This window comes from Pelodiscus sinensis, chromosome 22, assembly GCF_049634645.1.
Source record: "Pelodiscus sinensis isolate JC-2024 chromosome 22, ASM4963464v1, whole genome shotgun sequence".
Classification (NCBI taxonomy): domain Eukaryota; kingdom Metazoa; phylum Chordata; order Testudines; family Trionychidae; genus Pelodiscus; species Pelodiscus sinensis.
The window spans coordinates 20249888-20371844 of NC_134732.1; the positions used below are offsets into that span (position 1 = coordinate 20249888).

The window sequence follows — 121957 nt, forward strand, 5'->3', positions numbered from 1 at the left end:
TTCTTCCTGAGCTGTCAAGGCAAAATATATAGAGGAATGCTGGTCTCACTTAGGGTTTTTTCCAGTCCCTGGAGACATGAAAATAATTTGCAGATGTGCACCACCTGATTATATTTGTATGAAGTTTTGCTTTGTGAACATAATTTTCCTAACTTGAAACAAAACAAAACAAAACAAAAACCAACCCTCCAAAAATCCCAGGTTCTGACCCGTTTGACTTTAACTTACTAAAAATATCGTGTGGCTGGATTTTATTTAAACAACTCATCCTGTGGACACTTTACAATATTGCGATTAAAACCATTTTATGACTGTTATTTGGAAAACTACCTAAAATCCCATTAATGTAACTCAAAATAAACAGTTTGACAACTTATTTACTTGTAACTTCTTCAGTTTATTGCAAAACGGTTTATTTTTATAAGTTCCCTCTGCCAGGGAAATCCGCCTTTTGGTAAATTATTTTAATAGATTAAAACTAGGGGGATTGGTGCATTTGAGCAGCAAAAGGGACAGTCCATTATAGTCCTAACAATTCTGCGAAGACACTTGACCCCACTCCAGGTCCTACTGAAATTAATGAAAGCGCTCCTGTTGGCTTCAGCTGGATTAGGCCTGAACTACAGTCTGTTCAGTTCTATCCCCGGTGGAATCAGTGTCAAAACTCCCATTAGTTTCAACAGCCACAGGATCGGGCCCCTGGTTGTGTTGATGCAGCTGCACCTCATTTAGCTTTGGCCTGCCCTGAGCAGCAGATGATGAATGCTCTTAGCAGTGGCTGAGCCCCAGAGCAGAGGAAACCCCTTGTGCGTTTTATGCTCATTCCCGGCCCGTTCTTATACCTGACTGTCCCCAGCCCCATCCCTCTCCAACCACAGAGCCCAAATCCTGCAAGGTTAGCCACTGGGCCAGGGAACTTAGTGGCATCTTCCAGTTCTCGTGACTCTCCTGGGTTTCCATTCTCCTTGTCTATGGGGAAAACTTGGCCCGGTTTGCTGAAACCCTGATTCATTAGCCCATTGCCAAGGCTTGTGTCGACACTGGTGTGTTTCTCAAACACCCCCTCCTTTGCGCTATCAACGGTGTATCTACACCCCGGGGGGCCCGGGGGCGGAGCAGAAGAGCAGACTAGGTTGTCAGTGGCCATCAGGGTGGTGATCAGCATGGAAGGCAGCAGAGAGCACTGATTTAGAAAGACCTGAGCTCTGTTTCTAACTTGGCTGGTGACCATGGGCAAGTCTTTGCCCTGCTTTGTGCCTCAGTTTCCCCATCTTCAAAGCCGGGCTCCCCCATTTCCTTTGTAAAGTGCTTTGCGAGCTGTAAACGACAAGCATATCCTATAAGAGCCCGGTGCTCTCTTGTAAATGTGACCCTGTTAACGCCACAGGGAAGGCATCTGTTGATTTCAGAGGGGGCCACCTTTCACCCCAGCATGCGTCTTGACTTGCTCCGCCTGTTTGGTGCACAGTGTCCTGGCACAACCACTTGTGCCGCAGTGCGACGCACGGCCTAGAGGTGAGACGGGGGTTCATTCCCTAGCCCGCCACCCCCTTTAGGATTCCATTGAGACCACCCAAACCAAGCCACTTGTGATTTCTGTGCTAAGGTTTCCCACTAACAGTGCTGGGGAGGACAGCACCGAACAGCCATCTGATGGTAATAGCTTTCAGTCACTTCCAGCTGGATTGGAACCAACTCGCAACCTCAGCCTCAAATGGGCTTGAGTGTGGAGTTAGGCTGTGACGTAGTGGGGGTACCTGGCTGGTTTCTATGCTGCTGGCTCTGGGGTAACCCCCACTGGCTGCCATGGGTACCACGACCCAGCAAAACAGGATGAGTCACTATGCAAACCAGTATGGCCAGACACCCCCCATGGAGAGGAACAAAGGAAGGTGGATGCTGCCCTGGCTGGGGGGTAGGGCGGGAAGAGAGTTAGTTAGTGGCTGGCTGGAAGCATGGAGGAGAGCCTAGAGAAAGGGGCTGGAGTTTAGGGGCCCAGTCTCCCCCATCTCAAGGGGGCCTGAGGCATCCTAGCCCAGCTCTGTGACCAGATTACATCTGTGCTGTGCTGTATCCTGGAGAGGCAATAAACTTCCTCTATTCCACCAACTGGTGCAGTCTGTTTGTGCCATTTCAGGGTGCAGGAGACGGGGGACCCCCAACGCGCCGTCACATAGGTACAGGGCTGGATTAAGGCATGGGCTAGCCGGGCAGCTTCCCGGGGCACCAACCTCCCGGATTGTGGGGCGGGGGCCGTGTTAACCCTCGCAGTGCCGGCCAGCAGCACCCTTCCTCCCGCGGTCACAGGGCCCCAGGCGGCCCTGGGCTGCATGCCAGCGGCGGTAGCTGTGCTGGGCCGGGCCAGGCACATGCGTCCTGCCACCCCCAGCTCCGTGCACCCTCCCCCACGTGTTGGGCGGGGGCGGGGCCGCGCATGCGCCCTCCCCCATGCACTGGCGCGGAGGCGAGGCCGCCCATGCACCCTCCCCCAACCCTGGGTGCAAATAAACTGTCTGCCCTGGGCGCCGGAATGGCTCAGCCCGGCCCTGGTTAGGTATTACTCAGGGTGGCAGAACTTTATAAGGCACCTTTTCTCCGAGGACCTCAAGCCTTTCACACAGGTTTTGCTAGCTCTGTGTTGAAAGTGGAGTGCGGAAAGATGAAGGGACCAGCCCAGAAGGCTCGGGGGGAGGGGGAGAGGTGGAGGAGATCCCAAGAGTCCTGGTTCCTCAAGGCCTGCGCAGCTACCACTTGGTATCCACGTCCGCATCCGCAGAAACGATCCTCGGCTCTCCGCCCCCGCATCCCCGGAGGCAGATGCCTGCAGATATCAAGCAGCTAAAAAATCGTCGGGGTTCTAGCTACAAAATTTGGATCCGCAAAAAGTAGCTGCGGAGATCCGCATCCGCATCCACGGGGGGAGGATACCTGCCGATATAACGCGGGATTTGCAGGGCTCTTCTGATTCCCTCCCTGCCTCACTTCTCCAAGCCCCTGGGGTCTGGAAGCATTCCCTGGGGCCATATTCGGGGCTGGGGGGCTCCTCACGACAGGTTTCCTGAGGGAACAACCCGAGGAGACATACCGCTCTCCTTTCCAGGGAGTGTGTTCCCAGCACAGAGAACAAGCCCGGGCAAAGGCAACATTGGTATTTCCAAGCAAGTCGGGCAGAGAGGGCTCCGGCTAACTGCTCGTTGGGGGAAAATGGAGGGAAACTCAATACCTACATGTACTCCAGCTCCACTCTGCCAAGGAGAAACCACAGCCCCCTCCTTCACAAAGCCCGTGCTGCTCTGCTCCGTAAACCCACTGAAGCCCTGCCGTGCAGCCAGCGGGAGAGCAAATGGCCAATGTTTGGGAACCTCAACGAGAAGACGAGCAAGACGAGATGCCAGCAAAGGAGCTAAGTGTTCAGGAGGTGCAGGGATGACCTCTCCCCTGTGTCTTGGCAGCCTTTCTAACCCTGCTCCCATGATCTTCTTCAGGGCTGGCTTGAGGCCGATTCGACCGATTCCCCCGAATCGGGCCCCGCGCCTAAGAGGGCCCCACGCCGGCTGCTCCCCTCCCACAGCTCTGTGGCATCACAGCCGGTCCAAGATACGAGCCAAATGGGCTACCGCTGGGGGCACCTCATTGTAGGGGGCGCTGCGCGGGGCTACGGGGCCAGGCAGGGGCAGCACTGGGCATGCTCCGCACACCCAGGGTGGTGCTACACATGCGCCAGACGCCCGGGGGCGGGGCCATGCATGCGCTGGGCGCCCGGGGTCACTGCGCGCCCAGAGGCAGAGCCGCACATGTGTCACACTCCCAGGGGTGGCGCCGCGCTCCAGAGGCCTGGGGTGCACAAATGGCTCGGGCCAGCCCTGTGTGGAGTGCCGGGTGTCTGCGGGAGGGGGCTTTGGCCCCTGGCTGCCAGGGCCCCGTCGAACTATTCAAATTGGTTCCTGCACTTTCTAAAGTTGGCCCTGATCTTCTTCATTCTACGATGGCTGCTGTTGTGACCAGTTCACACTGGACAGTAGGAAATAGGGAGGAAAACACAGGAGCGGGGGAGCGGGTGCTTCTGACATTCCCTCTCCCTCCCCCTCGCCCAAGGCTACGTCTAGACCACAAGCCTCTTTCAAAAGAGAGCATCTAAACTGCAACTACTTCTTTCGAAAAAGCGAGGTGCTTTTTCAAAAGAGAGCACTCAGGCAGGCTGAATGCTCTCTTTCGAAAAAGCCCTGTTTGCAATCAAGAACGCTTTTTGAAAAAGCACTTTCGAAAAAAGGCGTTCTTCCTCGTAAAATGAGGTTTACCGTGGTCGAAAAAACCCGCCACGTTCTTTCGATTTAATTTGAAAAGAACACAGTGGTAGTCTAGATGCAGGGGAAGTTTTTTCGAAAAAAGTGGCCTTTTTTCGAAAAAAACCCTGTAGTCTAGACACACCCCACGTACGGAAAATAACAAACGTGAAAAAACTCAGAGGCGGAGCAGTGTCCATCTGTAACTCTTAAAAACAACATGTGGTCCTGTAGCACCGTAGAGATGAACAAAAAATATATCCAGTATCGTGAGCTTTCGTGGGCAAAACCCACTTCGTCAGATGAGCTGGAGTGGCTTGAGTGGATGCGGAAAGAGGCGCTAACGTGATCGGCTCAGGTAGAAATGTAAAAATGATGCCTGGCCTGCAGCCACTCCTAAGAGCTAGAGGCTGCTGGCTTATCAACCCCGGGGTGCGTACAAGACCATGAAATTGCAGAACATCACCGTGGCCTGCCTAGCATTTAAATCAAACACTGAATCCACCTAGACCTGACGGCAGCAAAGCATAAGAGGCGTTTAAGGAAACGCACACGTTTCCCCCTTGCTCCTTGTCTGCTCATAGCTTGCCTGATCCGAAGCCCAGTGAAATCAAGGGGAAGACCTCTTCTCGGGCTGGATCAGGGTTGACAAGAGCAGAACTTTTGAGCTCCGTCTCCACTGCAGGCGTTTTGTGCAAGAACAGTTGTTCTTGCGCAAAAACTTGCCGGGTGTCTACACTGCACGCGTGTTCTTGCGCAAGTAAAAAAACAGTTCTTGCGCAAGAAGCCTGCAGTGTAGACGTAGCCTTGGGGTATACATTGCTTTGAATCTCTATCCCGAGAGCTGGAGCCACTTGGAGAAGGGAGGATCATTACTTGACACGAGTCCCATTTTACGGGGTGGGGGTAGGCAGCACGCAGAGGCAAAGGCCGCCGGTTCCGAAGTTGGGTGCTTAAAGCGAGGTACCTAGGCTTGGATTTTCAGAGGTGACGCCATTCACAGTCACTCGGGAAGTCACAGCCCCAAAGCCACGCTCTCTGGAAGGACAGATGACACCCGGGAAAGGAAGAGAGCATACAAATACACTGTGGGGCTCTTCCCTTTGATCTCCCGGACAGACTGTCCTCTTAGGTGTTTAATTTCTTTCACACTCCCTCTGGAAGTAAGTTACAGCAGGAAATAGGGGGTAACAGCTCCGAGAAGGACAGGAGGGGCCTTTGGAGCTGGAGTGGACAAGGGAGGAGGAAGAGGTGTTACTTCTATTCATTAACCCATTCCGGAGTCAGTCTCTCTTTCCCCTTCCCTCCCCTTTAACCAAATGCAAACTAACTTGGGCAAGCATGTTCTCCAGCTCTGACGTTATTACCAAGTGGAGGTTCAACAGAACCATGTTTTGAGGAGGGAGAAAAAGGGTTCTCTTTGGCCTCTGAGGACAGGACAAGAAGCGATGGGCTTAAATTTCAGCAAGGGAGGTTTAGATTGGACATTAGGAAAAACTTCCCACCTGTCAGGCTGGTGAAGCACTGGAATAAATTGCCTCTGGAGGTTGTGGCATCTCCATCTGTGGTGATTTTTAAGAGCAGACAAACATCGGTCAGGGATGGTCTTGATTCTGAGTCCTGCCATGAGGGCAGGAGACTGCATTTGACCTCCCCAGGTTCCTTCCAGTTCTAGGACTCCATGATTTGGAGACAAAGGAGGGACAAAAGAGCTACAGCTGGCTCAGGACAATGCATCGGTCCTGTTTTCACTTGGACTCCCCTGAAATGATCGTCAGCCCATCGCATGGCGGAAATGCTTTGCTATCCGACCCTGCAGGCCCAACCCTGCCCCAGGATGCTTTCACAAGCTATCTTCATATATCATTGTTTGCGGTGGTGGATCTCATTGAAAGATTAGTGCCAGGTTGCAAACAGACAGAGCTGTACACTAGTGGGTTGAGCCCAGAGATGAGAGCCTATGCATCTTTCCTGACTTTGCCACTGACTTGCTGCATGACCTTGGGCGAATCCCTTGGGCCTTGCACACAGCGAGTTTTTCTTCCACATTTCCCACGGTTGCACTAGCCAGTGATGTGGGAGCAAAAGAGGAAGCACTAATGTAGACAAGGCACTGGTATTTTTGCCACCATCCAAGCAGGACTGAGCAACACAGTAGAAGGGGAGAGGGAACATGCGCATTCCCACCCTTGCCGGCACTGTTAGTACTACTTCACTGGTGGGCTGTGTCTACACTGGGCCACTTATTCCGGAAAATCAGCCGCTTTTCCAGAATAAGCTGCGAGCTCTCTACACTGGCCCTTGAATTTCCGGAAAAGCAACGACGCTCTACTGTACAAAATCAGCTGCTATTCCGGAAAAGCTACGCTGCTCCCGCTCGGGCATAAGTCCTTATTCCGGAACACTGTTCCGGAAAAGGGCCAGTGTAGACAGCCCAGTAGTCTTTTCCGGAAAAAAGCCCCGATCGCGAAAATGGCAATCGGGGCTCTTTTCCGGAAAAGCGCGTCTACATTGGCCACAGATGCTTTTCCGGAAAAAGGGCTTTTCTGGAAAAGCAGCCTGCCAATGTAGACGCTCTTTTTCCGGAAATACTTATAACGAAAACTATTCTGTTTTAAGCATTTCCGGAAATTCATGCCAGTGTAGACACAGCCATGGTGTAATAGTGGGACAGGTGAAGGGAAAAGTTCACTATAGAGACAGACTTTGGCCCACATTTTCAAACACAAGGGCCTCGAATTTAGGCACCTAGACAGATGGCTGGGACTGCATAATAATTGCTGAGAGGTGCTAAGGTGGGGCAGGACATGTGACTGAATTCAACTCTTAGTATCATCGTTAAATCCTACAGGTGATCACATTTAAGAACCCATCCTGCCCCAGACAGAAATCCTATTGACTCCAGAGACATCTCTCCCTTGGATGACCAGGGCCTGAGATGGGTTTGTTAGTGTAAGGGAGAGCTAGAGGAACAGGGTCCTCAGAATAAAATACAGAGGTAGCACTGGCACATGGCAGCAGCCAGAATTTAATGTTGCACTGGCTGAAAATTTACTCAACCTGGGTTTTTTTCCCCTCTGGCCTCTGGAGTTGGCTTCCAGGCCGTCTTTTATTTAATTAGCTGCTTTTTTATTTATTGTTGGCCAGAGTTTGGGTTGAAAGTTCAGAAGTTTACAGCACAAAGGAAATAAACAGGCAGGCCTCACTCGGTTTCTTCCCTCTGGTCCACGCATTCCCAATAGGCAGGCGCCTGGGGGTGAATACATCTTTGTTCGGATTGTTTTGGTCCTTCACTTCACTGTTTGTCACCTAGAGCATTCCAGGAGCAAAAGTCGACCACTCAGACAAGATCGGGGAGCCTCAAAGGTGGCTGAGATTGGGAGACTTAGAGGGGCAGTTTTTCCAAGGTTGACACAAAAGGTGGCTTCACAGATCTGTTTATTCACCTGTTGCATTTGCCAAACTTGGAGCTGCTCGCACTGCACCTGCAAAAATGCAGGTTGCATCCACGGAGCCTGTGAAAACGCAGCCCCTGGACAACTTAACAGACCTCTCCCCCCCCCCCCCCCCCCCCCCCCGACTGACTAGCCCAGTGTTTCTTAAACTTTTTGAGACCACGGAAAACCAAACAATAATACTTTTTATGCAGAACACCTATGAACACCAATTTGTTGTCAGACAAAAAAAGACAAAAACAAATAAGTAACAAAAACAAAGAAGAGTTGACGAGTTGTTCACGGACACCAGTGTTCCACGGAACATAGTTTAAGAAACACTGGACTAGCCCGTCAGCAAGGCAGGCAAACCTCCTGGCTCTCATAACAGCCCCCACCGAGTTACCTGCCCTGATAGGCAGCATGCACCAAGCAGGCTCTGGGAGGTGCAGGGGTTGAGTGCACATTTTTTGAGTGCATCCTTGTGCCTGTATTTGAATACTGTCCCAGATCCGTCACCCTGTCTGGCCCTCAGGGACTAGTCCCACAGACCTTGTGGGGGGCTCTACTTTCTTCCCACTCCAAGTAACTGATACACACACATACACAGACACACCCAGCCTCTAGCAGCACCCAGCTCCTGCCCCACACATACACAGACACACGTGCACACACACACACACACACACTCACTCAGACACACGCAGACATGCAGACTCACTCACAGACACACGTGTACACACGTGCGCACACACATGAACACTTAGACACATACACTCACACATTCTCACACACAGGCACATACACACGCGCTCTCACACAGACACATCATGCACAAACACTCACACACGCACAAACACACATACACACACAGATACACTCACTCTCACAGACACATCATGCACAAACACTCACACACACACACACACACTCACTCTCACAGACACGCATGTACACACACGTGCGCACACACTCTCACAGACACATACACACTCTCACACACGCAGACACACATTCACACAGACGCGTGTACACACATGTGCGCGCACACTCTCTCACACAAACACACGCAGACAGACACACACACACTCTCTCTCACACACCCAGACACACACACGCAGACAGACACACACACACACTCTCTCACACCCAGACTCACACACACACTCTCTCTCACACGCACACACACACACTCTCTCTCACACACCCAGACACACACACGCAGACAGACACACACACACACACACTCTCACACCCAGACTCACACACACACTCTCTCTCTCACACGCACACACACACACACACTCTCTCACACACCCAGACACACACACGCAGACAGACACACACACACACACACTCTCTCACACCCAGACTCACACACACACTCTCTCTCTCACACGCACACACACACTCTCTCACACACCCAGACACACACACACACTCTCTCTGTCACACGCAGACACACACACTCTCTCTCACACACACACACGCAGACACACACACTCTCTCTCTCTCACACCCAGACACGCACACACACTCTCTCTCACACACACACGCAGACAGACACACACTCTCTCTCACACCCAGACACACACACTCTCTCACACCCAGACACACACGCAGACAGACACACACACACACTCTCTCACACCCAGACTCACACACTCTCTCACACACCCAGACACACACACACACTCTCTCACACACACACGCAGACAGACACACACTCTCTCTCACACACACACACGCAGACAGACACACACTCTCTCTCACACACACACACGCAGACACACACACTCTCTCTCTCACACCCAAACACACACACACTCACACACACACACGCAGACAGACACACACTCTCTCTCTCACACGCAGACACACACACACACACTCTCTCTCACACCCAGACACACACCCAGACACACACACACACTCTCTCACACACACACGCAGACAGACACACACTCTCTCTCACACACACACACGCAGACAGACACACACTCTCTCTCACACACACACACGCAGACACACACACTCTCTCTCTCACACCCAAACACACACACACTCTCACACACACACACGCAGACAGACACACACTCTCTCTCTCACACGCAGACACACACACACACACTCTCTCTCACACCCAGACTCACACACACAAACACCCAACTTCCAGCAGCCTGGGAAAGGTCCCGACGCGGCGCAGCCCCCCCCGAGCGCAGGGGCTTGAGGACCAGCTGCCCAACCACTGTCCCGCCCCCTCGCAGCCCGGGGGCCGCTCCCCCCCCCCCGGCCGGGCGGCTGGCTGAGCTCGGGGCACCTGGGCGGAAGGACCAGGGGCGGGGGGCGGGGGGGGGGGGGAATGGGAGGAGAACGCGGCTCGGAGCCGCCGCCTCCTCCTCGCTCGGGGACTCGCAGCCCGAGCTCGCACGGCGCGCCGCGCTCTCCGCGTCTCTGCGCCCCGCGCCGTCCTCCCGCGGAGCGGATCTCGGGGGCCGCCTGAGCCTTTTGGGGGGGCGGGGCCCTGCACGCCCGCCGGCCGGCTGGGGGGGTCGATGCGGCTGTGAGAGGGGGGCCAGGAGCCGCGCCGCGAGAGCCGCCCGCGTGGAGCCCGGAGAGGAGGAATGCAGCTGCTTCTGGTGCAGAGCCTGCTGCTGTCCCTGCTGCCCGCGCTCAGCCGAGGTAGGGGCCGGCCGGGGGCCCGCGTGGGCTGGGGCAGAAGTGAGGGGCGCCCCTGGAGATGGAGCCGGGGAGTCCCTCGCTGGCGAAGGAGAAACTTTCCTCCCCCCTTTCTGTGTCCCGTCTTCCCCTGCCCGGCTCCGGTGCAGCCAGGCGCGGGGACAGGGGGCTTCCGAACCGGGCAGAGCTCCCTCCTGGCGGGGGCTTCCCTGAGAAGCCGGGGCTCAGCCTGAAGCGCAGGTGAACCCCTTTGCAAAGGGCTGCGGCTCGGCTCAGCTCAGGCTGACGGGGGGGGGGGGGAGTTGCCTTCTTATGTGGGGGGAGAGTTGCGTTCCGTGGGGCACTCGTTGTATGTGGTGCATTGCTCTCTGCCACCAGCTGCCCTCGGAGAGGGAATCCGTTTCCTCCCCGAGCCCTTGGATTTTAAAAGATCACAACCCACCTGAGAGGTGTGCGGCTGGCAGGGCGGGGAATCAAGTGTGTGTAACTCCCTCCGCTTAGAAACAATCCTGGGGAGCGGTGAAGTGTGTGTGTGAGAGAGAGAGAGAGAGAGAAAGTTCTCTTAAAACTTTATTCTCTAGAGATCTCCCGAGAGAAGCAAACCTTTAAAAGTTGCCACCACAGGGCTGGATAGCGTGACAGTTTTTGTGACACAAACTGTGTGTGTGTGTGTGTGTGTGTGTGTGTGACACAAACCGTGTGTGTGTGTGTGTGTGTGTGTGTGTGTGTGTGTGTGTGACACAAACCGTGTGTGTGTGTGTGTGTGTGTGTGTGTGTGTGTGTGTGACACAAACCGTGTGTGTGTGTGTGTGTGTGTGTGTGTGTGTGTGTGTGTGTGTGTGTGTGGAGGGGGTTACTTTGGAGAACTGATCTCAGGATACTGTGAATAGTGAAGGGGCTTTTTGGTATGAATTTCTTTTTCTGGGCAGTGGAATATTTCATGTTGCAAAGTTCAGAAAGTGACTCTTTTCCTTGTGTAAAAGTCTCCAAGGGGTGGCCGTGTTAGTCTGTAACTTTGAAAACAACTTTTAAAAAAGCAACAAGTAGCCCTGTGGCACCCTAGAGACTAGCAAACATGTATGTCTAGAGTCACTAGCCTTCGTGGGCAAAACCCACTTCTTCAGATAAGATGTGTTCTGTTAAAGGCTGGGGTATGTAATGAGCAAGCCGGAGATGGGCTGCTTTTTTTTTTATTTTTTGAGAGCCTTGTTAATTTTTTATTTCCTGTTTCTTGAATCTACGTCAGATTTCTTGTTCTCTCAGCCCTTCCTTGCAAGTTTGGGGGCGGATGTCAGAAGCCGTTTTGTTTCTTGTACACGGCAGTAACCTTTGGGGAAACAATCAAATGGAAACTTGTGTAGCAATTCTTCTTTTCGTCAAAAAGGCCCCAAAGTGAAAGATGCGCGAGTTTCACCTAGGTGAGAGGAAAGAGTAGGAAGATATTTTTTAAAAATAATCCCCTTAACATGGGGAGATAAGGTGATGATGAGTCTGCTTGAAAATGCACCACTTCCCTGCCTTAATCCTCACAGCACTGAAAAAATAAGCAACCAAAAACACTGCCTAAGAGTATAAATATGGGGGTAGCATTTAATCACGTGGGTAAAAAGTCTCAGCGCGGGGGAGCCATGTGAAGTCTGTAACTTTAGAAACAAGGACTAGGCCTGTGGCATTTTAGAGACCAACCAAAACAATGTGAGTCCTCTCACTAGCTTTGTAAGGCGGAAAAAGTGCAGCTCCTGTGTTTGGCTGCTAACTTGGATGAGTGGGTTGGCGTCTGCCACCCTGATTCCCACTGAAACCAGGGCCACTGATACAATCAAGGGAGGTTACTAGGGGAAAGCAGCCTGCGGGGAGGAAGCGGGGGGAGGTAAGAAATGAGTCCAGCCTGTATAGCCGTGTGCCATTCCTGCAGGCTGCTCTAGCATGTGCTTTAAAAAAAAAAAAAAGGGTGCCCGGTTGGATCTGTCCCCAATGATTTTTAAACAGAAGCGAGACAGAGGTTTTTATTCTGGAGCGTGCAGGCCAGGGAGTGCAGGACTAAGTATGGGGACCCCTATTGCTCTCTGCCTGGAGTTGCCTTCCGCTGTGTTCATCAGCGTTACACTATAAAGTCAAAAGGCTTAGTCATAGCAAGGGTGTCACCCAGCCTTCCTGGAAGAGCCCTGGGTAGGTACATTTGGGGCTGTCTGGTTTCACTTCACTTTGCATACGCGACCCAAAACTGGCTTCCTTCCCTCCTCCCCAAAGTAAAACAGGGCCGGGGGGCGGCTGGTTGACTCAATCAGATCTTTCAGGCAGCAGGTATTGAGTATCCAGGGCCGTACAGGATTGAGAGCTGCCCTACAGTAAATAATGCAACAAGCGTTTTACAATGGGTCGCTCTGATTTCCCCCTTTGTTAGCAGGCAAGGAAGGCTGTGCTCTGCAGCTGTCGCTTTTTCCCACGCGCAAGGAGGGGAGTGCGCGCCCATGGCTCTGTTCTCCCTCAGTAGGACAGTCTGTAGCCGCTTTTTGTCCTTTTTTTTCTTCCTTTTTTTTTTTTTTTTTTAAATCATGAATATCTGAACAGCCAGACAATTCAGCAGGAGTTTCAGGAGGGTTTTCTGTAGTCAGGACAGGAGCAGTATGTGGTGAGGGATGGGGGGGAGTGGGAAAGGATAGAAACTCTGCGAGCTGGCTGGGAACAAGGTTGGGAGCCGCCTCTGTAATCTGAACTTGTCTGCAGATAACTTGGCTGCTCCGGGGCTGCTTTGAAGAAAAGCAGGAGTGGGGAATCTTTTTTGGGCCGAGGGCGGCTGGCCCACAAAAAAAATCAGGGGCTGCACACCAAAGCCGTGGGGGGGCTGGGCTAGTAGATTTTGTGAGCCCCCCCCAGGCTCTAGGGTGGGGCCAGAAATGAGAGGTTCAGGGTGTGGGAAGTGGGCTACGGTGAGGGGTCTGAGCTAGATGGGGGTGTCTGGGCGGGAGGTCGGGTGCAGGAGCAAAGTGGAGATGGGGGTTTGGGCAGGAGGGGGGTGCAGGAGCAGACTGAGGGTGAGGGATTCTCTGGGAGGGTGCAGTAGCAGGCTAGGGTGCAGGGTCTGGGCGATGCTGGTGCGAAGTACCCAGTTCTGGGGGGCGGGGAGCCCCGAGCCTTGGGGGCTGGATCCAAGCAAGCTGGGGGTGGGGTCTGACTGCTGGGCCTTAGGTTCCTCTCCCCTGCTTTAAAACTCTGTGGCTTTACATGGCTCCCTGCGAGCTGCTCTACAGAATTGCTAGCACGGAGCCTTATGTTTGGTGGCATTCCATTGTACACCACTATTTACATATTGGAAACACCTTATGTCATGGTGTTTCATTCCACTAATGTTCCATTCCACGGTTATGCCCCCTTCCCCGCCCGCTCTGTTTTTTTATTGGTTGAGTCCTATCTGCAACAACTCTGAAGTTACTTTGGTTTTACTCTACTGTGAAAGTCAGTTGTGCCCAATGGTCTCTGCGTTGAAAAGTCGACAATCTACAGGCCCCAGTATCAGGGATACTTCCAGGGAAACTGCGAGCAGAATTTGGCTCCAAGGACCAGATCCTGAAATCCTGACTCCTAAAATGTTGAATGGATTGCTCCACTCCCATGAGTAATGGTTGGGGTTTTTTAGAATAGCCCATGTCACTCCACGCCTAAGTGCCTGACCAGCTCCGTACTCCAGCCGTGCTCTCAGAGTTTAGCCAAGTAAATCGTGCACGACTGAATCCAAACTCCATGAAGTTTGCAAAAATGATCATTTCAGGCCAGCTTTGTGCTGCATGAAAGACAAGAGGCTGGGCCAGCCCCCTTTGAAATCACGTGCAGCCTAGAAACTGGTCACAGCTCAGCCCAGTGCAATTAGCAGTGGCCCGCCCGGTATTTTTGAGTTTCGTCCTTTGACAACGTCTTCCGCTGAGAGCCCGTTGCCTCCAGAGGTTTCGCGGAGCAGGAGTCTCTGTGAGCCTGCACTTATAGATGAATGTGCAGACCATGGGCGGTGGGTGAAAGCCCTGCGGGGTGAGGCAGCCGAAGCCCCGCCCCTTCCACTCAAAGCCACACCTCTTTCCCTGAGACCACTCCCCTTCAACAACTCCTGCACCTCAGCCAAGCCCCGCCCAACCCCATCTGAGGGATGAAACCCCAAGCTTCCCCGGCCACCAGGATGCCACACAGCACGGCCCCAGGTCCAGGGCAGTTTTGGGAAGGCAATGCCTTCCCTTGCCTTTGTTATCCGCCGCCCACAGTGCACACTCTTCTTACATGGACCTGCTACTCCTCCCTCACTCACTGACATCAGTGAGAAAAGGCCTTTGCTCAGCTCCTCTGGGGCTTAGACATCAAGATGTTGAGGCCTGGTCTACACTACAGAGTTAGGTCCATGCAAGACAGTTTACCACACTATGGAAGTGTCTATGCTCAGATTTCACTCCTGCCAACTAGGGTGTGACTTACCGTTTCCATGTAATTGGTAGAGGCTGGAGCAGCTCCCCACCCTCCCTCGAACACTGGAGCAGACCCTGTCCATGGTCGGCCCGGCCCCCTCCCCTGCCGCAGGTCCTACGCTGGCTCCCCTGGACCAGGGAGTCGGCTGCAGAGCTTACAGCGAAGTCTCCCTGGGAACGGGGCTGGCAGCTCCTGGGAAGGTTGCTTTGCTGTAGCTGTGCAGTATAAAGTTTATGACTTTTAGCAGTTACACGGTTTTATTTTGCGTCCCTGCCACTGACAGAATTGCCCTGCGACACTGACTTACTAACCCCACTTCCCTGAGTGGCGCAGAGTCAAAGCTGACGTAGTGAAGCCGACACAGTTTCCGTTGGGATGCTGCGTTGCTAACGTCAACTGTTACTCGCCTTCAGAAGCTATCCCACAATGCCGCAGATGGCCAGTTCTTTCAATACAAGCGTTCCTACTAAGGATGCTGACACAGGGAGCAAAATGCCGACACACCCAGCGATGTAATTACTGCGGCGGCTGTCTGCCGAGATAAGTTAGATTAACATTACTTTGTCGTGTAGACAAGGCCTAACGCCTGCTTAATTCTCACCTTCTGTTTGCAGGTTACGACTGCCCACAGTCTGCCGAAGTCTGCTTGAATGGAGGAAAGTGTGAAGCTTACTCCAATGGGACTCTGGTCTGCCTGTAAGTATAAAAGAGAACTGAGCGGATGAGTGTCCTTTATCTAGACTCACAGGTTGCCATGAAGTTGACTTTGCTTTGGAGGCCCTTCATTCCAAAAGAGAAAATGGATTTTCTTTGCTTGAGGTGCAAGAATAATTTGCCGCCATAGTGGGACCCAATCGTACTTGCCCAGAAGTCTGTGCAAGTCCGGTCTTTGGCCTCGGGTGACGAGTGATGAATTGTGGTGTCCTGGTTGTGGGGAAAATTCAAGAAAGGGACCCAGTGTGAATCTCCCTATTGAAGAGAGTGGAACTGGATTTGTTGCCATTTGGACCAATAAGTAACTTCTCAAGGAGTCTCTTGATAATCTTATTTAGTTTTTTTTTATTATTTATTTACTCCAGGATTAGCTGCTGCTCTTGGTCCCAGAATCATGCAGTTCAGAGACCACTCTCTGGGCTGGTGAAAAGCACAAAAAAAAATACCAGCAAGCATTTTAAGAATACAGGAAGTCCCCGAGTTACGTACAAGATAGGGACTGTAGGTTTGTTCTTAAGTTGAATTTGTATGTAAGTCGGAACTGGTACATATTGTAGGGAAAACTCTAGCCAAACATTTCTCCAGAGCTCAGTTTTATTCTCCCACACCTCACTTCCCTCAGTCCTGCAGACCAGGGAGACGTGGAGCGGCTTTTCTCGCCGCGGAGGATGCGGGCGGCGGGACCGCAGCGCGTCTTGGCTGTCCGCTGGGGGGGGGCGCAGCTAGTGCGGGGTTGCCTCACCCCGTTTGTAAGTAGGGATCTGATGTAAGTCGGATCCATGTAACCCGGGGACTGCCTGTATATATCTTATCTAAGGCGAGAGATCACACTCAGTGACAGCCCAGTGTTAGATTCATAGATGCCTATGCCAGATGGCACCATTGTGATCACGTCCTGTATTGCAAACCCAGCGATCGTCTCAAAAATCATTCTTAGAGCTGATCTTTTAGGGGGAAAAAATCTAGTCTTAGTCTATGCATTGCCAGTAATGGAGACCCTTGGTCAATGGTTGCAGCAGTTGATTATCGTCCCGGATAACAATGTCCATTTTATTTCTAATCTGAGTGTGCCTAGCGCTGGTTTCCAGCCATTAGATCATGGTAGCCCTGTCTCAGCCCATGACTAAATATTTCCCCCCACCCCGGCCGGTTTTTACAGACTGATTCCTTCGCCTTCTCTTTGTTCCGATAAAGAGATTGAGGTCCTCGAGTTGGTCGCGATAAGGCAGGTTTGCCAACTCTTTAATCCAGGAGTGGGAGATAGTTTTGGGTCGGGGGCCACTGACCCACAGAAAAATCAGTCGGGGGCTGCACACAAGTGAGAAGCAAAAAACCAAAAGCTAAAACCTCACTGATGTGGTGCCTGATGGAGAAGGAGAAAGACACTCCCCCCATGCACCAGAGCCTAGTGGGACCAGGTGCATAGATTTGTGTGTGCTCCTGGGCTCCCCAATGCTGGGGGGCAAGCCCTGAGCCTCAAGGGCTGGCTTCAGGTAAGCTGGGGGCTGCATCCAGTCCCCTGGGCCTTACATTCCCCACCCCTGCTTTGATGTTTCTCCTGGGTCTTCTCTGAATGGCCTCCCATTTACCAACATGCTTCCTGGTTTGTGGACACAGTAATGTCATCATCTAGTCTTCCGGGCCCCCCCTTATCTTTCCTTTGTTCCAAGGGTGCCAGGTCTGTCCATCCATCACCAAGCTGGTGGTGGTGGTGGTGGCTGTTCCCAGGGAGCGGTGCTCAAGCCCTTGACCTATAGTTCTGGAGGCAGGTACCTTCTCCACTGCACCACTCAAGGAGTCCTCACCCCAAGCTGCCTACATTCTGGGCCCCCCTTATCCATCCTACATCCCACTGGTGCCACCTCCATCTCTGGGGAACATGGGTTGGCTGTCCCTGGGAGGTGGGGCGTGGGGCAGGGCTCAAGCCCTCGACCTTTGGCTCTGGAGGGAGGTACCTTAGCCACTGTGCAATCGGAGAGCCCAGCAACCACCAGTGTGATCTTCCTCAAGGGTGACTGGTTAGGAAGCATGTGGCGGGGATGGGGGGGGGGCGGACGACATCAGTCATGTGACTGCCCCCGCACACTCGACTCCTCCCCCCACCACCCGGTACAACCCTCCTCCACCTCAGGCCCTCTCTTCCGCTCTACCCTGCCTTTTCCCTGCTGCTTTCCCCGAGCTCCCTCCCCCACCGATGCTGCCCAGGGCACTAGTGGGGCTCTGGCACCCGCCACAAGGGTCCGGCCCTCCCTGCACTTGGAGGGGGGAGGGGGAAACGGAGGGGCGCAGCTCCCTTCCCGGCTGCTGGCCGCGTTGCTCCGCTTCCCACCAGTGAGCGTGGAGGCCACCCCTCCCCTGAGCTGAGCCGCGTTGCTCCGCCTCTCACCATGGCAGGCCGGACCCCTGTTGTGGGCACCAGACTCCCTTCTCCCTCCCACCCCCCGCTAACCCCCAGGCTGCCCAGAGGCTTTGAGCCCTTGCCTCTCCCACCTGCAGCGATTGGGGGGGGGGTCATGTGGCCCCTCAGCCCCTCCTCACGTGTCCCCAGCGATTTTCCTAACACCGTGACACTCATTCTGCCGCTGCCGAAATCAGTAGCGGATTCGGGATCCCGTTGACTTCAGTGGGTGTGACAAGGGGGTTGCCATCTCCCACTAGAGTCCGTGGGAGTTGAAGGCGACTGTGGCCAGATTTTCAGCGATGGCACCTCAGCATTGAAGTCAACGGCGCCGACGGTCACCCGCCACGCAGGTGGCCCCAGCTGCAAGGCAGGAAGAGGCTCCTAAGAGGCTCTTGGTTCACTCAGGGGGCCCACTAGTTCTCTGACCGGCCTCCCCCAATGCTGGATCCCACTGATGTGCAAAACGTTGGGATTCCCTGAAGGACTAACCGACCCACCACGGCCATGGCCGATTCACTCCAGCTTGGGATGTTAAATATCGATGAATGGAATAGTCGATGCACCTCATGAATTCTTATAGGTTACTCAACTGCTTTGTCGTCCCCAGGGCTGGGGTTGGCAGCCAGTGCAATCCGGCCCTGCTCCCAAGGAGCCCCCCCGGCTGCCTGTCTGGGGGGGCTGAGCTCCCGCACCTGGGGTGAGCTGGAACTGAGTCAGGCTTCCTGCCTGCCTGGCTCCTAATACATTTTAAATGCAGAGACACCACTGGGGTAGGTCCCGGACCCAGGGCGAGCCAGGACTGAGCCAGGCTGCTAAAAAATTTACTGGTGGGGGGTGGAGGGAGTGCCTGTCGTCTATATCAATAACCGATAACGTTTTGCTTATCAGTTTATCGGTTAATCAACTACACGATTACATCCCTAACTCCCACATCCCAAAGATCAGTAACCATGGAGAAATAAATAAGCTTTAAAACAAACCTATTCCATAAACGAAATCCAAACGAGTGTGTTTTCCAGCCAGCCTCCCCTATTCACCTGTTAAGCATGTACGAGGCTGGGGCCGGTCAAGACAACACTCTTGCGCATTCCAGACTTCCAATTCAGAGCCCCCCTCTGCAGAAGGACCTGAAGGCATTTCCATGCCAACTGTTGAATGGCAATCTTCCTCAACAACGTTCGGGGGCGGGAGGGGACTTGCTTTGCATGTCTGCTTCGGCTGGGTTATTCTGTCCAGTTTGGCATCTCCTGCCCCCCTCTCTTCCATCCAAATCGCCAGCCCCTTGGAAAAAAAAATCAGCAAATTAATCAGGCACATGAACAATTTAATGGACAAAGGTTGGGTCCCTTTGTGAGTTACTAATGAATGCACGCCACTTTTTTTTTTTTTTTTTTGGCTGAAGCCCTTACCAACGCTTGACGCTCTAAATCTTGTTTTCTTTCATTCAAAGAGCGACAGCTGGGATTCGGTCGAAATTCGGCAGCTATTGTTAAAGGAGGCAGATTAATGCTGTGTGACTAATCATGTATGGCTTCCCCGAATGCATAACTCTTTCCATCCCCCACCCCAACCCTACACCCCTCCTTTTCTTGGGGTCTTTCTTTCTTTCTTTCTTTCTTTCTTTCTTTCTTTCTTTCTTTCTTTCTTTCTTTCTTTCCTTCCCCAACTCCCGACTTACATTGCATGTGCAGATGGAAGTGGAATCTAATTAGATCTGATGTATGCAATCTCTATTAAAAGGAGGAATAGTGTCTGTCTTTTAGAAGAGAAAAAGAGAGAGTGTGGTATCTGTGAAGAACTTTGCTGGTAGTCATAAATAACTTACCTCCTTGACCACAAATACAGAGCCGGTTTGTAATTGGGTGAGCCGTTTTTGCTGAAAACACAGCTTTCGGTAGTTGTTAATATTGAATGCAGTCTGTGTAGGTTGAACTTTTAATGGGTGATGATTTGGGGAAGGCAGATTAGGTAGGGACCGAGACGGATGATTGTAACTTCCATAGGGGTTAGCAAACTCTTATTTTTCAGACTTCTCCAGGTATCTCTTTACTGGGAGTTTTGCTTGCAAGCCCCATAAACAAAACAAAGTGAAGAGCAGAGATAGCAGAAGTGGAAAAAGTCGGCGCCTCCCTTTGGAACGAAGCGCACCATTTTGGCTAGAGGCCACATCTCAGTTTGGGCCTGGCACTTCACCCAGTTTGGCCATAAAGCCCCATTGTGCTCCCCCCCACAAATCCAATTAGAAAGTGCAGTGAAATAAATCGTGTAGGAGGGAGAAGCTACTCCAGTGGAGAAGTATCTCTGCATTTGTTGTGGTTACTCATTACAGGAGTGAGAGAGCAGAGTTACTTGAAGGTAACTTGGATAACACTGAAACCAGTGTATCAGCCCGGTTCTGGAAAGCCAATCAGAAGGGTGAACAGAGGAGCTCTCACTTTTATTATGGCTGCGTTTGCTAAAACGCTGGATTCTTTAGCTTCTTGTCGTCTTGCTCGTCGCGTCCGTGGATGTAGAACTTTAATTGAATGGAAGGGACTTGGGTATTTGATCAGCTAGACATTCCAGAACAGAACTTGCCTAATTAAACTGCCTTTAGAGTGCCTATCTGCAGTGTGGTTGTAGCCCTGTGGGTCCCAAGACATTAGAGACACGGGGTAGGTGAGGAACTATCTTTTATTGGAGCAAGTGCCATTGGGGAGAGAGAGAAGCTTTTGAGTCTGCACACAGCTCTGCTTCAGGTGTTTGAATATGGTTCCTAGACCTGGAGGAAAGTTCAGTGAAAGTTTGAAAGCTTGTCCCTTTCACCAGCAGAAGCTGGTTCACTCACATGCAATACCTCACCCGCCTTGTCTCTTTAGAGTTCCTATCCAGGAATAACATCTAGCTAACAGCTAGAAGGATGATCATAATATGTACCTAATGGGAACTCAAGGTAAAAGCACCACAACACCAAACTCTTTAATGGGCTGCAAGTTTTAAACTAACAAAAGGAAGTATTTCTTCACGTAACACACAGTCAACCTGTGGAACTCCTTGCCAGAGGATGTTGTGAAGGCCAGGACTTGAACAGGGTTCAAAAAAGAGCTAGATAAATGCATGGAGGATGGATCCATCACTGGCTATTAGCCAGGATGGGCAGGGACAGTGTCCCTAGCTCCTTTTTGTCAGAATCTGGAAATGGGTGACAGGAGAGGGATCACTTGATGATTACCAGTTCTGTTCACTCCCTCTGGGGGGCACTTGGCATTGTCCACCGTTGGCAGATAGGACACTGGGCTAGATGGACCTTCGGTCTGACCCAGTCTGGCCGTTCTTGTTCTTGCCTAGGCTCTGTAACTTTAAAAAGCGTGGTTTGTGAGTAGCTTGTGCCAGCAGACAGTGACGCTAGCCACCGACTGCAACAGCACCGACAAGTGTGGTTTTGTGGTGTGTGTTAACTGTGGCTTTAAGGAATAGGCTCTCATTTGAGTCAGACATTTTCCCAGAGCAGATGAAAAGGTTGCTCTGAAGATCACTGTGACTTGCAGCGATAGGGCCTCATTCAGCATTGGTACGCTTACATTTCGGATTGGCACCACCGCAGATGAACAGGGCTGGTCTAAGATCGTTGTGACACATGGATTTTACTCCCAGCAAGCCCTCGTTCCGCTACGTAAAAGCAGATGGTATAGGCTGAATCGGGGCGGCTGGTATGCAAGGCGGGGGAAGGTATTGCTGTCCCAAACCACCAGCCTGGCCCTGCCCGCACTCCGCCCCCAGAAAGCCTGAAGACATTCTGGAGACGGCGTGTTGGTGCCCCCAGTGCTGGCTCTCCCCATGCTCCGAGGCTGGGGAGGCTCAGGACGTGCTACCTTCCTTCCCCGTGCTCTGGGGCTGGGGAGATTTGGGCTGAGTTCTCTTCCCCTTCCTGTGACATGGAGGGCCGGCGGTGCACATGGCGCACTGCCCACCTCCCCATGGTGGGGAGCAGGCCCTCAGCAGAATGGGCGGGGCAGAGGGTGTGGCTGGCGCTGGGGGCTTGCCTCCCCAAGCCGTACCTTCCCCGCCCGCCCGTGGCTGAATTACGAACCCGTTTCCATCAGTGGGTTGCGCCAGCATGCTGCGAATCCGGCCCTGTGCAGCAAAGTGGCCTATGAAGGTGTAGAAACAAGCGAAATCTAATCACTAGGTTTGCAGGGAGGAGAGGAAAACAACAATTGGTCTGGTAGCACTTTATAGTCTAACAAAACATGTAGATGGGATCACGAGCTTTCGTGGGCACAGCCCACTTCTTCAGATGACCGGAGTTTTGAGTTTAGGATGTGCAGACCCAAAATAAATAGGAGAGAAGGGGGAGGGAGAAGAAGGGGGGATGAAACAGGGAGCAGAGGGTATAGAAAATAGGGGGGTTAAGGGAATCGGTGAGTATCTGAAGACTGGGTAGTTACAATGAAGCAGATAAGAATCAAGGCTAGTTCACTAAAGTACTTCCTTTGTTTACGAATCTCTATGTCAAAAACTGCAGTGGCTAATGGATGTGACACACAGAAGTTGGGGAAATATTTATTGAAACCTGGGTTTTAAAAAGCAAGAAATGATTATTTTCTTCTTCTTCTTTGCCCTTAGCTCCTACGGGAGCATAGGCCATCAACAATTTCTTTCCAAGCCTCTCTATCTTGTGCCACCTTTTCTAATTCTCTCCAGCGTTTGCCAGTTTTCCTCACATTCACATCCAGGTCTCTTCTCCAACTATGATGATTATTTTAGGTCATAATAAATGTGTGGAGACAACCTGAAAGCTAGAGCAACAGTCTTAGTTCTGCAGTTCTTTGTGGCCTATGGGTTATTCAACTGCTCAGACGTTATCTCGTTTTAAAGAACGGATGTTTCCTTCTGGTTTGATTTTTTTTTTCTCATGTGCTTTAGCCCAGCGTTATTTCCATGAAATAATAACAAAGAAAAAATATTGCCTCTGTGCTGGACAGGAAGAGGGGTGGAGTGTGAAACAGTCAACCAGAGGAAGTTCTTAAAGGAACAGTCTAATGGTGATTCAGCCACTCTGAGACGCTGTGGTGGTCTTTTCAAGTCTGAGCTCATGTTTTCGGAAGGAACATGGTTGGAGTCTGGAGACTTGGTGAAAGTGGGTAGATTAAAAATACAAACAGCATCAGCATCCCCTCTTGCAGCTTCTGTCGGAAGAGAATCTCAGTTCTGATCAGCAACAGGCAACCTAGGCTAGTGAGAAGGTCTGCATGAGTGGTCTTCCTTTGCCACAAGATTGTCATAACCAAGATGGCCTCCTGGGATAGTAGGGTAGTTTTGCTAACTGTGCTTGAGTACCTAGTATTTGCAGGGGTGCCGACTGAACTGTAGCTGCGCTGTTTATTCTTCACGAGCCCTGGCTTTACTTGCGAGTCATGGTGGTAATACCAATAGGAAAAAACCTACGTGATGGAAAACAGTGGAATCTGGTAACCTGGCATATGGGCAACAGGAAACACCATGTCTGACAGGCCACACACAGAACCCCGATAGGCCACATGGCTTCTTCTTTCAAGCAGTTAGCAGAGGGAAGAGAATATTAATTTCCTGGCTGAAATTTGCAGATAGTTTTTGGTGCGTGTTCACTGCACGAAGCTGGTTGCAGGGCCCGGCCACCTGACTGCCGAACATCATTTAGAAAGTTTGTCAGAACTTCGTTCTCCATTCGTTCTCGCCTGCACTCTGTGTTTCTTCATTGAAATCAGCGGAGTTACACGGAGGAGCTGAGAATCTGGCCTCGATGAAATCCCGTCTGCCACACCTCCTTCGGCTGATTCAGAATCTACCGCCACAGAACACACGGAGTCACTCCAGGCTGTCTACCGGTGACCTCAGACCCGAAGGAGTATAATCGTTAACACGGCGAGGGCTGACGCCCTTTTCCTGAAATGCTGCCAGAAGCTCTGAGCAAGGCTCAAAGGAAGAAAGAGCCTTAGAATTTGTGTGATCCTGTTCATGGGACACCCTGCGCTCAAGATGATAGTTGTGCCCTTATGGGGTTTATTCTCTTCACCACTTAGTTCTGACAGGGCAGGTTCATCTGACAACCATGGGCCAGAGCCGTAGCTGGGGTGAATCGTCATAGCTGAGTCAGCAATAGGGGGGCTTTGCTGATTTCCAGTAGCTGAGGTTGTCATATGTTCTAGTTTACTGTGCATTGTATTAGATGGTGCCGGTTTTCTCCCCCACCTTCTTTGCCCTTCCATTTGTAAGTCATTAGAAACAAACAATTTGGGAGTTGAAGGGCTACATCCCCTGACGGTGGAGGTACGTGAGAGGAATGTGGAAATTAGGGGAGCATAAACTCATTTTACCAGCTAGTAGCCTCAGGGTGCAAAGACCATCGGCTGGTGTGTGTGTGGTCGTTCTGCTGAGGTTTCCATGGTTAAGTTATCCCCAGGATAAAGGGTTTCAGGGCCGTGAATCAGGTCTGTGAGTAGAGGGGCCTGCTTTTACTCACAGGACCCTACAGCAACGTCTATGTCTTCCTGAAGCAAAATAAACGTTTGATGTGAAGGATGGTTTGAGACGGGACACCAAAAAAGGGCTCTCAAAGAGAACATAACAACGGCCAGACTGGGTCAGACCAAAGGTCCATCTAGCCCAGTGTCCTGTCTGCCGACAGTGGTCCTTGACAGGTGCCCCAGAAGGAATTAACAGAACAGGGAATCATCCAGTGATTCATCCTCTGTCATCCATTCCCAGCCTCTGACCAACAGGCTTAGGGACACCACCCCTGCCCATCCTGGCTAAGTATTGATGGACCTAGCTGCTGTAAATTTATCTAGCTCCATTTAGAACCCCATTCAAGTCCTGGCCTTCACAATGTCCACTGGCAAGGAGTTCCACAGGTTGACTGTGTGCTGTGTGAAGAAATGCTTCCTTGTGTTTGTTTTAAACCTCTGCCTGTTCATTTGATTTGGTGACCCCTCGTTGTGTTATGGGAACCAGTCAATCACTTTTCCTTATTCACTGTCTCTGAGAAGGACGGATTTCTGTTTCCAAATGGTACCAAAGGGCCAGCCTGGCAAACAGGATCAGGATCGGGCAGTACCTCATCCCACCAAAGAAAGCTCCGCCCTAGCTTGGGATCAGGTTGGTAATGTTTGAACTGTGTCCATCGCCCATTGTGCCAGGCCCAGGCACTAAAAGGGTCTAAGCACATGAGTTCAGTGCAAATTCCAGACTAATGGTGCCTGCCTTTCAAATGGCACTTCTTGCTCGTGATCACATTGGGCACCATTAGGAGATGGATGTTCATCCCCCTGTGCTCGTAGGGGGTGTACTGACCTCTCTCCCCCCGTCCCCCATGGCAAACCTAGGGGTGAGACCTGCCCAGGTTTTAATGTTGCTCACGTTTTTTTCTGGCCTGTTGTGCAGTCACAACTTGACTTGTTTTCAGCACAGGAAGCATAATGCCGAGGCTTTTAGGGTTTGTTCATTTCTACTCCTGCACGCTGGAGCTAAACCAGAGGCTTTGTGGTTCCGCCACCTAATTCTGGGTGTGTTGCTGCATCTAAACATGGGGCAGTTTCGTTTCTCTGGAAGTGTGCATCCTGCAAGACCTTGACACAGGTGAGCGGCCGGGTGGTAAATGATTTACGGGGCCAGAGCTGAACGAACTTCGAATGGGATCCTAGAGCCCCAGAGCAGTGGTGCGGAGCTGCATGCAGGAAGTCAGTGGAATGGCATTCCTGGAGGGTAATGGGCTGTCCAACAGCAGGAAGCTTTCAGGGGCGCTGCTCAAAGGATGTGTGTTCTAAACGTTTGCTTCTTCAGGATAACTCGGGTGAAAAAGAGAAAGCCGATTCCCTTCATTGTAGGGCAGGGGTGTCAGATCCTGGCCACTAAAAGGCCAACAGACAGACTAGGGGTATGTCTACGCTACCACCCTAGTTCGAACTAGGAGGGTAATGTAGGCATATCGCACTTGCAAAAGAAGCCCGGGATTTGAATTTCCCGGGCTTCATTTGCATAAGCCGGCCGGCGCCATTTTTAAATGCCGGCTTGTTCGAACCTCGTGCCGCGCGGCTGCACGCGGCACGGGCTAGATAGTTCGAACTAGCAAGCCATTCCGCACTATCTGTACGCCTCGTTCCACGGGCTTCATTTGCAAGTGCGGTATGCCTACATTACCCCGCTAGTTTCAACTAGCGGGGTAGTGTAGACATACCCTAGGAATGTAATAATATAACCGTTTAAATAGTTAACGAAGACAATGGTATTTGGAGATCAGGAAATAGGAAGGAAGATCAGTGTCTGTGGGATCAAACTGGAGAACGTAGAGAAGCTCACGTATTTGGGGAGCAACATGATGTGTGATCTAGACTGTAAGAAGGAAATAGAGACTAGAATAGTGAAAGCAAGAGCGAGTTTGAAGGCGATGGATAAAATCTGGAAAAGTAAAGCGATTAGCTTAGGAACGCAGCTGAGCATCTTGAAGACGTGTGTATTTAGCAGCATGTTGTACGGATGTGAGACATGGGTGATAACAAAAGATTGGAAGAGAAGGATATTGGAAGAGAAGGATATTGGCATTCGAGAGGAGTTGTTATAGAAAGATCCTGAGACTAGGATGGATGCAGAAGGTCACCAACGAGGAATTTATATAGGCAGATACAGCCAAAAGAGAATCTACCGCGGACGGTTATACAATGGAAGTCACAGCTATTCGAGCAAAAAGTTAAGACGCTGGTATTTGGCATAATACATGGTCCAAATAGGAGAGGTAGACCCCACAGAGAAGGGGTAGATGATCCAGTAGATTGGTGCGGAGCTAGTCTACAGAAACTAAGCCGCTCCGCACTGGACAGGGAAAGATGGAAGGAAATAGTGAGGGAGTTTGAGCCTATGGTTGTTGATGATGACTGAAGATGATAAGAAGCCCGGGCTTATCGGTTACTGTTAACGGAACCAGGCTCCATGCAGGCTCCGGGCCCTGCTCCCGGGGAGCCGGCTTCTGCCTCGTGCTGCTGCCTCTGATACAGAGGCAGCAGTGCAGGGTTACAGCCGGCTCCCCAGAAGTGTGGCTGGCAGGTGGGAGCCAGTACACGCCGGGAGCCGGCTTAAAAGCTGACTTCTAGCGTGCACTGGCTCCTGCAGAGCTGTGGGCTTTGCAGTATAAAGCTTATACTGCTGAGGCTACAGCACAGCCAGCTCCCCGGGAATGGATAAATAAGCCTGCTTATTTACAGGCAAAGAGCTTTGTGGTCCATAAGGGAGAAGAAAGCGTGCGAGCTTGTGCAACAGACACACTCGGTGGGGTTACTAGGGAAGTGACAAGTTTCATCCTCTCAGGACAGCTTCACCTCCAGAGAGCCAGCCCCAGGGCTAAGTGCCCCTCCCTCCTCTTTGAAGGGGGTAAACAGGGCAGCTGTAACACCGTGTTCTGGCTGGCTGCATCTCATGGCAGCAGTGGCGCTGCGGTAGCCGAGGAGAATTTGCCCTTGGCGTTGAAAGTTCCACCATGCTCGTGCGGAGGGCCGTGTTCTGGTCCGTTGCACCAGTGTAAATCTGGAACCAGCTCCCTTTGCAAATCTGGAGTAATTCCATTGGCACTAGCGGAGTGCAGAATCAGTCCTTAAGAGCCAAATTCGCTCCTGATCCACAACCCGAAATGGGTTTCCCCTGGGATGAATGGCAGGCGGATTGGGTGTAGGTTGGCTTTTATTCTACATTAAAACCACTGAAGGCCTGGGGCAATTTGACAGATCTCAGGTGTCGGATTAACTTGGCTGCTTTGCTTGTCAGTGGTGCTTGCTGCTCCTATGTCATTCTGACAACTTTTGAAACACAGTCACTAAACATCCCCTTCACAGCCACATTCAGGGCACAGTTTTTGTCTGAGGCCCCATGATACTCGGGTGGTGCTGTTAGAAGGACGGAATTATTTCTCTTTATTATTTGTGGTGGTGTGTCTAGGAATCTGAGTAACAGAGCCGGACCCCATTGTGCTAGGCACTGTACACACTGAGCGTGAAGAGACCGTTCCCAACAGCCTCCAAAAACCCAAGCGACAGAAATGTAGCAATTCCAGTTTTATGTTCGTGTCTTAAGTTTTGCACGTATTGGACTAGTGTCGATTTTTTGCACGTGCAGAATAGACCGGTGATTCTCAAAGTATGGTTCATGGACCACTAGTGGTTGACGATCGTCTTGCAGGTGGGCCACAGGCTCGGGGGTCGCCTCCCTGCAGCAGGGAGCCTGCACTGGTGTTCCAGCCCCCCCACCCCTGCACGAGGTTGGAGTGCCAGCGCCGGCTTTCCGCTGTAGGATGGATGTAGTAACAGCAGTGCAGGATATCGCTCTCCTGTAGGCTTTCCCCACTGCTCCCATTGGCCAGAATCAGAGCCAATGGGAGCAGTGAAGGGTGGTGCCTGGGAGTGACAGGAGACACGGAGCCAGACCCTTCAGACTTAGACCATGCACCTTCATCTTCCTCATGCACCCTCTTGCGCTGAAACCCCACGGCTGCACCCTCCCCCCCACCCAGATTGTCCACTTCCATCCCACTCCTGCACCCTACCTCCTGGCCAGACCCCGCACCCTTACCCTCTCCTGCAGCCATTTTGTCATCCTGCATGGTTGGCTGGTGGTCCGCGGAAAGGGCTGCATTGAACGGGGTGGGCCACAGGCCCAAAAGTTTGAGAACCACTGGACTAGACCAATAAAAATGTGCATTTCCTGCTCTGCCGTTGCCCCAGCTGAGGGGTAATTCAGTAAGGAAGGCCCCCTGCGGTGAATAACGTAAAACATATCCCTTAGGAAGTTCAGTTTAATATCAGAGGCTTTGGGGGCAAGTCCAGGCGGCTAGTTTCCCATAGAGCCATCGCATTCCAAAGAGTTCTGCTCCTGTGTTATCACACACAGTGTTTGGGATTGTTTGATTTCCCTGGAACGATGCAGAATTCACGTGAGAGGCAACAGGCTAGCTGCTGCAGCCGCTGCACCAGTGACTTCCGTGAAACTAGTCCCGTTTACACCAGCTGGGGACTGGGGCCAGATAGGGAAGCGTGTTATTGTGGAGTTTATTTTCTCCATCTACGCCTCTCTGCCGTCTTACAGACATCGGAACTCAGAGCCCTTGGGGTCGGAACGTGAAATCAGGCTGTCTTATCCAAGGGCTAGATTCTCCTGTTGGCAAAACTGGTGTAACTCCAAAGAAGTCTGGAGTTCTGCCACATCCCCAGGGATGGGATTAAGATGAGACTCTGGCCTCTAGCCGGGAAGACAATGCACAAAATCAAGGCTTTCTCCAAAGTCAGTGGCTGTCTTTCCCGTTCATGGCTGAGTTGAGTCTGATCAGAGCGGGGTTTGCTCCTTGGTACTGAACAGTTTCACCTTGTAAATTGCCTAGGCAGGTTGTGGAATCTCCGTCCCTGGAGGTTTTAAAGAGCAGGTGAGACAGACATCTATCAGGGTGGTCTTAGATGGTGCCTGGTCCTGCCAGTGAGTGCAGGGGACTGGGCTAGAAGAGCTCTCAAGATCCCTTCCAGACCTATGAACCTACAAGCGTAAAAAACCACATGGTTCAAGCCCGACTCTTCTTGCTTTAGAGGCTTCCAGTTTTAAGCACAAGCGAAGGAAATCCGGTGTGGCCGTCCCTACCATCTTAGTCGAGATGCTGTGTGCCTGCAAGTTACTTGCCTCCCACCCCTCTCAACCAGGTGAAAAATGGGGGCTCGGGAGTTTTCATTCTTGGCTCCCACTGAAGTGAAGAGCAGAACTCCCGCTAGCCTCCTAAGACAGGCCGTACACTGGCCTTCCAGCCCTTGCCTACCTGCTCAGTATCCAAAGCTGGTTTACTTATAATTTGCTCTTTCAATTCCACCTCTTTGAAGTTTATAAGCTAAGTGCCGAGTGCTGTTTTTAGCTGATCCTGTGGATGAAGTATGTAAATGTCTCCTTTGCAACATGTGGCCCATGGGGCGCAGACAATGTCTAAGATTTCCAAAGGGGCTCGTGCCTCTATTTGAAAATGTGTAGGGGTCCACAAGGGAAAAAAGATTGAAACCCACTGCTCTAAGGTAGGGGTGTAAAATCCTGTGTAAGGGGAGGCCGCTTCAGCCTGGCTGGAGCAGCCCCTACCTGCAGGGTGCCAACGCCCACCACACCGGGGTGTTCTGGCCAGAGCAGGCTGGGGTTCCTCCAACATGGCCAGAGGAGCACCTGTCTGTGGAGGGGACATTCTTCCCCCCTTCATGTCTGTATGGTGTGGGCGGGGGGAGCGGGGGGATTTAAAGACCTCTTTTTTTTTTTTTTTGCTTAACCAATTTTCCCTCTGCTTTGTGAAAGTATATGGCAACCCTACATCTGCGGGGCTGAAGCAGCCCCCTGTCCAAGCCAGGCAGGAGCTGTTCCATCCCCTACCGGTTAACCAGTTAAATATTCACATCCCTACTCTAAGGAGAAATGGGGAGAGTCATTAGGAGAAATAACTTGGTTGGACCTTCCATATGGAAATCCCATTAAACAGAAGAGCTGTGGCAACGAACGGCAGTGCTGCAGAGCAGAGCCAGCTCACCGCCCTGAATTTACCTCAGCAGAGCCTACGCAGGGGTGGGGATAAGGATGTCAGTGCGCAGATGACCACACGATTAACCGATAAGCTGGGCTTATCAGTTAATTCTGTCGACTGCACACATCCTCCCCCCCCCCCATGCTGCCTCTGTATCAGAGGCAGCAAGTGGGGGGAGGCGGGAGCCAGTGCCTGCGGGGAGCACGCTTTATGCCGGCCCCCAACAAACACCGGGTCTGCCTTCCCCCCTTGAATGCCTCTGATGGAGAGGCTGCAGCACGGAGTGTGGGGCGCAGGCTGGAGCTGATATGCTAGGGGAGCTGGATTTCAAGTGCGTGCTGGCTCCATGGACTCACCTGCCCCCCTCCTTGCTGCCTCCTACAGCAAATTGGAGGGTGGGATCGATTCCATTTGCCCTCCACACACACACATATTACCTCTTTCTAGGGCTACTAAGGCACTGAAAAATTCTAGGGTTTTTGGCCGATAACTTAGCAGTTAGCTGACAGGAGCCCTGAATCTCTCAGGGTATGTCTGTACTTGCACCCTAGTTCGAACTAGGGCTGCAAATGTAGGCATTCGAAATTGTCAGTGAAGCGGGGATTTAAATATCCCGCGCTTCATTAGCATGATCTCGCCAGCGGGTTACTCCAATTAACAGCTGTTTCGAAAGTGAAAGTGCACGCCAGGACACGTTAGAGTAATGTTAATTCGAACCAAGGGGTTTGGTTCGAACCAACGCGTCCCAGAGACTGGATCAGACCAATGGTCCCTCTAGCCCAGTATCCTGTCTTGCAATACCAGCCAATGCCAGGTGTTGGCATCAACAGAACAGGGAATGTTCCATCCCCTGTTGCTCATTCCCGGCTTCTGGCAAACAGAAGCTAGGGACAGCATCCCTGCCCACTCTGGCTAGTAGACATTGATGGACCTAACTTCCTTGAACTTATTTTGCTCTTATTGGAACCCTGTTACAGTGTGGGCCTTTCCACCATGCCCTAGCAAGGAGTTCCACAGGTTGATTGTGAAGAAATAATTTGTTTTAAATCTGCTGTTTAAATACGTCATTAATTCTTGTGTTATCTTAGTGAAGGAGTTAATAACATTTCCTTCTTCTATTTTTCCACACTATTCATGATTTTCTCGATCTCTGCCATATCCCCCCCACCGTTTAGTCGTTTCTTTTCCAAGCTGAAAAGTCGCCGTCTTGTTAATATTGCCTCATATGGAAGCTGTTCCTTACCCCTAATCATTTCTGTTGCACTTTCTGTACCTTTTCCAAATCCAATATATTCTTTTCAGATGGGGCAACCAAATCTGCACGCCGTATTCAAGATGTGGGCACACCATGACTTTATATAGAGGCAATATGATATTTTCTGTCTTACTATCTATTCCTTTCCCAATGAATCCCAATATTGGGTTGGTTTTTTTTAATTTTTAGATTGCCACAATGATCAGATCTTTTCAGGGAACTGTCCACAAATTCCAAGATCTCTTTTTTGAGTGGAAACTGCTCATTTAGACCCCATCATTTTTGTGTGTATAGTTGAGATTATATCTTTTCCATGTGCATTACTTTCCATTTATCAACACAGAATTCCATCTGCCCGTGCGTTGCCCACTCGCCCCGTTTGTGGGTCCCTTTGTAACTCTTTGCAGTCAGCTTTGGACTGAACTATTTTGAGTAATTTTGGACGAGGGGCAAATGTTGCCACCCTTTTGTCAAGAACATTTAAAAGTTGAACAGTAACTGGTCCAAACAGTACTCCTCCCCGCCCCCACCCCTGTCTTTTAAGTATCTGGCAATATTTTCATGATGATCTAAGCATCCCTTAATTAGTTGAATGCCCAGTCTTTTGTTCTTCTTAATCACCTGCCTCCCTCCTTTTATAAGGGACTTCCAGCCCCAAAAGGCAAAGCTGCAAACAGCTCAAACAATTGCAGTTAAGATTTTGGAGCCAGAGCACGCAGCTTTACGCAGACCTCACGTATGAAAAGCCAAGGGCTCAAACTCAGGAGTAGCCCCCCAATCCTCGCATAAATAGTGCCCATGATCAGAGGCAGCGCGGCAGGCAGGATCCGGTCTGCACAGGGAGCTGGGTTTTAAACGCGAGGTGGCAGTGGGGCCAGGCGTGTGCTGGCTGCCAGTCCCGCCCCTGGGGACCATGGAATAGTCATGGAAGGGTTACATTTTGATGTGGTTACGACACTTCAATTACACGCTCTCCAACATTCCTGTTGAGAAACAGTGCGTTAGAAGGTAGGGCAGAAAGTCAGAGCCCCCATTGTATTAGGAAGTCCCTTAACCTCTGTGTCTGTTCCCCACCATGTGCCATTACCTGTGCATTGAAAACTCTGTTTACATGATGCATCGAGCTCTTTGAGACTCTTTGCGGGGCGCTTCTTGCCGCAGAAACGCCGTGCGGTGGAATCTGTTTAGACAGGTGGAATGGGAGAGAGGGCGCCCACTCTCTGTGAGTGATGGGAATGGAAGAAGGATCAGGGTGGTGGGTAAATAGTGTTTTGGGTAAGTGTGTAGTTCCAGTGTAACTGAGATAGACCCCTGGCGGCACAGCCTGGTTGTGAATAGCTTTCCCTCCTCGCCGCAGGTAATAGGAGTTCTGCTAGAATGTGGCTGATGGGTGTTGGATTATTTCCTGTCTAGCTCCGTCACTGTACTGGGGGGGGGGGGGGGGGGGGGGAGAAGGGTTGGTTTGTTGTTTTTCTTTAGACTCAAAAGTAACCAGAGTTGCTTTTAGCCCAGCAGTTTTCATTCTGCCCTTGATTCAGCAAGGTAAGTGAGCTCATGCGTAACTGATTAAATCGGGGAGGGGAAGGGGAAATTATTTGCATTCAGAGTTAGGTACAAGCCCATGCTAAAATGGTTGCTGGTGCCTTCGGAACAAGAACTGATTTTGAATATTTCACCTAACAAGAGCAGAATATTGTTTCTGACCATTATTCCCCCTACGAGAGTTAACAGCTTGTTCTAGCCTGTTCGGTCCCCAAGGCTGTCTGAAGTTAATACTGGGAAAGTCAGTTCATCTAATGTTTAGGTATTGGTTGAAAGCCCTCCTGAACCTCCAGCAAATGATGGGCAGAAGGTATGAGAGGAAAGGAGTTGAAATTTAATGGGAAACTTTCATGCTCAATCAAGTTGCAAAAAAGTGTATTTGCACCTCGGATAGTTTCTTTTTAATGAGATTTTAAACCTAATTCTCTTCCCCCAAACTCGGGGAGGTTTGACAGCATGTGGCTGTGAAATGGATTTGTAAGTCTGAATGATGCCATAATTGCTCCCCCCACCCCCGCTTTTAATAGATTGTGGCATGTTACAGTTAAAAAGCAATACAAGGCCAGCATGTATGGGAAGGCCAGAAGGTTAGTCTGATAAAGAGGAGCAGTTTGATGTATGATGCCATGTTGCTGCTCTGACTTGGCAGAAGAATTCAGGAAGAATTCAGTTTTACAGAGTTTAGCTATTGCGATGTCTCACCATCCTGTCACTTAGGGCCTGATCCACAGTGGGGTGGGGTGGAGATTTTGGTTGTCTTGATTTGGCTTTAGAGCAGGTCTTCACAGCTGTCCAAACTCAGGGAAGCCTAAAAGGTTGCAGAGATGTAGCTGAAGGCACAAAGGGACCCGCCAGATCAGGCCGTAGGTGAATATTTGGTTCTGCTGCTGGCCCAGGAGCTGGAGTTTTGAAGCCAGTGCCGAAGAGGAAAACATTTCATTCACAAGTGTCTTATTCTTTTGTGAATGGAGCCGGGGCAGGCGGGAAGCCGAAAGCTTTTTGACAGATGGGTGGCATGTAGGTCCCAGGGATGATCCTGCAAACCCGTGAGTGGTCTCATCGTTTGGGATTGCTGCCACAGAGCAGGGGGAATCGGGCATCATTTTGTACAGCACCTTTCACGGTACCTTCCCCCTCCCAACACTCTCCAAGACATTGGAGGGCTGATCTCTCTTGCCCAGATCTGCTGAGCTCTGACACCACCACCTGTGAGTTCTGAGCCCAATCACCAAACCTCCGTCCAATAGGATAGTATTCCAGGTGCCAGAATTAGTGGCATGATGCTTTGACGGTGACCCTGTGAATGGAAGGCCACTGACTAATCCGTCAAGGCCCTCTCAGGCTGCAACACGGCACCCCTGGGCTACGTCTAGACTGGCATGATTTTCCGCAAATGCTTTTAACGGAAAAGTTTTTCCGTTAAAAGCATTTGTGGAAAAGAGCGTCTAGATTGGCACGGACGCTTTTGCGCAAAAGCACTTTTTGCGGAAAAGCATCTGTGCCAATCTAGACGCGATTTTGTGCAAGAAAGCCCCAATCACCGTTTTCACCATCGGGGCTTTTTTTGCGCAAAACGGTCCTGAGCTGTCTACACTGGCCCTCTTGCGCAAATACATTTGCGCAAGAGGGCTTTTTCCCGAACGGGAGCAGCATAGTATTTGCTCAAGAACACTGACAATCTTCCATCAGATCGTCAGTGTTCTTGCACAAATTCAAGCGGCCAGTGTAGACAGCTGGCAAGTTTTTCCGCAAAAGCAGCTGCTTTTGCGGAAAAACTTGCCAATCTAGATGCAGCCCTGGTGTCCAGCGAAGATGGTCCCCAGGAGGGATAACAAAAGAAGACTTCAGCATTTGTGCTGTTCACACTGTCAGCCGCCCTACGAGTCCTGTGTCCTCCTGCCAGCGTGGTCATCGTTGAAGGGGTTGTGCTTGTGACATTAATGCCTTGTCAGGCAAACGACTTTAAGGTTTCTTTTAGTGTTTGCTGCATGGAGTGACTGACCTGTAGCTATGCACAGTTTTGTTTTAATTTGACTTGTTGAGACTTGGCAAGAGAGACGTGCGTGCGTGCGTGCGTGCGTGTGTGTGTGTGTGTGTGGATGTGGGGGAGTGTAGGGGTGTGTGTTTAGGCTTAAAATATCAATATTAGACACAAAAAGTAGATTTATGCAACTAGGCTAACTAGTGGGCAGGTGTTCGTTTTTTAAGAACTGGAGATAAGGCTCTTCCAGAGACATGCAGCCCTAATTAACCATTTCATTAGCGTCACTTGCGGCGTCTGGACGCATGTGGTTATGGCTAACCAACAGATCCAATGCGATACCCTTTTGTCCCGAGGATGATGCAGCTAAAGGCAGCAATTGCTCCATTCGGCACTTCTGCCGGCCTCCATCAGCCTCAAAGCACTGGCGTCCTCTCGCCGTCCGAACGCTCAGGCGAGAAAGCGGTTAGTCTGCTTGGCTAGAGAGGAAAAGAATAGTGACAGTTGCTGGATGGGGGAATGACTCCACAAAGGAATGACCCTGGAGGAAAGAGAAGAGGGGGGAAAGCAAATCCTGCCTCTCCCTGGCCCCCCGGCTGCTATTAAAACGTTAGACACAGGCCTCAAAGTCAAAAGGCAAGGCGACAGACGGTCCTTTCACGGTGCCTGCTGTTCCTTAGAAAAGGTGGGTTTCTAAGGAACACTGCAGAAGAATGTGGGATGGCAGGCTGGAGGGCAGAGGCTCCCCTATTGTCTGCTTTCAGTCAATAGGGCTTCATGTTGACACAGGGATTTTTGCAGGCAAAAGGTGTAGAAGGGACAGTCTTCTCCCCTCACTGGCTGTTTCCTTGGTTAAACCCAACCACCAAAACATCAGGCAGCTTCAAGGAAATATTTGTCGGTTCAAATGTATTTATTGAAACTCAGACTTTGTAAAGAGGAATTTTGTTGCCAAAAACTATTTTAAGGGGCTTTTTTTTATTACTTAAAATACACAACCCTCCTGTTGTTTAAGGGGAAGCACAAGTTAGATCCATCCCTATTCCTGTTTTTCTCTTTCATTCTTGCAGTCTGTTTGTGTCTCTTTTCTGTCTGGCTTGTACTGCAACCGCTGAAATACTTTAGGTTAGTAATTTCAAAACCCTCCAAGTGTCTGAAGGTCTGATATCCCACTAACTTAATGGGATTCGGCCTCTTACATCAATTATGAGCTTTTCAAAATCCCATGCTGTTTATAAATCAGGGTTGGATATAGGTTGTTTAACTCTTGTTGGCCTTCAGATTTTAATCTTGGGGTTTAATTCCAGGATTAATGATGTGGGATATAGGGATGGGATGTGATACTTATGAGACTTCTCCAGATATGGAGATAGGAGAGTTCAATAATTAGCCAAAACACAGATGAGGTGATTTGGGGGAAAGAAATTAAGTAAGTCTCTTATTCATCCTGAGTGACATGATGGTTCCACTGGCACGGAAGTTTATTTCAACATTTTGTGGGTTACGAAATGCAATTCTGCCCTAATACTAATAAGTATGTCATCCTCTAGGTAAGGCAGAGATACATTTACTCATATGATGCAGGGTGCTTTCCATAAGTCAATTAATTCTATAAAAGAGCTTTAACTTTGCTGCAAAAGTGATATTGAACAATGGCACCATATGCCATAAAAAGTCACACCCTACTTTTAGGAAAATGCAGGACAATGTAGCACTTTAAAGACTAACAAGATGGTTTATTAGATGATGAGCTTTCGTGGGCCAGACCCACTTCCTCAGATCAAAAGTGGGTCTGGCCCACGAAAGCTCATCATCTAATAAACCATCTTGTTAGTCTTTAAAGTGCTACATTGTCCTGCATTTTGCTTCAGCTACCCCAGACTAACACGGCTACATCTCTATCACTATCCTACTTTTAGGGTGTGTCTAAACTACACGGCTCCATTGATGGAGCCATGTAGATTAGGCTGATCGGAAAAGGGAAATGAAGGGAAATAAATAATCGCAGCTTCATTTAAATTTACATGGCTGCCGCGCTGAGCCGACAAACAGCTGATCAGATGTTTGTCGGCTCAGCGCGCTAGTCTGGACACTCCCGCGCCGACCTGAAAGCCCTTTATCGACCTCCCCGTTATGCCTCGTAGGATGAGGTTTACCGGGGCTGCCGACAAAGGGCTTTCATGTCGGCAGGGGAGCGTCCAGGCTAGCGCGCTGAGCCGACAAACAGCTGATCAGCTGTTTGTCGGCTCAGCGTGGCAGCCATGTAAATTTAAATGAAGCTGCGATTATTTAAATCGCGGCTTCATTTTCCTTTGCCGAACAAACAAATCTACATGGCTCCATTGATGGAGCCATGTAGTTTAGACGTACCCCTATACTCTCTAATAACACTAAAATGTCCAAAATTAATCCTTTTTGGTAATCATTTAAAGAAAAGTCAAAATGTCATATTTTCCTCCAAATTCTGGCAATAGGAAAGTGAAAATTCTCACACAAAATGTCCGGACAAATTTCTAATGAGACATTTCATTGCAAAATCAAAACTGGGAAAATTTCAAACCCATGTTGCAACTAATGTAGAAAGTACGGTGGAAAGCTACCAGGACATGTACTTCGTTGTTGTAGAAAGTTTGTGTGGGTCCGGTTCCCAAGAGGTATATCAAAAGTTAGACCACCTGCAATCAACTTGTGGGCTTGATTCTGGAAACTCTTTTCATGCTCGCTGTCCTGGCTCAAGAAAGTCCCATAGTGGGGACCACCTGTATGAGTGGAAGGCCTTAGAGCCTTATGAACTAATCCACAGAGCTCTCTGTACCCTTGCTCTTTCAACAGCCCTGTGGACATACAGCCAGTCCCCGAGTTGCAAACGGTCGACTTACAACCGTTCGCAGTTACGACCAAAACTGTCGTAAATGCTGGACCCCGAGTTACGAACGCGATCCGCGCTTACGAACAGCGTGATCGCGTGTAACTCTATGGGGTCCGACTTACAAACAAACCGAGTTACGACCAATTGCTTGGTCCGTGACCGATTCGTAAGTCAGAGAGAGGCTGTACTGGAATGGATGCATGACTTTGCAGTAGGCTTGGATTCTGTTTTTCAGGGATGAGACTGCTTTAGAAGTATTGTTTACACGTGTAGCGCCAGAAGTGTTTTGTTTCAGATAGTGTCTGGGAATAAAGGATCCCTGATGAAATTAATTTAACCCTCAATTAAACATGGCCAGGGAATTCTTCTAGCAGCAAGGGTAGCGTGCCACTGGATATGAGAGTACTTGATGGAAAGGCCACCGGGGTTTTATTTACCTGTGTGTCTGCGGGTACAGCCACTCGCCGCACCCTTTGGCCATGGATTGCTGTTCCCAGCCAATGGGAACTGCGGGAAATGGCTTACTGGTCCACGTTGCTTCCCACAGTTCCCATTGGCCAGGAAGGGTGATCTGCAACCAACTGGTGTTGTAAGCGGCCATACTTGGGGTACAAGTAAATAAAGTGCCAGCAGCCTGCCCGAGGCTAACCCTGGCAAACCGCCTCTGGCTTAGTGCCCACCCCATAATAGATCCATACTGGCCTACACCAGCGGAAGAGATTGCACTGAAAACGAATGCAAACATCAACAGAAAAGCTTAGCTGCGTGTATTCTGAGGGTGGGAATTAAATTCTTTTTGCTCTTCGCCACTTCGTTTGCCATCGTATATTTTTATTGTGAATGAATCTCCGGACTCTCCATTGAAAGGCCGTTACTTCCACATAGCCATTTGTCATGAATTGTCTGGGCTTTCCCACTTAGCGAGGGGGTCCTATTGTTTTTCATTACAATGGGGACTTTGATTCCAAAATTGTCCAGATATTTCTCCCGGTGCCTACAAAACAATACACGTTTTGCCCCTCCCTTCTAGAAAGAACAACAGCAGCCTGAGTTCCTACACTTCCCACAACCACCCTGCCTTCCCACACCAGCATTTCCAGCCTTGGGAATTCCTTTTGTTTGCTTTCAGATGAAAGACTCCTTAAAATCTTGAGGTGGTGGGAAGTAAAATACCATGGAATTGGCTAACAAGTTAAGCACAATGTTTAATCGGTTAACTGATTAAAGAGGGGGTGAGCGAGGTTGGAGCCCCATTCGCACCCACTGCAGGAAGGGGCTGTTCCAACCCACCTGTGGCCCCCCACCACAGACAAGGGTAGCCCCCTGTCTGTGGTGGGTAGGGAGCTGCTCCAGCCCTAACTGGTTCACCTTTCACGTCCCTAGTGTGGGCTAGGCAGAAAACCCATCAAAGACTTTGGATTGCAATTTGCTTTTTCTTTTCATTAAAAAAAGAGTGCGGCTGCCTGTTCTATTAACTGGATATCCTTCAGAATCACATGCTGGTTACCCAACCACTGTGCCTTTCTAGCCCGTGTCCTGGGGTGTTTAATAAACTCAGGCGTGGACAGGCGTGCCAAGCGAAATGGGCTGGTTTTAATTTAGCGTCGCTGCTTGGCCCAAGTGGTTCCCACATTGGGGGTGTGTCTAGACTACATGCCTCCGTTGACGGAGGCATGTAGATTAGCCAGATCGGCAGAGGGAAATGAAGCCGCGATTAAAATAACCGCGGCTTCATTTAAATTTAAATGGCTGCCCCGCTCTGCCAATCAGCTGTTTGTCGGCAGATCGGGGCAGTCTGGACGCGCCACGCCGACAAAGAAGCCTTTCTTGATCGGCACAGGTATGCCTCGTGAAACCAGGTTTACCTGTGCCGATCAAGAAAGGCTTCTTTGTCGGCGCGTCGCGTCCAGACTGCCTTGATCTGCCGACAAACAGCTGATCGGCAGAGCGGGGCAGCCATTTAAATTTAAATGAAGCCGCGGTTATTTTAATCGCGGCTTCATTTCCCTCTGCCGATCTGGCTAATCTACATGCCTCCGTCGACGGAGGCATGTAGTTTAGACGTACCCTGGTTGTTGAAACAGCGGCTGGGATCTGGGAGATCCCGCAGTTCTAGCGCTTTCCTGTCAGGAGCCGGGCGGGGGGAGCCACGGAAGGACAGACGCGCCGGCACAGTTCTCCGTGGGGCGAAGAGCAGGGCGGAGTCACTATCCTGGCGATGCTTTGACCAGCCTCGTTTTTATTGGCTCAGTGAATTTTTTAAGGGGCTGCCGTACCAGCCCTGGAAGGTCCTTGAGTGAGTTGCTGGCCCTTTGGGCTCCCCTCATATCATGTGCGGAAGCCTCCGGTTCCAGGCCTCTGCCCGTTGTGGGGGTTAGGAAGAAGGGGGTTTATTTGCTGGGTTTGGCGCTCCTTCCTCAGAAGCGGCTGGTTATGGCCATCGCCAGAGACAGGCTGCTGGGCGAGCTGGGCCGCTGGCCTGGTCTCGTGGTCGGTTCTCTTCCACTCAGCCTCGAGGAGCCGCCTCTAGCGAGGAGGGATGAATTCCTCTGCGGCTGTTTCCCTGGATGGCGTCTCCAAAGGCCGTTTTCACTCCACCTGGCGTGGTGACCTTTGGGAGGTTGACTCGCGGGGCTCTTTAGTCGCTGCTGGGGTGCCTCCTTGTGGCTCATCTGGGGACGAGCCCTCAGCCAGTCTGACGCCCCCTCCTTCGGCGGCTTGCCCTACGGTCTCTCTCTGACTGGACGCAGTGTGCTTCTTCATGACCCAGCCCTCTGGCCAGCTCACTAGACCAAGGGTGGGCAAGAATTTTTGCCCCGGGGCCACAAAAATGTTTGAAGTAGCCCTGGGCCACCTTGGAAGGGGCGGGGCCTAAATGGGAAGGGGCGGGGCTACCCACCCCCCCAGACCATGATTGGTCTGGGGGTGGGGGAGCCCCTTTGCTCCCCCTTCCCACTAGGCACCCATGCCCTGGAAGAAGCTTGGCATGCTCCCCCACTCCCAGGCAAATTAGGACCTGGGGGCAGGGGAGCGCGCGAAGCCTCCTCCACTCTCCCCGCTGCCCTGCAAGGAGCATGCGGCCCCTCAAAGCACCACATGCTCCTGGCAGGGCAGGAGGAGGCTTCGCGCGCTCCCCTGCCCCCGGGTCCTATTTGGGGTAGCAGGGCCTCCGCGGGCCGGATCCACCCGCTTGGCGGGCTGCATCCAGCCCGGGGAGGCCCTTTTGCCCACCCCTGCACTAGACAGTCCTCCCTCACTGGACCGGCTGTGTGGGCAACGTTCCCAGCAATCCTCCTGTTCTGGATTATTCCACCTCCCCCCGCCTGGCGGGTGGGGAAACCTGGGCCCTCCGCTACTCCTGGTTCTGGCTCAAGGATCTCCTAGCCATGGGCCGCATCACCTCAGATCTTGCTGCTGTTTTCCTGAGCCCTTTCCTACTCCACCCCCATCGGCTCCACCAGCCTTCTTCCCTCAGCGCCAGGACCCCAGGACTTCTACTCCCTCTCTGGGCCTCCTCCTTCCCCCCTCTAAGCCTGGAGAATGACTGCGGGTTTCCACCTTGCATCCCTCTTTCTGCGGCATACTTCCTGGCTTTCGACCCGTCCTGCCTGCTCCTGCCCAGCCGGGCACCAGCCCCCATCCGCACTTGCGTGCCAAGCCTCGCTCTTCCACTGCCTTATTCGGTTGCTTAACTCCCACTGAGTCCTTTCCAGGTTTGTGTGGTGTGAACACCCCATCACAGGTGGGAATCTCAGCCCCAGGCAAACCACTCCGCGGCTCACGGTTGTAAGCCAGGAGAAAGCACAAATTGTAGCTAGCTGGGTGGGATCTGAACCAGTGACCCAGGAGTGAAAGGCCCCGTATCCCATTACCCTCGGATCTCTTGTCCCCAGCTACCGTTCTTAAGGCGCTTTATTCTTTACGTAGTTGTTGAAAGTCTTCGATGCGTCTAACGGCCTCCAGGATCCAGGTGTGTGTTGGGAAGCCATGAATTGGCTTCTGACTCTTACTCCTTCTCTTGTGCCACCTTGCTGCCCCTCTCCGGCGCCCCACCCCTTACGACTTCTCTCTCGCTCTCCTGGGAACCCAGAGCGACTATTACGAAACATCCAATTTCTTAACGGATGCGTATGCCAGAAACCACAGTGAGAAACTGCAGGTGTAGTTTCAAAGTAACCTGATCCTAAACCCACCATGCCACCCTCATTATTAGGAAGGGCTTACGCTCTGCGGAGGAGAGATCGGCTCGAACAGACGTCTTGTGGGTTTCTTTTTTTAAGAGGCAGGTGTTTGGCGTAACTCGTGGTTTGAACACAGCAGTGGTGTTCTGGTAAGCCCCCCCCCCAAATCGGCCAACAATGATTTACTTTCAGCCCACCCTAGGGGGTTTAAAGTTACTCCTTTGTGCTTGGCCTTGGAAAAGCGCAAGTAACCGAAGGGCAGGAGAAATCTGAAAGAAAGCAAGGTGTAAAAACGAGGGCTTCCTCTCACCCGAATGCTCTCGCGTACGTGGCCTCCTGGAAGCATCAGGCAGTGGATAGAGCAGGTCGTGGTTAAGATTTTGATCATTCCGATGTTGAGAAAATGCCTACCTTTAAATAGTATCAGAGGGGTAGCCGTGTTAGACTTCAGCGGCGGATTTAGGGCAGGGCGAGCGGGGCGGCTGCCCCGGGCCCTGCGCTTCCCGAGGCCCCGCACATGCGCCATGTCAAAGGGGGGACCCCGTGAAATTTCACTGCCCAGGGCCCCGCGGCGCTGCCCTGGGTCCCGCAGCACTTTCATCCACCCCTGTTAGTCTGGATCTGCAAGTGACAAGGAGTCCTATAGCACCTGAGGGTATGTCTACACTCCCACCCTAGTTCGAACTAGGGTGGCTAATGTAGGCATTCGAACTTGCAAATGAAGCCTGGGATTTAAATATCCCGGGCTTCATTTGCATGTTCCCGGGCGCCGCCATTTTTAAATGCCCGTAGTTCGAACAACCTGCCCACGGCTACACTCAGCACGGACTAGGTAGTTCGAATTAAAGCTGCTAATTCGCACTACTGTTATTCCTCGTGCTAGGAATTCCAGTATTCTACTACATAAGAAGTAGCCCCTGCCTTGAAGATCTTCACATTTAAATAGACACGACAAAGGAAAGGAGTTCCTGATTTTTTCCCCACTGAGACAGAGGAGTTAAGGGACTCACTCCTGACTCAGTGACTTAACCACAAGACAACCCTTCCTCCCCTGGATTGTGCTGGCCTTGGATGACCTCTCTTTGGAAGAAAGGAAGGAATAACGTGGCCACGCAGCCTAAAACACTGCCGCGTCAGAGCTCTGTTGGGGGAGAAAGTTGCTGAAACCGTGAAACGGTCCCGTGGTAGCCCTGAAGAATCATGGCAGATGGCCAACAGGACAAAACAGTCTTTCTTTTCCACCTGTAGGCAATACCTGGACCCTCAGGGGACTTGCTACCATGGTCACCCGTGGAAGGTCGTCCAAGAACGGGTGTATCAGGCTTGAAGGAAAGAGAGAGACTGTCTGTCTCTGGCTAGTGACTCCTCCCACCATTTGCTTTCCCACAGGAACCTGTTCTCCATATTTGTTTGTCTTCTCCTCGTGGCAGGGAAAACGTAGCTTGCGTGGCCCTAGACCGAGAGATGCCGGCTGCCTGGCTGTCACCTCCACTTCCAGTAGATGGGACTCTTCTAAAGTCAACTAGCCTGACTTTCCCCCTCCACTCAAGACCCCGCCTCTTCTCTTTAGTCCCTCCCCTTACGGTAAGGCTCCTCGGTATAGCCCCGCAAGCACTGGTAGCCTGTAGTCTTGTTTCCGCCTCCTCCCCCCGGAGCACAGGCAGTCCACAGCCCCACCCCACCCCCACCAGCTATGGCCTTCCCTGGTCACTTGCCCCCTCCCTCCAGTACAGGGAGGGCAGGCAGCACAGGGGCCTGGCCCTCCTGGAGGGTGGCCAGACAGGCATCCCCCCCCCCCCCCCACCCGCAACCTCCCCTGCCCCGGAGCACAGGAAGGGCTGGGTCTGAAGCCCAGGCAGCCCCAGGAGCTTGGGGGAGCCGCGCTGAAAGGGGAGATCTTGGGGGCAGAGTGTAGGCGGGACCATCCAGGCATCCTGCCTCTTATGCCACCACCCATAGTGGTCACGTAGACAGTATAGACTGCACCTCTCTCAACCAGGACTCATGTCCAGCAACACCTGGGCTGGGGGGTAGGAGCCCTGAGGTCCAGCAGGGTAGCGGGTGCTGCCAACGGGGCTGGGAGCACAGCAGTAGGGCTGCCTGGAGGTCTCCTTCTGCCCGCCCCCACAGAGTGACCCACCCCCAGCCTGCCCCGCTTCCTGGGCTTCCAGCACGTCGCTCGGGCGTGGAGCAGGCTGGCTCTGGGGCACTCCACTTCCCATGGCTCCCCCTGCCGCTGGTGAGTGCAGGGGGGTGCTGACCCCTACTGCTCACATCAGGCTCCCGGTCATCCCCCAGGCTACTCCGGGCCCCATGGGGCCTGGGGAAACTGCCCCAAACCATCCTATGGATAGGATAGCTCTGGATGGGGTCTGGAGCTGCTGGCAGAGGTCAGGGTCCCATTGCACTAGCCATTCTCCAAACACTCCCCTGAAAAGCTGATCATTTAAATTAAACTGAGAAATACAAACCATGATTGTAGCCTCTACACCTCCAGCGAGAATTCAGCTAAAAAGAAACCAGGGCTATAACTGGGTAAAGAACTCCTTTGTGTAGGAGTGTGTTAGTAAAAACAGTCCTGACTGTTGTTTTTCAAGCCACCCCAGCATTATTAGACATGTACTTAGATTACATAAAGGGACTTTTTAAAGACTTGCCCAAGAGACAGACCGTTCTAGTTCCTGTTTATCTGCATGGAGTTGACAGTCACCCACTGTCAATGCTGCAAACTAATTGAATGACCCTGGTAGAACACCACTGCCCTCTCCTGCACAGGATAGAAATGTTTAACAGTGTCATAGCCGCTATAGTGCATCCAAATGAGGGAGAATCTCCTTTCCTTTAATTGTCACTGGCAAACGTTCCACTATTGGGCTATGCCGATGGCGTTCGGCCCGTCAGTGTTTTGCTGGAATTTGGGTCCAAATGACAGTGGAACACCCAGTCTTTTGACTTTGCTGGGGGTGGGGTGGGAAGGGGTCAGGTTATTGCATGGTTTGTGGATGATCTTTTGGGTCATTTGGCCACAATGGAATTGAAAGCCTGCCAGGAATATGATTTCTGAGCACGGTTCTGGAGAAGACCAAAATGGCTGCTCTCCTTGGAGAGCCATCAGACAGGAGAGATCAAAGCGGTGACAAGGCAGTCCAAATACTGGCTTGATGTTGTTTTAGCACACACACTGTATATATGTGTGTGTGTGTGTGTGTGTGTGTGTGTGTGTGTGTGTATATAGTCTTACCACAGAGATCGTGGTTTCGCTTTGAGATATTGCCCCAAATCAAGGGAGTTTGCCTTTAAGTCTCAATGAGGCCCATGCGCGAGCTGCTTGTGGCCTGGGACCGGTTTGGGTTTTAGCGTGGTGAAGAATGACGCAAAGTCCCCTGAGGGGATACCTCAGGGGGTTGATTTTTATCTCTTTTACTGTGCCAGATGCTCTTTAGATACCAGGTCAGATGGCTTATTTAGGATCAGGGATAAAAGGCTCCAGGAGCCACGGAACAACGGATTCCCTTCTTCCATGCTGCGGGCCTGTGTTCTACTTGCGTTTGTGTCGGACTTTTCTTCCTGACGCGCTTCAGAAACCTAACTCCTCCCTCCCGTGTCCTGTGCTTTGGCCACAAAAGCTTTCTTCCCCATCGAGGGACACTTTCTTTTTCTGATCTAGCACTGTGCAACCAGGCCACGGGATAAGGATTTTTTTTTTCTTTCAGAGCTGCTCTTTCCTTCTCAAGCCTCGTCGACATACGCTAGTGCTGTGCATGCTAACGAAAGAGGTGGCTTGGGGCCAGATATGAAAGGTGCCGACAGGGCCGGCCTGAGCGCACGGCGCATACACGGGCCCACCCATGGGGCAGGGGTCCGCACCCAGGGCGCACGGTGCATGCGCTGCCCAGCACGGCCCAGCCAGTGCTGCTGGCGTGCCCCTTACAGCCCCTTACACCGCGCGCCCCTTACAGCTGCCATCAGGCGCCCCCATCGGTTTGCGCCCTGGGCAGATGCCCGGCTCACCCATGCCTCCGTCCGGCACTGGGTGCCGAGCCGTGCATCTTCAGAGGGAAGCGCAGGTGTTAGCACACCATCGCCAGGCATTGAGGAAGGGAAGGAAATCCCTGTCCCAGTGAAATCACTGAAGGTGTCTGCTGAAAAGTTGACTGCGTGATTCACTCTAGGCTTTATTCCTTTATGCAGCAGCGAGGTTCCTCCTCTACGGCGATATAGGAATACACAGATCCCCTGCGGGACTTTACTAGGGAGCAATCTTGTACTGGTAGTGCCAACCAGGTGAGGGATGGGGAAGGGCCCCATGGCTAATCTCTGAAGTGGCGAGGTTAGCGCCTATCTCTCCGAGCACTGATATGTTCCTGGTACAGACGATAACAGTGCTGCTTTTATTGTCAGCTGGCGAAGTTACCCAAAGCTGTAAACTTTGAACCCAGGTGTTTGGTGCCAATAAATAAATGAGCCCTAGAGCAGTGGTTCCCAAACTGTTTGGCATCAAGCCTCCTTTTTAATTTTTGAGAAACCCTTATGCCCCCTTTCCCCCCAAAATAGCAGCAAAACTTGTTGAGCAAAAAAAAAAAAAAAGAAAAAAGAGCCCTTTTAAGAACACAGAAGGCATTGCCCTTTTTAGGTGGCCTTTTTGAAGTCTGCCCCAGCCAGCCCAAGCTGCACATGTTTCCGCGGACGGACGGTCCGGGCTTTCTTGTGGGGGGACTGATAGGGGAGACTGGATCGCCTTGCACCCCCTCTGGAATTTCTTCATGCCCCCCCCCTCCTGTTTGGAAACCCATGCCCTAGAGGGAGAGACCAGGGGCTGGTCCGTAAAAGCACACCTGGAACTCCGCAGGGTTTGAAATCTCGGTGGGTGACACCTGTAATCGCTTGGGGCGTGGGGGGTGCAGGAAGTGCAAGGAGAAGGCCTGGCCGGCTAGGGTTAGTGGCAGATGTCAGCTGTGGGGCTGGGAGCGGTCTCACCTGCAAGCACTCAGTCGGGAGTGTTTGCTGCTTTCCAGGAGACAGAGGGAAATGACAGGCCCCATTAATTAATTCACAGGCAGGGGGCCTAATGAAAGCCATGACCCTTCCTTCCTAGACTTTCCCACGGATGCTTTTACCTTAGGGAAAACCAACCCGGGCCGTGTATGTTTCCAGCGGAGGGTTAGAAGGAAATGATTTACTAGTGCCTGTAAGTTTTGTAGTGATGTCTGGAAGGTGGGAGGTGCCGGTTCCCAACTCCCCTCCCCTCCTTTTTTTAATGGTTCTTCCTCATGGACCCTAACCCTGCCAGAAAGCCAGTCTCAAGGGATCCTGTACAGTGGTGTACTAGGCACCAGTGTTTTCTTCCTGGGGCATGTAATTAACCTGGCTAGGCGGGATTACAAGCACCGCTGGCTGTTTCATAGATCAGCTGTCGTGGATCCCCTCTCTAGCAAGGCACTCAACTTCCTAAGTGCCGTGGCTATCTCCTGAGGGGAAATGGTCTTGTTTGCCTTTCTCCCTCCTCTCAGCCTCAGCTCGCACCTCGAACCTAGTGGCACCACATGCCAACCCACCTTGGTTCTCACTGGAAAGTTGTAAAGTTACGCCCCTGCTGGTTCTAATTTGTGGCTCCAAAGCTGGCCTGGAAAATATCCATCTCCTATGACAAGAGTTTTATTCCTGCCTCCCTGAAAATCTAAGTGAGGCATCTGAGGCTGGAAAGCTCATAGGGTAGTAATACGCCGCTCACTGGGAAATGCAGGCTGGCTGTGTTTCTGAGGGCCGATTCTGCTGCACACACCCGGTATCTTTTCAATAGCTTCCTCAGCAAGAAGCCCTTCAAATGCTGGTTGTTTCCTAGGAGAGGGTGTGACCGTGTCTGTCTTGAGGGCTTTGCGGCTCTCCAGCCTTCATCTGCTCCCCCCCCCCCCCCCCCCCCCCAGCATGTGCTGCACATCCCCTAGGTGCTTGGTCTTAGATTTTTCCTTTGGGGGTAGGGCGGGCGGTGGGTTTGTCATCTGTCCCTAGGGTGGCAGATGGAAGCTTAGCTCAGAAAGGAAAACAGCAACACTCTGAATTAGTCTTGGGTTAAAGGTCACAGAAACATCTGCCTTAGGATGCTTTCAGTGGCTGCATTTCTATAGTGGGGGATTGCATGAGGGACAGAACTTGTTGCTGGTGGGCTGACGGAAAATCCCCGCACGGGGGAAATGCTGAAACAAGCAAACAAAAGGGGAGGCGATATTTGAACAACAGACATGGGACAGCCTTTGGCATGTGTCGTCCCCGTCCTTGCATGCCATCAGTCCCAGAGTCTGCACTTAGCCATTCTGTGCTGCTATGTCACTAATCCAGTCTTCGGACGCCAGTTATACTGGTTTCTTGGCCATCAGCTCTGTGATCCTAAGGAGGCCAAACTAAGACTGGGCACAGGAAAGAAGCAATTCGGTGGCCTCAGTGAATGGCCTTAAATTGCAGCAAGGGAGGATTCAGTTGGACATTAGGAAACACTTCCTCCCTGTCCGGGTGGTTAAGCACTGGAATAAATTGCCTCGGGAGGTTGTGGAATCTCCGTCGTTGGATATATTCAAAAGCATCTATCAGGGATGATCTAGATTCGTGGTGTCCAACTAGTTCTGAACCAGCCACATTAAACCAGCCAAATAGCCACATTGTTCAAGCCAACTAACCACATTCAACCAGACAAATATTTCCATTTAGTGACTAGTGTGTTGGATACCACAGATCTAGATGGTGCTTGGTCCTGCTGTGGGGGCAGGGAACTGGACTTGATCTCTCGAGGTTCCTTCCAGTTCTAGGATTCTAGGTCCGCACTGGGCTCTGTGTGGTGTTTTATATCCACATTGTATTTTCCTCTTTTAAAGGCACATTTGAGTACACTGTGGCCTTAGACTCTTAGCACATAGGAAACAGAGTGAGAGAGAGAGAGAGAGAGAGAGAGAGATGGAAAAAAACCATTAGAACAGCAAATGTAGAGTGTGTGTGTGTGTGTGTGTGTATGATGTAAAAAACATTAGAACAGGTACCCAACACACACACACACACACACACAGCATCCTGTTCTAATATTTGTGTTGTAATCTGTTTAGACAGAGCTAGACACAGTGGATGAAAGTGAAACTATTACGTGCATTTCAAGGCAGCCGTGGTGCAGCAGCTACTACTCCCAGCTCTGCCATTGTGACTCACAGTGTGGTCTTAGGCAACTCACTTCATCTTCTGGTGCATCATCAACATAAGGGGATAGAACACAATGATCCCCACCTTAGCAGAGTGCCTTGAGGTCTGTGGATACAAAGTGCTACAGAAATGCTAAGTGTTATTAATTATAACCCCCCACCCACTTCTTGGATATCACATTACCTTTTATTACTGGAAAATTTGGCAGGAACATAACTAAAAAAAGCCAAACCTGTCCCATCATGCTATCCCAAGAATTGACCTATCAGCTTCCTTGTGTCATCTTTAAACTGTGAGGACGTTAGCACAAGAAATTCCCCTGGTGTAAATTGCTACAGATCCATTGGAATCAGCTGACGTACTGTGACTCTTCTGCAATATCTGTGCATCTGCATGTTTTGGAAAACGGTTGCTTTATCTGCATTCCGTTACATCTTATCCCCATTCTTCTCGAGGCCTCATGTGATGGTATCAGTCACATTTGAGCCAGATCATTTTGAAAATATTATCTTAGAAATGCGGGGCATTTTGGGGGTCAGGAGGCAACTTTGTCACTGGTTCAACCTCTTTCCACCCAGACGGCATCTTAGCGAGTTCAGTGCGGGTGCAGGGGAAAGTATTAAGCAGAAGCTGGTGAACTCAGGTGCCGTTTGCCTGTTGGATTCTTCCATCCCTCATTTCGTTTTGCACTTAAAATATTTAAAGCTTCGTTGCCAGGTTAACAAACAAATGGAAGCTTTTCCCAGCAGGGAGAACATGATATTTTTTAGCCATTCTTGTTTTCTTTGGGAACGGGCTGTCCACAGGTCTGGATTTCTGCTGTGTCTTTTGGGAACTGATTTCTGGCAAGAGTTATTGGTTGTTTCACAGGGAATCTGGGGTTTGGGAAAACGCAGATGAGCTCTGTGAGGAAAGGGATTATGCCCACGTTCTGTTTATCAGTGCATGAAAACGAATGCATATCTGTGACATCTCTGGTGCAAATTCTTATGTGACCTGCATTATAAAGGCTGCTTATTTAAAGGTGGGATTTGTTATATGGCGGCTTGGTGAAGCCCAGAGAGCTAGCTTCAACATGTATTTTGCCAGGAATCTACAGATCTATCTCTTATAAAGACATTGGCTTCAGCAGTTAGCGTGACTTGAGGCTTGTGAACTTTGGCACAGACCAGTGGCCTAATGGTCACCCCGGAGTTTTGGGGAACTAGGCAAAGAGGGCTTAAAGGGGAAGTTTGTCCATAATGACACCCTCCAACCACAGCCATGTGAGCTAACACCAGCGTCGGGATATTTCAGGATGGGAACGGCTGCAGATGTCTCACCACAAGAGTGCCATGGCAATGAATTGATGTGTACGATGATAAGTTGAGACATTAATATACTAACCTATAGGAGAAGCGCCCCCCCATTAGTAGGGTGAGGAAATACAAATAAGGAAGAGGGAAGAAACCCCTGCATTAGACAGAGTGGTGTCAGTGTAACATATTAAAGAGGTTGATATGTTTTAATCTCCCACATGAAGAGAGATTAAAAAGACTGGGACTTTTTAGTTTAGAAAAGAGGAGATTAAGGAGGGATAGGATAGAGGTCTATACAATCATGACTGGTGTGGAAAAAGTGAATAAGGAAAAATGATTTACTTGTTCCCATAATATAATAACTAGGGGTCAGCAAATGAAATGAATAGGTAGCAGGTTTAAAACAAACAAAAGGAAGTTTTTCTTCACGTATCACACGGTCAACCTGTGGAACTCCTTGCCAGAGGATGTTGTGAAGACTAGGATTTTAACAGGGTTCAAAAAAGAACTAGATAAATTCAGGGAGGTTAGGTCCATCAATGGCTATTAGCAGGGCTCACCGAACCGCGGCGAACCCCGCTCGCCAGCCACGCGAGTGTTTTGCAGAAAAACTTGCCAGTCTAGACACAGCCTTACACTTTAGGAACCCAGGTGGGTGTGTAAGTGTTGCAACTGTGCCTGGGGGGAGGGTGTTCCCAGCTGTATAGTAATTTTAATGATACTAGGCCTGATCTTGGGACAAGAACCTGGGAATTCTTAAGTAGTCAATTCATTTCATACACAGATTGGGCTACCTGGGTGAATGAGGCTAGGAGAACTAAGAGTCTGTCTCTAAAGACCCTGTTGAAATATTTTGGTCGTGGGACAGTCACGCTAACCTTGACCCAAACCCACCGAAGATCAGGGTGCGGTGGCAAGTCGCTTGTGTCTTGTTATCTTTCCCAAGCTGAGAAGGTCTGGGTCTGGTTAACCATTGGATATGGTGGGAGACAGCAAAGAAAAACCTTGGAAGACCACTCCCAACACTGTCTCCTTCAGTCTGTCCTGAGTTAAAACAATCAATGCTACCGCACAGTGCTAGAGGAGGCTGCGCTGTTCGAGGGGCCGTCTTTGGCATCCAGTGAAAACCCAGGTGAACTGGAGACCGGATCAGTCTGAAACGTCATAGATGATCATAATGGTCCCTTCTGACTCTGAGTCTATGAGTCTCCCCACTTCTGATCAGGAACTTTTCACAAGAGCCAGGGCTGGATTTTCAAAGGAATTTAGCCAGGGAACTGAGTGCTGGATTTGTAATGCTGTTTTGGCCCTTGGCGGGATTTTTGCAATAGTCTAGTTGCCTTGGCTAATTTCCGTTTTAGAGAGTGACATTTGGCTTGCAGAATTGCCAGCCCCAGGCCTCCAAATTGATGAGTTTGATTTAAAAATCACAATATTTAACATAAGGAGGAGTTTTGGATTCTTTTTTATTTTCCCTTGGTTTCTGAGCCTTTAGGTAACACAAGGGTCCCGTTTCCAAGCGTTTCTCTGCAACCGCATGGACTAGAAGCTTTTTTTTTTTTGGTACAGAAAGCTGAGCTTCTCAAGGGATCCCAGGATTCCCAGAGCTGGGGGCTTGAACGAAAACAGCAAATATTGTCAGACTTGCCATAACATTGCAAGAGCTGGCGACAATTCTTTGTCGTTTCAAGCAGGGAAGCCGACAGCCACGCCAAGGCCCTGGGCAAGGTGGGGAAGCAGGATGGCTCTGTGATCTTGGAGGGCAGAGCCGGATTAAGGCATGGGCTAGCCGGGCAGTTGCCCGGGGCACCAACCTATAGGGGGCACCTGATGGCAGCTGTAAGGGGAGCACAGTGCCCCTTATTGCTGCCATCAGGTGCCGCGCACCCGGCTCCCGGATCACGGGCTGCAGCAGCTCTCAGCAGCCACCCTGCAGCAGCCGCCTGGGGCGGGAGCCGCGTTAACCCCCGCAGCGCCAGCAAGCCAGCAGCACCCTTCCCCCTGAGGCCACAGGGCTCTGCACAGCCAGGCTCAGCCCTCCCCAGGCGGCCCTGGGCTGCGTGCCAGCGGCGGTGGCCAGGCCGGGCACGTGCATCCTGCCGCCACCAGCTCCGCGCACCCTCTTGCACGTGCCGTGCGGGGGCAGGGCCAGGCAGGCGCCCTCCCCCAACCTGGGGCGCAATTCAACTGTCTGCCCCGGGGCGCCGGAATGGCTCGGTCCGGCCCTGATAGAGGGGGTGGGGCTTTGGGCAGAAGGGGTGGGGCCAGGGCAGCCAGCTCTCAGTGCTGCCTGGAGTGCACCACACCAGGTCTCTCCCACCCACCCCCACCCCCACCGGTGCTCGGAGTGCACTGTGCCGCACTCTGGCAGTAATTTAAAGGGCCCGGGTCACCGGGCGCCGCCCCTGCCCTGGGCCCTTTACAATCACCAGTCCTGGGACAGTGGTCCCCCCCCCCCCACTCCGCCTTTGCATCTTCCCCATCAACAGGCCTGGTTTCTACTAACGACAGTACCACAGCGCCCTTCGCTCCGGTGCTAAGCGTCGATCCCGCAGCTACTTACACATATGACTAAAGCGACTCGCCTGTGTGTCGGCAGATATGGGCTCCCGACCTGCAGAGGTTAGTGGCTTTCAGAGGCCAAGTGATTCTTGTTTATAAAGAGTTGGCTGGAAGATCCTGCAGCGTGGGCAGCGCTAGAAATATATCAGAGAGGATTAGTTACCTTGTTTATGGCAATCTGACAGCACCTCCCCCCCGCCCCCAGCATGGAAAAAACAAGCATTGGTGCACAGTTGCTCGTGTCAGCGTTCAATATTCCTGATGAAACCGATAACCAGTCATTCTGCAAAGAGGCCGATATTCATTCCCGCCACTGTGGGAAAGAGGGAGCCCTCCCGGCATCATTTCGAAATGATAATCGGATTAATTCGAACATGCAAGGAGAGCGCCGCAGAGTGAGTTTTGATGGTAGCTACTGCCCAAGCGTTGGATTAGGGATAGGGTTTTCCCAGTGGCATGTGGGAATGGCATCCGTTTGCTCCCAGTGCTGAGTGCATAGCTGAGAGAGAGAGAGACTAGGACTTGTTCTGAGTCAACAATTGCAGGGAATTCGGGGCCATGATCCTGCCAGGGCTTAGTCGATGGAACAGAAACCTGCAGCATTGTGTTGAATACAACAGGAGTAAAGCTGGGTGGATTTGGTTTGGTTGCTTTTTACAAAAAACTTGGTTTAATAGTAAATTTTATCTGCAGGTCTCTACCCCTATTTAGCTCTTCCAGAGAGAAACCAAAAATGCTACTATTACCAAGTCCCTTCTGTCTTGCATCTTTTGCAAACATCAGTTCCTTTTTTTCCCAACATAGTTCTGCTATCTGCTGTCTTATGTCTTAGTTCTGTGACCGGAGTTTTATTTTCTAAGTGTCCCGAAGTTCCAGGTTTCACCACTTAGACCCTGATTCATCAGTTGAATGCGTCAGTTGAGTGCATACTCATATTCCAGTCAATTTTAAGCACGTGCTTAATATTAAGCATTATGCTTAAGTGCTCTGCTAAGTAAGGATGGAGTAAAACACATGCTTAAATCCTTGGTAGAATCGGGGCCCATCCTCTGTGTTGTCAACTAAATGTTGGTCCCGGCTGTTCAGAATTTCTACAAAACCCCCTTTTCCAAAACTAAGAGCAACTCAAATGTGTCTGTGAAACTGAAAACAAAAACAACCCCCACAAACAGCTGTTTTAAAAGAACTGCCCGCAGTGCTTGCAAGCTCTAGGTCAGTGTTTTTCAACCTTTTTTTTTATAAAGTACTCCTTTTTCAACAACAACAAAGATTATCAGTACCCCCCTTTTCAAAAAAAAAATTGTAAGTACCCCCAATACCTACAGTTTTCAGACACACCATTTTTTTTTTCTACCGTTGCAACACATTTGTTCAAACAACTTGATCGTAGCTGGGCGGGAGATGAAATTTTTGGGTGTCAAAAGTACAACAATAATAAAGCGCTGTAAATCTTAAAACAAAAATTCCGTTTTCTCCAAATCTCAGTTGTGGTGACGTACCTCCCAGACTTCTCTCGAGTACCCACTGGTTGAGAAACACTGCTCTAGGTTGCTGCACTAAGAAACTGAAAGGGAAACTCACTCTAAACAAACATAAAAGTGGCTTCCTTGTCCAAGGTGTGAGAAATGCACAAAGTAAACAAAGAGCAAGAAAACTGGCCATATCTTCACACTGCTTTTGCTGTGAATGTTCTGCGGTGTTAGCGATAACCTTGGTAAGGGCTTTGTTTAAAATGAGATTTGTAAATGTAAAGACCCTGGAGCACGGCCACATAACTCATAGACGTTTAGGACCTTTTTGATCAGCTAGTCTCAGCTGCTGCATAACCCAAGCCAGGAACTTTCAGCCTGAGCGTGATGCATCAGCCCCATAACTTCTGACCGAGCTCTTGGAAATACACCTGCTCTTGATTTAAACCAGGACAGTTGTTCCAATAGGGTATGTCTACACTACCCCGCTAGTTCGAACTAGCGGGGTAATGTATGCATACCGAACTTGCTAATGAAGCCCGGGATTTGAATTTCCTGGGCTTCATTAGCATAAAGCCGGCGCCGCCATTTTTAAAAGCCGGCTAGTGCGAACCCCGTGCCGCGCTAGATAGTTCGAACTACGTAGGAGTACAGATGGAACGAGGAGTACAGATAGTTCGGAATGGCTACGTAGTTCGAACTATCTAGCCCGTGCCGCGTGTAGCCGCGCGGCACGGGGTTCGCACTAGCCGGCTTTTAAAAATGGCGGCGCTGGCTTTATGCTAATGAAGCCCGGGAAATTCAAATCCCGGGCTTCATTAGCAAGTTCGGTATGCCTACATTACCCCGCTAGTTCGAACTAGCGGGGTAGTGTAGACATACCCAGAGTGAATTAACCTCACCAATTCGAAAGCACAACAGTCCAACACGTCTAGTCTGAATTTGTCTAGTGTCAACTCCCAGCTCCAGCTACTGCATTGTCAAACACTGCTAACGAGAGTCTCAGTTGGAAATAGTCCGAACACTAATTGGGGGGGGGAGGGCTTTACTCCCTAGCAGTTTCCATGTGAGCCTTATTTCAAATCCCAACAAAACCCCACCACACGTGAGTCTGAAGTCCAGTAATTAGTGAGTTCCCTGTTCCCCCCGCCTCCTGCCACATCCCAGTTCCCTTTGATTTGATTCCCAATAGGACCTGGTTGAAGGCCGGATGAATGGAGGCTGATACTAAAATGCGGGCGGTTTCCAAAAATTATGATGTGCCTGCAATTCAGTCCATCGTTGAGTACAGAGCCCTCTTCCCTGCCCCGGCTTTCCAGTTCGCCGCCCATCGAGCCTCTGCGGGTATCCCACACAAGAAGGCGCCTTTGAGCAAACTGGGGACGGTTTCACAGGCTCTTCCTCCCGGCAGAGCCCAGTTGGGTTTTGTTTTAATGCAGCACATTGGAGCTGGAGGGGGAGGGGGCTGTTTGTTTGTTTGTTTCTTTCGTTCTCTCTGCGATGGAGACGGGTGAGACTCTTGCGCCGTTCTCACCGCGAGCAACCGTGAACGTTCTGAGGCTTGCTTCAAAAAAAAAAAAAAAAAGTGGGGGGTGGGGGCGCTTTTAACAGATGACTGCACACTTTAGCAGGGTACAGCCGGCGTGCCTTCGCTGGCCCTCTGGGACGGAGAGGAGGGGTGCGCGGCACAATGGTCTCTCTCATAGGAACAGCAGGCTTCCAAACCAGCCTGTTGAATTCCCTAACGCAGAGATGCGATTCAGCCACCCAGAAGTCCGTTTCCTTCCCCATCCCCGCAGCCGCCCCCCGCCCACCCTGGGCAGCTCTGGAAGTTTATTGGATGGCAGAGGCCACGGCAGCTGCCGTCCCCTCATTAACATGCACACCTGCTCCCCACAGCCTTTTGTGTGTGGAGCAGATGCCCCGATTTATTATTATCCACATTTTCTTTTTCATTGGGCCTGGATAATGCCATCTCATTAACTCAAAATGTCTCCGAATCCTGACAAATTCTCACACAATCCGCAACAATGAAATCAGAATCAGGTTAAAAAAAAGTGGGGGGGGGGACACAGGCGGGAGAAGGCATGGGGACAGGACCTAACTGTATTCCTGCCTTTCTCATCTCCCAGTCACATGTCTTGCAACCTGCTACTTTGGTGGCTTTAGCACGGGGCGGGAATGCCTCTGGATTTTACACTTGCTCTGATCCACGGGCAGCATCGCCCATGTGGGGCTTAGTACGATTCGGGATTTTGTAAACGTGTTGGCGGTTTGCAGGCTGCCAGGGTGAGACCACAAGAACCTCACACTTCAGAGGCAGTTGAGTATTGGCCTCGGATGGGGTTTGAAACGAGGCTTTGTGCAGCAGCAAAGCACGTGTTATGGAAAACCAAGCACATTCCACTCCATCTGTTTCGGATCCCATTCCCTTAGGGAGTGGGAGACTCTCAGCCACTGGGAAACTCAGGCGCTAAATAGGCACAGGTTATTGATTTCTATTACAGTAACACCTACGTACCCAGTCAAAGAGCCAGCCCTGGCTGGGCTAAGTGCAGCACAGACGAGCAACAGAAAAGGCAGGCCTTCACCCAGAAAGCTCCTAGGCTATATCTAGACTGCAGGCTTCTTTTGAAAGTGCCTCTTTCGAAAGATCGCGTCTAGACTGCAGGCGGATCTTTCGAAAGAGCAATCCGCTTTTTCGAAAGAGAGCACCCAGCGAGTCTGGATGCTCTCTTTTGAAGAAGCCCTATTTACATTGAAGAACGCCTTCTTTCAAAAGAGGAACTTTCGAAAGAAGGCGTTCTTCCTCGTGAAACGAGGTTTACCGCCATCGAAAGAAAAGCCGCGTTCTTTCGAAATAATTTCGAAAGAACGCGGCTTGAGTCTGGACGCAGGGGAAGTTTTTTCGGGAAAAGGCTACTTTTCCCGAAAAAACCCCTGAGTCTGGACACGGCCCTAGTCAGACAGGACCCAATAGATAAGGTTGCCAGATGGTTTAACCAAAAATACTGAACCGCCCCTCCCCGCAAAAAAAAAACCACCAGGGAAAAAATTCTGTTGAGGAAAAAAAAGGGGGAGACCAAAGTTGTTTTAAAAAAAAAATTAGCGTAGCCCCTTTAAGAAACGTTTTTGAGGCTTTTGGGCTCTAACAGGCTGCCGGGCCGTACAGCTCCCCTACAGAACCCGGTAAGCACCCAGGATTTTCGCCTCCTGGTGGGGAAAAAATCAGAAAATGCCGGACATTTTAGGTGTCCAGTATTTTCTGAAGTTTTGACCGGACAGGAGGTGAAAATATCAGACTGTCCGGTTCAACCCTACCAACAGATGGACAAAAGGCAAACAGAAGTTGTTGGGAGGGATGAGATCACAGCAAAGTAACAGTTTCACGTGAGACCAGAAGGCTCAGCTTGCCACTTGCATAACCTGAGTTAGCCTCACGGCTGGGTGTAGTCAGACTCCGAGGGTGCGCAGTGCAATGCCCGCAGGAAGTGAAGTAATCAGGCATCGCCTGCTGTTGGGTCCAGGTAATTTTTCCTTTGCTGCTGGGTGAAGTGGCAAAAAAGCCGTGCACTGGCTTGGATAAAAGACGTCAGTTCACATCAGTGCTAACAGCCCTCCAGGGGTTTGTTTTCCAGGAACTTCCATGCAAGTGACTCTCTGCCACTGCTGTTCACGGGGATGTTTGTGGAAAGCAAAAGTCTTACCCTTGTGCAAATATGGAGGGAGAGAGGACGGAGCGAGCAGGGCCAGGGCCTCGGAGAAGGGTCACAAAAGAGGCGGGGCAAGGGTGTTTGCGTTTGAGGTAGATCTTGTGCTTAAAAAGGTTGGAGACCCCTGCTTTATTGACTGTGGCTGTAAGACCCATGTCCACAGAGCCTGGACCCGGTGCCTGTTGAACCCTCATTTCCCCCCCATTGCCACTTTGAGGGTCGCCCAAGAAAGGGAAAGAGGCAAATACTTGGAGGAGGATTGGTGGGCCAAACGCTGCTCTCATGCGTGTAAATCCGGAATACTTCTATAACCCAGATCCTGGAACCCAGGAAACTTGGAGTCTCTTTCCAACTCTGCCACTGACTTGGTTGGATGACCGTGGGCAAGTCACTTTCCTTTTCAGTGCCTCTGTTTCCTCATTGGTACATTGGGGTGATGAAACGGGTCGTCTTTGTAACGTGCACCGAGATCTACTGAGGAGGTGCACTACCCTGAGGGCCAGGCGCAGCAGCATTACCACGGCTCGTCTTCCTCTCCCGTCTACCCTTTCGCTCCTGATGTGCTCCCTTTCTGGGGAGGCTGCTGATTAGAGTCTGGCAGGGCAGTGGCAATGGAGTCGCGCTTCCTTTTGAAGCGCCGTAATGTGAGCATCCCCGTTCAAAGAGCACAGTAAGCAGCCTCTGGTGTTGAAAAGGCCAGACAAAAGGCACGGAGGTTAGTGCTCGCAAGGTGCTGACGAGACTTGTCTCAACAACTTTCCTTTGAGGATCCGGTGCCTGTCCTCTGGTCTCTGAAAGTCCCCCTCCCTCCCGCCCTTTACCCCTCCATGTCAAATGCTGTCAGCAGCTTGGAGGGGTCTCTGCTGTAAATTGTCCCCAACAATGGGCATACTTTGAAATCCCATGGCTGTCCTGTCCCCTTCTTGTTTAGTTCGTGAGTGAATCAAAGGCTACGTCTAGACTGCAGGCTTCTTTCGGAAGAAGCTTTTCCGGATGAGATCTTCCGAAAAAACTTCTTCCGAAAGAGAGTGTCCACGCTGCTAAAGCGCATCGAAAAAGCCATCTGCTTTTTCGAAAGATAGTGTCCACACTGAATGGGCGTTATCTCATATTTAAGCTGGGATTACTGTGGCTGGAGCGGCCACCAAGGCATCTGTGCTTTTTCCTCTTTTTTCTTCTTCTGAAAGAACTCCCTCTTCCCCGTCCACACACTCCTTTCTCCGAAACAGCTCTTTCGGAAAAAGGCTTCTTCCTCGTAGAAAGAGGTTTACCAAGGTCGGAAAAACCTCTGCGTTCTTTTGATTTTTTTTTTTTTTGTCGAAAGAACACGATTGCAGTGTGAACGTAAGTGAAGTTTTTTCCGTTTTTCCAAAAAAAACTCTGTAGTGTAGACCTAGCCAAATAGAGCAAGATACCAGGGCAAACCCCACTTCCTCGCAGGAATTCGTCTTTGCTGGGGAGCTCTGGGCATGTGGGGTGAAGAGAATCTCTTAGACTAGAAGCAGTAAGTGTGGTTGGTTATCAGGGGAGCGAGAGCTACCGCAAAGCAAACTTAAGCAGCCACTGTTTGGGAGTCAGGCATGACCGTTTATTCTGTGGGTAATATTTTAGTCCCCTGGTCTGGCAAGGGGCTGAGCGTCTGAGCTCAAGGTCACCACTTCACAGCTTCCGTTTTCTGCTGGGTGTGGCCTGTATTTATTTGGGACCGGACCCTTTCCCCGTTACACTGGGCAGCCCCTTACCATGAGAGCAGGCCTGTTGATGTTAGCGAGGCTAGATGCCGAAGAAGAGAGCAGTAATCAGAGGTGGTTTTATATCACGCTGGTCAGGCACAGACCTCGAAGGCTTTCATAAAAGAGGTCCTTGCTGCTACGTTGTGTGAGTAGCAGGGATCAGGCTGCCAAGTGGGGCAAAAGGGGTAGTTGCCCCTGGCCTGGCGATTCAGAGAGACCCAGGGCTCCTGTCTCTTTAAATTGCTGCCGGAGTGCCGCGCTGCACGCTCTATGGGGCGCTGAGGGGGCAATGCGCAGAGGACTGGCTGCTCCAGCCCCGCCCCTTCCACCCGAGACCCCGCCCCTTTGGGCAGCACGGAGCCGGCTCCCCTCACCTTACCCACGGGTCTGCACAGGTTGTTGGCAAGAACCTGGCCCCTCTTTCTTCATTCTCTTTCTCCCTCCCACCCTCCCGGAAAGGCTGACGTCCTGTATATATTCGTTCCTAAGCTGACTGTTTTTTGGAAAAAAAATCCCGCTGTGAAGATCACGGGTTGGCTTACGAACAGGTTCTAAAAAGGTAGAGCGGCAGCAGGAGCCGGGTGACACAGCAGCGCCGGCTCACACCGGGTCCCAGACGCTGAACCTCTGCCTTTTAAACGTGGTAAGAGCCTGGCAGCTCTTCCTGCATTTAAAAAGCAGAACCGCAGAGGTCTGGGACCCAACCCCCCGGACTTACAGAGAAAAAACGGTAAAAACGGCCACTGGCCCCTTTGTAAGTCCCAGACCGCTGTAGCCTGGAGTCGGCTTATAAACGGCTCCGTGACTTTTCACCATTTTTCTTCTGTACGTTTGCGGGATTGGCTTATAAGCAAACGGGCTTGTGTTTGAGTATAAACTTGCTACAGCACCTCAGTGTTATGTCAGGAAACACTCCCCATTTGTATCCCATTCCCATCCTCTGGCTTTGTTTTTCCACAAGGCAGTTGGCTGGGCCCTTTTGGCTTCTGGTAACAGATGGCTGGGCCAGGGGGCCGTTTCATGGGTCTTTTTTTAAAAGGCCTTCACGCTGGGATAAGGATCAGGCATGTTTGTTTGGCCCCTCCCTTTGCTGAGAAAATACGGCTTTGGAAAGACTTTATCTTCAGGGAAGATCTGAGCAGCTGTTTCGGAAGACTGTAATGTAAGAGAAAGCATAACTGCGCCACACCTGTTGTGCGGGCGGACGCCGAGCTCTTGTGTGCCGATGCTGAGATATGTCTGACTCTGATTCCTGCGAGACAGAGGGATGTTCGGGAAGCTGCCAGTTGCTGATGAAATGGTAATGCCGTATTGTTTATGGAAAGCCAGAAGGATCTCAAAGAACTTTACCTGAGCTTTGTGGCCCTTTTGGGCTTCCATCCAGCCGTGCACTCCAGCTCGTGAGCGATTTTAATCATGCTGATAGTCCTATTGCTGTTAGGGTGATAACTCTGGCTTCAGCATTATACACACGCTCAAGTGCTTTGTTAGAGTGAGGGTCAAAACACAAAGGGGCCCCGATCACAGAGCATTCGGAAGCTGCTTCGCGTACGACCCCCTTAAAGCTCTCTGCTGTCTGGTTGCAAGTGGTCACGATCTGAAGACAAAGTGATGATGGAGCCGTCCTTACTCATACACAGTGGAATAGGGCACCTGAACATTCGGGGCACTGCTGGGTCCTAATGTCCACCCACTTGCCCGTTCCTATCCCTGTTCTGTGGCTCTGTTTACTCCGGAGAGAATCTAGTTCACTGAAAAGTGGAAAAGCCAGCCAGAGCTCTTAGCAGAATATTGAACTGGGGAAAGAGCCATTTAAGTGGCAGCGAAGCCATCTCACAGGCATTTCCGCCTCCACCGATCTATACTGTCAGTTTCTGAATTTTACTGTGGGAGTCGACAGGACCTGAGTTTAAAATGTGCTTAAAACGATTTCATTAGTGGGCTGCTGAAAATTATAAAATCGCGTCTCTAAAAAATCATTTCCCCACCCGGGGCTGCCATCAGGCACCGGTTTAATAGCACTATGTAGGCCCACAAGTCCTAAGGACGGCTCTGAGTGGTGGAATTAAGAGCGCAGTCAGACAGGCCAGATGTACATTTCAGGGGCAGAAGGGTGAAAATTGACCTGTCAAAATCTCGCTTGTGTTCAGGAGAGGGCAAAAGCATCTATCCAGCACAAGGAAGCATGTTGGTACAAATACTTCCTGTTCAGAATACTCTTGGCTGTCCCACACACCCTAACTGGGTCTCTAGAGGGACTTCATCTTATGATTGCAGGCAGGGATTTTAGATAAGCATAAAAGTCTAGGGGAACAGAACACTGGAGTGGGACCCAGGAAATGTGGTTTCTCCTTTCAGATCTGTCACTGGCCAGGCTGGGTGACCTTGGACAAATCACTTTCCTTTTCAGTGCCTCAGTTTCCTCATTGGTGCAATGGCGATAATGACACGGACCGCCTTTGTGATGTACATTGAGATCTACTGATGATGAGTGCTACATTGAAAGCCAGGTGTTATTGTTTTGCAAGTCTCTGCATGCTAGCCAGCTGGGGATGGCATATGTTCCATGCTTCCCTTTCATCTTTCCCTTCTCTCTTAGTGTGAAATTCGCCCTTGGGCAGAGAAGCCGGCACAAGTCCCGTACCCCACGTAAATCTTCAAAACAGGGCTCAAGTGGCCCATTGTGCTGGCTGGTTGTGTACAGGGAGGAATTTCAAGCAGAGCGAATATGTATATATCACACCCACTGATCATCCGAGCTTGGGTCTCTTTGATCCTTAGACTTGCTTCGTTCCATAAAAAAATCAATCAAATGGGATTCCCAGCAAACATGCACTATGAGACCTGGCGTCCCTTAAAGAAATAGACCCCGACGACTCTGATATGGATTAGGGACAGGACAGAGGACTGAGGATTGTTCTTCCTCTGCTCAGCTGGTTTGGGAAAAGCAATTTGCATAGATCCCAGGCGAGCACCAGGGGGTCGGAAGATGACCCACAAGCTCTTTGAAACCTCCGTGATTTATGGCATGCCTGTGCTCTGGAAAATGTCGGAGACAGGTGGCAAGGGGCGGGAGCTGCAGGGTGTGTGTGAAAGTGATTCCCACGCAGGCATGAAAGTTGGCAGCTTTGTGGGCTGCAGGGAGTGTGTGTTTTTCTTTCTCTCCTCCACTGTAGGTCGGGAGGGGTAATCAAAGGTGCCTGTGAAGGGACGGAGAAAGCAAAACAGAGGCTGCAACTAAAGCTACATGTGCACAACTTGTTATAAGAGAAAGCAATGCTATGGACCAAACTCTGTCTCGGGCTGTCGGAGCGAAAATGCCCCGTTCAAGCTGGGACCCTGGGATCTGTATGCTCAGCGTTAGTCTAAACTAAAGGCCTTTTTGCAACACATCTGAGATAGGAACTGGGTGCTCCTCCTTCTTATTTTAGCACAGACCTTACTTCTCCCTTTCTTTTCCTCTGCACAGTCCACCCCGCTGTCTTGCACCATGGGTATTTAACCCCCTACAGCCTGCACTGAGCTGCTGTTTGCTCCGTGACTTTGTTTTGTTTTTAATGATCAGCATGTCACTCAGGCAGAGGCGAGGCCCTGGCATTTTCTCCTTCGTGTGAGGGTCACATGCAAGGCAAATGGTTCTCCTCTGCTCTGTTACCACTGCAATTAATAAACATGTATTATGTCGGAAGCACCTAAAGGAGCCCAATTCTGCTAAGTGCCATAAGCGCCAAGACCATGGGGGCTTTGGGGCTGGAGCACCCATGGACTAAAATCGTGGGTGCTCAGCCGGCAGGCCCCCCGTCAGCTCATCCGCCTCCTTCCCAGTGCATCCTGCCCACCCCAATCAGCTGGCGCCAGTGTGTAGGAGGTGCTGGTGTCGCAAACCTGAGACCTGTAGAGCTTAGTGCATGAGCCTTCTACAGCCTGAGCCAAAAGCCAGCTGGCTCTCAGCTGCGGCAGTAGAAGGGTCTCTTTCTCTCTCTGGAAGGGGTCTAAGTGCCACGACATGGGACAGTACACCCCACCCAGGAGGTGTGTGGGTTACACGGGGGAAGGGGGGAGGAGGAGGTGGGACAAAGTCGGATGGGGGTCAGGGGAGGGGCGGGATGGGGTGGGGCAGTGCACCCTCGAGGAGCTCGGGAAGCCAGTGCCTCTGAGAGGTGCCGTACAACCATGTGATTACCCATGAAGCCACACAATGATGTTTCCTTGGGGCTAAAAGTTGGGCCCTGCCTCCTTGTATGGCGGCCTGGTTGCTGTCAGGGCAGAAGGGCCGTATGTTCCCAGACCCCCCTCTGCACCTATTGAAATGGGGTTTGTTGCATTGCTGTGTTGGTGGCTGGCCTGTCTGAGAGCTCGCCCCAGGCCTTGGCAGCTAAGAGGGGAGCTACACCAGAGACGGGGACCCCTGCGCTCGCCGGCTCTCTGCTCCTAGGACTGACGGGACGGTCTGACGTGGTGTCTTCTCTTCTCCCCAGATGCAACAGCGCCCACCTAGGGGACCGGTGCCAGCTGCCAAACCCTTGTCTCAGCTCCCCGTGCAAGAATGCCGGCACCTGCCACCCGGTCGCCCGCGGCAACGCCGTGGACTACACCTGTTCCTGCCGCCTGGGTTTCACAGACCGGCTGTGCCTGACGCCCGAGGAGAACGCCTGTCTCAACAACCCCTGCCGCAACGGCGGGACCTGCGACCTGCTCACGCTGACTGAATACAAGTGCCGGTGCCCTCCAGGGTGGTCAGGTGGGGCCCGCACACGTCTCTCCCTCAGGGAGCCCCGAGAAAGAGCCCCACTGCCCCGCCCCGATGCACAGCGCGGGGGAGGGGGGGTGTTTTAAGCCCATCCTAGAGCAGAGTCCCCAAAGCTTGGACTCGCCTTGGAAATCCAGAGGGAGGGGTATTGGTAATGCCCGCTCCCACGGGGCTGCCAGTCAGGGGCATGAGAGTCCGTGTAGAGCAACACGGGGCTCCTCCTCCTCCCCCCGGCAGCAAGTGGGTTGCTTTCCTCATGGGCACTCAGGAGAGTAGGTCTCCTACGTGGCAGTGCTTTCCAGTGACCCTCCATAAGCATGAGGAGAAAGGGGAAGGGCTTAGAAACCAGCCACAAAACTCCTCCAGGGTAGGCAACGTTGACTCCATCCTTTGTCCTGTCCTCTCTGCGGGCACATGAAAGTTCCCTCAGCCTTTCCCTGGTGCGCAGGGGGCCGGGCATAAGAGCATAGGAACGGCCATGCTGGGTCAAAGCAAAGGTCTATCTAGCCCGGTATCCTGTCTTCTGACATGGCCAATGCCAGATGCATGGAACAGAAGAGGTAACCATCAAGCAATCACACCCCTGCCACCCATTCCCAGTGTTTGACAAACAGACTAGAGACACCATTCCTACCCATCCTGGCTAATAGCCATTGATGGACCTCTCCATGAATTTATCTAGCTCTTTTTTGAATTCTGTTGACGATCTGACCTTCACAACCTCCTCTGGCGAGGAGTTCCACAGGTTGCCTGTACGTTGTGGGAAGAAATCCTTCTCTTTGTTTTAAACCTGCTGCCTATTCATTTCATTTGGTGGCCCCTAGTTCTTGTTATGGGAACAAGTCAATCACTTTTCCTTCGTCACTTTCTCCACACCAGTCATGATTTTATAGACCTCTATCACTTCCCGCCTTAGTCTTCTCCTCTCTAAGCTGAAAGTCCCAGTCTTTGTGCTGGCCTGGCAGGGTTGCAGCTGGGATGAGCTTTGGGGTGCTATCAAAATGGGGAGTGTGTATAGTGAATGACACAGACCGAAGGCCGGGGCTAATGTGCTAGTGGGTGAGGAGCACAGCTGAGCCACCAGGCACCCAGAAGGGGACAGGACCGGGGAGCCCCGGGATCCAGAAAGATCTTTCCAGTTGGGTCTATGTCTGTCCCCCCAACCCTGTGAGCTGCAGTTTCCATCCCCTCCCTGTTTGCTCTGCAGGTAAGACCTGCCAGCAGGCAGATCCCTGCGCCTCCAACCCCTGCGCCAACGGAGGGCAGTGTGTCCCTTTCGAGGCCCACTACGTCTGCAAGTGCACGAAGGGCTTCCATGGACCCAACTGCAAACAGGACTTAAACGAATGCAACATCATCCCTCCCGTCTGCAAGAACGGAGGCAGCTGCACCAACGAGATCGGGAGCTACCAGTGTTCCTGCAAGCCAGCCTACACGGGCCAGAACTGCGAGCACCTCTACATGCCCTGCAACCCCTCGCCCTGCCAGAACGGGGGCACTTGCCGTCAGACCAGCGACACCACCTACGACTGCACCTGTCTTCCAGGTACGGCCTGCCTGTCTCACTCTCGGGGATCGTGCAGCGAGGGCTCTAGTCTGGGTCTTGAGAGATCGGGAGTCATGGCTCTACTCTGTCACAGACTCCTTGGCTGTGTCTAGACTGGCCAGTTTTTCCGGAAAATCAGCCGCTTTTCCGGAAAAACTTGCCAGCTGTCTACACTGGCCGCTTGAATTTCCGCAAAAGCACTGACTTCCTACTGTAAGAAATCAGTGCTTCTTGCGGAAATACTATGCTGCTCCCGTTCGGGCAAAAGGCCCTTTTGCGCAAAACTTTTGCGCAAAAGGGCCAGTGTAGACAGCTGAGATTTGTTTTGCGCAAAAAAGCCCCGATCGCGAAAATGGCGATCGGGGCTTTTTTGCGCAAAAGCGCGTCTAGATTGGCCACGGACGCTTTTCCACAAAAAGTGCTTTTGCAGAAAAGCATCCGTGCCAATCTAGACGCTCTTTTCCGAAAATGCTTTTAACAGAAAATTTTTCCGTTAAAAGCATTTCTGGAAAATCCTGCCAGTCTAGATGTAGCCCCTGTGTCACTTGGGGTATGGCTATACGGCAACTAGAACAGCACCTGCAAGTATACTGGAGTTAGCTTTGATTGCATTAGCTGCCATATACGTACCCTGCTTGAGGGAAGGATGGTGGCTAGCCCGTGCCAAGGCAGCTACACTGCTATTTTTAGCAAGCTCAGTCAATCCATGTTAGCTCTGGTGTGCCTGTGCATTGCCGACGCGCGTCCCAGTTGCTGTGCAGACACATGCTTAGTTGCAATGTGCCTCAGTTTCCCCTTTGTAACATGAGGAATAATATCACTTCCCTAGGGTGCAGGGGAGCTGTGAGGATCAATACAGTATATTTATATAGATAATTATATATATTTTTGGTGAGTCTCTGAGGTGCCACAGGACTAGTTGTTTTTAAAGTGACAGACTAACACAGCTGAGACAGTGTAAGGTTGTGAACTCCCCAGACACCACATTAACGAGGGCCGTATAAAAGCCTCAGATCAGTAGATCTGCCTGAGTTGCCATTTATTTTGAAGGACTGATTTTCATCCTACTGTCCCTCAACAATTGAGGTGCAGAATGCTCAGCAATTTCAAAACCTTCTTAAGGAACTACAGCGAAATCTACCCAGAGGGACCCCTCAAAGGTCCCGGAACAACCCGCAGCTCTAACAGAGGTGGAGCAGAGCTGTTTTCAGTAAATTTGGGCACATACTTTGTGGCAGCCTGTGATGATGGGAAATATCATCTGAGAGCTTCTCTCCAGCTGGAAATTGACTGGCACAGCTCTCCTGGAGTAACGAGGAGTCCTGTGACACCTTAAAGACTAACATTTATTTGTGTGTTGAAGCTTCAGGGGGTAGCTGAGTTAGTCTGTGCAGGATAAACTTAAAAAAAACCAAATAGTCTGGTAGCACTTTATAGACTAACAAAACATGTAGATGGGATCATGAGCTTTTCAGATGACCAGAGTCTTGTCAATAAAGGGTTGGTTTTTTTTACCCACGAGAGCTGATGCCCAAATAAATGTGTTCGTCTGTAAGGTGCCACAGGATTCCGGTTTGTTTTTGCAGATACAGACTAGCACAGAGACCCCTCTGAGACGCTTCTGGAATAGTTATTTCGATAGAAGCCCACGTGCAGATGCTCTTACTCAGGCCTAAGCTTGTCTTGTTCTGATTTCGCTTAATCCTCTTTAAAAGGGGCACAAAGATTCCAGAATCGCTTGTTGGGTAAATTTCCCAGTGGAAACAAGCCCTGGTAGGAGAGAGTTGGAGAAGGGATCCCCTCCCTTTGCTGTCCCCAGCGGGCGCACTGAGAAGCAGCATGGATCTGTTCCTGTAGGAGGGCTGGAATAAATGATTGTGGAAGGGGAGAATCATAGAACCATAGAGCTGGAAGAGACCTCAGAAGGTCATCAAGTCCAGCCCCCTGCTGTAGGCAGGACCCATCCCAACTAAATCAACCTGGCCAGGGCTTTGTCAAGCCGAGACTTAAACACCTCTAGGGATGGAGACTCCACTACTTCCCTAGGGAACCCATTCCAGTGCTTCACCACCCTGCTAGTGAAATAGTTTTTCCTAATATCCAACTTGGATCTCTCCCACCACAACTTGAGACCATTGCTCCTTGTTCTGCCATCTGTCACCACTGAGAACAGCCTCTCTCCATCCTCTTTGAAACCTCCCTTCAGGAAGTTGAAGGCTGCTCTCAAATCCCCCCTCACTCTTCGCTTCTGCAGACTAAACAGACCCAATTCCTTCAGCCTCTCCTCATAGGTCATATGCTCCAGCCCCCTAATCATTTTGATTGCCCTCTGCTGGACCTTCTCCAATGCGTCCACATCCTTTTTGTAGTGGGGGGCCCAGAACTGGACACAATACTCCAGATGTAGCCTCACCAGAGCCGAATAAAGGGCATAATCACTTCTCTGGATCTGCTGGCAATGCTCCTCCTAATGCACCCTAATATGCCATTAGCCTTCTTGGCTACAAGGGCACACTGTTGACTCATCTCCAGCTTCTCATCCACTGTAATCCCCAGAAGAGCGGGAAAGGGAGGGGAGAGTTATCCACTCTCAGTTAAATTCATACCAATGTAGACGCAGCGAGGACTTAGATGGAGCACAGCAGGCGCAGGGTTAACTCCTCACTGGCCAGGTTGATGAACTTAAGAAGACCTTTCAGTTCCGCCGTGGTGTGGAGGTTTTCACCGCAGCGCAGCGCACTGGGGTCAGGGCCTGAATAGCTGGAGGGGAACTGGTTGAGCTTTGCTCGTGGCGCAAGACAGCTCCCCGGCATCCGCGGCAGCAAGGTGCTGGCAGCCAGACAGGATGAAATTTACGAACTTCCTGCCTCTCGGCAGCCAGCCCCCAAGAAGTTGCTGCAAGGAGGCCAGACAATGGGAGAGCCTTGTTTTCAGGAGGGTTTCTCTGGTTTCTCACCCCAACCGGCCTCCTCCACCTGCCTGCGGCAGACGCAGCGAGAGGAAGCATCTGCCTGCCCACCCCGGTTGGAAAGATGCTATCGGCCTGGCAAAGCTGCCTGGGAAATCTCTTTCTTTGTGGTAGAGGAGGTGTGAGGATTTTTAGTCTCTTTTCGCAGATCAACCGTGACAGGGTGGATAGTTTGAGTGGGAAGATGGCATCGTGGTTAGAGTGGGGCACTTGTATTGAGACGCCTCGTGGGGGAGTGATGCTTAGTGGTTAGAGCAAGGTGTGCATGACCTAGTCCTCTTGGGTTCTCTCCCAGTCTTGGCTGCTGACTCCCTTTATGGCCGCTTCATGCCTCAGTTTCCTTCTTTGTAAAATGGGAATTATGAACTTTATATAGACAAATTGAGAAGTACCAGACTAGACCACGCCCAAAGTCCATCGAATTCAGTGTCCTGTCTCCTGCACCAGCTGCCTCAGAGAAAGGTGTAGGAGCCCTCCAGAAGGCCAAGGTGGGACAGTCTCCCCTTGGCAGAGCTCTCATCCTGATCTTGACTAGTTACGTGAGTTTAAGCCTGGAGCACGAGGTTCAATATCCCCTCTAAAATGTGCTTCCCTGCCCAGCTTCCCAAGATGGTTGGGAGGTCTCTGTCATCAGCGTGCGTAAAACAAGAGATTCCCTAAGACCACCGAGCTATAGATGAGCCCCCTAGGGATCTCAGGAAAGTAGAGCTTTCTCCTAGGCCCCATAAACGAACGAAGTTTCAAAGCAGGGGAGAGCTGTGAGCTTCTGGAAGGAGGCACAGCCTGCAGGGAGACAGAAGTTAGACATTAACCGGTAGCTGCTGGGAGGTGAGGATGTGAGCGTTAACCGGGGATGGGGGGGCTGGAGCAGCTTTCCGCCTGCTGTGGAAGGGGGCTACTCCAGCCCCGCAGGGGGCCAACCACAGACTGGGGCTGCTCTGGGTGCTCAGGGGTGCTCCAGTCCAGCAGCGGGTGCAGGGGAGTGGCTCCCACACCCCCCCACACCCTTATTCAGCTATAACATATTGTTTAACCAGTTAGTCAATTACATCGTTCCTGGAGGGAAGCGATTTTAGCTCTGTGCCGGTCACTGTGATGGGGAAGGCAGCTCTCCCAGCAGGGAGAGAGCTGGTGGCGCCCTGGAAAGGAAATCCAGCTGCCACTCGCCCGCTTCCTGCAAGAAACCAGCGTGCCCTGTGCTTCTGCAAAATATGTCATCGCAGAGAAGCCCTGCTGCCAGGGGGATGGGCTTTGCTCTTGGACACCCGGCTGTGACTAGAGGGAGCTGCATCCTATGGAGCTGAGCATACCCTTTATGGGTCTGCCTCCCGTTCAGTCCACCAGCCAAATACGAACACGGAAAATAACCTGGGGGCTGTTAAAAAAAACTTCTCTGTTGGAGGCTGATCCTGCCGGGTGCCAAGCACTGCAGCTGGCTCCCAGCCCCTCCCCAGGATCAGGCCGCGTGAGGCATGTGTCTTGTGAAGCAAACACTGTATCAGATGATTCTGGCAGAGGCATAAAAGATTGAGGGCCATTTCTCATGATAAGGTACGCATTGATGTACTGGTATGTAGCTCAGCACATTTTAAAACAATGCCCCCTTTTCATTTAACACGAGCCTGCTCAGAGCCGTTTACAGCCCGGCTAATCTAATCTGTTTCATCGTGCCGTTGCCTGAGTATGTAACCCTGAATTTCAAGTCATTGCCACGCTAATTACTCATTCGGATGGTTCGAAATGAGTTAATCCCGGTATCTAGAACGTTACGCGTTATTGCCGTGTGTGCTCGGCTCTGCAGCCTGAAAGCTAGGAATGAATCAACGTTATCGGTTTTGGACTTCTACCAGCAATCATAAAGAGCTGGTACTGCTTTTCAGTCAGGGCGGGGCTGCTGTTTGCGGGAGGAGAACAAGGCAGGGAGGGAAACCTACGGCCCAGGGAGCGGATCTGGCCCCTGACGTGCCTGAATTGGGTCCTTGTGGGCCATCCTCCTCAGCATTGGGGAGCCAGGCTGGTGCTCCAGCCCTGTGGCTCCTCCCTCCTGCCCAGACCCTGCACCCCTACCCTACCTCCTGCCCAGCCCTCCAGCCCCCCAGCCCAGTCCTACACCCTAGCACCCTCCCAGTCCCACTAACCCCCAACCCATCCTCCTTCCTGTCCAAGTGCCACTCTCCAAGCCCGCTTCCTGGCAGTCCCCTCCCGTACACTGAACTCCTCATCCTTGGCCCCACCCCAGAGTGTAGGGGGCCCACAAAATCTACTAGCCTGGGCCCCCCAGGCTCTGGTGTGTGAGGGGAATGTGGGGAGTGTCTGCTTCTCAGTCAGGGTGTTGGGGTTTTTGTTTTTTGCTTCTCACTTTTGTGTGCCCCCCCCACTCACTTTTCAGCAGCCCCTGACCTAAAAAAGGCCCCCCACCCCTGCTTTAGAGAGAGGCCGGGGATGTGGCTGGGGCACAGGCCCTCTCGTGGGATCTAATCTTGCCTCTGACCTGCCTTGGGCAAGTCACTGAAAGTCTCTGTGCCTGCTCCTTCATCTGTAAAATGGGGACAATGTTCCGAAATCTACTTCTCTGGCATTGGGTGGGAAGTGAGGGACGTGGTTCCTGTGGGCGGCGGGAGCTCCCACTGCTCCAACTGGCCTCAGTGGGCGTTGCAGGAGTTCAGCACCAGGGACCATCAGGCCCTTTCAAAGTACTGACGGCAAGTTCCTGGGGTCCAGGTGCCTACGAGGCGGGAGGGTCCCCGAGACTGGCCTGCAGCCCACGCCTGGAAGTCCGCACTGCAATTAAACAGCCTCACCGCGAGCCCAAGGCAGCTGCCCTGGACCAGCCCAGGGTGTCTAACTGCCGTATACACACACCACACGTGGTGGAAATAAGCTTGAGTCCAGCAGACCTAGATCTTTTTACAAACTAGGATCCAGAATATTTTGGGGACAGCCGACCTGCCGGCTTGAGCTGGAGGCAAGGGTCACAGGAGGGGATGCTACGGGGCTGTGTTCACCTGGGGTGATGTGGTGGGTACAAGGGTCCCCCTTTTGGGACTTGGCAAGCTTCACAGCCTGCAGCCCCTCTTGCAGCCACCCGAGAGGGTTGGCTTTGGAGGTTTGTCTGTCCCGCAGTCACAGAGTGCGGCAGGGAGAAGGGGTGGGACGGCAGCTTGTGCGCCTGTCCCCGGGCGAGCGGTAATGGAGCAAAGGCTTCTGGAGTGTTGATGCTGCAGCTGCAAAGCTCCCACATGGGTCCCTCCTAGGGGGGAGCGCGGGGTCTGGGGCAGCCCCACCCCCATACCTCCGTCTCTGTTCCGCCCCCTGCTTCTCCAAGCCCCCTTCCTGCAGCACCCCCGCCCCACCTCTTCCCACCCCTGTGAGATGCAACCGATTACTGGGGGGACTTGGCACGGGTTGGCAGCAGGGTTCAGGCCCCCTGCACTCACCACGGTGGCAGGAGCTGCAGGAAGTGGAGGAACCCCCCAGCTTGCTCCGTTCTGTCGTCCGTCTCCCAGCTGGGTCGCTCAGCTTCCTGCTGCCGTGGTGACTGCGGGGGCGGGAGGGTGCCCTCCAGACCCCTGCTTCTGCCCCGCACTAGGCCCTCCAGGTAATTGCCTAGAGCACCCTGGGCCCCGCAGGCTACTATCAATATGGGGGACCGTCCCATCCATAGGATGCGGGGCCTGCTGTGGGCAGGACGTCTCTGGCTGATCGCTTGCACAGCTGGCTTGTGCTGCTCCCGTACAAGAGCGAACCAGATTAAAGCGAGCTCGCCTGTGTCTACATGAGCACACCTACCCCCGGGGTCTCGGCTGAGTCGCCATCTGGACACCCAGTTCATTTCAGTAGTTGTTGCAGTTAGTGGCGTAAGCACCAATTTCCCCTCTAGTGGGGGGGGTGCACGACCCCCAGTGCCCACTGCTACCCCCATTCTAGCCCTGCCCACGAGCCCCACCCCTGGCCCCATTCTAGCTCTGCCCATAGGTCCTACCCCTGGCCCCATTCTAGCTCTGCCCATAGGCCCTACCCTTGGCCCCATTCTAGCCCCGCCCCCTCCACCAGGTGCGCCCGGTCCCTACCCCTCCCTGCTGGAGCATCCTGAACCCCACAAATCAGCACTTCCAGGGCGTTGGGAGGTTCTGGGAGAGTCGGGGAGACGTTGGTCAGTGGGGTCACCCTAGGCAAGAGGAATGGGGGGGGAACAGTGAGGGAGGGGGGAGTTTGGCTGCCGGTGGATGCTCCCCCACTATTTTTTCCCCTGTGGGTGCTCTAGCACTCAGGGAGTGGGCGTCTCTGGTTACTTTTGTGTGTCTGGTTTCAACTAGTGGCTGGCGAGGCGAGCGCGGAGCTAAACAAACAGGGTGAGGAGCCAAGATCTGATTACACCTGCAATCCAGCCTTCAGACGGCCCCTGCTTCAGGGGAGCCCAGGTTACGGCATGTTCCTTTTGGCAGGCTGGCCCAGAGCCGCCCAGGGGAGCCAGTCCGCCCCGCCTGGTGTTTACAGTAAATACATCACTTGACTCTGTAACTGGGACAAGCGACCGTTTAAAAAGGGAACAAGCGAGGGGGAAGGGAAGCCCTGCTGGGCAGATCTGCTGCTAAGGTCCCGGCGTCTGGGGGTTCCTTCCGTGCACCGTGGGGCGCCGGGGAGAGGTCCAAAGCTGTCCTGCCCGTGCGTAGAGCGCTGGGATTTCAGCAGCATGGGAGGCCTTGATTCCTGTGGGCAGGCTCGGCGCGGTGAAGAATTTCCCCCCTGGGAGGAAACGCTGGCTATTCAGCTGCAATGATTCAGAGCCCTGTCCTGCGGCCCCTTCCGCCAGTTCCCATGGGCGTGCCATGAAGCCAGCAGGCTGCGCTCAGAAGTGGAGGCCCGGGGATGGCAGTCCTTGCCCTAGGCAACAAGGGGGAGGAATTTACCCGTGGCTTCCCAGTTTCCTGCAGGCCACCCCCTCCCCTCCCACGATTCCTTCACTCGACTCAATCCGCGACTCCGAATGAGTCTGCGGGGGGCAAAGGAGGTGAAACGGAGGCTCTCTCCAGAGCCGGGGCGGGGCTGCGACCAACAGCGGGGGGCAGGGGCTGTTAATTAGTAACCTGCCGCAGGTTGGGCTCGCACCGAATGAAAAGGCTTCTTGTTCGTCGTGGCACACGCCCGACGGGGGACACTAATTGCTAACGAGCGGCGGTGAGGTGACTTAGCGCTGCAGTAGGGAGCCGGCAGAGCCCCGCCTGGCACATCCGTGCTGCAAACGTGGCCATCGACAAAGCCCAGGTGCTGGGCGCCGAGTGAAACTGGGCCTGTGCTTCAGGAATATTCAGAGCCCGGGGCCCCGGCTGCCCCAATATTAGGGGGTAGATTTCTGCCCCGGACTCACCTGCCACCCCCACTGAGCCTCTCCTGGACCCACCTGCTGCCCTGGGTGATTTAAAAGGGTCCAGTGACCCCCCCCCCAGTTGTTGCCCCCCTACTGGCAGCACAGTGGGGCCAAGGCTGCTTCATGCCCACCCTTGCTTCTGTGGCCCATGGGGTGTCTCCTTGTGCTGCTCCCACCACCAGCTCCACAGCTCCCCTTGGCCCGTACCTATGGGCAATGGCACATGGAGACCCTCAGCCAATCCCCCTCCCCCAGGAACCGCTGCTAGAGGGGGGTGAGGGTCACTTTCAGGAGCTGCCTGAGGTAAGCCCCAGAGCCCTCCCCTTTTCCACACCCCAACCTCAGCCCTAGCTCAGAGCTTGTGCCCAAACTTCCCTCCCATAACCTGCCCCCCTCCTTCTCTCAAAATCCCTCCCAGAGCCGTAGGCCGGTGTGTCTGTGGGGACGGGACTTGGCCCCTTCTGGGCACCACCAAAAATGCCGCTAGTGCCAGGGTGGTTACTGACGCCTGACTGAAAAATCAGGGACGGGAGAGAAAACGTGGGCCCGATTCTGGTCTCCCCCCAGAGTAACGCCACTCAATGACTGGGTCTTGCCACGAGGGCGGGGGACTGCACTCGACCTCTCGAGCTCCCTTCCAGTTCTAATGTTCTAGGATTAGAAGCGGGCAATCAAGGCTGCAGGATTGGGCCCCGAAGGCGGACGCATGCAGCAGTTGGCCGCAGTCTGGTCCCGGCAAGGGGAAGGGGGAACAGGGCGTGAGAGAGGGAGGATTTTGTTCAGCTGGGAGCAGAGGCCGAGATACCCGCAGTCTTTGGCACAGTTCACACTGGCTTGGAGGCGACGGGTGCCTATCTCAGCGCCTGCCTCCTGCAGCCAGTAGCCGGTTCCATGCCTGCAGTGTGGGAGGCCAGCTCCCGGGCCAGGTGGCTTGCAGCCCTTGCGGAGTGCAGAGAGCCGACGGAGGTGTTTCCTTTCCCCAGGTTTTGCTGGTCAGAACTGTGAGGACAACATCGATGACTGTCCTGGGAACAACTGCAAAAACGGGGGCACCTGCGTGGATGGAGTGAACACCTACAACTGCCAGTGCCTCCCTGAGTGGACAGGTAAGGCTAGGACCGTGGCGAGAACCTGGATAGGCACGGCCAGGGGACTGAGGGTAGTGAGCATGGGCTGCCGAAGACATATCATGTGGCAGGTGAAACAAATAGCAGGGCTGCCGTTGATTGAATTGGGAGCAGAACCGGGGCAGTTGTTTCTGTCAGTGCACAGCTTGCTGCATGCCGTAATGCATGTCGGTCTGGCCCATTAGGGATGGTCCTTTTGGTCCATCAAGTCCAGTGCCCGGCCTCTAGCAGTGTGAAGAAGATGAAAAATCCTCTCTCTGTACGTAGCTCGCTGCATGGAGCTGTCCGTGTGTCAGGGAAGGCAGGAGATTCCTTCCTGACCACTGTGGAGAGACCAGCTTGTGCCCTGGAGCATGGGAGTTGGGTTCCTTCACTACAGGATCCTGAGCTTGACAGCCTGCTTTTCCTTCCTCCCTGCTGCAGGCCAGTACTGCACGGAAGATGTCGATGAGTGCCAGCTCATGCCCAATGCCTGCCAGAATGGAGGGACGTGCCACAACAACCATGGCGGGTACAACTGTGTCTGTGTCAATGGCTGGACCGGCGAGGATTGCAGTGAGAACATTGACGACTGCGCCATGGCTGCCTGCTTCCAGGGCGCCACCTGCCACGACCGGGTGGCCTCTTTCTACTGCGAGTGCCCGCATGGCCGCACAGGTGGGGGACTGCAGGCGTAGTGTGATATGTGAGGATGGGGGGAAGTGTATACAGGCAGATGAAAGTCCTGTCACCCGTACAGGGGACTAGATCCTGACAAGAGATCTAATAGCGATCACCCTTGTGCCACGTTGATCTCTGGGGTAACAGCACCGGACTCAGCAGAGTTACACCAAGGGCAATTTAGCCCATGGCCCTCATCCATGATAAAGAGCAGAATGGTCATTGGGCCGGGAATCTGGAGACCTGAGTTCTATTCCCAGTTCTTCCAATGTGAAGAAGATGAAAAATCCCTTTGTTGTAGGTAGCTTGTTGTAAAAGGCTGCCCAGCTGTAGGGAAGGAAGGAGATTCCTTCCTGACCACAGTGCAGAGACTAGCTTGTCCCCTGGAGCATGAGAGTTGGGTTCCTTCACTGTGGTGTCCTGAGCTCTTCCTTCCTCCCCATTGCAGGCCAGTACTGCTGGAAGATATCCGGCTGCAGGCAGGTCACTTCCCTTCTTGATGCTTTTGTTTCTGCCACCTGTCCTGTGTCTGTAGACTGGGAGCTCTTTGGGACAGGGGCTGTCTCTGGCACTGTGTTGGTCCAGCACCTGGCGTGATTGGGGATGCTCTCTCCAGACTCGCCCCCGCAGCTGTCCCCTGACTGGCATGCATGTGCTTCGCTCAACAGGCTTGTTGTGCCACCTGGATGACGCCTGCATCAGTAACCCCTGCAACGAAGGCTCAAACTGCGACACCAACCCAGTCAATGGCAAAGCCATCTGCACCTGCCCGTCGGGCTACACGGGGCCAGCCTGCAACCAAGACATAGACGAGTGCTCACTAGGTAAACGTGGGGGCTGCTGGCAGGGGGTTATTTCTAAGGAAATGTCGGGGGATCAGGCCCAAGCTGAGGTTTGGCTTACACAAAAGGTGGGGAACCTTTTTGGGTCGGGGGTTGCTGCCCCCAAAAAATCAGTCGGAGGCCACACAAGTGAGAAGCACACACACACAAAACCGAATCCTCGCTGACGTGGCCCCCAGCTGAGAAGGAGAAAGACACTCCCGATATTCCCCTCGCACACCAGAGCCTAGGGCAACCCAGGCTAGTAGATTTTGTGTGCTCTAGCCCGGTAAGGGGCTGTGAAGGAGGGGCCAGAGCGCCCGCGTGGGCTCCCCAATGTTAGGGGGGGAGCCCTGAACTTCGGCTGCCAGATCCAGGCAAACTGGGGGCCACCTCTGGCCCCCAGGCCTTGGGTCTTCCACCCCTGATTTAAAAATACGTAGATGCGGTGGGCAGGTTGCATAAGGCCCCGGGCCTCATCCTTGCATCCAGACTAGAGACCGATGGTGGGTTTGTCAATGGGATGTGTCCTTTTTAGGAGCCAATCCCTGTGAGCATGCTGGGAAATGCATCAACACCCAAGGCTCCTTCCAGTGCCAGTGTCTCCAGGGGTACTCGGGCCCCCGCTGCGAGATAGATGTCAACGAATGCCTCTCCAATCCGTGCCAGAACGACGCCACCTGCCTGGATCAGATCGGAGAATTCCAGTGTATCTGCATGCCAGGTGGGTCGAAGGACTGTGGCTTCTCTCTTTCTCTGATCCCGGTGGGACGTGGGCCGGGAGCAGAGGTGAAAGTAAGCGGCTGCGCCCTGGTGCGCAGCTCCGGCAAGAGCCAACCGGGAGCTATTCAAAGAGCTGGCAGGACCCGGGTTGCAATGGGAGAGCACCTGTAAGAAATGTTAAGTTACAAGTCCCAGGAGAGCAGGGAGGGAAGCACGGTTTACGAGAGAGGAAACCGTGAGCACGCCGGTCTGATGGCAGGGTGGGGGCCACAGCGGTGTGATTATTTGTAACTCTGCCACCGGTGTTTTCAAACCTTCTAGGGACAGTCACAAGGGCGGTTCCTTGGGCAGGGGAAATCTTGCTGTGGGGGGGGGCACATTTGAAAACCCTCCAGCTGCCAGTCCCATCGCTAAACTTAGAGCCCTCACAGCCCAGCCCTGCTGCCCCTGACGCCAGCCCCGACCGCCTGAACCAAAGGCCGTTTGCAGTCCGTGGAAAGAATTGCCCCCTAGTGACATCCAGGGGCTTTGGGTCAGAGCTCTGATGTGCAGGGAAGGCAGATGAAACTTTGAACAGTCCGCTGCAGGGTTTGTTCTTCTTTCATTTAAACTTGCCGGAAGATGCTGTAGCAATAGGAATATTGGGGCCGGGTGGGGTGATGGAAACCAACGAGGGTGCTGGGTGCACAGAGAATTCAAGATTGCGCCTCTTTGTAAACAACACCTCTTATAAACATAGCATTTCTCAGACTGGACATGGCTGGGGGCCGTATCCTGCCTCTAACAGTGGCCAGCCCCCGCTGCTCTGGGGAAGGTAAAACACCCCGTGGTGGAGATTTAGGGAACATCTTGCCTGCAGAGGAGGCTTCCTGATAAGCTAACCTGCGGCCGATAGGACTCATATGCTGAAGCATTGAAGGGCATGGTCCCATGCTGCCTGAACACGGCAGGCCACATCCATGCCTGGCGTCCCTCGGTTGGCTTGGAGGCGGTTACCCCAGGCCCGGAGCAGGCCTGCGATACTTGGGAGGTGGGTCTTTTGCGGTGAACGCTGAGAGAAAGGCACTTTGGATCTCTCGCTCCCAGGTTACGAGGGCGTTTACTGTGAAATCAACACGGACGAATGCGCCAGCAGCCCCTGCCTGCACAACGGGAACTGCATCGACAAGATCAACGAGTTCTACTGCGAGTGCCCCACAGGTATGGGGCGATCGATAGCATCGCCTTCAGCAGAAGCCTTTGTAGTGGAAACAAAGTTGGAATTAATCCCCCACCCAGAGGCAATGCTGGGCCGATGGATTTCAACCCAGCTGACTGGGGCAGATCTCTGGAGCACAGGGAAATAACGCTCCTTTCGTTTGAAGCCGCCTAGCTTTGGCAGCCGGGATATGAGTCTGGAAACGTATATGTAAGCGCCAGGCGCGTTCTGGGAAGGGGGGAGGGAGTGCCAACGGGGACCCTCCCCCCAAACCCATTACAGGGAGGAAGGAGCACCAGCAGGATTTCTCCCCTAGAGCCAATAAGTGGGTGGGGAGGGCTTTCCGGGATCCTCTCTCCCACCCAAAAATCCCCAAAGGCTGGAGAGATTCTGGCAGATGATTTCAGTGAGCGCTGCAAGGCAGCGAGCTTTGTAACCCCATGATGGTTGTCTGTGCCCTGTGTTGCCCTAGTGTGTGTCATAGGCCCTGTATTGTGAAGAGATTCTCTTTTAGCTCTGGGGGTGGGGGGTAGGGAGCATGTGCCTCCGGAGCAAGCGAGAGGGCGTTGTGTCCCGGCCTGCCACTGTGTAGCTCTCGAAATGCAACCGTGTGTGCGGCACAGTGACCGTCACAAAGGCCAGAGTCTCCACAGAAGAGCTGATGTAAATTAACGTCTCAGCCTATGGAGCATCTGTAACTGATTTAACCCAGCGTCGCATCTGGCCCTTTGCTGGTGTTAGGTGAAAGAAGAGGCATGGAGGCTCCCTCCGTGGCAGCCCCCGAGGAGCCGAATCCTGAACGGAGACGGGCCCCCGGAAATCCCATAGGCTAGAGTGGGAGCGCAGCTCTTCTCGGGAACAGGGCCTTGAGGGGTGTGAGACGCAGGCCTTCCATGGGAGAGCCCCCCAGCCGAGTGGGGCCTGCCCAGCCAGCGGGAGAGAGGCGCGAGGATTCAAAAAGCCCAACTTTGCACTTGAAAAGGCCCCAGTGTGGAGAGGGCAGAGGGGCCGGGCTGGCGGGTTTGAATGCGGTGCCAAAGTCGGGGGTGGGGGAGGGCACAGAGAATGGGGAGACGGTTAATCTGTGAAAGGAGGGTTTGAAGTTCAGCGCCGTGGCTCCTCTAGAGATGTAAATAAGATGTGCTCCCTCCGGCCATTGCCATGGAAACCCCAGCCCAGCCTGGAAAATGTCAGCTCCTGGAGGAGAGCGAGGGTTCCTCTGCTGGGAAATACCCGGCGTGTCCGGAATTGGGAGGTGGAAGGAGCAGGTCTGTCTGCTGAGGCAAGCCTGCCCCGCCTCCCTTTGCTGGTGTGAGGAGCCGCTGTCCCAGACGTGCTGGGGATAAGCGCCCCTGTGAAGGGGCCGGGGTAGGGAGGCAGTGGGTGGGGAACAAGTTCATCCAGGTTGTGTCTGGGCTGTTGGAGGGCTGCTGGGATGAAGCCAGAGGCTCCTCATTCTGCTGTTCGGGCTGTCACCTCCAGCCCAGTGCAGACTGATCACCACCCGAACTATCAACACCCAAACCCCCTTAGCCCTGTTCTCTCAGAAGAGCCAAACCCCCTTAGCCCTGTCCTCTCAGAAGAGCCAAACCCCCTTAGCCCTGTCCTCTCAGAAGAGCCAAACCCCCTTATCTCTGTTCTCTCAGAAGAGCCGAACCCCCTTAGCCCTGTCCTCTCAGAAGAGCCAAACCCCCTTAGCCCTGTTCTCTCAGAAGAGCCAAACCCCCTTATCCCTGTTCTCTCAGAAGAGCCGAACCCTCTTAGCCCTGTTCTCTCAAAAGACCCGAACCCCCTTATCCCTCTTCTCTCAAAAGACCCAAACCCCCTTAGCCCTGTTCTCTGAAAAGACCCAAACCCCCTTAGCCCTGTTCTCTCAAAAGACCCAAACCCCCTTAGCCCTGTTCTCTCAGAAGCCAGCCACTGTCAGACTCATACGGAGCCGGGGCGTTTCCTCGCACTGGCCTTGCCGGGACGGTTCAAAAGGAGCTTTCTGTCCCTGTTCTCTTCCAGGCTTTAATGGGCACCTGTGTCAATACGACGTCGACGAGTGCGCCAGCACGCCGTGCAAGAACGGGGCTAAGTGCCTAGACGGCCCCAACACCTACACCTGCGAGTGCACAGAAGGTGCGGAGACATTTCGCCGGCCGTGGTGCGGGCGCGTAGTCTGGCCGCCAGAACAGGGGGAGCGTGGGAAATGGGTCTCCTTGCCCCCCATCCTGCCTCTGCCAGGGCTTTGCTGGGAGATCCTGGATAAGTCACTCTTTGCCTCCCTTTCTGCGTCTGTAAAATGGGGAGATTATCTTATGCATTCATCAGGCCCGATCCTGCTCGCAGAGGGGAAGAATGTGTTTGAATGCCATGGCAGCAGGGTTGAGTACTGGTTGCTTGTAAAGGGCTTGAGCTGGTTGGCCAAAAGGTGCTGTCAGAGGGAAGCATCTAGAAAGAACAGCCCAGATTCCCGGAGTCAGTGGAGATGGGATATAAAATAGCCTCTCTCCTCCAAACAAGGTGCAAGGCTCCGGGGGCTCGATGAGTGAAACCTAAGGCACGGCTGGCCCAAACGATGACATGAGCCGCAGTGGCACACAGTGGCTCTTTTGTGGAGCAGCTCCCGCCAGAAATCTTCCAGCTGAATGGCCTCTAATTAGTGTCTTGCTAATGCCAAGCCCCGATGAAAAGCTGCTATGTGGGTTTCATGGAGGAGAGTCAAAGCTCTACTTTGTCCTCCCCGCCCCCGCCCTCCTCCCCCCCACTTCTGGGAGCGGAGTAGGGCCGGATAATGGCGCGAGCGTTATTCCCTCTGGGGCGCGCGCGCCCCTGCCCCCCTCGGATTCCATGACAAGCGCACGGAGGGGCCGGCAGGCGAGCGAGGGACGGGCTCCTGCGTGGAGCCGGCTTAATGCTGCTCATTGTGTATCGCTAGGACAAAGCCCAGCTCTCCCAGCTCTGAAAGGCCCTTTCGTTGGAGGGCTGGGGAGCTGCTTTTGTTCTGGGCGCTCCAGCCACGTTCTCAAGCAAAGCGCCATTGACTCCCCCGGGCTTGGGCTCTCGCTGTGCCGGGGGAGCTCGGCTGGGGAGGAGGTTATTAATTGGAGGGAGGAGGGTTGCCAGGGCTCTCCATGCAACTTGGCCTACTGAGGCCCTGTTCTCCCCAGAGAGGCCTCCACTCCCGCTGAAAGCGAAGGGAGTGTGAAACACAGCCGTGGGCAGCTGAGCCTTGCACTAAGGAGGCAGAATTGCCTAGTGGTTACAGCATTAGTCTGGGAGTCAGGGGAACCCAGTTCAATTCCCTGTTGCTGCCACTGATTCCCAGAAGGAAGGCTCTGGGCCTCAGTTTCCCTTCTGCCCAAAGGGAATAATAGTACAGCCCTGCTGCCTGGAGAAGTGCCGTGTTTGTGAGCTGAGCAGTGACAGAGGCTTGAGAAGATAGAAAGGCAGGGTTCAGACAGGTACCTAGGTAGATAAAACCCTTGTGATTGCATTAAAGAGCAAGGTGTGTCCTATCTAGTTCATCCAGAGGTAAGATAAAATGGTGCCACCTCCCCCATCTGCTGTTTGCAAACCCATTTCTGCTTAAGAATGTTGCAAATCTCTGCAGCTGCAATTCGGCCGGGCTCTTGTTCCAGGTTCTTTCAACTAGGCAAATGTTAGCTGCTGGTGTGACCGATCAGTCAGGGCTGGAACTGTGGCCCTGTGAGGAATATCTCGGCTGCAGCCCGTTTGACCTGGGGTGGGGGAGCCAGTGTGTCATCTGACTCTGCTGTGGGTATCTCTAGAGCAGGGTTACCCAAACTTTTTCAGTCACGGAGCCCCTGGGAGTGGTCCTGAAAATTTGATGGAGCCCTTAAATATGGTGATTTTTAACTCAATAGGTACCCAAATCAAAAAATTGAATTATATTTTTATTTCTTATAAATTCTTCCCCACCCCCAAGAAAATGAGTATCAAAATAACAGGTATCAGAGGGGTAGCCGTGTTAGTCTGAATCTTCACAAGCGGCAAGGAGTCTTTTGGCGCCTTATAGACTAACACATTTATTGGAGCATAAGCTTTCGTGGGCAAAGACCCACTTCGTCAGATAACAGGGTCGTGCAACGGTCATTAATATTTTTTCATGGTGGCCCCGGACCCATTGCCTGGAGCCCCATAGTTCCATGGAGCACAATTTGGGGAACCCTGCTCTAGAGGCGATGGCAGTGAGCACCGGACAGCGTGCTACATAGGCGAGCTCCAGTGGAAGTGGAGTGACTGTGAAATTGTCTGTGGATGGCTGAAGGAAAAATGGGTGATCCTGAAGACGTTAGACTTTTCCTTCCTGTCCCTTCTCCTTCCCCATAGCTGCTTAAGGAAGGAGCATGGGTATTATGGGACTGATCTGATGGGATTCTGAGCATTGCTGCTCTTGGGGGGGGGGGGGTGTTCTGCCCCTCTCAGCACCGGGCCCTGCATTAGAGCTGGCTTGACTGTTGGCTTCTTTCCCCATGCCAGGATTTACCGGCACTCACTGCGAAATCGACATCAATGAATGCGACCCTGACCCCTGCCACTACGGGACCTGCAGGGACGGCATAGCTGCCTTCACCTGTCTCTGCCAGGCTGGCTACACAGGCCACCGCTGTGACATCAACATCAACGAGTGCCAGAGCCAGCCGTGCAAAAACGGAGGGACCTGCCAGGACAGGAACAACGCCTACTACTGCCTGTGCCTCAAGGGCACCACAGGTAAGGAGGGGGTATCCCTCAGTCGTAGCGGTGAGCCGGGCAGTCCGGAGTCTGGCAGGGCTCCAGTGTCTGCCCATGAGGGGGTGGGCATGTGATCAGTTGAGGCAAGTGTGTCATGGAAACACAACCTCATGGCCTCCTTGAAGCACTTGCGTTGTCTCCCAGTGTCTGGCCTACTATGGAAAAGGCCTCTGGGTTTCCTGCAGCGAGGGCAAATGTCTCCCAGTTTGGCCTCTATTTCCGAACCGCCGACTGTGGAGAGTTTTCCAAGAAGGACTTGTGTTTGCGGGGGAGGGAGAGGAATGCCTCAGTTCCCCACCCCCAGCGCCACTCTCTTCTGACTGTATTTGTCTCCTGGCTGAGGCCTGTAAACATCTCACAACATTTTCCTCCGGAAGGGCCCAACTGCGAAATCAACCTGGACGACTGTGCTAGCAACCCGTGTGACTACGGCAAGTGCCAAGACAAGATCAATGGCTACGAATGTGCCTGCGAGCCGGGCTACACAGGTGAGAGCTGCCGCTGGGCTGGATTTCCCCCCCAAACTTTAACCAGCTCCTCTGATTTGCAAGCCCAGTGGGGTCCTGAGAGGTTTGAATACCCTAAATCCCACCCGCAAATTTTGGAGGCAGAGCCAGAGTGGGGCCTGCAACGTCCCTTCCCCGGCTGAGGCTTGGGGCGAAGAGGAGGTAATGGCAGAAGACACTGTGAAATGACGGATTATTCTTTCTATGATGGTAGGACCTAGAGCCCTTACCAGGGACGAAGGCCCATTGTGCTAGGCTAGGGTTGCCAAGTGTCCGGTATTGAACTGGACAGCCCAGTATTTGCACCTTCCATCCGGTAAAAAAATTCATCTACAATGTCCGGTATTTTCTATTTTTCCCACGGCCCTGTTTGGGCACCCGACTGAAGGCTGCTCGGGACGTGTGGCGCAGCTCATGCCTGCTTGGACCGGGGGAGTTTGGAGCATCCCAGGAACCAAAGGGGCCACGACTGCCTTGTTTTTTTTTCTCAACAGAATTTTTTCCCAGCGTGTTTTTTTTGGCGGGGCGGGGGCGGTATTTTTTGTGAAACCATCTGGCAGCCCTATGCTAGGCACTGTACGCACTATAATAAAAAAGGCCCTGCCCCAGAGAACAGCCATCTCTACCGTAGGCAGGAGTTAGTGTAGAGGAGAAGACCTGTTTATTTAGAGAATTTACAAAGATTTAACCTCGCCACGCAGGGCCAGGCAGGCGCCCTGCTGCTAGGAACTCTCCAGCTGTGGAGAGAGAGGTGGACCTCCTCCAGACAGAAGTGGCCGGAGACCCGGGATGCCTCCATTTCTAGGGCCCCCAAATCGAGACTTCACCAAAGGACCAGATTTTTCAAGGGGGGGGGGGGGGGGGGGAGTCGGCACTTGCTGTAGAGAGGGCCCCAAAGTCTGATTGCCTTGGAAATTGTAGCCTTCACGGCCAGTCCCCCTCAGGCTGTTTCAAAAGGCTCCGTGCTTGGCCTACCTGCACCTGAAGCTTGCCTGGGACACTCGGGTAGATCCTGTCCCTGCCTCCTTGCCACAGTGCCCGCTGGTCCATGAAAGGTGCTGTTCACACTCCCAGGGAGAGGCTGGGGCTCCTGCCGGCTGGGCAGGTGACTTAGCTGAGTCCAGCCAGAGAAAGAGCCGAAAGCTGTTGATTAAGCTCCCGCACAGTCAAATCCCATGGGTATCAGGTTGCTGTCTCGTCTAACTGGTTTGTTTGACCGCTGCTGGAAAATGTGTACGTCCTTTGATACACAGAGCCCAGCTGGCTCCCTGCTCACCTGCAGTGGGGGCGGGTAGCTTTGCAGAGCCTCTCTGCCCAATGCCTGCTGCCAGGGGCTTTCAATGGGGCCTTTCTTTGCCCGGCTGCCAGCAGGTAGGGTTACAGATGGAGAGCTCTCCTCTTCATTGTTTCATCCTGCAGCCAAAGTAGTGTCAGGGCTGGCCTCGCTCCCTACAACTCTGTGTCAGAGGAGAGGGCAAGCCAGCCACCGCTAAGTCACTTTGCCGAAGAGGAGTCGTGCTGCAGGTCACCGGCCCAGCTGGTGCATGTACCTTTAGAACCAGCATCCGGGGTTCCCTGTAAGCTGAGCGCTTGGGCGGCCACCCAGGCAAAATTCAGATGCCGTCCGGCTGATTCGCAGCGCGCCCGCCAGCGTCTGTTTCTGTTGGTGGTGCGCATCCCTTGGTGCACAACACAAAATTGATCCCACTTGTGGCTGGGAAACGTTACCAGCATCGCTCGGAGTCTCCGTCCTACCCAGCTGGGGGCCCGTTGCACTCCGTGGGAGTCCTGCCTACCTGCCCCGAGCCTCTGTTGTTGTTATTATGCCCTGAGGAGGCATGTGAGAGCTATGCCTTGTGTGCGTCAGGGCGGTGACACTCTTTGGCTCCGCCTCTTTGCAGGGAGAATGTGCAACATCAACATTGACGAGTGCGCCAGCAACCCGTGCCACAACGGCGGCACCTGCAAGGACGGCATTAATGGCTTCACATGCCTCTGCCCCGAGGGATACCACGACCCCATGTGCGTGCTGGAAGTGAACGAGTGTAACAGCAACCCCTGCATCCACGGCAAATGCAACGATGGGCTCAATGGGTAGGTTTCCAGGAAGGCGTCCCCACAGCTCTGTTCCTGCACCTTCCGCACCCCAGCGGCGCCCCTTGCTAGTTCCAGTTTAGCTCTGCCCCGACACCCAAACCTTGCTCCCCAGCCCTCCTGCCATGCCGGAGCGGGGCTCCCACGCAGAGCTCGGGCAGCGCACCCATTTCTAGAGCCATCTGTATCGGCAGAAAGGAGCCACCGATACCCACCGGTGCAGCCACGCCTGCAGATACCCGCGGATATGAAGCAGATGTCCGCGGATTTGCAATGCTCTAGCCGATTGCTGCTGTACATGGCCAGCTGGCTTCTACTGAGTAAGACTGCCATGCGGTCTGGGAGGCCATGCTGAGTTGGGAACTTGCAGAAGCCCAAATTTGAACTTGAGTTTCCAGGAGAGAAGAGCTGTCGTCTCTCTCTCTCCCCCTCTCCGCCCCTCCTTCCCCCCGAACGATTCAAACCTGAGATCTAGTCTTTGATGTAATGCAGGTCTCTTACAATTCTGGAGTCCTGCAGTCCTACCAAGGTGCCTCTAACGCAGCCGTCTCCAACCTTTATAAGCACAAGATCACTTTTTGAATTTAGTCAGTCCAGCATCTACCTCAAACCCAAATACCCCTGCCCCTCGCCTTCTCCGAGGCCCTGCCCCTACCCCACCTTTTTGCTGAGGCCCCACCCTCCTTACTCTGTGAAGATGGGGGACAGAGTGACATCAGCACCCCCCCCTCCCGGCCTCTGTCTCCCCCACCCGGCACAACAAGCAGGAGGCGACTCTGGGCATGAGCAGCAGGGCAGTGTGCGGAGGGGCAGCTGAAGTGCTGGCACTTCATAGCCTCCCAGCCAAACCAATCAGGATCACCTGTCAGAGGCTCCAAGATCTACCGGCAGGTCCTGATCGACTGGCTGGTGACCACTGCTCTGACGTGCCGTTTCTCCAGCCGGCACGTCATCCAGGATTCGCAAGGAGCCCTTTCCTCTGCTTCGATGCGATTGGGGGCTTGGGCTTCAGGCCGGTCCTGAGGCGCACCAAATCAAAGAGGCGGGGGGAAGGAGTGAGGCGGGACTCTGCGCTTTATCGTTTTCTTTCCGACAAAAGCTACAGGTGTGATTGTGACCCGGGCTGGAGCGGGACGAACTGCGACATCAACAACAACGAGTGTGAGTCAAACCCGTGCGCGAATGGGGGCACCTGCAAGGATATGACCAGTGGCTACATCTGTACCTGCCGGGAGGGATTCAGCGGTAAGGGCTGTTGCTACTTGCTCACTGCAGAGCGGGGGGTGGGTGCGGCGGATAGTTTTGTGGGAACTTATTGGAAGAGAAACAACGCTGGTATATAAAATCATGAGTGGTGTGGAGAGGGCCGATAAAGAAAAGTTATTTATTAGTTCCTTGAATAGAAGAACTAGAGGACACCAAATGAAATTAATGGGTAGCAGGTTTAAAAGTAATACAAGAAAGTTCTTCACACAGCGTGTAGTCAACCTGTGGAACTCCTTGCCAGAGGAGGCTGTGAAGGCTAGGACTATAACAGAGTTTAAAAAGAAGCTAGATCATTTCATGGAGGTTAGGTCCATAAAAGGCTATTAGCCAGGGGATATAATGGTGTCCTTGGCCTCTTTGTCAGAGGCTGGAGAGGGATGGCAGGAGACAAATCGCTTGATCATTGTCTTCGGTCCACCCTCTCTGGGGCACCTGGTGCTGGCCACTGTCGGCAGACAGGACACTGGGCTAGATGGACCTTTGGTCTGACCCAGTACGGCCGTTCTTATGTTCTTATGTTCTTCTGACGCACCTCTGGGAAAAGCAACAACGGATGGTTTAGCACGAGGCACTGGACCTGGGCCCTTCTGCACTAAACGTGCTGTGGCCACAAGTTCAGCTAAAGGGGATGTTCCTTTAGCCAGGAACAGGAGTAAAACGCTTCACCTCTTCTGTGGGGTGACCTCTAGAAGCAGCCAAGGGGTTCTGTGGACTCTGTGTGCATCTTTGCCTCACATATCTCGCCCTCCTGTTCTTTTCTCTTGCCTTCCCATCCGGCCACAGAGGAAGCCGCCCTCATGGTGCCCACTGAGCATGGGTGACCCGTCTAAGAGGCAGGGGAAGGTATTGCCTTCCCAGACTGCCATGTGTGGCCCCGCCCACACTCTGCCCCCCCGCTTCAGTGTGGCTCCCGGGCTGCCTCCGGGCTTCCACCATGCTGAGGCTGGGGCCGTGTGTAGCCCTCCCTCCCTGTAATGTGGGGCTGGAGATCTGCCCCGGCAGTCAGGGGGAGGGTGGGAGAGCTGGAGCCCTATCCCTGGGGGGCAGCATGGCTCTTGAAGGGGGCCGGGCCTCAGTTGGAAGAGGTGGGATTGGGGGGGGGTTGCCTCTCTCAGCCCTAGATTCACCCACCGCCCATGGCCCGGAGGTGGCTGATGTGTGTTTGGTTCTTCTGACCCAGGGCCCAACTGCCAGACCAACATCAACGAATGCGCCTCCAACCCATGCCTGAATCAGGGGACCTGCATCGATGACGTAGCCGGCTACCAATGCAACTGTCTCCTGCCATACTCAGGTCAGAGGGCAGCCCGTGCTGAACGTTACACGGGCTTTTGGGTCCTGCCGCCTTTCCCCACAGAAGCTTAGCCCCGAAAAGGGATGCACGGAGCACCGCAGCTTTCCCCCTTCCCAGGCAGGGCTGCCCTGCAGGAGAGGTACACTAGTAACTTCGGCGGGAGCGAGGCTTGGCCCATCATTCAGTCTCCTTCCCCGGTGCGCACACCCCAGGAGCTGGTGCTAGTCCAAGCGGCAGTGGTGACTTCCTCGGAGTTACGCCAGCTTCCAGGCGCTGAGGAGGTGGGACGGCATACGAGACGCTATGGGGCTGACCCGTGGTGTGTGAACAGATATTGCTGTGAAGCCCACAGTCCCTTCCCCTATTGTTTTGGCCCCGCCGAGCCTTGGAAAAGGAAACTCCAAGGAGTTTTCGGAAGCGGCAGGGCAGGATTTTGGACTCGTGCTTCTTCCCTGCCCCTTTCCTATTCACACAGAAGCAAAGATGTGGCTTGTGGGCCCGGGGCCCCTGTTCTGCTCCTCGCCCAGCGCTGGGTCGCTCGAGAAAGCAGGCTGCGGCCGCGCTGCGCTCAGTCCTGTCCCCCTGTCAGGGTCTGCTTTGTGAACAACTCTGTTTACCCGCCGACGCTCCTTTTGGGAAAATATGCAGCAGGTCGGGCCGCGGGTGCCGTAGGGGGGAGGAATTTCTGCTGACCTGATTCCTGTTGGCCAGTTTCCTGCTTCCTCTTGCACAAAATGGCAACATGTGCACAATTGTAGGAAGCCATGACGTGTTTCCTCTCTTCGCCAGTCGCCATAGAAACCCGAGGGGGTGGGGAGGAGAGTGGAAGGCTCTGGAAAATAGCAAAGGCCAGCCTAGAAGATAACAGCCGGACAAGGACGATAACATTTTGGAGGGAATTTTGCCCTAGGCTAGTGTATAAACAGGAAAAACGACCGTTCAGGGCAAAGCCCTCCCCTCGCCAATACTGTGCTTTCCTTTCCGTTGAAGGCTTGGGTTTTGGATCGTCTCCATCATTTTAATATTTAGAATCAGAGAGGTGGGTGTCTAGGCTGTGTCTGGACTGGGAGCCGGCAGCAAGTCAAGCCATTCAAAGACCCCACAGCCAATGGGACATCCCAGTCCTAAGGAGCTTGTCTGGAAGGCCTCCAAGAGGCCGGTCACTGGGTGGGGAGTGCCGCTCTACCGAGGCGTGTCCGTGTCTGTGAAATCGGTGGGAATTCTGGAGTGACCTCGGTGGCGTTATGGAGGAAGCACGAGCTCCTTTGTGCTCCTCGCGGCCTGGAACCAGCCCAAGACTTCTCGGGGATGCAGCGAGCATGTCCCAGGCCCTGCCCTCTTTCGTTGACCCGGGGCAGCAGCCTGCCACAAAGCTTTAGCCACATGTGTCTCTGTCTCTCTGCCCACAGGGGCTACGTGCGAGGACGTGCTGGCGCCGTGCGCGGCCGGGCCGTGTAAGAATGGCGGGGAGTGCCGAGAGTCAGAGGACTACGAGAGCTTCTCCTGTGTGTGCCCTTCAGGCTGGCAAGGTAGGGAGGGGATCGCAGAAGCATGCGCGGATCCGTCCCCCCGAGCTCGCTCCCGGGCAGCCAGGTTATGCTGAACCCTCTTCTGATTTTGTGTCTTCCCTTTCCTCTGTGGCTCAGAGAATCTCTCAACAAGGGTTGGGAGCGTGGCCTAGTTAAGGGCAGGAGAACCAGGGTTGAACTGTGTCACTTCACACCCCCTGTGCGTGCTGCAGCCTCCTCCTTTCCCTGTGGGAATAATGGTACTTCCGCATCGCAGGGGAGTCGTGCAGTTTCACTTGTAAGCGTACAGCTCCCTTGACTTGTCCTTTGCAAAGGCCTTTCTGGTCTGCAGATCGGTTGACAAGATGTGAGCAAAAGCACAGGGCGGTGTGAGAGCCCTTCCAGAGAAACCCTTTCAAAGAGCACTTGGCAGCAGCCTGCATGAGAACAAGCGTCAGCCAGCGGTGAATTGCTCTGTAGCCGGCGCTGGGAGAAACCGTGGTTGCCGTACTCCTCCCAGGCCATTCAAGTGCTCACGATTTCCCTCTCTTCCTCTCGCAGGCCAAACGTGTGAGATCGACATCAACGAATGCGTGAAAAACCCCTGCCGCCACGGCGCCACGTGCCAGAACACAAATGGCAGCTACTGGTGCAACTGCAAAGCGGGCTACACCGGCCGCACCTGCGACACCGACATTGACGACTGCAAGCCAAGTAAGCGCTGGCGAGCGTCCGCGCTCAGAGCGGGGGGCTAAATCGCAGGGGTAGCCACAGCCCCGGACACCCGCGTCTCCTCCGGGTCTGGCGTCAGGGCCACCTGGTGCAGAGGCTGCTCACGGAGCAGAAACCTGCAGCGATGAGTTTGGAACTCCCGAAAAGAGCTTACACGGATCTGTCTTGCTCAGGCACTAAATTCCAGCTGGCAGGAAGGCTTTCGGGGAGGGCAGGACACGGGACAGTGGAAGGGTGAGGGCCACCAGCTGTTGCAACGTGTAACTACAACGCAGAGTCCCAAAATGCCAGTGATCAGTGTTTTCCTGGCTCACCGTTCACGGGCTCCGCTATGAACAAAGCCTGCCATTGCCACAGTTCCCCCGCAGTAGCATGTGGGACTCCCCTTTGCGTAGGGGGCGGGGGCGGGCATGGGGCTGCCCTTTTAATGCCATCCGGGGCACTTTGTGTGGTTTTAAAGGTCCCCTCACCCACGTCCAAAAGGGAACCGGAGCTTTTGGACTGGATTCTCCATGCCCGTGGCGTTATTTAAGTCAGGGCCGAATGGGTGTGAATCAGAAGGGCAGCATTTCACACCTGCTCTGCCCTGGCACAAGTGGCAATGCAAAGGGCAGAGAAGGGAGATGCTGGCTCTTTGGGGAGTCGGTGCCAGCTCTGAAGCCCACAGCTGGAGATGGCTTCTCTTTGGGCTGGGTGCTTTTCCTGGCTGAACTGCCCCGTTTTCTGGCTGCTCAGAGGTGGCGGCGTTCTGGGATCACGCCGCATGAAGGCTGCCTGGCTCCGCTGCTGCGTCTGTGCGGGGGGGGGGGGGGGTTGCGAACGGCTGCATCTTAATGCCACATGGCTGCCTTTTCCTACAGATCCGTGCCATAACGGTGGCTCCTGCTCCGACAGCGTCGACGCCTTCTTCTGCGACTGCCTGGCAGGCTTCCGGGGGCCCAAGTGCGAGGAGGACATCAACGAGTGCGCCAGCAACCCCTGCAAGAACGGGGCCAACTGCACCGATTGCGTCAACAGCTACACATGCACCTGCCCCTCCGGCTTCAGCGGGATCCACTGTGAGAACAACACACCGGACTGCACAGAAAGGTAACCGGCTTGGGACGCTGAGCACCTGGCTGCCTGCAGGGGGCGACGGTGGGTCATGCGTGGCTGTACTGCCAAGTGTCCCAGCAGCCCGGAGGCGCTCACTCTATTGGCCAGTGGCATTGGGGGTGGCCCTATAGGATGCTATATCGGGGAAGGCAGGTGTCCTGTCTCCCCAGAGGAATCTCCTCTCTGCTCTGGATTTGCTTGAGGAGCCTGGGTAGATCTTGGGGCCTTTGATGGGTGATCCTGACAGGTTTGGCCGGGAGGCTGTCAAATGTCAGCACTTTATCTGCACCTCAGCACTGCCCTGCTGCTCCTGCCCTCTGCCTTGGAACTGCCCCTCGCCCCTGGGAGCCTCCTGCTTGCTGTGCAGGGCACGGGAAGAAGAGGAGGGGGGGTGCTGATGTCAGGGTGCCCCTCCCCCAGCTGTGTACCCCAACTCCACGGAGCCGAGGGAAGCAGGGATGGAGTTTGCTGGCTGCTTTTGGGAGTGGTGCAGGGCCAGAGGAGGGATGAGCCTGCCTTAGCCCCCTGCGCCACCCCCCAGAAGCCACCTGTGGTAAGCAGTGCCCAGCTGGTGCCCACATTCCAAACCTTAGCCCCACTCCTGAACCCCTCTTGCACCCCAAACCCTTGCCTTCAGCCTCATAAAAGTGAGTGAGGATGGGGGAGGGAGGATGGAGTGAGCAGGGATGGGGCCTTGGAGAAGGGGCAGGGTGTTTGGGTGTGAGGTAGATCCTGGATTGCACGTAAATTCAAAAAGTGATCTCATGCATAAAAAGCTTGAAGACCGCTGGTTTAAACTAATCTTGCGAAAGGGCGAAGGAAAGGACTCGTTCGGCTCCCATTGACTTCAATAGGAAAACTCTAGGGGAGCTGACAGCCTCGCCGGGCCCCTGAGCAATATGGGGAAGAGCTGGTGCTGTGCCCCCCTCCTGGAAGGGGCGGGGCTTCAGGTAGAAGGGGCGGGGGCTGGGGCGGTCAGCCATTCCCCATCTCCTTTAGCATGGTCTGGAGCGTGCCCTGCCACAACCTCACCTCCCCGGCAGCCCTAAGAGCCACCCCTTAGGCTCTTGTTTATAGCAGTGTTTCTCAACCAGGGATCCGAGTACCCTTAGGGGTTCTCGAGAGAAGTCTGGGGGAAGCAGGGTCCAGCAACACAACCGAAATTTGGAGAAAACTGAATTTTTGTTTTAAGTTTCGCAGCGCTTTATTATTTCTGTACTTTTTACACCCAAAAATTTCATCGCCCACCCAGCTACGATGAAGTTGTTTAAACAAATGTGTTGCAATGGTAGAAAAAAATGTGGGTGTCTGAAAACTGTAGGTACGGAGGGGACTTATAATTTTTTTTAAAGGGTACTTTCTTGCCCACATGCTCAGGGTTCAGCTGATCGCCATATTTGGGGTTGGGAAGGAATTTTCCTCCAGGGTAGATTGGCAGAGGCCCTGGAGGTTTTTCGCCTTCCTCTGTAGCATGGGGCACGGATCACTGCTGGAGGATTCTCTGCATCTTGGGGTCTTTAAACCATCTTGTGGTCTGAGATATAGGTGAGAGGATTATTCCAGGAGTGGGTGGGTGAGATTTTCTGGCCTGCATTGTGCAGGGGGTCGGACTAGATGTTCATAATGGTCCCCTCTGACCTTAAAGTCTATGAGTCAATAAAAAACAGTTGAGAAATTCTGATTTATAGAATCGCAGGGCTGGAAGAGACCTCAGGGGTCATGGAGTCCAGCCCCCTGCCCAAAGCAGAACCAATCCCAACTCAATCAACCCAGCCAGGGCTTTTCAAGTCGGGACTTAAACACCTCTAGGGATGGAGATTCCACCCCCTCCCTAGGGAACCCGTCCCAGTGCTGGATTTAAAGGACTCAGGGCTCCTGGTGAGGCGGATGCCACAGTCACAGCGTCCGCGAGTCCTGGGCCCTTTGGAATTGCCGGGCCCTGGGGCAACTGCCCCCTTTGCCACCCCTCCTGTCGGCAGGCCTGGAAAGTGCCCGCTGTCTTCTATAGACCTGCATCAGGCCCCATAGGTGAGACTCTGTGGTCCTTGTTGAAGCCCAGGAGCTGATGTCTGAGGGCCTCATGATAAGCAGCCCTTTGCCAGCCCACGCTCCCTTTGGAGTTGGGGTTGAAGCACTGGACTGGACTCTGCTTGCTCCCTGACCCTGGGCAGGTTGCTTTGGGGGGCGGGAGGCAAGTATTCCCCAGCGGGCTGTGCGGGTTACTACATTCAAGGGCATCACCGGCTCAGATGTAACAGCAAATAGCCACGTGGGTACCCTATGCAAAGTCAGGAAATGAAGATTGGGCCCCACCGAGGAGGGTTTTGCTCCAGTCATTAAAACGGATTCACATTGCAAGCCCAGAGATTTCTAAAAACGCCATGAACTCTTCATGTGTCGGGGGCTAGCTGGGGAAAAGGACAACCCCACCGGCTGAGCTTTTACTTGAGGAGGGTGCAGTCTGGAGCCCTGAGTTCTGTTTCTAGTTGTGCCACTGTGCGGATGACACGCAAGCATTCCGTGCCTCAGTTTCCCCCGTTTGTGTGCTTGCCTGCCTCTTGTGGGATTTTGAGACTTCATCGGTTAATGTTTGTTAGCCGGCTTGGAGAGCCGCGGATGGAGAAGGCCGTTACAGTCGTGCTTGGTGCGTATTTGGAAGTAATGTTTGTTTCCTCTCCTGCCAGCTCCTGTTTTAATGGGGGGACCTGCGTGGACGGCATCAACACCTTCACCTGCGTGTGCCCCCCTGGCTTCACGGGCAGCTACTGTGAGCACGACATCAACGAATGTGACTCTAAGCCGTGCTTGAACGGGGGCACCTGCCAGGACAGCTATGGGACCTACAAGTGCACTTGTCCGCAGGGCTACACCGGCCTCAACTGTCAGGTAAAGAACAATCAGCCTGTTAATCACAGGAGGCCAGATCCTCACGTAACCACCTGGAAGGATTGCCGGTTTACACAGGTGGAGGCTGTGCCCCTGGTTCACTGCAGATCAGCACCCCAGATCCACAGGCCTCATTTATCCCCTACCTACTCATGTCCTACACCGGTGGTTTTCAGATTACGAGTTGCTCCCCAGGACTGGGGGGTGGAATGTTGGGGGCTGGGTCTCGTTGCTGCAGGGAGTTCAGGTGAGCAGTGCGGGGGCTAAGGCAGCTCCCTGCCTGTCCTGGCACCGCCGACTGCGCTGCGCCCCAGAAGCGGCCGGCAGCAGGCCGGCTCCTAGGTGGGGCAGGAGAGTGCACAGGGTTCCACACACTGCCTCTGCCCCCGGCACTAGCTCCGCACTCGCATTGGCTGGGAACCTGCTTCTGGGCACAGGAGGGTCTGCAGGAGAGGCTGGAAGCTGCCTTAGCCCCCCGCACTGCTCCACTGACCGGGAGCCATTCAAAGTAAGCCCCTCCTGCTCCAGCCCCCAGAGCCAGATCCCCCACCTACACCCCAGAGCTTTCATCTTCAGCCCCACCCTGGGGCCCCCACTCTAGTCAAATGATGTTGGGTTGTGGGTGTCAACAATTTTCTTCAACTGGGTCGTGAGGAAAAAAAAGGTTGAAAACCGCCACCCTACAGGACCCTTGCCAGAGTATGAACTTGGGGGGGAGGGATAGCTCAGTGGTTTGAGCATTGATATGCTAAACCCAGGGTTATGAGTTCAATCCTTGCAGAGGCCATTTGGGGCAAAAGTCATCAGAGATGGTACTTGGTCCTGCTGTGAAGGCAGGGGATTGACTCAATGACTTTTCAAGGTCCCTTCCAGTTCTAGGAGATAGGCAATCTCTATTATTATTATAATAAACTTCTCCTCCTCTCCCCAGAACCTGGTACGCTGGTGCGACTCCTCTCCCTGCAAAAACGGAGGCAAGTGCTGGCAGACCCACAACCTGTACCGCTGCGAGTGCAACAGCGGGTGGACGGGCCTGTACTGTGACGTCCCCAGCGTCTCCTGTGATGTGGCTGCGAAGCAGCAAGGTAACGCCCACCCTCACAGCTGTCTTGTGAATAGCATCCTGGGGCCAGGTGAATTCACAGAATCACAGAACACTGGAACTGGAAGGGACCTTGAGGGTGCGTCTTGACTACATTCCTCTTTTGAAAGAGGAATGCAAGTGAGGGAAATCAAAATCGAAAATGCAAATGAAGCGCTGATTTACAAATCTCGCGTTTCGTTTGCGTAACCTCTTCCGATCGCTTTTTCTGAAGAGATTTTTTTGGAAAAAAAAAAGCAGTCTAGACGGGGTTCTTTCGGAAAAAAACCCAACCCTTTTTCAAAAGAACCCTTATTCCTGAAAAAAGGAGGTTTACAGGGTTCTTTCGAGATTTGTAAATCAGCGCTTCATTTGCATTTTCGATTTCACTCATTTGCATTCCTCTTTCGAAAGAGCAATGTAGTCTAGACGCACTGTAGTCTAGAGAGCTCATTGAGTCCAGTCCCCGGCCCTAACAGCAGGACCAAGCACTGTCTAGATCCCTGATAGATGTCTATCTAACCTTAAATATCTCCAGTGATGGAGGTTCCACAACCTCCCTGGGCAATTTATTCCAGTGTTTAACCACCTTGACAGTTAGGAAGTTTTTCCTCATGTCCAACTAAAACCTCCTTTGCTGCAATTTAAGCCCATTGCTTCTTGTTCTATCCTCAGGGGCCAAGAAGAACAATTTTTCTCCCTCCTCCTTGTAACACCCTTTTAGTTACTTGGAAGCTGCTCTCCTGTCCCCTCTTGGTCTTCTCTTTCCCAAACTAAACAAGCCCAGTTCTTTCAGTCTTCCCTCATAGTTCATGCTTTCTAGACCTTGAATCATTTGTGTTGCTCTTCTCTGGACCCTCTCCAATTTTTCCACATCCTTCCTGAAGTGCGGTGCCCGGAACTGGATACAATACTCCAGCTGAGGCCTAGTCAGCGCAGAGTAGAGCAGAAGAACGACTTTGCGTGTGTTGTTCATGGAGGTTTAGGGTTGGATTCCCAAGGGACGGCCAAGCTCTATTTGACATGGGGCCCAGGAAATGGGGATAAAGGTGGTTGTGCATCGCATTGCACCTCCGTGCTTCCCAGCCCCCCTGGGGGCTAGTTCAGCTTCTGGCACAAGCTAAAGCAGCCTCTTGTTTACATTGACTCCCGGGGCCTGGCCGGAGACCACTGGAGCAACACCAAGGAGCCAGAGTGAGGGCCAAGACCCAGCACTTCTAATAGAGCGCTATGGGGGTTCTTTTCTCCAAGAGCAGCCTCCCCTTTAGAGGCCCATTTTGCACACTCGTGCCCATGCGTCACTGGCCTCGTGCGTGCTTCACTGAGTGCTCTCCGGCCTTGTGCTCTTCCAGACGTCGACGTGGCGCACCTGTGCAGGAACTCCGGCCTCTGTGTGGATACTGGCAACACCCACTTCTGCCGCTGCCAGGCTGGCTACACCGGCAGCTACTGTGAGGAGCAGGTGGACGAGTGCTCCCCGAACCCCTGCCAGAATGGAGCTACATGCACGGACTACCTGGGAGGCTACTCCTGTGAGGTACACGGCCTGGCTGCCACGGACTACCTGCCGTCAGCAGTGCTCTGGGGGAGCACAGGGGCTTAGTGGTTAGCGCACAGGGCTGGGACGCAGGCCGCTTGGGTTCTCCCACTGACTCTGCAAGTTTAGATGAGGCATTTTACGTCTCTGGGGCTAACTCTTCTCCCTCCAGAAAGCAGGATTCATGGCACAGCTGGTGCCAGGCCAATCCTAACCCGTTCGTGGTGGTAGAGTGCTTTGCGATCCCGCATGGCGGGTGCTTTGCACGTGCTCATTTCTTTCTTTCTCCTGTGAACAAAGCTGGCCAAACTTTGGCCAAACCACACTGCCTCATTGGCAATTGACTAATTCCCTCTGGGCAGCCCCTGGAGTAGGCTGCAGCCGCAATACGGAGGTATCCCGGTGGAGAGCGTGGAAGCGGTGTTTAGCCCGTGCTTTGGGCAGCCTGGCCTTTAATCGAGACTAGACTAGCCCCCGCATGACCACTGACGGAAGAAATCAGGCATGCAGAGACTGCGGGGATGGGACCAGAATGGGAACCTGAGAAGCGAACCAAAGCTTCGCTAGCGGAGTGAATTAACTAACGGCTCCCCTCGCTCTTCCCTCGCAGTGTGTTGCTGGCTATCACGGAGTTAACTGCTCAGAGGAGATCAACGAGTGCCTGTCTCACCCATGCCAAAACGGAGGAACCTGCATCGATCTCATCAATACCTACAAATGCTCCTGCCCCAGAGGGACTCAAGGTACGTGGGTGGAGAGACGTCCTTGGTAGGTGCTCGTTAGCGCCCGGGTACTCACGCTGGTCTTCACGGTGGCTGCAGCGGCAGGAATATTGGATTCCAGACGTTTGTGAGCCCGGCCATCCACACACGCCAGGGGTGTTGTAACCCTGCTGGGCACCTCCTGCCGGTGCCCTCGACTCCCACTGACGTTGGGAGATTGGCAAGCAGCTACTCACGCAGCAGTGGGAATGGTCCTGCCTTGGGCAGAGGGCTGGATTCTATGATCCTGGTTGCCCTGCTACTGTCTTACATGAGCAGCCGAAACCAGAGCCTGTTGGGCGGACCAATACTGTCCCCTTGTTTCCTTGTACTCCCCGCTCAGTCTGCCTGTCTCTTGTCCTAGTTAGAGTGGAAGCCTCTTGCCTTTTTGTGCTGGGTTTGTACCCTGCCCAGCACAACGATGAGCAGAGCCCCCGGGCACTGGGGTAGCCCAAAACGTGACTCAGACTAACCATGGATCTTCCCTCCCCCCGTGTCTGTCCCCAGGGGTGCACTGCGAAATCAACATTGACGACTGCAGCCCTTTCTTTGATCCCGTCACCCTGGGGCCCAAGTGCTTCAACAACGGCAAGTGCACGGACCGGGTGGGCGGCTACAGCTGCGTCTGCCCACCCGGCTTCGTGGGGGAGCGGTGCGAGGGGGACGTCAACGAATGCCTGTCCAACCCCTGCGACGTGCGGGGAACCCAGAACTGCGTGCAGCGCGTCAACGACTACAAGTGTGAATGCCGACAGGGGTACACCGGTGAGCGAACCTTCCCTGTCCTGTGCGTGCAAGGCCTGGCACCAGAGGCTGCTGGTGACACGTCACACTCATGGGTCCCTCCTCCCCCCCGCAGGTCGTCGCTGTGACACCGTGGTGGACGGCTGCAAGGGCAAGCCCTGCAGGAACGGCGGGACCTGTGCAGTTGCGAGCAACACAGGCCGGGGCTTCATCTGTAAATGCCCCCCGGTACGTAGCGAACGCCTTCCAGGGCGCATGCAACAGTCTGCACCATGCTCCTAGGAGGGCAGGTTAAGGAATCTAATGATCCCTCTGGCCTGAAAATCTGTGTCCTAGCAGGGGGGCTGGAATTATTTAGGGCAGGGGGGCTGAGCGCCACTCAACCAAACTGTAACCCCTGGAGAGAATGGAAACTAGGATCTTTCAGTACCCCCGGCATCACTGGTTCCAGCACCTAGGCGTCCAGGTAGATTGGAGGGAGCTCAGGCCACAGGGACCAGGCTGTGAACCCTTCCTCGCTCATCTCACCGCCGAGAATAGGACTCCCCACGTGGCCGTGACTGCTCACAATCTGGCCCCACGTGGTTAGGGGGCCGCCGAGACCGATCAAAGCCAGGGGCTGCGGTAACCGGGTGAGGGCGTGCGGGCCATGACCGTGGCAGAGAGAGGACCCAAAGCGAGGACGCCGTCTATTCTCCCACCTACGGGCAAGAGGGGGATATCGGGCAGAAAGAGATTGCAGCTGGGTATCAAGAGAACAATGCCTAGTGGTGTCATCTGCTAAGGCTATAGGACAGGCTCCCGGTGGAGATAAGGGAAGCTCCGTTACCTAGGTCATTCAGAGCAGGACCGGATGGAGTGCTAGAAAATACCGTATGGGGAAGAGACCTGCTCTGGGTGGAGGAGGGGGATCGCATGGTAGAGGAGCGAATCGATTCTTTTCCCATGTGGAACGTCAAGGTAAATATTAAGGCTGTACTGCTCTGTGATTTTTCAGAACCGGTGCCTGATTCCCAATGATTTTCATCGGGGTGTAAGCACCTAACTCCCATGGGATGTGATTTACTAAAGAAACGTAATGGGACGGGTATTGCTTCCATGCTTTGGCTAGTGATGGTCATGGGAAAGCAGTTTCCCAGTAAGCATCACCCTTTAGCGGTGATTCTTACCTGGTAAAGGTTAGCCGGTATGCAGGAGCCTGCCCTCCCCGTTTAATCAGTTAACCGGTTAATCCCTTATGTAACCAGTTAACTAATTAAAGGGGATTTTACAGCCCTCGTTTTGGCCTGGCTGGCCCCAAGGACAGTGTGAGAATTCGGTGTCTCACCCAGCACCGGGCATGGACCCAGCGTGGTGGGTTCTTGCTCTGCCGCTTTCACTGGGCCTCCCTCTCAGTTCGCTCCCCCTGCACCAGGCTGAAGGCAGCGACATCAGCCGCGCTAACCCCGCCTTTGGTCTCCCCAGGGTTTCGTGGGCGCCACTTGTGAAAACGACTCGCGCACCTGCGGGAACTTGCACTGCCTGAACGGCGGCACCTGCATCTCCATCCACAAGAGCTCCAAGTGCATGTGCGCCCCTGCCTTCACGGGGCCAGACTGCCAGTACCCCCTCAGCAGCCCCTGCACTTCCAACCCTTGTTACAACGGGGGTACCTGTGAGTTCTTCAGCGAGGCCCCCCCGTATTACCAGTGCAACTGCCTTGCAAACTTCAACGGCCTCTACTGCCACATCCTGGATTTTGATTTCCAGGGAGGGGTGGGTCAGGATATCATCCCGCCCACGATCGAGGAGAAATGCGAGATCCCCGTCTGCGCCGGCCTCGCGGGCAACAAGATCTGCGACGGGAAGTGCAACAACCACCCCTGCGGCTGGGACGGAGGCGACTGTTCCCTCAACTTCAACGACCCCTGGAAGAACTGCTCCCATTCCCTGCAGTGCTGGAAATACTTCAACGACGGGAAGTGCGATGCGCAGTGCAACAACTCCGGGTGTCTGTACGACGGCTTTGACTGCCAGAAAGTGGAAGGGCAGTGCAAGTAAGTACCCTCCCGCCGCGTTCGCTTCAAAGCCATGATCCTTGGCCTGATCATTGAGTCCTAGGGCTGGAGGAGACCTCAGGAGGTAACTGCATCCAACCCCCTGCCCAAAGCAGGACCAACCCCAACTCCATCATCCCAGCCAGGGCTTTGTCAGGCCGGGACGTAAAAACCTCCAGGGTTGGAGGTTCCACCTGATGATCAGAGGAACGTCCGTGCACTGTTTCTGCAAAATACCCAGATAGACAAAGCCTCCTTTCTTGCTTAGCTTCTCTAGGTGCGATTTCATAGCCGGTGAAGCCAAGTCCTGAGCAACCTCGACATCCGCTGACTTCACTGGGAGTTGTAGGTGTTCAGGGACTTCCTGGGGTTGATTTACTTGCCCCATTATGTACGACACTCCTGTTGGCTCCGTCTTAGGCACCTCTGCTGATGGAGCCCCCTGTATAGATTTGCCCCACTGTGGTAAATTCTTTAATGGCCTTGACGCGTTTGGCACAGTTGGTGCTTCATGGGAAATTGGCAAGAAACTGAGTGGTACTCATAGACTTTACGGTCAGAAGGGACCGGCATGTTCATCTAGTTTGCTCTCCTGCACATGGCAGGCCACAGAACCTCACCCCCCCACTCCTGTAATAGACCCCTAATCACTGGCTTGGTTACTGAAGTCCTCATGTTTTGACTTACAACTTCTAAATTACAGAGAATCCGCCATTTACACTGCCGGTTGATCGTCTCTAGTCCGGCACTCTCTGGTCTGGCAACATCTGTGGTCCAGCATGAGTTTAATTAGCTGGATGTCCCCTTAGCATGGATATGGCCAAGTTTCCCAACTTCCCATAAAGTTTGTTTACAGCCGCCAGTGTTCTTGGCTCTCAGTGTTCTGTGCTGTTATTTAGCTCTAATTGACCCCTCAGTGCCTTCGAAGGGTATGTCTACACAGCAAAGTTATTTCAAAATAACTTTCCTAGCGTCTACACAAGCCAACTGCTATTTCAAAATGAATTCGAAATAGCGGAGGGCTTATTTCGAAATTGGTAAACCTCATTCCACGAGGAATAGTGCCAATTTCGAAATTGCTATTTCGAAATAAGCGCTGTGCAGATGCTTATTTCAAAATTGGGGGCCTCCAGCCCTTCCCAAGGTGCCCTGCTGGCCACCCTGGCCACAAGGTAACTTCTGACCTGATGCCTTGACGGAACCAGTTCCGGCTGGCCTTAAATGCGATTCAGCGTCCAATCAGTGTGGATGCGCTATTTCGAAATGCATTTTGTGTGTAGACATGTTATTTCGAAATAAGATATTTCAAAATAACGCTGTAGTGTATACATACCCTAAGAGCCCAGGATACAGTGCAAGTGTTGGAAATGCTGCCCATGGTTTGGCAAATTTTTGACCCGCCGGTCAGGTTCCGAGGGTGCCAGATTAGAATGGTGCAACCTGTAGATTAAACCTACAAGTGATCCAGGCCCCATGCTGCCGAGGAAGGTGAAAATCCTCCGGGGTCTCTGCCAGTCTGATCAGGGGGTAAATTCCCTCCTAACCCAAGATATGGAGCTGAGTTAGATCCTGAGCACATGGGCCAATGCTGAAGCCCTCCTGCTGGCATACTGCCGATGGCACCAGCTTTCAGAAGAGCCACCCCCTCCCCACTACTTGCTGATGCAGACTGAGCATTTTAGTGCAATAACACAGACTTGATCTCTGGTTCCTAGACAAACTCTTTTGAGTCATTGCATTCTGCTCCTCTCCATTTCCCTGGGTCAAAGTAATTGTCTTCACTTCCTGTTCTCAATTGCTACCAACAGTTTAATAGCTGCCGTGTTTTGCCCCAGAAGTGGTTGCTTTTCAGTGTTGCCTAAAGCGGTTCCCTCTTGATAGGGCAATTTGGGACGTGTCCGGGTGAGCAGTGCTGTTGTTACAAGAGAGAAAACTTTGAAACTCCTAGTACTGTACTACCTTAGTAGCTGGAGAATAAGAGTGGCTGTTGGTGTAATTAACCTCTTTCCCTGTCTTTCCTTTCTCCCTAGTCCTCTGTATGACCAGTACTGTAAAGATCACTTTTCAGATGGTCACTGCGACCAGGGGTGTAACAATGCTGAGTGTGAATGGGACGGGCTGGACTGTGCCAACAACATGCCTGAGAAACTTGCGGATGGCACATTGGTGGTAGTGGTCCTGATAACCCCCGAGAACCTGAAGAACAACTCCTTCAACTTCCTCCGGGAGCTAAGCCGCATCCTTCACACCAACGTGGTCTTCAAGAAGAACCCCAAGGGAGAGTACATGATCTTCCCCTACTACGGCAACGAAGAGGAGCTGAAAAAGCACCACATCAAGAGGTCGACGGAGAACTGGGCAGATGTGCCCAGCGCAGTCTTCAACACAGTAAAGACGTCCCTCTCATCGCGGGTCAGCGGAAGACAGCGGAGAGAGCTGGATCAGATGGATATCAGAGGGTGAGGGGGCTGGGGAAAGGCTCTCACCGAATAGTTATTTTGCCCTGTTGATATTAATAATCTGCTGTAAGGAAAATGAGAATGGAGTACTTAAATATCAACGGGAATTGCCAGAAAAGCTGGGAAGGGAGTGTAAATGCTGCCAGTTTCTGGTTTGGAATTTTTTTTCAACCAGTGCTACAGCTGATGTGACTACCAGAGTCCCAGGTGTTGGCCAGGAGTCAGGCAGAGAGCTCACGCAGTCAGCATGAGGTTGACTCTCATTTTGGGAAGTCCTGTAGTTAAGCCTCAAGTTCCTCCTGGGAAATGCTGATTGTAGAGGTCTGGTATGAGCCTTTCATGACTGCAGAGCTGCAAGATGCTTTGAGACACTTGCTGAAAAGGGCTCTATGCCCAATTCTCTTCACTCTGAGCGGCAGGAGTCAGGAATAGCTCCCCCTCCCCTGCCCCCGGAGATATGATGGGGCCAGTGGAGATACAATGGGGTAAAGCTGGTGGGAGAAGAGATTCCGGCTAGAGATGTAAAATCCCCATTAACCGGTTAAATGTTACGTCAACCTGATGTTTAACTGGTTAACTGACCAAGCAGGATCCAGGCAAGAGAATGCGGAGTAGCCCCCAGCCTGTGGGGCTCCCGCTCGCAGCCCTGTATTGGGGCTGGCTGCCGGCTCCCAGCCCTCGCCGGAGGCTGGGCTCCCCGCGAACAGAGGCTATTCCAGATGCTGGCACAGCCCCTGCCCACAGGACACTCGGGCCCACCACGAACAGAGGCTGCTCCAGTCCCTACCGGTTACCGGTTAACCGATTAACCTTTCACCTCCCTAATTCAGGCCCCATGTTGTATTGTTATTTAGCACCCTACCATGTGTGTGCAATGTCTGTCGTTGCTATGGAAAGACATTCCTGTGTTACTGAACAGCTGACACACTGGTGGGGCTAAATCCTGCCATCCTCACCTAGGTAAAACTCCGATAGGCAAAGCTCCGGCTAATGTCACACTTCAGTCTTCAGGATTTGGGCTATGCGTGAGCAAACAAGTCTGTTCCCATCACCTTCACCCATCCCGATGTGGGGCTAGGGGGAGAACAGACCTAGGTCTTGACTCTTCTTCAGTCTGATGGCTGTCCCCTATGCCTGTTTGCTCACCTCCCATGCAGATCCATCGTCTACTTGGAAATCGACAACCGCCAGTGCATCGTCTCCTCCTCGCAATGTTTTCAGAGCGCAACTGACGTGGCAGCTTTCCTGGGTGCCTTGGCCTCGCTGGGTAACCTGAACATCCCCTACAAAATAGAAGCCGTTAAAAGTAAGTTGAGCTGGCAGCTGTTGGCGGGATTGAGACTGGAGGTGATTGAAACTTTCCAGCAGACATCCGTGATCCAATTATCAGCCAGCCAAGCTCCGAAGGCTGTATCCAGAGACAGTTCAGCTTTAATAACCTTGAATCTTTAGGTTGTTTAAATCTATGTTAATAAACTAATTCTGTATTTTTTTTTTATGTTGCTTAGTTCGGGTTTATTTCAAAATCATTACAGCTAAAAAAGGGGGGGGGGAGGAACCACCAAGTCCAATCAATCATGACATGTGAGGAGCTGGAGTTTGTATCTTCGAAATCCCCCTGAATCCTTTTGTCTTAACAGCTCAATGAGAGCGCAGCGATTTGAAGTTTGCTAATCCTTTTCCTTAAAGGAGAAAAAAGTAAAGCTGTCTCCTGATGCAGCCGGCTTGTGCAGCGGAGAATTTGCCGATAGTTTGCAATTCTGATTAATAGCGTATAAAATGACCTTATTTTGGGGAATGATTTAGCTCAGCCATAGGTACTCCTATTAACTAATTTTGCTTCATTTGCGCTCTGTCACCAGTTTGCTATGCAGCTTAATGTCTCAGTTTCGCCATGCACCCTGCTCTTTTTTAGGCGAAACAGCTGAGCTCCCAAGGAACACCCAGTTATATCCTATGTATGTGGTGGTGGCCGTCCTGGCCTTGCTCGCTTTCATTTGCGTGGGAGTCGTGGTCTCTCGTAAGCGGCGCAGGGAACACGGGCAGCTCTGGTTCCCAGAAGGCTTCAAAGTGACGGAGTCGAGCAAGAAGAAGCGACGTGAACCGCTGGGGGAGGATTCCGTGGGACTGAAGTGAGTAATCCGGCAGTTAACCTGTGAAATGCTGCGGAGGGCTGGGAAGCGTCTCCTTTCGTGCTTTCGATGCTACAGCCAAGGAAAAGGTTATAAAGCGTTCTCGGGGGAAGAAGGGGTTGCCAGGGGAGAGCAATGCTCTAGCTTTGTGGGGATTTTAAAGTGTTCTGTAAATCGCGGTGACTTTCTTCAGTTAGTTTTGCGCCTGCAGAGCATGTGAGTCATTGTCTCTCGGTGTTCCCAGGAATAATCACTTGCGTTGTTGTTTTTTTTTAAGACCCCTGAAAAATGCGTCTGATGGCACCTTGATGGATGACAACCAGAATGAATGGGGTGATGAAGAAACCTTGGACACTAAGAAGTTCAGGGTAAGCCAGCAGAAACATTCGCTTGCGGAGAGTTCGTTCGTTAGGCAGCGAGGAGACGCTACACCAGGGTTTAGGCTCTCAGGTTCCATACCAGGCTGATCACAACTTCGGAAAGCCCCTTTTCAACCGGCGTGGGATGCCCATGTAGCTTTGAGTCTTACACCGCTTTGTGTGTTAACCCTGCTTTTTTGCATCGTCTCTTGCTTATTCCTTGGGGTCTGACTTGCAGCTTCCTTTTCTCCTTCCTTAGTTTGAGGAGCAGGCGATGCTGCCGGACGCGGACGATCAGACCGATCACAGGCAGTGGACCCAACAGCACCTGGATGCAGCCGACCTTCGCATCTCTTCCATGGCCCCCACCCCGCCGCAAGGTGAAATTGATGCAGATTGCATGGATGTCAACGTGCGAGGCCCTGGTAAGGGAGATGCCTTTGCTCTGATGCTTGCATGATTTACTCTGCAGCCCTCATCCTCTCTGTACAGTGGAGCAGTGCAAGAATATCTAGCTAGTTGCATTTCTCCTGTGCCCATGGCTATGTTGCCGTTTACACATCAGTCTCCACGCAGCCTCACACAGAAGTGCCTCGCCTAGAAGTCCTCCCATGGGGCATTGCTACTGGGGGGTATGATTTAAGGAGATTTGCCCTTGCGACATTTTGTTTTCCATAAATCCTTATTTAGAGGCAAGTCACAGAAACAAGAACAACAAGGAGTCCTGTGGCACCTTAAAGACCAGGAGTAGGGAAATCTCAGACCCTGGGGCCAGATGTGGCCTCTGGCTTGCCTGGATCCGGCCCCTGAAGCTCAGAGCCTCCCCCCAGCATTGGAGAGCCCACGTTGGTGCTCCAGCCCCCCCACCTCCCACCCCACAGCCCCAACGTGGGCCTGGAGCACCCAAAATCTACTAGGCTGGGCCCCCCTAGGCTCTGGTGTGGGAAGGGAATGTAGGGAGTATCCTTCTCCTCACTCAGGCCATGGCAGTGAGGGTTGGGTTTGGTTTTGTGGGTTTTTTTTTGCTTCTCACTTGTGTGCAGCTCCTGACTGATTTTTCTGTGGGTCAGTGGTCCCCAACCACAGAAAGGTCCCTCGCCCCTGTTCAATACTAACAGATTTATTAGGGCATACGCTTTCCTGGGTGAAAAACCACTGAGGCATCTCCTGAAGTGGTTTTTACCCACGAAAGCGTCTGCCCAAATAAATCGGTTAGCCCTTACGGTGCCACGGGCCTCCTCGTTTTTGAGTCTCCGAATTGCCCCTCAGTGGTTAACTAAAGGGAGATTTATAGAAAACAAAACCCCTCGTTTTTTTTTGCAGAGACAGGCTAACATGGCTCCTCTTTGAGAACCAAAGATGTTAGAGTTTGGGGGAGATACCCATTAGACCCTGCCATCCGTCTCTCTGCCAGTGCAGGATTGATCCTGATAGATGCTTCCCCATCTCTGAGCTTTATCCACTTCTCTTGGGGGACTGTTCTACAGCCAGATAAGGAAAGCTTTTAAGCTTCAGTGCAGTGCAAGCATATTCTGCACAGGGTGTTCTATGTAAACCGTGCCCTGAAATGCTTTGGAAGTTGAAGCCAAGACAGCAGGCAAAATAGGGAAGCAGGTGCATGGTGAGATGCTACTCCGCTATTGAATGCAGAATGAATTCAGACCTAAATCAGAGGAAGGGTGTTAGTCTGTGATGTCAGTGAGTAGAGACCAGAGCCTTATGTGCCCTGGCAAGTCCAAACAGCTCATTGGAACCCCCCACCCCGGCAGGGCACAGAGCCCCTCGCTATGCCTAAGGTTGCTGTGTTTTCCAGATGGATTCACCCCGCTCATGATCGCTTCGTGCAGTGGAGGAGGCCTGGAGACAGGCAACAGTGAAGAGGAGGAAGATGCCCCTGCTGTCATCTCGGACTTCATCTACCAGGGCGCCAGCCTGCACAACCAGACTGACCGCACCGGCGAGACGGCTCTCCACCTGGCCGCAAGATACTCTCGCTCCGATGCTGCCAAACGCCTGCTGGAGGCCAGTGCGGATGCAAACATCCAGGACAATATGGGCAGGACGCCCCTTCATGCAGCTGTCTCGGCTGATGCTCAAGGAGTCTTCCAGGTACATCGGTTTTAGCGAGCCAGCTTCCCCGCTGCAGCCTGTCTCTCTAGGGCCAAGCACCAGTGGCAGGCAGTTTCGTAACCCCGGTTCACTGAGCACATCCCAACGTCGCCATCTTGCCCTTCATCAGCCAAGTCATTATTGAGGTCCAGGAGAGTTGTGCTGATATTTAGTACAGGGGAAAGGTCTAATGCTGCAAGATTTGGCGATGGAAGCTGTCTCTTGAGTCGCAGAGCAGATGCAGCGTGCTGGAAGTGCAAGCTTCCCCAAGTCTATCCCACTTATATAAGCCATTCCTGTTTGGCAGGGGCTGACTCTAGGGACAATAGAAGGAATTGAGCCTCTGCATCACCTTCCAGACCTCCATCTCTCTGTCGCAACTATCATCAAGAGGCCTGGTAGTTTTTGCCACATGGACACCTCGTGGGAATAGCCGTTGTCTTTCTCCTAACGTTTGTTTTTTCCACCTTCTCGTCTCTGTCTGGGCAGATCCTGATTAGGAACCGAGCCACCGACCTGGATGCCCGCATGCACGACGGGACCACGCCGCTGATCTTGGCAGCACGCTTGGCCGTGGAGGGCATGTTGGAGGATCTGATTAATTGCCACGCGGATGTCAATGCCGTGGACGACCTAGGTACCGCCGCCTTCTACAATGTGCCGCGCTGTCTGAGGTGCTGAGGGCAGGGAAGTTGTTGTTGTTCTGCCGGCTGACTAACACCTGCTCTCTTTCGCCGCCGTCTTGTCTAGGCAAATCAGCCCTGCACTGGGCCGCGGCTGTGAATAATGTGGAAGCTGCCATGGTGCTGCTGAAGAACGGAGCCAATAAAGACATGCAGAACAATAAGGTAGGATCTCCTGAGCTGGCAAATGCGAGGGCGTTATTTTCCTTTTACGTGTCAATCCATGGCTCGTTTTTGCCTCTGATCTAATCTTGGCTGCTGAGGTTTGTATCCAGGGGCCGTGGGTAATGTAGGCAGGGAAGCCATTCCCTTCCCAAAACTGGCCACGCTCCCTGGCCACCCAGGACGGGTGAGGTCACAGCCTGGCAGCCCCGGCCCTCCAGGTGGCCAGGAAGGACCAGGCACCAGGGCTGGGGCTGCGTGGGGCTTGGCACCACGGGGGTTGGTTGCTGAAGGGGCAGGGTTAGAGTTTGCTTTCCCTAGCTAGGCCTTCCCCCGACGCCTTCTGATTTTTACTCCAACTGCAGTTGAGGGGGGTTGACTCGACTACGGAGCCCAAGAGCTGGTCCTGCAGGCAGTGCTAGGGACCTGTGCGCTGTTGCATTAGGAGGAAATAACGAGGGTTCTTTCGCTCCCTTCACTGTGCCCTTTGAAGTCACCTGCAGCCAGTGTTTCAGATCAGACATGGACGAGGCGGCTTGCCGAATTCAAACCCAGAGGCAATCAGCTATGGGGAGGGGTAGCTCAGTGGTTTGCGTGTTGGCCTGCCAAGCTCACGGTTGTGAGTTTGATCCTTGAAAGGGCTATTTAGGGATCTGGGGCAAATCTGTCAGGGATGGTACTTGGCCCTACCATGAGGGCAGGGGTCTAGACTTGACCTCCCAAAGTCCTTTCCAGCTCTATGAGATAGGTACATCCCCATTTAATTAATTAGTCTGTCTCTTGGCCTCAGCAAACAAGGGGTGACCAAAAACTCCCCCAGCCTGGGGTTCATCTCAGGTAGTGGTTTTGTTGGAGCCCAAATTTCCCAGGGGCATCTCGCTCCCCAGCAGCCAGTCGACAGCCGTTGTCCTGAGCACGTGTGCCCGGGGAGAGAGATGCCATGGCTCCGCCCCAGAGCTTTGCATGAAGTTGAACTCCATGAACACCTGAGCCTCGCAGCTTTCTGCAGCGGCTTAGTTTCCTACCTCACAGTGATGGCTTCCAATCTAAAAGTCAAAGCAGGGTGGTGCCCACCGGGGAAACCGGTTAGCTTTGGGGTTTCAACGCCAACCCAACCGTCTCCCTTGCGTTCGTAGGAGGAGACTCCGCTGTTCCTGGCCGCCAGGGAAGGGAGCTATGAAACGGCCAAAGTCCTCCTGGATCACTTTGCCAACCGGGACATCACAGACCACATGGACCGGCTCCCACGGGATATCGCGCAGGAGCGCATGCACCACGACATCGTGCGGCTGCTGGACGAGTATAACCTGGTGCGCAGCCCGCCGCTGCATAACGGCCCCTTGGGGGCGCCCACCCTGTCTCCTCCGCTCTGCTCTCCCAACGGCTACATCGGCAACCTGAAACCGGCCGCCCAGGGGAAGAAGGCCAGGAAGCTGAGTGCCAAGGGCCTGAGCTGCCCCAGCAAAGATTCCAAAGACGCCAAAGCCAGGAGGAAAAAATCGCAGGATGGGAAAGGAGGCCTTCTCGACAGCTCCAGCGTGCTGTCGCCCGTCGACTCCCTGGAGTCGCCCCACGGGTACCTCTCGGACGTCGCGTCTCCTCCCCTGATGACACCTCCGTTTCAGCAGTCCCCGTCCGTGCCTCTGAACCACCTGCCAGGCCTGCCGGACGCCCACCTGGGTATCAACCATCTCAACATGGCAGGAAAGCAGGAGATGGCGATGGGCGGCTCCAGCAGGATGGCCTTCGAGTCCATGCCCCCGCGTCTCTCCCACCTCCCCGTCTCCAGCCCCGGCACAGCCCTGAGCAGCGCGCCGATGAATTTCACGGTGGGAGGCGCTACCAGCCTGAATGGGCAGTGCGATTGGCTCACACGGCTGCAAAACGGGATGGTGCAGAACCAGTATAACCCCATGAGAAGCAATGTCCAGCCTGGGGCTCACCAGCAAAGCCAGGCCCTGCCCCACGGCATGATGACCCCCCTGCACAACGGCATGCCCACCACAGCCTTGTCGCAGATGATGAGCTTCCAGCCCATGCCTAACACCCGGCTGGCCTCCCAGCCACATCTCATGCAGGCCCAGCAGATGCAACAGATCCAGCAGCAGCAGCAGAATTTACAGCAGCAGCTGCAACAGCAAAATATGCAGCAGCAGCAGCAGCAGCATCACAACCCCAGCTCGAACGCCAACGGTCACATTAGCCAAAATTTCCTCGGTAACGAGCTCACCCAGTCAGACATGCCACAGGTGAGCGGCAGCACCATGCCGGTGCACACCATTTTGCCTCAAGAGACCCAAATCCTCTCAACGTCTCTCCCATCCTCCCTCACGCAACCCATGACCACCACCCAGTTTTTAACTCCGCCCTCTCAACACAGTTACTCCTCCCCCTTGGACAATACACCCAATCACCAGCTTCAGGTGCCAGACCACCCTTTCTTAACACCTTCCCCAGAGTCGCCAGACCAATGGTCAAGCTCATCGCCTCATTCCAACATATCTGATTGGTCAGAGGGGATCTCCAGCCCTCCCACGAGTATGCAGTCACAGATAGGACACATCCCAGAAGCCTTCAAGTAAAGAGGGTCTTTCACGGACTGACACAGGATCGTTTTTAAAAATTAAGGACACCTAAGGGTGATTTGACTGAAGGATCCTTTTTTATATGTTTTTTATACAAAATAAAAAGACAATGTTTAATCTTTTTTTTTTTTAGTATTTATTTATGTACTTTTTATTTTACATGAAAACACTGCCTTTTTATTTATATGTTCTGTTGTTAAGAACTCAAAATGAGACACTTCAGTTGCGCTCCAAGGAATTGAAAACTATTAGGTCTCTTTTGGATTTTTTTTTTGTTTTGTTTTTTTGTTTTGGGGGAGTTTTTTAATATGTTGATGTGGGAGGGTGCTGGGGTTGTTTGTTTTTGTAAAGTTGTAAGCAAAGATTCGTGATTCTGAAATGCCATTTATTTATTATTATTATTTTGCTTTCAAAACCAGAAAAGGGGGAAGGAGAGAGAATTAGCTACAAAAGTGAACCCTCGAAAAAATTATAAATTAAATATGAATTGATTTTTGAAATGTACTTTAAAATGTTTTCTTTGAGGTTATCTGAGAGGATATTTTATGGTACTAGTCATGAATCTTTGTTTAAAATTTCAGTATTATATAGTTGTACATTTATCTTAATACATAGAAATTCTTGTTCTTTCTTTTTCATATATTTAAATGCTGTCTATAGCTAAAAATCAGGATTACAGACCTGTGATAGGTTCTAAGCTAAAAAAAAAAATCTACATAACACTGTTGCTGCCTAGAGAAACAACATTGGCCAAATCTGTTGAAAACCCATAGCTGCAGAATCAGTGCCGAAGAGTTTATTGGGGGTTTTCTAAATTACTTTTTACACGGTAAAAATGCTAGGGTTCGGACTTTCAGAATCACGTCCTTCTTTTAAGGGTAGTACACTCTATTTTAAAGGTGTCATTTGTTAAATACTGCATAACAGCTTGAATGAATATTAACACAGCATCACAATGCCCAGTCTACTATCAATCCCTGACATCCAAGCTCTTTTTGAAATATTGAACTTTTGGGTTTGCAAATTAAGATGTCGTCCGGTTCGGATGTAGCCCCGGCCAATCTTACCAGAAGGGCAGAAAATTAAATTAGGAGTCACAAACATAAACCGGGCTGCGGAGTCCATGGTTTTGAATGTTAATGTTATGTTCTTACAAGCATGGAGTGATGCACTGTGTTTATATTGGTGCACTCCCTTTTTGTGGAGGTAGAGGGAAAACAACCGTGTAAAATATAGTATAAGCCTGTGGCAGAATTAATGTTTGTAAATACGTTTGTTTTGTTTTTTAAAAAAAAAGTGGATTTTGTTTCAAAAATCTAAATGAACAAGTCTTAAGTATATCATGCTGATTAGAGGTGTCAGAATATTGCTCCCTCCTTGACTGCAAAAGGAAAGCGAACACTATGCATACGGCTGTCTCCAGGACATTCTCTCACCTAAAATGCAGTCGATCAAGGAAACCTGAGAAAAGGGAGAGATACCTCGTCCCTTTCGCTTAGAACACCAAATATGACTGTAATTTCTCAAAAGCACCAGGCTTTCTGCCATCCCTTCTGTGCTAATCTCTTAGTGAACACTTCAGGAGTATTGGTATTGTGACATCCCTAATACTAGTGATCACATGGTGTTGTCTTCCTATGTTTTATAAACTAGAATGTAGTTTACGAAAAAAAGTTTCTGTATTAAAGTTATCTACCTGCAAAGTTGTAGTTTGCAAAAATGATGTATTTTTTGGTTAACTGATTTGCAATAAAGGATGCTCGTGGGCGTCTAGATTTTACTAAAACTTGAACGAGATGTTTTTGCCACGTGTTGCTAGATTTGTTGACTAGCTCTGCAGGGCTGCCTAGGCCAACGTCTGCTCCTCATTGGTCTTTCAGGGCTGTGTGGAAATCCCACAGCTCCAAATGAAACACCACCCCCTTCTTAATACATTGTGCAATGAAGGTCCAATTCAATTCCTGCTGAAGTCAATAAAGATTTCAGGGGAAGTTGGATTGAGCCCTTTATTCGGTCACAACTCCCATTGGCTTCGTTGGAGGTTTTTCCTGAGCAAGGTCTGTAGAAGGGGACTTTTCCTGTGGAAAGCCCTGGATTTGCAGTGAAATTTGTACAGAGGTCTCTGAAGTGAGTTGGGGGTATGGTGAGGACCCTATTTAATAGAACTGAGCCTAAAAGGGGAAAAGCTGGAAAGATGTTTTAAGCAGCTTGTTGTATGGAAATTTTAACTGCTTTCTTAATTCTCCCATTGGAAAAAGAATTCCTTCTGTCCCCAAAGGTTAGCTTTTAGGAGAACTTTTTGGTAGATGAGCTAGCTAAGAGTGTGTGCCAGATAGCCGCATTTAGTTACATATGGGCTGTTTTGAAACAAAAGCCATGGGCTGTGTCTAGATTGGCAAGTTTTTCTGCAAAATCATGTGACTTTGCGGAAAAACTTGCCAGCTGTCTACACTGGCCGCTTGAATTTTCGGAAAAGCACTGACAATCTCATGTAAAATCATCAGTGCTTTTCCAGAAATACTATGCTGCTCCCGTTCAGGCAAAAGTCTTTTTCCGAAAGACTTTTGTGCAAAAGGGCCAGTGTAGACAGCATAGTACTGTTTTCTGCAAAAAAGCCCCGATCGCGAAAATGGCAATCGGGGCTTTTTTGCAGAAAACCGCGTCTAGATTGGCCACGGACGCTTTTCCGCAAAAAGTGCTTTTGCGGAAAAGCATCCTGCCAATCTAAACGTGCTTTTCCGAAAATGCTTTTAACGGAAAACTTTTCCGTTAAAAGCATTTTCGGAAAATCATGCCAGTGTAGATGTAGCCATGGTGTTGAATAATGCAAAATGCTTCGCACTCAAAACACAGTGCCTCTGGAAAAGGCCAGGAGGGGGGCTGCTAATGCAGGTAGAGTAAAGAAGTCAAGAAGAAATCTAAACCCATAGTTGAGTGTGAATTGAAAATGAAGCCAACACTATGAAATTCTGCAAACTAACCTCACCAAAAAAGCCAAAATGCCTATTGGTGATGCGTTCAGCTCTTTAAGGTAGTTATTTTAATTCTTTTTCAATAAGAGCTCTGTACTGTTTGTTCTTCATGCAGCGACAAAGTTGCAAAGTACCTGAATATAAATAGAAACCTAATTTATTACAATGACTGGAAACTCCTAATAAATCAGATAAGCATGTTAACTCTTGGAACATTGATATTTTCTACAATCTCGCCCAAACAAATGCTTGAGAAGAGTGTGTGGGTGTGCGTATGCGTAGCTATATATGTCTGCACACATCTAAATATAAAGTCCTGTCTGGGTCTCTTCTAAGTATTTGCAGTATGTCAAGCAAGAAGCTGCCATGCAATGCTACCTCCGTACTGATGAAATGGCAGAGGAATCTGTAATGCAGCGGTCTCCAACCTTTTTATACCCAAGATCACTTTTTAAATGACAGACCAAGCCAAGATCTACCGCCCCGCCCCTTCCTTGAAGCCCTGCCCTCTCTCTTCTCCTCCTCTCCATCACTTGCTATCCCCAATCCTTATACTGCTACTTAAAAAAACCAAAATTCCCGCCATTCCTCGCAGCTACTCACCTGTGCTGTTGCTCGGTGAGTAGCTGCTCCTCAAATGAGGAAATCTAATGTAAATGTACTGCGCAGGCGCGCAGTTCAGAGAGGGCTCAAGAGCTACTCTTAGAGCCTCCGAGATCTACCAGTAGATCGCGATCTACTGGTTGGTGACCACGGCTGTAATGCATCCCTCAGGAGAAATATGGACTCTGCGGTAATTATTGCATCAAATGTTCCAATTACTATACCCAGTCTGATTAATTACAAGCATAAGAGAAACATCTTACATTTCCATAGTCCCTTCCCATCCACAGGGTCCCCCATGTGTATTTCACAAAGGCACCCAGCACCAGTGAATTGCAGCTGCTTCTGGGGAAGAGGGAGGCTACTCATCAGCATACACCACCCAATGCAAACATGATGGAAAGTGATATGGTGGCCAAAAGCACTGGGGGCAAACCTCTCCTCTTTTGAAAAGGACCAGGGGATCACAAGTGGAGCTTAGAGTCCCCCAACTCCAAGCTAGGTTTGTGTTTCTCCTGGTGGTGCACGTTGAGACATGCCTCGGTGCACATAACACAAATTATTCTGCACACAAATGAAAAAATCCTCGCATGGCTGGGAAATATTAGAGGGAACATTGCCCTGAACCTTTTCCAATTAATCAACATCCTTCTTGAGTTGTGGACGTCAGACCTGGTCATGGGACTCCTGCTGCGGGCACACCCGTGCCAAAGACAGAGGCCAATTAATCTTTCTGCTCCTACTCAGAATTCCCATTTATGCATCCCAGGATTGTATTAGTTCTTTTGGCCTCCACAGCAGATTGAGAGCTCATGTTCAGCTGTTTAAGAAAATAAGAATGGTCAGACTGGGTCAGACCAAAGGTCCATCTAGCCCAGTATCCTGTCTGCCGACAGTAGCCAATGCCAGGTGCCCAGAGGGAATGGACAGAACAGGGAATTATCAAGCAATCACACCCCTGTCACCCATTCCCAGCATCTGACACACAGAGGCTAGGGACACCATTCCTACCCATCCTCGCTAATAAGCACCACTCGCCGAGCGGCGGCGAGCCCTGCTCACCAGCCGCATGGTTCTGATCTCTGCGCATGCGCAGATCGCTCTGCACCGGCTCTTCCGAGGTGTAATCTCGCCACGGGTGAGTAGAGTACATTGTTTGTCGAGCCCTGCTAATAAGTGTTGATGGATCTAACCTCCATGAATGTATCTAGTTCTTTTTTGAAACCTATTAAAGTCCCGCTCTTCGCAACTTCCTCTGGCGAGGAGTTCCACAGGTTGACTGTGTGCTGCAGGAAGAAATACTTCATTTTGTTTGTTTTAAACAAGCAGAGGCTATGTCCATCACGCCCCTCAAATCTTGCTTAACGAATGGGGTGTGACCTGGTGGAAGTGACAAGGGGCTGCCCTCTGGGTCACAGCCCACTGGCTACAGGGTCACATTGCCAGCCCTCCAGTTTCATCCTGGCGTCTCCACGAATTAAAGATTGATCTTTAATTAAAGATTATGTCATGTGATGAAACCTCCAGGAGTACATCTAACCAACATTGGCAGCCTTATAATGGGGCAGAGAATTGCCAAAATCCCACATTCCCAAGTCTGTGTCAGAGCCTAAGCAGAGAGGGAAGCAAAATCTCATCTCCCTGCTAGTGCCACCACATCCTCCCTTGCCCCAGCCTAGTTCTTCCCCCACTCCTCCTTCTCTCCTCCCCAGACACGCTGCGGAAAGCCCTGTCTTTGGACACTGGGCTGTGCTTATATAGGCATTAATGACCACTGAGCGCTGTGGGGAAAAGACAAGAGAAACACTCACACCGTCAACTTTTTGCCTAGGCACCCCCAGCATCAGAACCCACCCTACACCCAGGACTAGTCCCCAACCCCAACACTCCCCCATCCCTACAGCCACCACCACGCAATCACCTGTGTTTTCTTGCCTTAATATCCCTGCCCCCAATCCTTCGGGGCTGCAAAGGGATGAAAGAATTTGGGTGGGTCATAGCAAGAACCTGCAGGCAGCTTAAAGAGTCCAGGTGAAAAGGGGTGAAGAACCTCATACTATACGATCGTGATCAAAGGGTTTATAGCAGGGATGGACAATAAGTGGTCTGCAGGCTTGATGCAGTTTGCCAGGGCTAGCCTGTGGCAGGCCGCCAAATGTTTATTTAATAAGGATGTTAAGTATCGTGTAATTCACGAATCGAACAGTCGATGCATTTTTGCATTGATTAGTCGACAGGGAGGCGCTGCCCCTTTGAAACACCACCACGGCATTTCAAAGGGGCAGCGCTGCACAGCTGATCCCAAGGACAGCACCACATGGAGGGTTGTGACCTAGGGCAAGGGATTGGGGTGCAGGAGGGGGTGCAGTGTCCAGAAGAAGGAATGGGTAAAGGAGATGATTCTGACGTGGGGAAGGGGTGAAAGAGGGGGTACAGGATCTGGGAGGGAGTTGTGACCAGGGGCAGGAGTGCAGGAGGGGCTTCCTAGCTAGCAGCCCAGTAGAATCCTCAGGTAGATCTGGCATGGCTCAGACAGCTCCCATTGGCTGGAAACCAGCCATTGGGAGCTGCGAGGATTGTACTGGGCACAGAGCCCCCTCCCCTCAAGGGGTGCGCAGTGCAGAGATGCTGATGGCCTCAACAACCGACCACTTTGAGCGGCGTGGCAGGCCAGGAACCCACCCAAGGCTCCCGCTGGGCTGTGGAACATGGGTGGCCCAGAAGATTGCGGCAGACCGGATCTGAAGGTTTGGTGGACCAGGTTCGGCCCACGGGTCGTAAAGGCCACAGAATGAAAGGTGAGTGTGATCAGATTCTGTAATCAGTCTCTTCCCAGCAGGAAGTACAAAGATAAGCTCCCACTCTACCCTGGGAGGTTTTGAATTTGGTAAATAGCATCAAGACCCACATACGCCCAACCAGGCTAATCAAACAGATGTCTGTACAAAATCCCCGGGGATCCCATCAGGTCATCGCCTATATGCTCATTGCAGAGCAGGGTAGGTAAATGGCATTTGACAAGCCGGTGCACGAGAACGTCCTGTCCTCATAAAAGCGAGATGAAAGGCACTTTAAAAAATCTTAGCGTTGCGTCTGGTTCCCACCCCAGCATCAAAGGGCTGCCCGCCCTGCGCGGACTGGGCTTTGAGGATATTACCTTGCTTTAATGATCAAGCGAGCAGGAAGCGGCTCTTGCACTGATAGTGACCCTTGATTAAGATGTTTGTTTCGGTCACTTGTATTTTTGTCCCTGAGGCTTTTTATTCCACGCCGAATACGACAACACAGGCGCAATGGAAACACCTGTACACAATCGGCTCGAAGACCCATCCTCCTTACTTTTGAAGAATGACTTCCTCTTTAAAAGCATTGTCTCCGGGAGAAATACATCCTCACAGCCGAGCTCGAGCACAGACCCAGAGTAAAAAACTCGGGCCCACTTGTGCTTTTCTGAAGCAGTGCGCTCTCAAATCTTTACCAATGGGGAACTGTGGTTTCAAACTGCAGCACAAAAAGGGCCCTTTGTCTCTCTTATCTGTGCACTTACAATCCCTGCAATCTTAAAACCACACGCCTGCAAATAAGCACATGCTTAACTTTAAGCACGCCTGTAAAATTAAGCATGTGCGTAAACGACTGCAAGATCTGGGCCTGAATGTATAGCTGTGGAAAGCAGTGAGATACCAAGCATCTTGGTGAACTCAAGTGGCGCACAGACAAAATGGTTTTTTTTTTATAGGCTCAGTTTCTAGTAACCCAGGGTACGTCTAGATTACATGGCTCCGTCGACGGAGCCATGTAGATTTGTTTGTTTGGCAAAGGGAAATGAAGCCGCGATTTAAATAATTGCAGCTTCATGTAAATTTAAATGGCTGCCCCGCTCTGCCAATCAGCTGTTTGTTGGCAGATCGGGGCAGTCTGGACGCTCCCTGGCCAACATGAAAGCCCTTTATCGACCTCCCCGGTAAACCTCAGCCTACGAGGCATAACGGGGAAGTCGATAAAAGGCTTTCAGGTTGGTGCGGGAGCGTCCAGACTAGTGCACTGAGCTGACAAACAGCTGATCAGCTGTTTGTCGGCTCAGCACGGCAGCCATTTAAATTTAAATGAAGCCGTGATTATTTAAATCGCAGCTTCATTTCCCTTTGCCGATCAGCCTAATCTAATCATAGATGGAGCCATGTAGTTTAGACACACCCCCAGTGCTCTTGAAGCCCTGTTGCACTTCTGTGACTTTTTGGTAACTGAGCAAATCTTTCTAGGCCTACTCACGGCAGACCTTCCACCGTCTTTGCCTTGGGAAACCAGCCAATGTTCTGGGGATGTAGTTGAATAAACTTTTGATTAAACTTCTAATTAGCATTGCTCATTACAAGCTAGAATATTCAGGGCTGGTCCGAGCCATTCGTGCACCCCGGAAGCGGGCGCCCCGGGAGTGCAACGCATGCGCGGCTCCGCCCTCGGGCACGCGGAGCATGCGCTGTGCCGCCCCCGCCCAGCCTGGCAGCCCCGCATGGCACCCCCAACAATGGGGCGCCCCGGGTGGTAGCCCGATCAGCCCGTAGCTTGGGCCAGCTCTGAGAATATTGGCATAGACTGAGTCTGGAAAATCAGAGTCACTTTCCCCCTTTCTATGCTCTTTCCAGTAGGCACCTGACTCGGAGGAAAAAATTTTTCCAGCCTTCGCCTTATTGGAAGGGCTGCATAATGAAAGAAACGAAAAAGGTTGGTAGACCCACATTTCCCTTAGAGTTGGATGCTAACGTTACCGTTCAACAATCCAACGGCAGTGCTCTGCCTCCCCCTCGTGGTTCTTCTTTGCAAGTTCACTTCATCCGTAAAGGCAGGTCTACATTTAAAATGCTGGTACAGGTGGGCCACCGTAGCACTTCAGTGAAGATGTTACTACACCAACGGGAAAGTGTCTCCCAGTGGCATAATGGATCCACCTCCAAGAGAGACAGATGTTAGGTCAACAGGGAAGTTGAAGCCCTCCCCATCAGCATATCACCGGGTTTGTTTTTCTGAAAAAACTTCACTTACGTCCACAATGCAACCACGTTCTTTCAAAAAAAAATCGAAAGAACAGAGGGGGTTTTCCGACATTGATAAACCACGAGGAAGAAGCCTTTTTGTGAAAGAGCTCTTTTGGAAAAAGTTGTGTGGACAAGGAAGAGGGAGTTCTTTCGAAAGAAGAGGAAAGAGGAAAAAGCACAGGTGCCCTGGTGGCCGCTCCGTCCATAGTAATCATAGCTTACATTCAAGAGCGTGTCCATTCAGTGTGGACGCTATCTGTCGAAAAAGCAGATTGCTTTTTCCATGTGCTTTGGCAGTGTGGACGCTCTCTTTTGGAAGATGTTTTTTCAGAAGATCTCTTCGGGACAAGCCTGCAATCTAGACATAGCCACCGTCTATACTGGGGGCGAGGTCAGTTTAACTACATCATCTGGAGTGTGGATTTTTCACACACACACCCCATAGCAACTTAGCGTATAGAATCGACCTGGTGTCGGAACAGTCTATGGTCCATTCAGCCCTTGACTTCCCTCCTGAGAAGGCCCATGAGTTTGCCTGTTGTGACACTGGGTTTCACGGTATGGACATATGCCCACTCTTAACGTTGCGGTCAAAGTCCAGATCTTTTGGCTCGTTCTGTAATTTACTAAACTATCCGCTTATTGCCTCCTTTCACATGTCTGCAGCGCGACGACCCCACGAGCGCTACGGCCGCCCCTTAAGCTCTTTGGAATGGGTGCAGAGACTGACGTCGCTTGACCAGCGTCGAGCCTGGATTTCCTGACTTCTCGGAACAGTCTGCGGCCGGGGGCGCGTCTCAGGGCTGTGTGCAGACCGAAGCAGGGGGAAAGGGAGCCAGTTTGTGACCCCGTGAGTTGTGTTTATTGGTCATTGTGATGGGGTCCGGTGGTGCTTTCATGGGCGGTGGGGGCAGAGCTGGCTTGGGGAGGCAAGCCCCAGGGTTCCCTCTCAGCTGGGGGGCAGCGCAGCTTTGCAGGTGGTTAATCGGCCCCACCCAGTCGGAGGCTCAGGTGAAGCTGTGAAGCTGCTCTGCCTTGGGGAACGCTGGTCCCCGTCTGCCCAAAGCCCTGCCCCTTCTGAGCCCCACCAGAAGCCAGTCCCCACTGTGTCTGTTGGCCCGTCCTGGGCC

General features: G+C 52.4%; 1 protein-coding gene across 1 annotated transcript; it reads left to right on the plus strand.

Moving 5' to 3' along the window:
* Positions 1-10116: 10116 nt before the first annotated feature.
* Positions 10117-115392, plus strand: NOTCH1 (notch receptor 1). Its single transcript, XM_075905386.1, has 34 exons — positions 10117-10399; positions 15460-15541; positions 64762-65024; positions 66241-66579; positions 75899-76021; positions 76466-76699; positions 77371-77526; positions 78062-78247; positions 79333-79446; positions 81455-81568; positions 83933-84166; positions 84565-84675; positions 86595-86787; positions 87887-88032; positions 89234-89347; positions 90757-90876; positions 91417-91569; positions 92448-92676; positions 95367-95568; positions 96500-96653; positions 98002-98186; positions 98797-98929; positions 99455-99712; positions 99807-99919; positions 101156-101727; positions 103758-104186; positions 105344-105492; positions 106102-106318; positions 106596-106686; positions 106937-107102; positions 108491-108786; positions 109276-109423; positions 109537-109634; positions 110768-115392. Exons 1-34 carry the CDS (start codon positions 10342-10344, stop codon positions 112211-112213), a joined length of 7626 nt encoding a protein of 2541 aa, XP_075761501.1. The 5' UTR covers positions 10117-10341; the 3' UTR covers positions 112214-115392.
* Positions 115393-121957: the final 6565 nt, after the last annotated feature.

Coding starts and splice junctions, on each gene's coding strand:
- NOTCH1 (XM_075905386.1), top strand. CDS start 10,342: ATGCAGCTGCTTCTGGTGCAGAGCCTGCTGCTGTCCCTGCTGCCCGCG. Junction 92,677..95,366: donor ACACCGGACTGCACAGAAAG/GTAACCGGCTTG, acceptor CTCTCCTGCCAG/CTCCTGTTTTAATGGGGGGA. Junction 101,728..103,757: donor AAAGTGGAAGGGCAGTGCAA/GTAAGTACCCTC, acceptor CTTTCTCCCTAG/TCCTCTGTATGACCAGTACT.